The sequence below is a fragment of the Ammodytes marinus genome, assembly GCF_949987685.1.
Source record: "Ammodytes marinus genome assembly, chromosome: 4".
NCBI classification, from domain to species: Eukaryota; Metazoa; Chordata; class Actinopteri; order Uranoscopiformes; family Ammodytidae; genus Ammodytes; species Ammodytes marinus.
The window spans coordinates 22943091-23077890 of record NC_137233.1 but is presented as its reverse complement, the minus strand read 5'-3'; the positions used below and the strand labels follow the sequence as shown (position 1 = coordinate 23077890).

Sequence of the window (134800 nt, the reverse complement as noted above, 5' to 3'; positions counted from 1 at the left end):
AAATAACAATAACTGGTTGATAATGTAAGAAAATGCTGAGTCCAAACTATATAACTTCTTATTTTTTTGCCCATGCTGTAATGTAGAGCAATAAAACCTTTCAATAACCTAGTTATAATGTAATTCAATACTCAGTGTCCATAGACACACTTAAAATATAGGGGAGAACGGGGTAATGTGAGACACTGTTTACATTTGCTCTCCTCTTAGCGAGCTAAAATTATTTATCAGTCAAATGTACACATTTCCCATTAATTCAGGATGTTTCAATGTACGTTATCAGAATTTATTCAGGACCAACGGCAGTGAAAATTAGCCTGGCTCCGCCCGCCTGCCTACTTCCGCTCAATTTTCATTTCACTTCAGTAGTCAGTCTGGGGGTGGGGTGTGTTAGTGGGATCTCATCCAAATTTTTGGCGGTCCAATCAGCGATCAGAGCGAGTGGCTGAGAACGATGACGTCGAAGTCGCGCTCCAGTTTCAGTTGAATGCTGCGTTCCTTCGTACTCGGAACTCGGAAATTTCCGACTTGGTAGTTCCGAGTTCCGACCTGTTTGTGTTCCAGTGCATCTGCTCGGGAAAGTATGGACGCCTACAACCTTTTTCATCCAAATAACTAAAAGTTAGGCTCTAGCAAGTTACCGTTGCCAGGTACCGGTAGATCCATAGACTACAATATAGTGAGGTCGGAAATTTCCTATTTCCCTGTACAACTGAAACGCACCGTCAGAAGCCGGCTCATGACATACTTCTGACCAAACGTGATGTGATTGGTTGGCTAATCCAGAGTGGCACTGGGCAGATCCAATAGTTTTAAACTTCAACAGACACCCGCCTCCAAGTGAGTGAACGTTTGCCAATTACAGCACTTCCAGACCTTCTGTACAAATTAAATTAAGTACAATGGTCTGGTTGGACCAGGCTAAGTGAAAATATGATTGTTTCAAAACATTTTGTCATGTGTCTCACTTTACCCTAGCTTTGGGGTAAACTGAGACGGACCAAAAAAATCAAGGGGGTAAACTGAACCACTTGCCTTTTCCACTCTAAACTACCATAACAACACAATGTTACAATCCTGACAGCTAGCTTGAAGATCAAATATTCCAAAACTAATGTCGGACAAGTAACAGTCATGGGGTTTGGTCAATTTAGCAAAAAAAAATTCTAAACACTTGAAAGTAACTCTGATCAAATACAACATATAATTCATATTCAATAATTATCATTCAAATGAAAGATAGAACCAGTTAGTTTAAAAAACAGTCTTGGGGTCAGAACACAGGACCCTTAGAGCCAGCTAGTGTCTGGGGGTCAGAGCAAAGGACAAACAGGACTAGCTTGAACAGCCTGGGACTCAGAACACAGGACTAGACCCAGCTGTAATTTTCCATCTTTTGAGTTTTTGATTAATATTTTTCTGCATTTGTTTTAATTGGATCATTCATTTGATAAATACATATTACTTACAGTCCATTGAAGTTAAAGGTCACCTTTCTGTCCCCCAGATACATACCTGCCAAACCATGCCCTTGCTGACACCCCTATAACCATTCAACCCCCACCTCTGGCCCACATTGTCTTTTGTCCTTTTCAAACTAGTCTACTTGCTACCCCAAATATAATGGATTCATTAAAAGAGGGCACAGACACTGTCTCACCTTACCCCACAGCATTTGTCTCACTTTACCCCACTGCCACAATTTGAGAAAAAACTACCTCTCTCAGCAATTCAGGCTAATCTTCAGTTTTCATCATCACATGGTTTCATATGTTGGTAGTTCATCAACATGTATGATAAAAATGTTTCTACCTGAATCAGTTTGCTTTGGCACAACAGTTGATTAAGTTGACAGCAGGAAAATTTACTTTTACATGCAAAAAATAATTTTTTGTGAAAAAAACATGCTTACAACATCACCATGAGGTCCTCTCTTTCATGGCCACGGGGAAATGAGAGGGGCTTGAAAACATATATCTCACATGACCAAAAATGTGTTCGTTGCCTAGATACAGGGGGTGTCTCACATTACCCGATGGCTCACATTCCCCCGTTCTCCCCTATATGTGTTTGTGTGTATAGGCCTGTCTAAAATGAAATCAATTTTTTTTTAAATTACATTTCGGGTCTTTCACTTGAAATGTAAATATAAAAAAAAAATCATTCTCCACAGAGACTTTGGATATGCAGCACACACATCAAGTTGTGTTGCTGTTTTCTTGCTTGCGTGTGGGTTTGGTTTTTTTCTTCAGTTTTTTCACTATCCAACGTCATTGTGCGTGTGCCTTTTCAACAACTGGATAACAATGTTTGTGTCACGGGATTTACATCTGGGAGGGGCATGGTTGCTGTGACAGTGGAGTCGGTTGGCTGTGTGTGTGGAATAGAGGGTTTTCATCCGGTGAAGAAGGGAAACCGTTCTTCTCTCTGGGAGCAGGTCTGCTGAGATGCGCAGGGCTCCGGCACAGCGGACGAGGTTTCGAGGCTGCTGGTGAATTATAATTGGGATACGAAGACACCATGAACGAGGGTCTTTTTTTCATATATCACCAATCAGCCTACCGCACGTTTAATTAATTGAAGCGTTTTTTTTCTGAGGTGGATGTCGTCCCGTGGTCTCACCATAGATAGTAGGGTCTAAACCAGGAATGATTTTTCTCGGCTTGGTTTCGCTACAGAGGACTACGGAGACCTCCGAAGGCATCGGTCATGCTCTCTGGTAAGAGGGGGGATTCTGCTCCAAGATGTCCTGCTCATCCTATATGGGCGTATTAATGAATAGCCGTCAACCCAACCTATATTCGTCTATTAAGAAAATAAATTGCTAGGCCTCTCACTAGGATAGCCGATAAGAAAGACGTTTTCACTCATTTAGGCTATTGGACGTGCATTTACACTGTATGTATTGTGGGGGGTGGGGGGTTGTCATCGTGTGAGTCAGTGACACACCTGCGATATGTTATTGCTTGCATTAATGAGTCCAACGTGTTTTATTACCACTCGGTGCAGCGCATGCAGATGCAGGATGGCTGCTGTGGGAGCCTCGGAAGCCGGGCGTAATTTGGGAACGCATGTTTAGGCTAATGTTTTCCACGTTGAGCTTCATTATAATAATCTTTATTAAGGACTCACACACACACACATAAAACACATTATAAAGCAGCCTGTAAATTAAAGGACCGTGTGCAATGAAATCCTACATGTCTCAATTTCCATTGGTGCTTTGTAGCCTACCCCGGCACATATGTAAACAGGGGAACATATTGTTTGTGTGGCATCTTCGTTAAAAAAGGCAGGAAATGCGAGGATTGCAATAGCGTCCGCGTGAATTCAAACGGACAGCAGCTGTAAAAAGGAATACAAATCTGTGCATTTTTGAATAGGCTACACAACTTCTCCCTATACTGCATTGTTATGGAGCAAAAAAAAGCAGAAGTAGCCAACGCTGTCTGCTGGGCCTTATTGATTGACTGCTCTCATAAACTCCGCTTGTTCTCATGCAGGAGTGTTAAATCCCTGTTATTAACAGATGCCTGAACACGGATGTCTGTCTGGATGTGAAAAAGCTGATCCCTGTGTGGTGTGTGTGACAGTCAGTGCCTTGAGGGGGATTCACTGCTAGCCCTATACCCTTTGGTTTAACTGAGGGAAACACCTCTGTTTTCAGAAGAGGATTTTCCACACAGCTGCCAAAGCATTTATCCAAAGTGCTGATCTTTCCTATTTTGGGGTTCTTGTATTTGCAGGGGGCTCTGCATTCTTGGACCATTGGGCAATTTGAAAAGAGGTTTGGGCTAAGTTGTTGTATTGCAAGGCAAAGCCAGGAGAGACCCTTATACACTCAGTTCCATCTTGTTGAGGAGGGGGGTTATTTTGACACATGTTGGTGTTACTTTTTCTCCCCTCTCTGTTTGCTGTTATTTTCAAAGTGCTGGGCCTGGCACTCACACTTTCAATAAAGAACTGGTTTTCATGCTACTTTTAGTGTGACAATTTGTTCAAGAACACCATGGTAATCGTTCGCCATTTTGCTACATGAAGGTGACACTGCTGCTTTTATGATGGCCTTAGGACATGGACTGACATGATTTGAACATCTGGTTCAGTAGTTGTTGAAACAACAAACACTTAGGTTTTAGTGGGGCATGTGAAAGTCACACCCTGGTCTGTTATAAATCCAAGAGCTTTCAGCAAAACTGTTTTACTTGCATGCATTTAAAATTAAAATAGGCTTTTGGCTTCATCCAAAGTGCCTTGGTGCGAAGGGTATGTGTGAGCTAAGGGAATCAAATCCCAGACCCTATCAAGTGTTAGAAAATATACCAGAGCAGCAGTGCCACAGATAAGAAGGGAAACTCACCCACATTTCTCCACTCACTGAGAACGCCAAATCACAAAAGAATTAGATCGGGCCGTTATGCATGTATAGTTATGCATACAAGTGCATGGCTGTGGTGGCTGCACATTATAAGCAGCAGCTCCCTCCATAACCCAAACAAGGCAGATTATCCCCGGTGGAACATAAAAGGACAGGAGTGTATAGGGAGTTTTGAATACATACTGTACAGAAATCCCTTCAGGTGTTACGGTGCAAAAGGAAAATCCCCTTGGACGTTAGAGCCACATTCCTTTCTTTATTACTCCCCCCTCTACTTCAGCTTAGCAGAATCCAGGTGGATAGCAATCACCAAGATGGCTTTGTTTCACCCACAGTCGCTGGAGTCAAACGTGCAAAGGTGAGCATCAAGGCCGGGGCGGAGGGCTGGAGAGCCACACCCTTGGTCAGTCGGAGTTATAAGCTGCCCTGCTGTGGGGCCGATAAGCGTGTTATAAATCAGTATTTCATGGCTATAGAGAGCATAAAGAAGGGATGGTATTAGTGTAGGGGGGGGGGGGGTTCAGGGGTATAATGTCACCCAACCTTCCTTAAGCCCTAGAGGGTTCGTTGGTTGGGGTTGGTCAGGTGGAAGTAGCTCAGTGAATCCTCTACACTGAAACATGTGTGTGTCTGTCCCTGACACCGGAATTGCATCTCCCCCTTTTTTTCTTCATCATTACAACTCATCACTGGGCATAGAACATCCTTATGGTGATTTATATTGAATGTCAGGTAGGGCATGCTGATAAAGGACACATAACTATACTTTACAAAGGCCAAAAGCGAGGTTCTGAGGTTGAATGATTCCATGGAAAACCCTGTTTTTAGCTGTATCCAGTCAAGTCAACTTTCTGCAATATGTTCCAGACATACAGAGGAATTGAAATTACGATTATCTCCGGCCCCACGGTGCAATAAGTACAAAAAGATCAAATAAGATGGAATGAAATAATTAATATATACAATTAATAGATTCTACATAGTGCAAAAGGTAAGGCAAAACCAAACCGTATAAAAAAGTCAACACATTGAAATGTGCAATATGAGGAACATTATTTACAAAATTCAGTAAACTGAAGAAATTGAAAGTGTACAATATAAGGGCATAACATTGTGCAGACTGAGTATAAATCGATAAATGTAAAAAGCACTGTATAGTTGTAGCGCTGCTCTGGTTACCATGTGTAAGTTCACAACAGCAGCAGCTGTGTCGACACCAACCGTCAACATGAGGGCCAGCAGCCCTCACCTGTCTGCAGAGGGCTGGAGGTGATATTTCAGCTGCTCTTTTACATCTCAGCTGCTTTTTTACTCTCAGCTGCTGGTGTTGAGAGACATTTTGTGCATCCATTGCCACTTGAAACAGTAGGTTGTTGCAGAAGATTCTACTTACTTATTAAGACATGCTTAATTGTAAGTCATGCATATGTGTGTTACATAAATGTTGTTGACAACAGTAGCCGCCTCCAGGCACTCTGGGGACAGATACAAGAGATAATCTCTTTAAGAGCAGGGAGGCAACGTGTTTGTCAAGGGATGAGAAAAGCTGGATATAAAACTGTTGCATGTAGTTGTAGCTGAGCTTTGCTGGGAATGTTGCAATAGAAGATGTTTGACTTTTAAGCTCAAAAGAGAGACAGAGCAGCACATCTCCTTGTGTGTCTGTCTACACGATATAGGATAGGACCTACCTTACAGGCTCCAGTGTTTTTAGCCCGCCGGACTTGAATATTAAACCCCTCGCTGATTTGCATTCGTGTGATGCATGCTGCACAGGGGCTAGCTCACTCTCATTGCACACAGCTCATGTTTTAATCAACATGGCCTCCAAAGTTCCATCTATATACCACCATCCAGAGCGCATCCCTCTTCACAGCCTAAGTCAACATGTGCTCCACGATTATGTTTTGTTCATATCTCTCTTGCTCATATCTCCTCTGATCCCCTTCCTTTGATGTCGCTCCCCCTTTATCTGATTCTTCATTATCTCGTCATCTCTCCTGCATGCTTCTCTGGAATGTGATGCCGTCTCTTATGTTGTTGTACCTGTATTACCTTTTGCAAACATCTGCACACCAGATGTTTTAGCAGTTAGCGCTTGAGTTCAACCGGTAAGACCGAGACCACGGGCCCTTCCAGGTGTGTTATTTTGTTAGAGGGCTGACCTGTCGCAGTTGATTGATTCGCCCCCTGTCTTGAAGCAACACTTAGAGGTTACCCTGGGGTGCCTTGAGGTGTTTTTTTTAGTAGGGACCTTTTGCGCTTCAGTTTAGGTATTGTAAAGGTTGCTACTAGCCTGCTACTGAACTCATCTTCTGTTTTTTATTTTTACAAACAAATAGCAATAGCTGTTGCAAATTGTTCCACAGAAAGACTTACCAGTGTTACAAGAATATAAATGTGAAAGCTTTCTTGAATTGGATACACTGTTTGATACACCAAAGTAAAACTAAAGCCTTTCCTGAGCAACAAGCACTTATGGGATATTTGTAAATGCTGAAACAAAGTGTGAAGTGCAACACACACTGGCTGTTATGTGGAGCGTCGTCATGTTATAACACATACATCAATAGGTGTCATGCTCAAACGAACAGCGACAGAAGGAGTTGTCAAGGTACAGTAGTAAGGATGTGCTGGCTGAATACAATTTATTATTTTATTAGAGAGCTGATAAGTTAGCCTTAGGAAGTTGTACACTTAAAACTTACTTGCTAACTTAGCTGTCATGAGCTACTAGTCATAACAGACCAAGTAAAGCTGAAGTTTGTTGAGGAGGACGACGCTGGAATTTACCGACAATGAATTTAACTTTACATTTGTAAGAGGAAGAATGTGTTATTTCATTCTTTAAAAGTTACGTTGGAACTCTTTAGATGACTGTAGTGTATCAATTTAAGTAGCTTAAACTAAGCATTAGCATTATCTCAGAGTGCTGGAATCAAATGACTGTTAGTTGGAGGCCTTTTAAGAGATAAAAGGCACATTTTAGTAGGTTTCCAAGCAAATGTTTTGCTTGCTGGACAAAGCCATTTGTAGAGAGGAGTTGTGGCAGCCCTTTTGGCTTAAGTGTTCAGCTGCCCAGCGACCAAATCCAGATGAATACCAAATGTCTCTGTCTGTCTTCTTCTTGACCGCTTCTCCCTGCAGGGTTTTTTTTCTTCTGCTCGGCCTAGGTTGTTCAACAGAGAACAGAAGTAACACTGTCTTGCAAATTACCAAGGTAAAAGTCCCTCACTGACTGTGTATTAGATTAACTTTTAAAATCTAATTATCACAGGCCTCGGTTTGTGTGCAACAGGGTTCATGTGATGAGTCTTTTTGTGTGAGCGGCGGTTGTAACTAACTCTGCCACTTTGTATTTTGTGTGAAAGAGACTTGTCTGTCAATAGGAGGGGTCAAGCATGCTGTGGGGCTTTCACACGTACAGGAGCAAACAGCAGGGACTGGTTTGAAGTAAGTTCCAGGACAGGAGGAGCAAACTCGGTTACAAGTATTTCAAGTATGTGCTCTAAAAAAAAGTGAAGCCTCGTTCTTTATGATGTTTTGAGTGAGGGGAAAGTGGAACACTGTGTCTCACCGACCCCAAGAGAGCAAAAACCACGCTGGTCAGTTGTCGTGTGCTGAGCTTTGAGACAGCTGCTGTTCAGATGCTGCTGATAGATAAACGTTTACTTTAGAAGAGATATGATGCTGGCAGATTGCAGTCTTTGAGGGAGGTAGGGGGGGTAATTCAGCCCTCTAGGCCTCTCTTTCTTGGATTTGTGGGGTAGAATGGAGTTGTTTTATGATTTAACCCGCCTGGCAAGACGCTTGTTCATTGCAGCGATTTGTGAGCAGCGTTTGAGTGTGAGGACTTTTGGCTGAAAAACCCTATTGCTATTTTTGGATGTCAAGTCTCTATTGGGTATTAGGGAAGAGGCTTTGTTTGGAAATGAAGCATTATGTGGGTGCACATGAACACATTGCTCACTTACTACAGTCAAGTGAGCAGCATTTCTTCTTCTCTGTAGTTTGTTTTAAACAGGTTCTGAATACATTTTAGTTTTAGTTGTTCTTCTCAATACCACAACAGTAGATGATCTGATATGTAGAAGCTATAAACTATAGTAAAGGTGTATCCAATGCAAAGTGCATTTCATGTAAACCTTGATATTTATGACTGCAGCACGGCCAAGAGGAAACTCCGCTGAACACTGGGTTTATACCTCGCCCCGTTATTTATTCCATCACTTTGCTGCTGGCTCTATTCCCTCTCTCCCTTTCGCTCTCTCTCTCTCTCTCTCTCTCTCTCTCTCTCTCTCTCTCTCTCTCTCTCTCTCTCTCTCTCTCTCTGTCTCTCTCTTAAGCACCAGTAGCAATTGAGACATAAACCACACAGGGATTCAATTTCTCCCCCTCTGTTTCTGTCTATACATTATTAATGTTACTTTTCCTGTCTCATTCCTTCCTCTCTTTGCAAATTAATTGGTTGCTAATTGTATTTCAGAGCTAATTTTAAAGTTTTAGCCCATTTTCAGAATGCCTAAGGTGCATGTTAAGTTGTCACCAGGCTATTATTGAACTTTGGATAAAAAAAAAAAATTGTCTGGAAATGCGTAATTTTTAATATGGCTTTACACATTGTCAGTTACATTGTAAGTTAATAGTGCTATTTTTATTTACTGAAACTGTTGCTATACTGATAGATATTCTAAACACAGTATTTTCACCTTTCTCCACAGAAAAAAAAAAATTAATCCACTATTCTTCTTCTGGAGTTGTATTAATGTTGTATTCACTTTTTTTCTTCCAGGTTTCAGCTTTAGACACCTGAAGAGAGGTGCAGTGGCTCCCCCTGATGGTTCCCCGTGTAATCTGATCCGGGAGACACCCATGCTTATCTACTACTGCTGACTGGCTAGAAATGCAACCATCCACTCTACACACCTCAAGAAAACACATGGCTGATTCTGCAAGGTTAGAGGAGAGGAATACGCCAAAGTCTAAATTATACTTTTTGTTGATGCATATCAGCAGCAGCTTAACCATGAGTTTGCTCTTTTCATCAGGTGAGGGGGCAGCTGGGAGCGTGAGTTGTAAAGTCCCCCCAGAATAACAACACATGGAGGTCAAAGGACATCTGATCACATCCATGGGTTTGGGGTCTCCCGGTGAGTAATGATGACTTCTCAGGGGTGTAAACGCAGACACTCCTCTCATGTCTGCACAAGCCTGAAATGCCTAACAAATCTATCAGCTTGTGAACAGTTCAACTGAAGGAAAACAAAAGGGCTTTTTTTTCTCAGGGGAAACAGCCAGCTGAAAAAACATCTGTACGTGTGAAGGCCTTTTGTTCACGTGCTGTTACCGCAGCTGGTCAGATAATCTTATCAGAGCACTGTGAGCACCCAACATATTGACAAAAGCAATCAAAGCCTTGCCTTTGTAATTTGATTGGAATATTATATATTTCTTAGTAATAATGATTCTAATGATTTAGCATAAAATGCCCAGTGTCCTTAAGGTGAAGTCTGTTATTTTTCCAATTGTTTTTATGATCAAACAATCTGATGAAAAGTCAGAAAATGTGTGTGCTAATCTGTCCTTCAACACGTTCTTGACTTTCATAAACCCAGTCTGTGGTTCTTATCACCACCTGCTTGTGCTTCCTACTGAAGATAACAGGTCACAAAAATAACAGCTACTTTTTAGTGAACTTAACTTAAACTGGAGTAAGTTCTGTATTTGTGGGACTATCTATTATGTTTTGGGTGTGGAAGAAGAATTCAAATGTTGTGCTCCAATAAGTATTTCAAGCGGTGTGACGGTGTGTCAAAAAAAACATTTTTTTGGAAAACAGTGGAGCTATATGGGAGGGAGGAATCACATTTGTTAGGCTTTGCATGGACAGACAATAACTTGTCGGTCGTTAGAATCCTTGTTTTGTTGGTTTGTGTCTTGACATGGGATTTGTTGACAATAAAAAAATAAAGGATATTGCTAGCTTTAAACTTTAATCTAGTCTTCCTGAAGATGTGTTACATGTGCTGTGTTCTGTGCAGATGTTCAAGGCTCTCAGGACAGCAAGCTGCAGGATGAGAGGATCTCTGCTCTGCAAGAGAGGAAGCAGGCCCTGGAGGCTCTGCTCAACTCCAGAGTGGGGGAGCTCAAACAAGTCTGTCTGCATGAAGCCGTGAGTAGCTCTCACTTCATATCATACAGCAGTAGAGGCTCAGGGTACAGGGTACAACATTCTCTCTCCATACAGCAGTTTGTTCAGTCCCCTTTTTCACTTGTGTTTATTTTTACTGAAGATACTGAAGGATATTACAGATTCAAACATATTTTGAATGTTCTGTAAATTTTTACTTTTAAGATTCAATGCATCTTGTTGTCAATCGTTGATGTTAATTTTCTCATTTGAAAAGGGATATGCATATATTCATATTTGCCTGATTGCTCCAGAGAACTTGTCAACACGTCGTAATGAAGCCACAGCTGCCTCAGTGTTTCATTAACAGCTGTTTAACATGTCTATGTATAGTTACTCACTTTGTCTTTGCCTGCCCTATTCTTGAATTCACAAGTTGTCTATTCTGTTTCAATCTAGCTATTTTGAATTAAGACGTTTGAAGCACCAGTTATCTTAAACCTTATTCTTTTTCAGATTTTGAGTAAAATTATGATAGCATTTAATGGGTGGTACTTAATGTTTTTTTATCGGTAATCTGTTAAGTGCTATCGGTTTATGTGAGAAGATGGATTTTAGTTCAGGGGGTGCTAATGAATGTCCTCTGCAGGAGCTGACTGGGATGTTGCCACGTGCGTTCCCCCTGGAGACGGGAGAGAAAGCCCCACTGGTGCAGCGCAGAGCTGGCCTGGGGCCCAACACCAAGGCAGAGGTAAGTCAGCACCTTGAATAGCAATAGTGTTTACGCAGCAGTGTACTTGTGGTCTAACACGGCTGGCTGTCCCCTTGGCTGCAGGACGAGAGGAAGCAGATGAAAGCTATCTTCACCGGTGCTCTGTACAGACACTCAGAATCAGACAGACATGTCCCCAATAGCAAGAGGACGGTTCATCGGGGATGTCACACAGGTATTATTACAAAACAACTAAAAGGAGATCCATACTTTACTTTTCTATTTATTTTTGTATTGTTTTATGTATCTGGAATAGGTGAACAAAATCAAGACATTGCTCTCAACATTGTATGCTTTTGAAAGACTCACTTTGCTTTGCACTTGTTAGACAGCTCATTTCACGCTGCATCATGTGTGACCTGAACGGTTTGTTGTCTTTCAGAGGACACTGTCATGTCAGAGAGTACAAGCTCTATGTCAGATTCGACATCCCATGACAATGGTGAGTCAAATGAATACAAACGGCCTGTTTCTGGTGGATTCTGTTGATCCATATTTAAAAAGAGCTTTAACAGACGCAGTAATAGGCTATAGCAGGCAGTAGAATGAACTCATTGTATTTGTAGCAATTTTCACAATCAAATTAAAGCACTCACACTTAGCGGGGTGAGAGTTTTATTTCCAACTTCTGGTGTTAAGACACCAACTGAGAATATGAAGTCCCATTTGGTGCACAAATGGTGCACTTGGCTTGAAGTGCTTTTAATGACAGTGATCTGTTTTCTTTGGTCCTCTATGAGTTGGCTTCATTAAAAGATAATCTCTTAGTTTTTCTTCTCCCAAAAGAGTCGTCTCCCAGTGTGGTGGCCGACCAACGCTCTCTGTCTCAGCCCCGGCTGACTGTGGGCAGCCCGGACCACAGAATCAGCAGGAAGCTGTCTCCTGTTGAGATTTACTACGAGATGAGGACCCGCCGCAACTCTGTCACAAGCTCTGTTAGGTATACTTCTCTTAAAGTGACCCTATGCTACAAGCTGTGCATTCTGCTTGATGTGTCCTAGAATGTACATACTATATGCTGTTTGTCAATGTGAAAACATAAAATAATGTTTTAATGTATGGGTGATAAATGATAAATACGTCCATGTCCACTTGTGTTGCTTCTCACAGCCCAACACACTCTCTACCAAGAAGTGCATCTAATGTTGAAGGGAGAAGTGTCCCAGCTACTCCTCTCTTAGCCCGGACTGCTCCAATCAGCGTTCATGTCAGGTAAACTTTAGCTGTGTTGCATCGGACAGACACAACACTGTATCAAAACACTATATCAAACCTTCCTCCCACTGTGATAACTGTGGGGTTGGAAATAACTTAAATCACTTAGTTGAATACAGACATAGAGGAAGAGTTGTAACGATTAATGTCATATTATGCTACCAGCGGGGTGCTCCAGTTCATCGTGTGGCCTTTGAGCATAAAAATGGTGTCCCCTCTTAAGTGATTTTGTGTGAAATGCAGTTACACGGTTTTTATTAATATTGCCTTCACTCCTTTTTTTTCTCTATCCATATATGCTCTCAGAGTCTTAAGCTGTTGTGCTTATCTCTGCCTTATAGGTCAGATGCGTCGGGTGGGAATGGGATGAAGCAGTGGTCTGGCAGCCTGGACGTGCCCTATATGATTCCACTGGCCCAGGAGGGCTCTGCTTCTGACCGCAGAGGCTGCCCTTACAGCTCGCGGGCCAGGCGCAGTAACAGCTCGGAGGCACTGCTGGACAGATCTAGCCTCCCAGACGATCCTGCTCCCAGGAACGGGATGCCCCCCAGAGGAGGGCCCTACAAGAGTTCAGAGGCATTAACCGACGGCAAGTTGAGACACATTCACCTGGGCAGTCCCGAGAGACATGCTGACAGCTCTGTGGAACAGGCCAAAATGCGTCTGTCCATGGGCGACAGAGGAGGGGCCGGCGGAGGCTACAATGAACTATTGATGGACTATATCTGGGGCAAACAGCAGCAGATGCAAGTGCAGCATCACCTCTACCAGTCCACAGGCAGGATCTGGCAGGACATGCCTTCTCCTCGCTCCTCCACTGCAGCGGTGCCTCCCCACGCCAACGGGTTCTCTTACTCCCAGGTTCACCTCCCCAGCGCCGCTCCCCCCTACAGCCCCATGGTCCTCAGAGGGTCCCAGGCAGAGCTGCGCAGGGTCAAAGTCACCAGGACCAAATCCTGTGGACCTTTTATTCCTTTGCAGCAGCATCCACAGGACGCCATACTGCTTTCAGCGTATGAATCTCCGCTCCCCGCCTCAGGCACCACTACATCCTCCATCCCCAACCTGCACCCGTACCAGACCGAGCTGTCTGGCCCCTCACTCGGCCGCAGACCTCCACAGTTCTCTCTGCCAACCCCAGAAGACTCCACACGTAGCCTGCATAAAGCCCTGGCTCTGGAGGGACTAAGGGACTGGTACCTGAGGAACGCCCTGGGCTATCCTCCTGCTGCCTCAAAGAGCCACGAGGCAGGGGTCTCTCGCCTCTCACACCCCCACCCTCTGGTGCACCAGGCCCAGTCGGTTCAGGCTGAGCCAGCCACCCTCCACAGGGCTCAGATACCCACGTCAGCCAGCTTCCATGGCCACCCGCTGCATGGGAGGTCAGTATTTTTTATAGTTATTTCATTATTATTATTTTCAAATCGAATTGCTTTTTTTACCTGTATGTCTTTTGCTAGGAATAATCTCCAGTGTTGTGTCATGAGCTTGCAATCCTACACATGCACTATACAAATCTTCTCAACTGCTCATGTGCCTCTCAAGAAATTAGAATATCATGGAAAAGTTCATTCAAAAGGTGAAACTTTCATATATTCCAGATTCATTACACATGTGAAATATAAATAAGTGAAATAAGTAAGTTCTTTCTTTAGTTTTAATTAGATGATTACGGCTTAGAGCTCATGGAATAATATAAAATATATGAATATTACATAAAACTAGGGTTGCAAAATTCCGGGAATTTTCAAAGTTGGAAACTTTCCATGGGAATTAACGGGAATTTATGGGAATTAACGGGAATTTTGGGAATTAACGGGAATAAACGGGAATTTACTAAATTTAAAGCTACCCAAATGCATTACATTCTCCTAACTATGTTATTTCAGTCCAGGCAAATGTTCTAGACTATAAAAAGCAGTTTTTTCAACTAAGTTTTAATATATTTATGAACATTTAATTTCAAATCAGATTTTTTTAAAAAGCACCCAACTTGATATCATTTATTGATTTTTACTAGACCAGGCTTACAGAGGCTTAAACAGTGATTTTAAATATAGTTGGGGACAATATATTTTAGCATAATCTTGACTAAAACAACCAGATTTTATGCAAGTACACTTGGCAAATTGCACATAGCACACATCCTACTGCAGGGGTACTGAGGCCATGCCCCCTACATGCACTGTGCATTCCTCCATCACATGGGGACATTTGACTTTATTCATTGAATGGGTGGGTTCAGACAGATGAGTAATATTTAACTCAACATTCATCTTTTTGTTGTTCAGTGAAATTATTGATTGTTCATAAAATAATCAAAACTTGAAAATTCTTTTTACAAATAAATCTGTTCAAATGTAATGTTTTTTAATTGTATTATTTTGCATTGATGTCTGCCTATGACCAAACATAGTGTTTAAATGTTTAGATTTATGTTTGGATATGAAAAAAAAATCATTTAAATTACCGACATTTAGTTAATTCCTATAATTTCCAATTTTGAATATTCCCAAAATTCCCGAGCGAAAGTTCCCGTGGAAAGTTTCCGGAAACTTTCTGGTAATTTACCGGAAACTTTCCACCCCTTTGCAAACCTACATAAAACCAATCAAAAAAAGGATTTATAATACAGAAATGTTGACCATCTGAAAAGTATGTTTATTCTAGATTAAAGCGGCTACGAGTAACATTTAAATATCTTTTAAACAGCCTCATGTTTCCTCTGATAATCATAAATTACCTTTAACAGCAAACGAGACCATCAGTGCAAAGAAAGACGTTTTTAAATAGTTTTTATTACTCCTTTTGGTCTGGTCGCACACCCAGTCCGATTTTCGGTTCGCTCGTGCAAGCTCTATGGTCACATATCCGTATTGGTCGCAGATTTCAGTGTGGCGCTGCAACGTGAATTGAGAAGCCTATCCCTCCAGGTGAGGGAAGTGGAGCGGGAGCCTTGTTTGAGACAGTTATTTGTCGTCATAATGACTGATAACGGGGCTGAACCATCAAAGAAAAAAAAGAGAATGCAATGAAGAAAAGCTAAAAGGGAGAGTGATATAGTCTACGGGGGACGAGGGCGTTGCCAAGCAACGTGTATGCAATTTCACGAGAGCGAAACTAGACTGCAGTGTTTACTCCTAAATGAATGAGCGGTTGGTACTAACACAAAGTTTGCTTTGCTTCACCATCATCAGATAACCATTATCTGAAATAGTCATTATTTACAACAACATAAACACATTACCTCATCGTGATCCATACTAACTGCCGTCTATCTTTCATTCGCTTTCTGTGAGGAGTCGGACACGGTCGGACACGTAGGCCTAATCTTTCAGATCCGTGAGAGAGAGTAGTTAGGTGACACTGCTCAACTCATTGCAATCAGGTGTGTGTGGCAGTGACTGGCATTAGTTGATGCAGTGTCAAAACCACTCTCACGGAGCCGAAAAGAGTCCTCACACTTTCAACACACGGACATGCACTATATTGCTCCCTTCTCAGTTCACACTCACGCGCCTGGCACGCGCTTTGCGACAGCGGGCGTCGTAAAAATACTACCACTTTTGTCCAAAGGGGACGACAACGTGCCATGTTACTCGTAGTGGCTTTAATTTCACTTCATGTGTAATGAATGTAGAATATATGAAAGATTCACTTTTTTGAATTAAATTAGTTTTAGGGGATATTCAAAAATATTTTGAATTGAACTACAAATACAAATATGCTTGTTTGACTGAGTATTTAGCACTGTTATTCACATATCAATATTTTTGAAATAAAAATGTTCTCATCTCGTCTTCCATCAGAGGATGATGCTATTACTCTCACCCTATTCAAACCAATCCATCTAAAAATTCTGTGACTTTGACAGTCGGCGTTGTTTAATTTTTGTTTTTGTTTGTATTTTGCATGGTCAAAATGATCCATTGCTGTCCACAACATCAAGGCACTTGGCACATTGTTCTCACTTACAGCTGTCAAATTTTCACACGAAGCTCTGTCTACTTAACAGATAAAATGTAAACATGCATAAAATGGCCCTTTGATTATGACAGTCATCCCCTCCGGAATTAAGAGGGATTTTATGAGGTTGTCCCTATCCGAGCTCCATTATATTCTGACTGTGATTAATACTTTTGATTTCATTAGGATGTTGTTATGGAGTGGGGGTTGAGTCTCCACTCCCCGTCTCCTGTTTGTGGAGTGTGCTGTATTGATTTGTACTTGCCGCCCCAACAGGTCGATGGAGTTCTCTCTCTATCAGGAGACTCCTAATCCACAGATGCAAGAAGCCGCTCCAAAGGAACCTAGTGTCGACCCAGGCACCCTAGTCTGAAGCAGCAGCAGCGCACACACACACACACACACACACACACACACACACACACACACACACACACACACACACACACACACACACACACACACACACACACACACACACACACACGCTAACATTACATGAGCAACACTGTAGCCTTCCACTCAGACTCACATATAGTCACACAGAATTTGAAAAAATGTGACCTCAATTTACAGCAAAGTAACACACTGCAACCTCAGCAGAAAGAGACTTGGAACAAATGAGAAACTGTAGCTGTACATTGTGAAAAAAGGCTTTGGCAAGTTCCCTGTGTTATAACTGATCCCTCCGGTGTATGAACTTCAAACCCAGTGTTCTCATGCAGATGTGCACTGGAGTGGACCCATCTAATAACAATATGGTCATGCTGTATTTCATATATCGATCATTTCTGGTCCAACACGAACAGTAAAATTCCTCCTATAATAACCCTGAAAAGTCTCCTTAGATATACTTTTTTACAAAATATATACAACTCTAAATCACTATTTTGTATCTTCTGAGATATAAAGAAACAGTTATATTAAAGAGGTAATTTATTGCTGAATAAATGTGTGATATACAGAGATATTATACGACGTCACATCATTTGAAAAGTATTAACACATGCCAGTTAATGTTTGTCTGTAATCTGTATAATACGCAAAAAAACAAACATGCTTCTGTCTTCATCTGCAGTTTCATCTCCCAGCCGTTTGTATTTTTCACGTTTGATAAAATGAAAAGGGTCATGAACTGTAGCAGACGGAGTGCCTCAACATTTTAATAAATAAAACCTAAACCTTGGGTAGACAACTTTAAAGTGCTTTCTAATAATCTGAAACGCTAGCTTGCAGTTAAGCCTTTGTGAGCTTAGTCTTATGAAAAACCTGAAAGCAGTTCATTCATGATGTCACTCAATTAGGGTATTTGGAATGATGTCGTAAATATCGTGATTTTTTTTTTCTTATAGTTTTGTTTTTTCTAGATTCAGCTCGATGCTGGCTGATTAATGTAGCTTTCTCTGTGCTGCCCTTGACCGAATAATTTGACCAGTTTTTAAGGAAAACCCCCCAAGGGCTGTTGTGAAACCTACTGTATGGCAGCAGCATGTGACTGTATATGACAGTCATTTACTCATATCAAATCAGTTTCCTCTGTTTTAAGTTGTGGAGGATTTGAGTGTCATATGGAGCACTTTATGAACATCTTAAGCCTTAATATTCCCTATGAAATTGTCACCAAGAGAGATAACAGGCCGAATCTACTGATGGCCTATCAGAGCGTTAGTCTGTATATAGCGTGGATTGTACTGATGAGTTTCAAGCTGATATTTGATTCCCTTACTAACAATGTCATTTAAAAAAACTAACTACACAAAGTATTTAATAAAAAATAACCCTCCCTTACTCATTCCAGTCCCCAAGTGAGCACTACTAAATTGGTTGTAAAAAAGTGAGGTTGGTGGTGTGAACAGAAATAGGGCTGCTGCAGTTTTTGAATGACGGTGTGAGCAGGTCTCATACCAGTGAACATTTGTTAATGAGATATGAGAAATTCATGCTGGCGGAATTTTGTATTTGAAATGATTTACACATTAATTTCATCGGATTGGTTTTGTGTTTGTGTTATTTCAAAAAGTTATTTAAAAAAAGAAATGTTGTAGTAATGTGTCATACTACATTTCTAAGTTTGTTATCAGTATCTTAATAGCATTCTGCAATGTAAACATTGGGATAATGAATGACATCCTCAACGAAAATACTTGTCTTTGTGAATACTTTTGAAAAGTCTTTTTAATCTCCATTTAATGTACTTGATCTTCGGCCATCTTGGGACTCATTTGAATGTACTGTATGTCTCTACATTTTTCATTATTGATGTTGTTTTTTACTCTTGTTACAAACTGTAGCACACAGTGGAATGTTACCTGGTTTCTTCTGCTGTCTGATGTGTTTTCATCATCCTCTCAGTATATCCAGCTTCATGCAGCTTTTTCCAGCTGGAGAGAACCCGAAAAATCAAAGACCAAACTGCTGTGCACTGGGGGTCGTAAATGTATTTTTCATAAAATGTACTCTGTAAGTTGAAAATAAATTAAATGAATTTAGCTCTGAAGCAAATTTATTCAAACTATATTATATTTATGAACCTATAACATTTTGTAGCTATCTACTGTAGCTCTAGTTCATCAGTGTGGGGAAATTGGTCATGTGTGTTCAAACCATTTCGTTCAGCAGTGTGATGGTGTTAATATTTGATTCTTCTTTTTTTACTTTAAGTGCAGCTGTTTTCTCTATCCATTCTCTCTTTTTTAGCCAGGCTTATGAGAAAAGACTAAATAGGCCCACCCTATACTGTATGTATGAGATTCATTCTACTAAATAAAGTGTCATGTTGAAATTAACACACAATTAGTCGGACGTGTTTGTTTATTATAAGACATGCAGCGATAGTGGAGTTCAATTTTGTAAAAGTAAAAAAGATAGTAATAAAGTAAAAGAAGTTGTTCCTTTCCGTTTATTATTCTTTATGCTTTCGTTTGTTGGCCTTTTGTTCAAACTAAAACATGAGAGGCAATTGTATCCACTATGCTGTCAGTGTCATTCCTCCAAAAGACTGTGCTCACTCTCACACCCGGACTAGGCCCTAGCCTAGTCCAAGAAAACCTTGATGTTTTTTCTCTTTTTCTGGCTGTCACAGCCAGGTCACAGCAGACATTTTGCTGTGGATCTGTTCCAGATTAGATTAAGAGGAGTTTAGCACCTCTTAGAAAATTAATGACAACTTTTTCTGCTATGATAGTTTGAATTTTAGGCTTCCATATTATGTTTTTTTTTAAATTTCATTTCTAAAGCCTGAATTTGGATTATAAACTTAAGACAATATAGTAAATCATTAGGCTAGATAACAGAATTAACTCATTATCACCTCTAGAAATAAATTCAACTGGAAGCTAGCCTACGTAGGCTAAGCCTAGTTATGAATGTGAGAAACAGCAGCAGCAACAGCCGCAGCAGCTTCTATTCTTGGACGACGTGTTTTTCAGTCACACACATGAGAGAGAGAGAGAGAGAGAGAGAGAGAGAGAGAGAGAGAGAGAGAGAGAGAAGGAGAAGCGCACGCGGGTTGAGGAACTCGGCTGTCTTCTTTATTTCCCGCGTTACAAATATTAAAAGTGGATATATCAATCACACACAGGGGTAAGTAGGCTCCTCCTCTGATGCTGTTGACAATTTCGAGCAAATAAGGCTCTCCTGTTTTGTTGTACAACGTTTTATCGAAGGCCCCGCACTTGTTTAGTCCAGAACTACAATAAACTACACTTCCTGCATGAACCTTCAGAATAAAACTATGTTTGACTAGCGTATGCCTACCACCCATACGTCAATTAAAGGGGGAGTCAGCGATTCAGGAAAATGCTTGTTTTCATAATCACTTTTTGTTGAAATCAGTGACCATCACAAATGTACACGTTTACAGAGCAGAGCCTAGGCTGCATACATAACAGGAAAAGACTGAACTATTAAGTTGTACAGACAAATGGTTAGTTTAGCTGGTAGTGTAGCCTAGGCTACTTGTAATATTTCATAAATGGCAGAGAAACACAACTGTATAATATTCTTCCCCTTAAAAAAAGTTTTACATTCTTCACAAATCCAATTTCTCATATTAAAGGTGAAGTAAGTGGTTTATTTATGTTAATATAGCCTAAGTGTTAAATCGCTCTTTATTCATACAGTGATCACTTTCATAATGTGCGCGTTTCATAAAGCCGATTTCTCAGTCGCCCGCTCTGCGTGTAATCGGCTAATAAACTTTTCGGGGGATCCCGAAATTAATATCCAATCACAAGAGAGAACGCTATAACCGACACCCGTCTCACCCATGGTCTCACTGCCGGTGCACGCCAGAGCGACAGATGGGTGAATTTTTATGCGCCTACAATGGCGGAGCAGGTAAAAATCCTTCCCAATGTCTGTTTTGATGGTTTTTATCATGTTTTTAATCATACTTATGGATCTTAGATGATGCTAGATGACTCGCTGCTTGAAGACCGCAGTGCATTAATGTGGTGACATAGGGACGAGCGAGGGGACTGCTAACTGCAGTAACTGACAGGAAGTTAGCTAAAAGAACCATTCCGCTTACAGCACCTTTAATCAGCAAGAATAAAAATAAAAGTTCAAGTTGTTAGTGCACAGCAGTAAAATGCATACAGGCCCCACTGTATTAATATGTGGTTTTAACAGCCTCTCTCAGGATTTATCAAGGCTGTTGTTACAAAATCAAGTCTTTTCTTCTTTTGAAGAGCCGTAATACTTGGCATGTTTCCATTTTTTCCATAACGTCAGATGACTTGAACTATAACAGGCATAAGATCACCTCACCATGTATAAACCAAAGAGAGTCTTCAAGACTGTATTTTTCTAAAATCCAAATTAATTACCCTGACCAGATGCCCCTAGTAAAAATCATGACTTAATTTGATTAGCTGGTTTCACATGTTCATGTCTGTTGGCACCCACACTTGTTGTAGGCAAGATCAGGGAGAGTTCAGTTGCAGCAAGGCCAGTGTCAGGGGGCTATTTACGTTGACATACCATTCATCCAGCTAAAAATACACATACACATTCACTTCCCCCCTTTTAAAAGAGTCTTGCAATCAGTTGCTAAAGGCACACAGTGGCTGCCAGAGACAAACCGCTAGTGAACTCCTGTGTCAGAGATGTGAGCATGATTTTTTGCAATTTTTTTGTTGTAGCTTATTCTCTGAATGCTGATGTCATCTGGGCCCACCATCTTCAGCTGTCTTCCAACCCACCCGGCTCCAGTTAAACATGTCATCTTCATATGCTGCTGCTATATCAGCCCTTTATTCAGCCAGCTCTTTAAATCCACCCATCAAAGCCAGCCCTAAGCCCGCCTCAGACCCAGCAGGGAGTCCTAAACCTTCCTCCCCGCCCAGCAAACCGGCCCACTGCCCTCCAGATACACAAAAACATTCACATCCACCGGAGCCTCTGCAATGTTTTGATGAGCAACAGGAGGATCCCGCAGAGTATGGCATAGGTAAGGCAGCACCCCAAAGTCCAACACAACACAGTTTGAATGTTTTTCTTTTAAGATATATATATATTTTTTTGGCATTTTTATGCTTTATTGATAGTGTAGAGACAGTTGAAATGGGGCAGAGAGGGGAGTGACATGCAGAGAACGACCGCGGGCTGGAATCGAACCTGGGTCCGCTGCTGGCCGAGGCCCATGGAGGGGACGCCTTACCAACTGAGCTAAAGGTGCCCCCTAATGTTTTTATTTTAATACAGTCAGTAATACATTGTGTTGCAGGGGGTTACTACCGTGTAGAGATTGGAGAGATTTTCGTCGACCGTTACCAAGTGGTTAAAAAGTTGGGATGGGGTCACTTCTCTACTGTGTGGCTCTGCTGGGATATGGTGTAAGTACAGCTTTGGCCTTTTTGAGCTTTCATAATATAACATAGTAGCATAATGTTTTGGAAATGTTATATGATATAAACATAACAGTAGCTAACTACCATACTTGTTTGCATGCAGGAAAACACGTTTTGTGGCTCTGAAGGTGGTGAGGAGCGCTCAAACCTTCACAGAGACGGCACTGGATGAGATCAAACTTCTGAAATGTGTCAGTGTGACCACTTTGCTTTTGCTTCAGATACAAAAAGTTTTTAGTCATCTCAGAGTACACTAACAATAAGCATAGCATGTAGTAGACAAGGCTAGAGTGTTGTTAATATTTTTGAAAGTCGGATCAATACAAAGCAAATACTGCCTTCACTGTGTTGTTTGTAGAACAGGATGATTCACTAATAAGTGAGACATATTAGCATGACATGCTATTGCTCATGCCATTGAAAAATACAAGACCAGTTTAGACCTCTCTCTCTCTCTCTCTCTCTCTCTCTCTGTCTTTCTCTCTATGTGTGTGTTTGTGTGTGACAGAAATTGTGATTGAGTTCGCTGACTGCTTTGTGTCTTGGTGATATTAATTGGCTGCTCAGCCCATCTGCAAGGATTTTGTTATTATTATACCCATACTACGACGTCACCAGCATCTCACAAGCTAATATAATTGGAATTAAATCAAAATATTTGCCATGCTGTTGAATTATAAATGTTAGAACATCATTTGAAAACAGTATGATTGTTTTTATAATTAATATATGTTTAAATGTACGTTGATATTAACAAGTCCACTACATGACCATCAGGTAAGGGACAGTGACCCCAGAGATCCAAAACGTGAGCGAGTCGTGCACCTCATTGATGACTTCAGGGTGACTGGAGAGAACGGAGAGCGTATCCTTTACAGAGACTAACATACTGTATAATATAATCTCTGTAGATGAACGTTCACCTGTGGTTTTTGTAATGTGCTTGAATTCTGCTCTTACCACCAAGACGACTTCCAACTAAAGTTGTAGGACTTTGTTGTGTTAACGTGTTTCCGCCTTCTCTCAATACCCAATAGCTTTTAAACTAGTAAACAAGTCCCTTAACTGTTCACCAGATGTATGCATGGTTCTGGAGGTGCTGGGTCACCAGCTACTGAGGTGGATCATCAAATCCAACTACACTGGCCTTCCTCTGCCCTGCGTTAAGAGCATACTCAGACAGGTTCTGTGCCAGACTTTTAATCCATCCTAAATCCCCTTTTGTTCACTGCTGACTGAGCTATTAACAGATTATCTTTTATTTTTTGCTCCTCATTGACAGTGACTGTTTTTTTTCCATTCTTTATCCCAGGTTCTGCAGGGTTTAGATTACTTACACACTAAATGCAAGATTATTCACACGGACATCAAGCCAGAAAACATCCTCCTGAGAGTGGGCAATGATTACATTCAGAAACTGGCGGCTAACACCAAGCTGTGGAACCTGCCCCCACCCTCTGCTTTTACAAGCTCCTCAGGTAAGTGTGTGGCTACATTAGCAATCACATGTACACCTGAGTTCATTTAGAAAGGACTATGTGTTACATGAATGTTCAGGTACAATGCTGATGGAGTTGTTGCCTCCAAGAAGGTATAAGATTCAAAAAAATTATTCACTGCTGTTTCCATTTTCACTTATTTTCACACTGTGCATATGTTCTCTGTTGATGTTCTCACTTCCTGCCAGTGAACATAAGCTCAAGAGAAAAACAGGTGTGCTACCTTTTTGTGTTCATTATTATTTCACTTATTTAATCATTTTGAATATTTCTTATTTTGTTGGAATTTTATATTGAATGTAGCGTTTCTGCTATGACTTCCTAAGACTATGTCCAACTTGTTGGGGAAGCTGACTGGGGTTTTCCACACTCTTGGGGAGTGGGTAAGATCCATGTTGTGGTTTGCTTTTTTGCAATTGATCCCTTGAGTTGCATCTTGACAACATCCAATGCCTGGAACTCACTATAGGACATGTGAAATCATGAAAAAGCCAAGGCTTCTAACCAACTAATTTTGTCAAACTAAAGTCCCCGATGAGCATACCGTATCAGGGTTTCAGCTGATTCTGTTTTATATGTAGGCTAATTATCATGACAGTGAAACTGAAGAAGCAAGAGATTTGCAACTTAAGTAATCTAAACACACATTTATTTATTCTGTTAATATTACAGCAACTCCATCCTATGGTTATTCGAGCCACTCATTTTCACAAATAGTATCTTGTTGTCAAATCAAAAAGTACACAAAGTAGTATTTCATTTTTTAAATCTGGGTTGAATTAGGATTTGTAAATACAGGGAGATCTAGTATTTTTGAGTTTGGCATCGGTATCCACCATATACATTCTATTGTACTTTTGCTGTCAGACGAGGAGGGTAGAAAACAAAACAATACGTTGGGAAAGCTACAATATCTCAGAATAAATAAGTATTTATAACTGTCACCATTAGAAGCCAGGGATAAAAACACTAGTCCCTGATAATATTTGGCATGCTGACTGACCTGCTTTGAATTTATTTTCGAATGCGCTAGCTAACATCATGGTATATAACACTGTTTTGGATATGCTGGTAAAAGAAGTTGTTACAGGTCATAGAGTGAGCTTCTTTAATATGTGAATGATAAATTGTTTCCAATGCTACCATTAGAGGGAACCAAAGTAAGGCATTTTCAAATTTGACACATTGGCTTTACATTGCATGCTTTGCTTTACTTTCAAAATGATAATTCATTGAGCTCTTTTTTAGATTAATTGTTTTACCCCAACACCAAATTCTGATTGTTCCACATCCACACAACAGTCCAGCAGGGTGTCAAGGAGCCCGATCAAGCGTCTGACGAGGAAAGACAGGGCCAGACGGGGACAGGAGAGTGCAGCGGACCACGTTCAGAAAGACAAACTTCACGTGTCGTTCTCTGACGATGCCCCCCCTGCTCCCTCTGGCAACCTAGGCGCCACTTTTCAGTCTAAGCTCACGGGTCTCAACCTCAAGTTGCGGAGACGGACCCTGCTGCTGGATGACGGACAGGACGCTGCTCCACACGGCCACAGACACTCCATGCGCTCGCTGACAGACCTCAGCACAGACGCTCCTGTGTCTGGCTCCAGATCACTGTTATTACATCAGACTGCAGACAAAGAGCCACCTCCACCTTCACCCTCATCTCGCAATGGTCAGAATTATATATTTTTTTCTAAACTACAATGTCTGCAGTTTGTTGAGTATAGCTAACATCCTTACCTTTGTTGGCATATTTAACATAAGCTAATTTGTTACATAACATAATACCATATAGATTAACTAGCATCATCGGTGCACTCAGCGTGTATCCTAGTCTGATCTTTCTTAGCTGTCACATTCTTTTTTATGTAATTTAGGTATCAGTGATTCAGGTGGACTTTTGGATCTACTAAAGCCCCAGAATGCTGATAAAATCCTCATCAAGATTGCTGACCTGGGTAATGCCTGCTGGGTGGTGAGTGATGATCAAACGACCAAACTCAACCTGAAAATCTATTAAAAAATAACAATGAAATAGCTTCATCTTTGAATTAGAAAGCTGTCAGCAAGAGTGTACCTCTTTCATGGTTTCAAAATCCTATGACTTTGACAATTCAGCATTTTAAAATCTAGATCCTTACTTATGCATTAAAATACACAGTGAGAATAATGCTGATTGGTCAATATTTATGGGAATACCTAAACCCCACGTAAGACTCTTGAATGATTCCTGTATGTAGCTATTTATCAAGCTATTAGATTTTGCAGGATTGCTTTCAGTTGATGTGTATGTCAAAATGTCAAATACAACTGCTTATGCTCAACAAAACAGACAAAATCACAATCATTCCTAACTAGAATCAAAATTGATCTGTCTAACGCAAGGAAGGATACAAAGGTCTCCCTAGCAATAGATAAACATGAGAAAAAAAAGGAATAAACTAAATTGCAGATCTCCCCTAAATGGCTTCCTGGCATAAGGTACAAAAGGTTAAACAAAGAATTGTTAGGCAATTTTAATGATCTGTTGACTTGCTCCAAAATCTTGCTAAACTAATGACAATCCCATCATCCTAAGAATGGTAGCATGCCATTGTTGGCACAAAGTACCAATGTTTACATGTGAAGTCTCATAGAGCTGTAGGCTAGAAAATGCTATAGACTTAAGTCTTTCTAATGTCAATGTTAATCATCATATGTACTGGTCATTTAAAGGTGTAGTGTATAGAATCTATTGGTTTTTAAACCTCAGAATTAGACTTTTATATATCCGAAGAAAGAAAACGAACGCAAAGCTCACACCAGATCAGTCTGGTCTCACGCTTGTCTTCACTATATGAAAAATCAGTACTATAGAATAAATAACTAAGTACATATTCACCTGATCACTTGATATTGTGGAAATACTTGAAGCTGTTTTGAATAATGCCCTCTTTAGTTTAGCTTATTTTCCTTGAAGGCCACTGTAGCTTCTGTAAATTCTCTGAAAGGGAGGGGTCAGCATCGGATAGTTGCAATCTTTAATCCCACCACTAGATGCCACTAATTACACACTGAACCTTTAATAGGAAACATTAAATCTCATCTCAATTCTCTCGTCCTCAGCACAAACACTTCACAGAGGACATCCAGACGTGTCAGTATCGCTCGGTGGAAGTTCTGATCGGTGCTAACTACGACACACCGGCCGATATTTGGAGCACAGCATGCATGGTTAGTCCAGCCTGCATATATGTGTATTTTTTTAAGCTATGTTCTTAATTTCTCCATTTTAAACATGTGTATTCCCAGCAATGCCATATATAGATGCATAATAACCATAGTATTCGTTCCTTTATGTGTACTGTAGGCTTTTGAACTGGCCACAGGGGACTATCTGTTCGACCCCGATTCAGGAGCCACATTCACCCGGGAGGAAGGTTTGTGTTGTTCACTACATCCCTTTTGTTTTGTCCTTGATGAAAATAAAATGTGCTTAAAACACATATTATCTGCCCCCTATTGTCTCAGATCACATTGCCCACATCATTGAGCTGCTGGGACCCCTTCCAGCCCAGTTTGCCCTCTCAGGGAGAAATTCCAAACAGTACTTCAATCGTAAAGGTATAATTGGATTTAATTGTTACAAATACAGTAATACTTTAGAAACGCTTGTTTTATTTCATCATACAGCATCTGGTATTTGGACTCGGACGCAACTAATATTTGATATATAGGGGAGAGTGGGGTGAGGTGTGCCAGTGGGGAAGTTGTGCCACCCCTTGTTTCTAGAAAACCATAGAAGAAATTGGAAATGTGACCACATATTTAAGAAGAGCCATCCATTTGACTCATCCTGTAAATAAGGGAGAAACATGGAATAAGATATAAGCACATTTAAGATAAAAAACAGTTTTTTGCCCTCAAAGTAAAATTTCCATGATCAGGGTTTTTTGATTATTGTGTCTGAACAATTATAGACACGTTTGAAAACATTTGACACATGTTTTAGCGCTTTAGTATGCTACACTTTGTGTCTATATAGTTAGCACGATGTCAGCCGTAAACTGCTGCATCATGATTATTATCCAAAATTCTGGTGTTGGGGTGATTTGTACTAGAGGGCCTGGGGTGATTTATAAGTAAGTAAGTAAGTAAGTATAATGTATTTACAAAAGCACATTTATAACAGTTTATACTGTCCAAAGTGCTGAACATAGTGCATTCAGTAGGTACAAAATGAAGGTAAAATAACAATAACAAAAATAAAAGACATACAGTCATATGAAAAAGTTTGGGAACCCCTCTCAGCCGGCATTATAATTGACTCTGCTTTCACAAAAAAAATATAAAAGTGGTATGTCTTTAATTTACCAGGAACAGCTAAGTACTGGGATGTTTTCCAAACAAAGATTTTTTGAAAAGCAGTATTTGGTTGTATGAAATAAAATAAAATGTGAAAAACTGGCTGTGCAAAAATATAGGAACCCTTGTGGTTTTGTTGATTTTAATGCCTGTAACAGCATGTAAAACTGATGACTTTAAACACAAAGTTGGTTGGATTATGTTGTTAAGCCTTGAACCTCATAGAAATGTCTGTTTAATCATGAGAAAATGTATTTTAGGTGCCTAAATGCAAGTTGCACTTCTCTTTGACTCTCTGCTGAAGTGAGACAGAATGGGATCATCAAAACAGCTCCAAAAAGATCTGAAAAACAAAGACTATTCATTGTCATGGTTCAGGGGAAGGCTACAAGAAGCTTTCCCAAAGGTTTCAATTGTCAATTTCGACTGTAGGGAACATTGTCAGGAAATGGAAGGACACAGGCATAGTGGCAGTTAAACCCGGGCATGGCAGACCAAGAAAAAAACAGGAGCGGCATAGGTGGAGGATTGTGAGAATGGTTGCACACAACCCACAGATCACCTCCAAAGACCTGCAAGAACATATGGCTGCAGATTGTGTATCTGTACATTGTTCAACAATTCAGCACAATTTGCACCAAAACATCTGCTTTTTATAAAGACCAAATAACTTAATTTTTGTCTCATCAGTCCAAAGCATTTTCTTCCAATATGAAGCTGGCTTGTCTAAATGAGCTTTTGCATACTCCATGCAACTGTATCTGTGGCGTGGGCGCAGAAAGGGCTTCCTTCTCATCACCCGGCCATACAGATGTTTTGGTGCAAATTGCACTGAATTGTAGAACCATGTACAGATACACAATCTGCAGCCATATGTTCTTGCAGGTCTTTGGAGGTGATCTTTGGGTTGTGTGCAACCATTCTCACAATCCGCCGCATATGCCGCTCTTGTACTTTTCTTGGTCTGCTAGACCTGGGTTTAACTGCAACTGTGCCTGTGTCCTTCCATTCCCTGACAACGTTCCTTACAGTAGAAATTGACAATTGAAACCTTTGGGAAAGCTTCTTGTAGCCTTCCCCTAAACCATGACAATGAATAATCTTTGTTTTTAAGATCTTTTGGGAGCTGTTTTGATGATCGCATTCTGTCTCACTTCTGCAGATAGTCAAAGAGAAGTAGAACTTGCATTTAGGCACCTAAAATACCTTTTATCATGATTAAACAGACCTTTATATGAGGTTCAAGGCTTAACAACATAATCCAACCAATTTTGTGTTTAAAGTCCTCAGTTTTACATGATGTTACATGCATTAAAATCAGCAAGACCACAAGGGTTCCCATATTTTTGCACAGACAGTTTTTCACATTTAATTTTATTTCATAAAACTAAAGACTGCTTTTCAAAAAATCTTTGTTTGGAAAACATCCCAGTACTTAGCTGTTCCTGGTAAATTAAAGACATACCACTTTTATCTTTTTTGTGTGAAAGCAGAGTCAATTAAAATGCCGGCTGAGAGGGGTTCCCAAACTTTTTCATATGACTGTAAATCCCAGACATCCACATATAAACAAAGATAGTGCAGAGGTAAGATAGTTAATGGGGAGGAAAAACCAGGGTGTACAGATGGGTTTTGAGCCTTGATTTAAAGGCAGAAATGGAGGGGGAATCGCATATGCCAGGTGGCAGTTAATTCTACAAGGGCGGAGCAGCTAGTGCAAAGTAAATTTCTGAGAGTTGTGCCATTGGAATGGCTGTATACTCTGGTCACCAAAAGAAAGTGATTGTCTACAGTATCTCAGAAGAGACTGACATCTCCATTACACTTAACAACACCACTGATGAGAGTTCAGATGGCCAGAAATATGATGATGGTGACTTTTTCATTGTGAGCTATGCAGGTAAAACCATTAGATCTGCTAGGCCTTGTTTAAGAAAATTGTCCTTCAACCTTTGTAAAATATTTACTTTAAATCTTAAACAATTGATTTTTTGTCTATTGGATTTGTCTTGCATTACAGTTTATGAGATATATATCAATGGCACAATTTACCCCATGGTATTCTCTCTTGTGGCACAACTTACACCACAAGACAACTTTTTTTCCGAAAGCTATATTTCTTATACAGTTTATTTCAGATCCAAAGTTATTGTTGCCGGAGATGCACAGCACCCTGAAATATATTATGTACATACAGTATTTGAGTTGGAGACATAACTGTCAAGGCCTCATTTCAAAGTCACTTTGAGTAAAAAGTGGCACATCTCATCCCGCTCTCCCCTATATATATATATATATATATATATATATATACACTCAACAAAAATATAAACGCAACACTTTTGTTTTTGCTCCCATTTTTCATGAGATGGACTTAAAGATCTAAAATTCATTCCAGATACACAATTGTACCATTTCTCTCAAACATTGTTCACAAATCTGTCTAAATGTGTGATAGTGAGCACTTCTGCTTTGCTGAGATAATCCATCCCACCTCACAGGTGTGCCACATCAAGATGCTGATCTGACATCATGATTAGTGCACAGGTGTGCCTTAGACTGTCCACAATAAAAGGCCACTCTGAAATGTGCATTTTTTTGCTTTATTGGGGGTCTGGGGACTCAGAACTAGGGTTGCTGAAAATTCCCGGAAATGACCCTTTTCAATTCCCGGGAAAAAAGAGCCTCCTCCCGGGAGATCCCGGGAATTCCCGTTAAACCGGAAGTGCCTTTTTAATACTTTATTTTGTGCCCACGTACTCGGCCGAGTGGTTTATTGGGCACGTTATAGCCTCATAAGCCCAGGGCAGACTGGATGCTAGCTCTAGAATGAACTAAGGGCATTAAAAGTTAAGTCATCTAAAGGCGTTTTCAGACGGGAGGAGACGTTCTGTCTACAGGTGCACTCGACATGGACCGGCGGAGATAGGAGGCTCCGCGAGGAAACGCCGTGCGGTAACCATGGAAACAACTTTTGTTTACAACCCTGTGTCGCTGCTGTTAAATATCTACTCATATTGTTAACATTTGTTTAGTTAATAAGTGGATTAGTTATTCAGTTTGGTTTGGTTTGGTTTAAACGTCTACTTTGTGGATTAGGTCTAGGTTTCACTTTAGTGTTTGGTGGAAGGAACGGGGCGAACAGCGATGCTCCAGCTGTTTCATCTCATTAGATTCATGTCGCTACAAGAGAAAGCAGCAAAGGAAACAGGCTGCTTTATGTTCATCATACAATCTTGACTTGAATACAGAAGAATGGTGAATATCACCATCTCATTGAGGAGAGAAAAGTAAAACACTGTTCAGCTGTGCCAGGCTGCCAGCGCGTGTGTGTGTGTGTGTGTGTGTGAGAGGAGCACAGACGTGACAGTTTAGTTGTAGTGCGGCCGCTTGTCGCTCCGTCTGTAGAACTGCAACTCTCTCCACTCGCATGTCAATAGCTGTGTTACAGACGTAACAAAAGTTTAGTGCGGCCGCTTGTCGCCACGTCTGTAGAACGGTAGTGCGTCTCTCTCCACTCGCATGTCATTGAAAATGTATTACCAGACACGTCAAAAGCCTCCCTTCTGAAAAGGCCATGATGGCGAGAGTATATTTTATTAGTAAAGGCCACTATTAATGAATTAAAATAATAAAAAAAAAACGGGAGGACGGGTCCCGTGGCCAATTCCCGGTACTCCCGGACTGACTCATTTCGCGGGAATCTCGAAATCCCGGGACCCGTCCAGCAACCCTACTCAGAACCAGTCAGTATCTGGTGTGACCACCATTTGCCTCATGCAGTGCAACACATCTTCTTCGCATAGAGTTTATCAGATTGTCAATTGTGGCCTGTGGAATGTTGGTCCACTCCTCTTCAATGGCTGTGCGAAGTTGCTGGAGACGGCTTATGGTGGAGAAATGAACATTCAATGCACGAGCAACAGATCTGGTTGACATTCCTGCTGTCAGCATGCCAATTGCACGCTCCCTCAATGCTTGTGGCATCTGTGGCATTTTGCTGTGAGACAAAACTGCACATTTCAGGGTGGCCTTTTATTGTGGACAGTCTAAGGCACACCTGTGCACTAATCATGGTGTCAGATCAGCATCTTGATGTGGCACACCTGTGAGGTGGGATGGATTATCTCAGCAAAGCAGAAGTGCTCACTATCACACATTTAGACAGATTTGTGAACAATGTTTGAGAGAAATGGTACAATTGTGTATCTGGAATGAATTTTAGATCTTTAAGTCCATCTCATGAAAAATGGGAGCAAAAACAAAAGTGTTGCGTTTATATTTTTGTTGAGTGTATATATATAGGTCCTTCTCATATAATTAGCATATTGTGATAAAGTTGATTATTTTCTATAATGTAATGATAATAATTGAACTTTTATATATTTTAGATTCATTGCACACCAACTGAAATATTTCAGGTCTTTTGTTGTTTTAATACTGATGATTTTGGCATACAGCTCATGAAAACCCCAAATTCCTATCTCAAAAAATTAGCATATCATGAAAAGGTACTCTAAACGAGCTCTTAACCTAATCATCTGAATCAACTAATTAACTCTAAACACCTGCAAAAGATTCCTGAGGCTTTTAAAAACTCCCAGCCTGGTTCATTACTCAAAACCGCAATCATGGGTAAGACTGCCGACCTGACTGCTGTCCAGAAGGCCATCATTGACACCCTCAAGCAAGAGGGTAAGACACAGAAAGAAATTTCTGAGCGAATAGGCTGTTCCCAGAGTGCTGTATCAAGGCACCTCAGTGGGAAGGAAAAAGTGTGGCAGAAAACGCTGCACAACCAGAAGAGGTGACCGGACCCTGAGGAGGATTGTGGAGAAGGGCCGATTCCAGACCTTGGGGGACCTGCGGAAGCAGTGGACTGAGTCTGGAGTAGAAACATCCAGAGCCACCGTGCACAGGCGTGTGCAGGAAATGGGCTACAGGTGCCGCATTCCCCAGGTCAAGCCACTTTTGAACCAGAAACAGCGGCAGAAGCGCCTGACCTGGGCTACAGAGAAGCAGCACTGGACTGTTGCTCAGTGGTCCAAAGTACTTTTTTCGGATGAAAGCAAATTTTGCATGTCATTCGGAAATCAAGGTGCCAGAGTCTGGAGGAAGACTGGGGAGAAGGAAATGCCAAAATGCCTGAAGTCCAGTGTCAAGTACCCACAGTCAGTGATGGTCTGGGGTGCCATGTCAGCTGCTGGTGTTGGTCCACTGTGTTTTATCAAAGGCAGGGTCAATGCAGCTAGCTATCAGGAGATTTTGGAGCACTTCATGCTTCCATCTGCTGAAAAGCTTTATGGAGATGAAGATTTAATTTTTCAACAAGACCTGGCACCTGCTCACAGTGCCAAAACCACTGGTAAATGGTTTTACTGACCATGGTATTACTGTGCTCAATTGGCCTGCCAACTCTCCTGACCTGAACCCCATAGAGAATCTGTGGGATATTGTGAAGAGGAAGTTGAGAGACACCAGACCCAACACTGTGGATGAGCTTAAGGCCGCTATCGAAGCATCCTGGGCCTCCATAACACCTCAGCAGTGCCACAGGCTGATTGCCTCCATGCCACGCCACATTGAAGCAGTAATTTCTGCGAAAGGATTCCCGACCAAGTATTGAGTGCATAACTGAACATAATTATTTGAAGGTTGACTTTTTTGTATTAAAAACACTTTTCTTTTATTGGTCGGATGAAATATGCAAATTTTTTGAGATAGGGATTTTTGGTTTTTCTTAACTTTTTTGCCAAAATCATCAATATTAAAACAATAAAAGGCTTGAACTAATTCAGTTGTGTGTAATGAATCTAAAATATATGAAAGTCTAATGTTTATCAGTACATTACAGAAAATATTGAACTTTATCACAATATGCTAATTATATGAGAAGGACCTGTATATATTCACTCAGGTCACTCAAATGGCCATGCTTAAAACATATTTAGCTTTTCATTTCATGAATTTTTTAGATGCATTGGTTTAGAGATTTTTCTTAACCTGTGCAGGGCAACTGCGACGCATCTCAAAGCTGCAGCATTGGAGCTTGCTGGAGATCCTGTTGGATAAGTACGAGTGGGCACGGGATGAAGCCGTCCAGTTTAGCTCCTTCCTCTTGACAATGTTGGAGCTGCTGCCCGAGAAGAGAGCCACAGCTGCCCAGTGCCTGATGCACCCTTGGATCATCTCCTAGGACATAGCAGCTCTGTCTTGTTTTAGAGCCAAGGGGACTCCCTGTCCAGGAGCAGGCTTGGACACATCGCACAAGACGTTGGACTCCGACAGATGTACAGTATAGTAGTCTGGTGCTGGCATCATGAGCACAGCTTTAAAAGAATATTTACTAGCCTGAGTTAGAGCATATTTTTCAGGTTAGGTCGCTTAGTCCTTTAGTACAGTATATTAACGGCAATCATATCTAATTAATTCACAGCAATTACAAAAGAGAAGGATTGTCCTCCACACAATCATACAGATTTTGAATTTCAATAAACTGACATAAAATGTGTTTGGTTTGATTTTTTTTAAGACTACTACATGAGGAACGTGCCGTCAAGTGGTTTTTGCATATGTATTCAAAAGGTAGTGTTAAACTAGTGGGAGGTTTGAGATGGACTTATTCAAACAGCAAAGTCTCAGAAATGTCAACCGAGAGGATTTCCCTTATGACTCATTCATAAAAAGGCATTCTATAGGCTATGTTTATAATGAGTTGCATCTATTTAATAGTAAACAATTGTTTGGTGCTTTTGGAGAAAAAGGTACAACAGAAAATGTAAAAAAATTCAATTAAAAGGAAATTAGGTACTACCATAATTACTGGTTGCATCGGCACTTGTGGTTAATCTGAGGAAATCCTTTAATCCCAAGTAAGAATTCCTCCCTCATTTATAGTCAACCCTGAGTGTGTGAATGTGTGTGTGTGTTTGGAGTGTTGCAATTTGGCCTCTTGTGCACGCCCCGCATGGTCACATTCAGCAAATATCTGAGAGGGGGATGGAAGAAAGAGCAGGGAGGAGTTAGTCTCATGTAAACGCAGGCATAGGTCCTGGCTCCTGCTATTAGAAAAACTCAGATTTTCTTCCAGCGGCGAGAGAAGGTGAGAAGAGGACAGGGAGTATCGCTTTCCCACACATGTGAGTTCATTTTATTTTTTACATTGTGTAGCCTTTTAAAAATACTGTTCATTAGGTTTTGTTTTTCATGCCAAACAAGTGGTCTGTTTTGCTTACTGCTAGTATTTTGAAGTAGACAGGTATGTTGATAATGTTTACATTCTTATCCTGTTTTAATGTTTACATTTATTTGAATGCGATTTGCATAGAGGTTGAATTCTAGTCAATAATATGCACAGCATGCAACTTGTGCAGTCATCTCTTTACACATTGATAAATAATGCAAGTGCATGTTTATCGAGATATTCCTTGACATCCCTTTCTGCATTTCTGTCAAAATCTCTTGTGTATGTTGAGAGGAAGCCAAAGTAAAGGTTACATCCCCAGTGCTCTGCCTTTTGTGACACTGCTCTTAACCTCTCAGCAGTTGCCATGCAACTCAAACTCCAAATCAAAAGGAATTACCTCAACTACCACTGGTCTTTCACGGTTGTATTATGAGTGCATGGTAATGCCTCTTCTAGCTGTGTGCTCCGAGGCTTTCCCACAGAAAAGGACCCTGTTTAGGATTCTGGTTGTGCCTTCTCTCTTATTTTTTGATCTGTTCTATTCTTCCCATTTTAGCTGCCCTCAAGATAGCCTACATTAAAAAAATAATTGTGTTTGAGAGAAGAAAAACTGCACCAAAGAGCACATTTTGTTCTCAAGCGCTTATTGCATTCCATCTGTAATAATATCCGCTGGTCATACGATCAAAACAATGTGTGGGGGTGTGAAGCCTGGACCTGGCATCAGAAGCAGCAGCAGCTGATAAAAATACAGGAGCTGTAACATTATTGAACACTGCATAGTAAACACCCATCTCATTAGCAAATACACAAAGGGAGAGACGAGTGTGGAGGGATATGAGAGCGTGGTGATTTAGAAGCTATCCATTCCTCATTATTACAATGTAGCCTATGCACTGTGGTTAGAGGGATCTTGTAGTTAGGGGTGTAACCGTTTAGTAGGCTAAATCATAACCGTTTAGGAAAAATCAATAAACGAAAACCTTTTTTAATTTTTTTTTCTCTTCAAAGTTAAAATTTTCTTTTTTTCAAAGTTTTTAAATATGTTCTGTTGACACATTTATTGATTTTACATCACTAATAAACTAATTGGGAGGATAAAAGCTAGTCTGCCGAATCTGTCGGTCCCTCGGCGTGTGTGTGTGTGTGTGTGTATCGGCGCACACACACACGGGGAGTCTTTGTGCTCGGGCTCGAGTCACAGCCTCGGACGATCGATGAAAGATAACCTAAAGATTAAAGTTACCCGGTTGACGTGAACTACGTAAGTGGCCCGAACTGTATAACACCTGTTCAATATGCATAAACGTGGACATGTAGAAAGCGATAGGCTATAGGCTATTAATCAGGAAATTAATGAAGGGCGATAATGACGGCGAACACATGACATGCGAACGTGTGTGTGTGTGTGTGTGTAGGCTACATGGACCTTTTATAAGAGGTGTGTAAACGAGCGTAGTTATTCGACTGTGTATTTACAGCATGGACATATAAAGAAAGGTTTACAGGCGAACGAAAGCGTATGTGTGTGTACGCGCGCTTACAATACGGTGGGTGCACAAGGACAATGACGTCACGGTCAGACATTTTTGTAAACGTTCACACCCCCCCCTACTTGTAGTCTAGAAGAGGTTACGCAACGTACCCCTCTCCCATAGACCAAGCAGACACAACTGGTTATACGCCCACCCAGGGAAGACACACACACACACACACACACACACACACACACATTCTTGTCTTTCCCAATTGTGGGGTCCACCCATTATTCCCCCCATTGTGGGGTCCACCCTTTCCAGTGCTCCTACAGCTCTGTAAAAAATCAGGGAAGCTAAAAAAAAATTCTTTTTAATTACCAGCACTTCAAATTTAAAGATTTCCAAACTTTTGTCCAAAAAGTTTTTTGCCCAATTATGGGGTCCGGTTTCTAGCGTAAAGACCTTGTGAGGTCCAATTGTACACACACATATTACTAGCACAAAAACGTTGTGAGGTCCACTTGTACACACATATTACTAGCACAAAAACGTTGTGAGGTCCACTTGTACACACATATTACTAGCACAAAAACGTTGTGAGGTCCACTTGTACACACATATTACTAGCACAAAAACGTTGTGAGGTCCACTTGTACACACATATTACTAGCACAAAAACGTTGTGAGGTCCACTTGTACACACATATTACTAGCACAAAAACGTTGTGAGGTCCACTTGTACACACATATTACTAGCACAAAAACGTTGTGAGGTCCACTTGTACACACATATTACTAGCACAAAAACGTTGTGAGGTCCACTTGTACACACATATTACTAGCACAAAAACGTTGTGAGGTCCACTTGTACACACATATTACTAGCACAAAAACGTTGTGAGGTCCACTTGTACACACATATTACTAGCACAAAAACGTTGTGAGGTCCACTTGTACACACATATTACTAGCACAAAAACGTTGTGAGGTCCACTTGTACACACATATTTCTAGTCTTTATATCTTCACGAGGCTCAAAGAAACTAGCAGAAGACATTAGTAATTTCCATTGTTTCAATTTTATTCTCAAAGAATAACGTTTATTTTTTACTAGTCAACTCCCTTCAAACAGAACAGAAAAAAAGGTGTAGAGCCTCAGAGATGAAGCTAAGCAACTACTGACAGATACACATAACAAGCTGCAGCGACTAGCAGAGCTGGTGAAAAACTGAGGAGAACCAGAAGAACTTGCTATTAATCTGCATTCTCCTCGACATACAAAAACTGTACAATAGACAAAAAAGGCGATCAAACTATGCCTGGGGGTGTTCCTCAGCACCTCTAAACATTGTCTCCTTGATCTTCTCATGCAACTCTTAGCTGTTATTGGAGTACTGGTGTAATGATTAATGATGTAATGGTGTCATTTTTTTGGTTGAACTCCTGAACAAAACCAACTGACAAGTCGTTGAACACAAAAGTGAAAAAAAAAACTGACACTTTTCAATATTTAATAGCACAGAACTAATACATGGTCTATAAGCAGGGTCTAGGCAGTAAACCTGGTGTTGAATTCAGTAATGTGACATTTCAAGGATTATGAACAAAGGGACTCACAGGACAGCAGCGGTCTCTCCTTGGCCTTTTGGCCCCCATTTCACTCTTGGGAGAATTGCACTCTGTGCTGTCATCAGTTGAATCGTAGAGACTATTGGAAAAATCTGGTACTCTATCCTTCATCTGCAAAAAATTAGTTTTGTCAAGGTTATCCAAATTTTTTAAATTAAATTAAATAAATTAAAAGTTAAAGACGTGAGGGAGAATGTGACTTCAACTATCTTATGTTATTCAGAGATTCAGATGCCTACCAGAATACTTTTGGTCCTTTTCAGCATTGGCACGAAATATGATTGCTCACTGGAATGAGCTTTTAGAGAATCAGGATCGTCAGTTTCATCAACTAAAGTTGAATCTGAATGGTACTGGGGTCCTGAAGAATCTGATTCACTATCCAGCTGGTGATAAATGTATGTCAATGTATTGTTATCCACTTTTCTTGACATCGTTTGGAAAAGATAAAAAGTGAAACACAAATATAATGGCATTCACAGTATCTATGTAAATTCATGTTTACTTTCCTTACCTTTTCTGGAGCAACTTCCATGGAATCATCACTGTCAGAATAATCCACTAGGGAAGTTACTTGGGAAGTAAACACCTGAACATACAGAAAATAATCAATTTGTGAGCAAGCATGACTTGACCCTTGTTACATTTGACCTGCTCAGGAAGTTTGACAGGCTTTTTCTCAATTAAGTAAAATCAATTTTAGTTATTACACTACTCCTGTACTAACCCCCGGTTAGTATTTCTGACTGGAATACTTTTGAAAAATGAGATGTCAACATCCTCCTGAATTGCTAATTTACTGAACAATCCGAGTTTACGACTGCATGGGGTAGTTCGTGAACAAACATGATGACTTTGAAAATCCGGAATGTAACACAGTTTCAGGAAGCAGTGTCATCCCTTCGCTATTACCTGTGTCCCAACATTATCCGCAAAATCGGACTCGGTAGGTGAAGTGTCTTCTGCAGCAGGGAGCTTCTTGGTCTCTACTTCCACTGCAGGAAACGGACTGATCGGCACCTGGAATATGAGATCAAAACACAATGTATTCAGAGGAAACCGATATAAAGCACTTTATTTTGATCGTTTTATGGTAAACACGTTAATTTATGTGAAAGCGGTTGCTGAACAGCACAGAACCTAAAACCAAGCACATGACATGATCCCATGTAGAGGCATCAGCACATCTCAGGACAAATACAAGAGGATGCAGTGGATATTTTCAAAATACCCTTGTCAATCTTGCACCTGCTCAGGAAGCTTCAAATTGCATATCTAGAAACTTGAGTTTAGATATTGACAAGTGTTTTCTTAATGAAGTAAAATCAAATTCACCTAGATAAAAACGGGAGGGCCCCATAAGGCCAGACTAGAAAAGAGTGTGTAACACTGGCTTCCTGAAAGGGAACTATGAAAAAAGATATTTCAGCTCATAGAAGTAGATTCTTTTCAAAATACCCTTGTTAGACTTGCACCTGCTCAGGAAGCTTCAAATTGCATCTCCAGAAATGTGAGTTTAGATATTGAAAGGTGTTTTCTTAATGAAGTTAAATCAATTTCATGTAGATAAAAACGGGAGGGCCCCATAAGGCAAGACTAGAAAAGAGTGTGTAACACTGGCCTCCTGACAGGGAACTTGAAAGACTGATTTCAGTGTCAGGGGCCCCACAAGGACAAAACAAGAAATGTACAACAGTGCGATGTTACACTGCTCCTGCACTATATCCCGCTTAGTATTTCTGACTGGAATACTTTTGTAAAATGAGATGTCAACATCCTCCTGAATTGCTAATTTACTTAACAATCTGAGTTTAGGACTGCATGGGGTAGTTTGTGAACAAACATGATGACTTTGAAAATCCGGAATGTAACACAGTTTCAGGAAGCAGTGTCATCACTTCGCTATTACCTGTGTCCCAACATTATCCGCAAAATCGGACTCGGTAGGTGAAGTGTCTTCTGCAGCAGGGAGCTTCTTGGTCTCTACTTGCACTGCAGGAAACGGACTGATCGGCACCTGGAATATGAGATCAAAACACAATGTATTCAGAGGAAACCGATATAAAGCACTTTATTTTGATCGTTTTATGGTAAACACGTTAATTTATGTGAAAACGGTTGCTGAACAGCACAGAACCTAAAACCAAGCACATGACATGATCCCATGCAGAGGTATCAGCACATCTCAGGACAAATACAAGAGGATGCAGTGGATATTTTCAAAATACCCTTGTCAATCTTGCACCTGCTCAGGAAGCTTCAAATTGCATATCTAGAAACTTGAGTTTAGATATTGACAAGTGTTTTCTTAATGAAGTAAAATCAAATTCACCTAGATAAAAACGGGAGGGCCCCATAAGGCAAGACTAGAAAAGAGTGTGTAACACTGGCTTCCTGAAAGGGAACTTTGAAAAAAGATATTTCAGCTCATAGAAGTAGATTCTTTTCAAAATACCCTTGTTAGACTTGCACCTGCTCAGGAAGCTTCAAATTGCATCTCCAGAAATGTGAGTTTAGATATTGAAAGGTGTTTTCTTAATGAAGTTAAATCAATTTCATGTAGATAAAAACGGGAGGGCCCCATAAGGCAAGACTAGAAAAGAGTGTAACACTGGCCTCCTGACAGGGAACTTGAAAGACTGATTTCAGTTTCAAGGGCCCCACAAGGACAAAACAAGAAATGTACGACAGTGCGATGTTACACTGCTCCTGCACTATATCCCGCTTAGTATTTCTGACTGGAATACTTTTGTAAAATGAGAAGTCAAAATCCTGCTGAATTGCTAATTTACTTAACAATCTGAGTTTAGGACTGCATGGGGTAGTTCGTGAACAAACATGATGACTTTGAAAATCCGGAATGTAACACAGTTTCAGGAAGCAGTGTCATCACTTCGCTATTACCTGTGTCCCAACATTATCCGCAAAATCGGACTCGGTAGGTGAAGTGTCTTCTGCAGCAGGGAGCTTCTTGGTCTCTACTTCCACTGCAGGAAACGGACTGATCGGCACCTGGAATATGAGATCAAAACACAATGTATTCAGAGGAAACCGATATAAAGCACTTTATTTTGATCGTTTTATGGTAAACACGTTAATTTATGTGAAAACGGTTGCTGAACAGCACAGAACCTAAAACCAAGCACATGACATGATCCCATGCAGAGGTATCAGCACATCTCAGGACAAATACAAGAGGATGCAGTGGATATTTTCAAAATACCCTTGTCAATCTTGCACCTGCTCAGGAAGCTTCAAATTGCATATCTAGAAACTTGAGTTTAGATATTGACAAGTGTTTTCTTAATGAAGTAAAATCAAATTCACCTAGATAAAAACGGGAGGGCCCCATAAGGCAAGACTAGAAAAGAGTGTGTAACACTGGCCTCCTGACAGGGAACTTGAAAGACTGATTTCAGTTTCAGGGGCCCCACAAGGACATAACAAGAAATGTACGACAGTGCGATGTTACACTGCTCCTGCACTATATCCCGCTTAGTATTTCTGACTGGAATACTTTTGTAAAATGAGAAGTCAAAATCCTCCTGAATTGCTAATTTACTTAACAATCTGAGTTTACGACTGCATGGGGTAGTTTGTGAACAAACATGATGACTTTGAAAATCCGGAATGTAACACAGTTTCAGGAAGCAGTGTCATCACTTCGCTATTACCTGTGTCCCAACATTATCCGCAAAATCGGACTCGGTAGGTGAAGTGTCTTCTGCAGCAGGGAGCTTCTTGGTCTCTACTTCCACTGCAGGAAACGGACTGATCGGCACCTGGAATATGAGATCAAAACACAATGTATTCAGAGGAAACCGATATAAAGCACTTTATTTTGATCGTTTTATGGTTAATTTATGTGAAAACGGTTGCTGAACCGCACAGAACCTAAAACCAAGCACATGACATGATCCCATGTAGAGGTATCAGCACATCTCAGGACAAATACAAGAGGATGCAGTGGATATTTTCAAAATACCCTTGTCAATCTTGCACCTGCTCAGGAAGCTTCAAATTGCATATCTAGAAACTTGAGTTTAGATATTGACAAGTGTTTTCTTAATGAAGTAAAATTTTTATTTATTTATTTATTTAACCTTTATTTACCCAGGCAAGCAAATTAAGAACATAATTCTTATTTTCAAGTGCAGCCTGAAGGGGAAGAGGGAGGGGAGTGCTAAAAGTGAAAACAAGGTTATATATATATTACACTTTTACAAAAATATATAAAATACACTTTAAAAAAATTCAATATAATACAATACAATAAAATAAACAGTTAATCAATAGGGTATGACAAGAAGGGCTACTAGCAGGTGCAGGAGTCAACTAAGATTTTATGCAGATTTAGTTTGAAGACAGAGAGAGAGATGAAGACAGAAAGTTTAAGGGTGTTTTGAAGGGTGTACCAGTCAAAGGCTGCAGCGAACCGGAAGGCACTGCGTCCAAAGACAGTGCGGACTGTGGGGATGGAGAGGTTGATGAAAGCACTGGACCTTAGATTACGGGCAGGGTGGGAGAGGTGTAGAAGAGAAGAGAGGTAGAGAGGTGTTATGCCGAGAATGGATTTGTAGATGAGCAGAAACCAGTGATGGAGCCGTCTGGTGTGAAGGGAAGTCCAGTCTACCAGGTTGTAGAGGTCACAGTGGTGAGTGGTGAATGGAGCCCCTGTAGCAAAGCCGATGGCAGAATGGTGGAGTGGGTCCAATTTGCTGAGAGTGGAGTGAGATGCAGTTCTGTAGATGGTGTCACAGTAATCAAAAATGGGCAGGATGGTCATTTTGACGAGTGTGTGTTTGGCTGCATGAGTGAAGGAGGCCTTATTGCGGTAAAGGAAGCTCAGACGAGCTTTGACTTTTGATTGTAGGTGCTTGATGTGGGTGGTGAATGAGAGGGATGAATCCAGCCAGAGGCCAAGGTATTTGTAACAAGAAACAAATTCTAGTTCAGAGCCGTCGGCACAGAGGATTTTTGGGACAGAGGTGGGAGCGTGTTTCCGGTCAAAGATAATGCATTTGGTTTTTTTGGTGTTGAGGAGAAGATGAAGGCTATGGAAATGCTGTTCTACAGAAGTGAGACTGTGTTGTAGTGTGGCCGCCACAGAGGGGAGAGAAGGGCCCTCTGAGTATATGATGGTGTCATCAGCATATAGGTGGATCTTGGAGTTGCCTGCATTCCTGGTTATATTGTTAATGTAGATGGAGAATAGTGTTGGGCCTAAAATCGAACCCTGTGGCACCCCTTTGGTGATGGTGAGAGGGGCTGATTGGAAGTTATCCGATTTAACTTGCTGGACTCGGTGGATTAAGTAGCTGGCAAACCAATTGCAGGAGTGTGGTGAAAGACCGATGCTGGAAAGCCTCTGTAGGAGGATGGGATGGATGACGGAGTCAAAGGCCTTAGAGAGGTCAATGAAGGCAGCGATGCAGGTCTGCTTGGAGTCCAGAGAGGAAACAATATCATCGAGGACCTTCAGCGTGGCTGTGATGCACCCATGGCCTGGCCGGAACCCAGACTGCAAGTTGGACAGGATGTTGTTGGAGGTTAAGAAGTGGCTAAGCTGTTTATGTACCAGTTTCTCTAAGACCTTAGCCAGGCACGGCAGGATGGAAATAGGCCTATAACAGTTGGGATCAGAGCTGGAACCTCCTTTGAAGAGAGGGAAGACAAGTGCGGATTTCCAGTCTACAGGGAAGATGGACAGTTCCAGAGACATGTTGAAAAGCCGTGTGATGGGGACAGCAATGACAGGAGCAGCAGCTTTTAAAAACATAGGCGCGAGCCCGTCAGAGCCAGCTGACTTGTTGGAGTCCAGTTTGGTGAGATTCTCTAGGACTTCCGCGGTCGTAATGGGTCTGAAGGAGAAAGTGCCAGAGCTGGAGGTTGTAGGTGAAGGTGAAAGTGAAGGAGCAGCAGTGGAGGGCTTAGTAGGGAAAACATGAGCTGAGTTAACAAAATGCTGATTGAAAAGTGAGGCCATATGAGACTTGTCAGTAACAACAATGTCACCAAAGGTCATTGCATCGGGAAGGTGGGGTGAAGTGAGCTTGTTTTCCATGGACTTAACCGTTTTCCAAAACTTCCTGGGGTCAGAGCCGCAGGATGCAAATTTGTCCAGAAAATGAGTGACTTTAGCTTTTCTGACGGCCTGAGTGCTTTTATTTCTGCATTGCCGAAAGGCAAGCCAATCAGCAGGAGACTGGGAGGAACGGGCTTTCTGCCATAAGGTGTTCTTCTGGCGAATTAAAGCAGCCAAATCACTTGAAAACCAGGGCTGAAACAATCCTTGATCCGTAATTTTAAGAGTGGAGCGTGTTTATTGATGATCTGACTGAAAGTTGATTTGAAAAAGGACCAGGCCTCCTCCATAGTAGGGAGAGTATTAATTGTGTCCCAGCTCACTGCAGCAGTGTCGTGGAGAAAGGCTTCCAGGTCAAAGTTCTTCAGGGAACGTTTGGAGACGATCACAGGTGGGCGCTTAGCTGAGGAGGCGGAGCGCGTGCAGGCAATAGCACAATGATCACTCAGATCTTGACTGAAAACACCAGATTTATAATTAAAGGGGGCGTTCGTTAGTATAACGTCTATCAGCGTAGCAGATGAAGGAGATTTTAGATTGAGTCTGGTGGGCTCTGAAATAATTTGGTAGAGGTTTAGGGCGTCAAATTGCTGAACAACCCGATCTGGGGGGTTAGTCATGTCCCAATTCAAGTCCCCCAATAAAATGAACTCGGAGGAGATGTGTGGGGCCAGAAGTTCACTGAGAATAGTTAAAGAACAAAGTGGGGCAGAGGGTGGTCTGTAGCAGACAGCAACAGAGAGAGAGAAATTGTTGCACAGTTTGATCTTTAACACTAGCAGTTCAAGTAGCTTAGGAACAGATTTTGACAGAGCAACAGTACATTGCAGATGATCTTTAACATACAGAGCAACACCACCTCCTTTAGTTGCTCTGTCCTGCCGAAATACATTATAACCCGGGATGAAAATGTCAGGATTGGCAATGCTTTTTTTAAGCCATGATTCAGAAATAGCAAGAACATCAGGTGTAACAGTGTGAACCCAGGATTTCAACAGGTCAAGTTTAGGTAACAGGCTGCGAATGTTAATGTGCAAGAAACCCAAACATGTGCGATCACAGAAATCATTAAATGCCAAATGAGGAAGACCCAGAGCTTTACGTGAACAGAAGTCAGTGAAACTCAGGTCTTTCGAACAGGAGTTTACATTAGAGCATGGATCATTGACAGGCATAGGATTAATAGTAACTACAGGACCAGGGTGAACATGAATATTACCAGACAGAATTAAAAGCAGAATAATCAGAGCCCGACAAAAGGGTGACAGAGAGCCATAGTGGTTCTTTTTTGAGTGTACATTATTGACAGAAGGCAGCAAAGTCATTCTTTGGAGCAGTCTCATTACATGACATGCAATAAGAGGTAAGATAAAATACCTGGTTTCATTAGAAGGAAGACCAAGTAGTCTGGTTAGCAACAAATTTGAGTCTCTTTCGAGTGCAGAGTCACTTGCTGTTACTGGGGTGGGTAATGTTATATGTAAAGGATTGCAGGATTTGTGCTTGAATGAACAGTGGGATGGTGAGATTATGATGAAAAGCACAACAATAGAGTAGAACAGGTGTGCTTCAGCCATGGCAGGGACAAAGGGGAAGAGGTGTGCGTTTCAGCAAGCGACAATGTTAAATCCTAAAATGTGCAGCAATCAGACCAGGAAAATGGATTTCCTGTTAGCAACAAAAACCAGCAGAGGTGAATAGCAGCCAGGCAGTGGAGCTAGCAGGCTGACAGGCAGCAGAGTTAATTTGCAGGACAGCAAACAGCAGCAAAAGGCAGCCCAGAGGCGATGCTAGCAGGTTAGCTATAGCAGCATTAGCAAACCAGCAGCAGTGTTAGCAGGATAGCAGCAAGGCATTGGCAGCCTGGCATACAGCAGTGAAGGCAGCTCAGCAGCGGTGTTAGCAGGTTAACATGTGGTGAATCGCTCAGTTCTTTAAGACTCAAGATGGCCGCCGTGCAGTCACACAGGTTGGCAGGCTCTGTGTGTATGCCAAAAAAAACAACTAAAAACCTAAAAAGATATCGGCTTTTGCCATCTACATGTCTCTTTATTGCTTTAGTATGTTCTTATCTACTCTTGTGCTTAACATTCACACAACAAATAGATAAAAACAGTGAACAAGTCCTCTACCCAGCAGAGTCAACACCTGCTCTACACAAAACTACTGGACAATGGACGTGCAAGGCTACCCTCAGGTAAAGATGATCAGTCAGACCAACTTAAACCTTTCCTGGAAATTGCACATTTTCTGATGATAATGCTCCTGGCTGGCGATATTGAAATGAATCCTGGACCTTTAATGAACTCTTATTACCTGGATGCTAAACCACCACAGCTAACAGGGCCACTGTTAAGTGGGCCACAACTACAGCTAATTGGGATACAATCATGGCTAACAGGCCTTCATTTAACTGGGCAACAACCACACCTAGCAGGGTTACAATTACAGCTAGCCAGGCTTCATCCTCAGTTAACTGGGCTACAAGCACTACCAGCCAGGCTACAGCCGCAGCCCACCGGGCTACATCCTCAGCTAGCTGGGCTACATCCACTGTCGGCCGGGCTACATCCACTGCCAGCCAGGCTACATCCTCAGCTAGCTGGGCTACATCCACTGCCAGCCGGGCTTCAACCACAGCTAACTGGGCTTCAACCACGGCCAGCCAGGCTTCAACCACGGCCAGCCGGGCTTCAACCACAGCCAGCCGGGCTTCAACCACGGCCAGCCGGGCTTCAACCACGGCCAACTGGGCTTCAACCACGGCCAACTGGGCTTCAACCACGGCCAGCCGGGCTTCAACCACAGCCAACTGGGCTTCAACCACGGCCAGCCGGGCTTCAACCACAGCCAGCCGGGCTTCAACCACGGCCAGCCGGGCTTCAACCACAGCCAACCGGGCTTCAACCACAGCCAGCCGGGCTTCAACCATAGCCAGCCGGGCTTCAACCACAGCCAGCCGGGCAACAACCACAGCCAACCGGGCTTCAACCACAGCCAGCCGGGCAACAACCACGGCCAGCCGGGCTTCAACCACAGCCAGCCGGGCTTCAACCACAGCCAACTGGGCTTCAACCACAGCCAACTGGGCTTCAACCACAGCCAGCCGGGCTTCAACCACAGCCAGCCGGGCAACAACCACGGCAAAAGGTCTACACAACCCAGCGGCCGGGGATCAGAGACACTGCAATGACTACAGTTCGAAACAGAGCTTTTATGAAGCATCGCAAGTATAAACTCTTCCAGACACTAAATCACTCTCGTGTACTCTGGGATCCAAAAGCAAAACCGAAGGGTCTGCTTGGTGGACATATAAATATTCGAAGCATTATGCCTAAATGCGACCAAATTCAACATTTACTGAATGACTCAAACCTAGACTTTCTTTGCATAACAGAATCATGGTTGCATGCAAATAGTGCTATGGCAGGTTTAACTGTACCGGGATACAACATTTTCAGAAAAGATAGGCTTGTGGGTAGGGGAGGGGGTGTGATGTTTTACGTCAAAGAAAGTCTCACATGTAAACAAATAGAATGGTCATCCGCCAATAATCTGGAATGTATTGGTCTCGATGTAATACTATCACCACACATGGAAATTACGCTGATTGGAATCTATAGGCCCCCATCTGCCTCTAACAATTTTTATGATGAACTACATGCTGTTCTCAAAGAGTGTAATTGGAAGAAGGAGATCATTCTATTTGGGGATTTTAATGTAAATTGGTTGGACAAGTCAAATTGTAAAAAGCTGAAATCATTAACAAGTCGTCATGACCTTACTCAGCTAATCAAAGGGCCTACTAGAATAAGCAACACTACAGAGACATGCATTGACCTGATTTTTAGCAACAAATGTGAACGGATTGGGAAAACATATAATATGATCACAGGGCTGTCCGACCATAATTGTATTCTTTTTTCAAGAAAATTGACAAAAAAAAGGTTTGGCCTCCCCTCTAATAAAGCCCCGGAACAATTAAAGGTACCAAAGAGTGAGATGAGTAATTTGGAAGCAGTCTTAGCTAAAATAAATTGGTCAAATTATTTGTGTCATGAAAAAGTAACTGAAAACTCCCAAACCTTCATGACAACCATTCAAGAAACAATAGGTCAATTCCAAAAAAAGGTACATGTAAAATCACACAAAAAACACTTGCCCTGGCTGAATAGCACCATCTGGATATTAATGAAACAGCGTGATTTTGCACTTAAGACTGCATACAAAACTAAAACAACACATGATCGGCAGATCTTTACATCACTTAGAAATAGAGTAACAAAAGAAATTAGAAACGCAAAAGCAGGCTTCTTCATTAACATAATAAGTAACGCAAAGGGTAATACCAAAGAAATCTGGACTAGTATAAAGAAACTGATGGGAAACACAGATGTTCATGCAAAAAATACAGAGCAAGCCGCTCACAAACTGACAGCTGCAATGGACTGTGTTTCAGAATATCTAGAGCGCTCCCAACTGGTTCTTAACCTAACTAAAACAGTCTGCATGTTTTTCTCAAAGAAGGCCTGTGACAAAAATACAGATTCCATGGTATCAATGCAGGGCCAAAAACTTACAGTGGTCCAGGAATTCAAGTATTTAGGTGTTGTTATCGATTCACAATTAAATTTTAAGCAACAAGTAAAAAAAACAGTAAATAGAATGAAATTTAATTTATCCAACTTCAGATACATTAGAGAAAATATGCCATTTGATTCAGCAAAACTATATTTTAATTCAATGATTATACCTCATATGACATACTGCATGACAAGCTGGGCATTGGCATGCAAGACCACGTTAACATCTGTGGAAACAGTATACAAACAAGCCATTAAGATTTTAGATAAAAAACCGAAAACCTATCACCACTGCAATATCTTAAAGAAGCACGATTTACTGAGTTGGCAAAACATGATCAAGTATGCAGACTGCACCCTGGTTTTTAAAATTCTCAACAGACTCGCCCCAGCACCATTGCAAATGTTTATACAAAAAAATGAAAGTAGATCCACCAGGGCAACTTCTCGAGGTGACTGTATTGTTCCTTTTAGAAAAAGTGCCTATGGACAGGCTGTATTTTCATACCGTGCAACTCATACCTGGAACACACTACCCGCTGCTCTACGTGAGCTTCCCACTCTTGGCTCTTTTAAAAAATGTCTTAAAGTATGGCTGCTGGAATCTCAAAACTGTTCACACAATCTATCATAGATTTTAATTTAATTTAATTTAATTTTTTAACATTATTTGAATAATTGTTTTTACTCACTTGTTCTGTCGGTTGCATTTTTTTTTTTTTTTTTTTTGTCTGTTGTCTGATTGTCTGTTTTTATTTATGAGTACACGCATATGTTTGTTTCATGTGATTGGTGTCGACCAATCAAGGGACAAAGGATGCAAATTAGCACTTGCTACAATCCTGTATATTTACATGTAAATGTCTATTAATATGCAATGTCCCTTTAAATAAACTTAAACTTAACATACTAACTCACCCCTGGATCCTCCATCCCCTGGAGGTGATGAAGATTGAATAGGAGTACCCGATTCAGCGGCCAGGCAGGTGGATAGAGCTAGCAGCAGCCAGGTGGATAGAAGCTAGCAGCAGGCCCAGGCCTGATTAGCCCAGCTTAGAGCAGAAGTAGCATCCATAGACTCATAAAAATACTCATAAAAGTAAATTTTCTAAAAGCTTGTGAGGAGATATCAATAAAAGCAGAAAACTGAACCTTTTACAAGGATAAAAAGCAGTCAATTCCATTAAAAACAACTTATTCCAGAGAGAAGTGTGCAGCATGAGTTGTCATGTCGGCCATTTTAGTTTTAGTCCCCAAAATCAAATTCACCTAGATAAAAACGGGAGGGCCCCATAAGGCAAGACTAGAAAAGAGTGTGTAACACTGGCTTCCTGAAAGGGAACTTTGAAAAAAGATATTTCAGCTCATAGAAGTAGATTCTTTTCAAAATACCCTTGTTAGACTTGCACCTGCTCAGGAAGCTTCAAATTGCATCTCCAGAAATGTGAGTTTAGATATTGAAAGGTGTTTTCTTAATGAAGTTAAATCAATTTCATGTAGATAAAAACGGGAGGGCCCCATAAGGCAAGACTAGAAAAGAGTGTAACACTGGCCTCCTGACAGGGAACTTGAAAGACTGATTTCAGTTTCAGGGGCCCCACAAGGACAAAACAAGAAATGTACGACAGTGCGATGTTACACTGCTTCTGCACTATATCCCGCTTAGTATTTCTGACTGGAATACTTTTGTAAAATGAGATGTCAACATCCTCCTGAATTGCTAATTTACTGAACAATCCGAGTTTAGGACTGCATGTGGCAGTTCGTGAACAAACATGATGATTGAAAATCCCCCAAGGAATGTCACAGTTTCAAGAAGCAGTGTCATCACTTCGCTATTACCTGTGTCCCAACATTATCCGCAAAATCGGACTTGTTAGGTGAAGTGTCTTCTGCAGCAGGGATTTTCTTTGACTCTGCTTCCACTGCAGGAGACTGACTGATTGGCACCTGGAATATGAGATCAAAACACAATGTATTCAGCTCATGCCAGTAGATTATTTTCAAAATACCCTTGTTAAACTTGCAGATGCTCAGGAAGCTTTATATTGCATCTCTAGAAACTTGAGTTTAATTGATTTGAACAATCAGAGGTTAGATTGCACAAGGCAATCACTCCACGTGTAATCACTAGAAGAAAATAGTTAAAAATAAAGCTTAGTATTATCTGTATGGTAACATCTCTTTTTGAACATGCATGTGACAACTTGTTCTTGTTCCAAGTTATTCGCATTTTTTTTGCAAAATATATCAAAATCAAGATGCTTAATACAACCAACTTACCTTATTACGCCACGGCCACTTCGAATCTCCATAGCTGTAATCAATTTCCGTTCCTATTTCTATTTTCTTCACAGCAAATAGGCATAAGTGGGGCCTGTTGTTTACTGCGATTTGTTTAATGGTGCAATTTGGAGATTTGTTGTTGTCATTGACTAATCTTCCCAGCGATCCATCTTCTTTGGATGCGTCAATACTAAAGGATGTGAGAAAATTATCTGTTAAAAGAATTATCTAAATATTCATTAGAACAGACATTTAAACATCATAGTACACTAAATAACATTATTAAATATGATGTGGAACGGTCCTAACTAGGGATGGGCATGATCAATCGACGATCGACTAATTGATCGTTAAGAATTTTGTTGATTACGTACATTTTTCATCGATTAAACTAATGCAGTGCGCAATTAAACATTTTACCACACAGGGGCAATATTTAAATTTGCGGCTCCTCCCCCGCAATAAACATCCCGCTTTGAACGGTGAACTCTTTACGCCTAGCAGCTATAAAAACTCAAAAATTGACTATTAATGCAGGCTATGTGGAAAATGCGCCGACTTTGGCTCAGCCTGGCTCAGGCCTCTTCCGCTACGTAGCTAAGATGGCTGCCGTTGAGTACGAAAAGTGTACATCGCCACACACTTCGCGATTTGACCGTTTTCAGTACACTTATTTTCGCCCGATCTGAATTGGAACGCCCTACGTACACAAACTTAGACTAGTGAAAAAAAATGTACTTTGTAAATATTACTGTGATGTCACAGTAAAAGACATCACAGTAATATTTACAAAGTAAGTTATTTTTTAACCCTATATTTCTCTTTCTGTGATGTCACGAGAAAGAGAAATATAGGGTTAAAAAAAACACTCTTTCTGCCTTTTCTCAGGCTAGGATGAACCGATTTTAATTTTTTTAGCACATTTATACTACATAGGATCTCAGAATTCAATACACCTTCATATTCAAACCGGTGAAGTAGGCCTTTAAGGAATAAGAAAAGAGACGAGAGAAGTTACCATTTAGGTGATGGCATTTACCAAAACCAATTTACATTTAAACTCAAGCTAAGGTTAAGGGGGAGCAATTAATTTCACATTGTAATGACCTCCTTGGCAAAAATAGTTTCAGAGGGGGTCAGCCCGTTTGTTTCCAACTATTATTTAGGCTACTATCCATGGTTTCCACATTTCTAGAAAATTTTAAAAATGTGGTCTTGTGTTAGGGTAAGGGATCAATCTTGAGAGAGGAGCGACGTGAGCATTAATTGAGTTTGATAACAATATTTAGGATATTCATTTCTATTTAACTGCTCCAACTTCAGTTTCACTATGTTTCTCCCTTGTTTACGTAAGTAGCCGTTTGACACAAGCGGCTACATCTGTCGCCGTGACAGCGGGAGTCAGTCTAAAGTCAGATGATCACTTTGAAGTCAAAAAGTAAAATTATAAAATAAAGCCTAACATTGTCTATCAGTCTGTCTGTCTGTCAGAAGAAAAAACATCGCCCCCGTTAAACGTGTAGCCTAGGCCTACACGAAAACATTGCAGTCGTGTAACCGTTAGACATGTTTGTAAACAGTCACACCCTACATAGTTTAATTTGAATAAAGGTTACCAAACTTAAGTTACAGGGGAAATTGAATTGTTTGAATATTAAAGTAAGCAGACGTTTAACCAGCGATGCAGTGTTACTAGCGCGAACAATTACATTTCACCGTAGTTCTCCACAATGTAAGCTAGCTAATAATGACTAAAACATTTACTTAAAAAATGTATCTCACCTGTGGAGAGTGATTCCCTCTCGTCTGGAGTGTACTGGACGACGGTGTACTCACCCGATAGCAGCACAATGAACTGACTTTGTTTTCTTTTTTGAGAAATGAGAGCTGTGAACACATACATCTATGGCTGTCTGACGGTCTGAGAGTACGACTGACGCCCCACTCAAGATGGCGGCTCCGTGTGCCGCGGCTGAGAGGGTCGTGGCGTATCTAGTGTTCTATATATATCTATGCAGCCAACAGCTAAGATCAAATGCACTATTTAGGAACAAGCAAATCTGTACTAGTACTGTAGCTAATGTTAGCCAACTAGCTATTGGTGTAAAACCAGGGGCGGGCCGTCCATTGAGGCAAACCAGGCAATTGCCTGGAGCCCCGGCCCCTTTGGGGCCCCCAAAATGCCCTCTTTATATTTTGCCCCATATCTATTGTTTTTTATAAAAAATCTCTTCACAATAGTATCATCGGGATGTCTAATTACTCGCGTTTTGACGGCCTTTCTGCCAACCGTGCACCCCCCTTCAGTCTGCACTACATGGACTATTCCATTACACATTACGCTCATGACGCTGCACGTTCACGCGTACATCCAAAAAAGTAAATAGCGGGAGAAGAGAGAGACAAGATAAACCTAACCTACCTATACCAAAATGAAGCGAACATACGAGAGCGGGTCACAAAACAAACAGAAGAAGGACCAAAGTCAGGACTTAATATCAAAGCTGCCGAAGCTATTAAGCTTTTTTACAGCACCCGGCGCGGTGGCAGCGGGACCTTAGACGGAAGAACAGCTGTCTACATCATTAACCGGTAACGTTCCAGCTCCTACTGTCAATCCAGGTGGCTCTGGCTCAGCCAGCAGCTATGCTAATGACGTGAATGTGTGTCAACAAACTGATGGAGATAATTAATGGTGCAACGGATCACGGTTGATCCGTGGTCCATTCGGACCAACCCTCACGGTTTGGGACCCACGTGAACCGCGGATTGGATGCATATATGCTAAAAAAAAAGACGCCTGTGTGTTCACGTGATCGGCGATCGTGTATTACAGAACAGTTAGTGGCGATCGGGGTCAGCCTCTAGGTCTACTGTAGGCTACTGACAAAAATCACACAACACATTGCCTGTATTTTTGTAACAATATTTAGGCCTATTAGTTTAGGCTATATTTGGCTGCTCGACTTTAAGTCAGCCCAGCCAGGCGATAGTTGTTTCAATGTCGTTTTCACCTCCGTGTGTAACAGCTGTTCAGAACAACAGCTGATAGGCTTGCGACAGCAGGAGTCAGTCTAAAGCCATCAATGATCAATTTAAAGCGGCAACGAGTAACTTTTAAATATCTTTTAAACAGCCTCATGTTTCCTCTCATAATCATAAATTACCTTTAACAGCAAACAAGTCCATCAGTGCAAAGAAAGACGTTTTTATATAGTTTTTATTACTGCATTTGATCTGGTCGTACACCCAGTCCGATTTTCGGTTCACGCGTGCATGCTCTATGGTCACATATCCGCATTGGTCGCAGATTTCAGTGTGGCGCAGGAACGCGATTTGAGAAGCCTATGGCTCCAGGTGAGGGAAGGGGATAGGGAGACCAGATCCCAATTCACCAGATGTGGGACAAAGACTACGTTTGTGCGGGACAAAGTGCCGTTTTCTTTAGCAAAATAAACTCGTGTCACCACCAGTAATGCCAGAGACACGGCTTTCTATATTAAAAAACACTATCTTTAGATCAGCGCGCAGCAGTTAAGTTAGCTACTGTTAAACAAATAGAGTTAAGGCTGCGGCTTCACATTAAAAGCATTTCACTGGCTTCACATAAGCATTTCACTTGACAAACGTGAGTTGGCTTTTATTTTGAAGTAACAGAAAGGAAATGCCGAAGCAGGCAGCACCTTCACAGAGCCACTGAGCCCAGCAGCCCCCCGACAGTGCGATACACACACACAGAGACAAACGGAGAGACGCACACTCACAGACTGCTGTCTCCACACAGCTATCGGATATATAGGCTACCAGATTATAAAACACGCATTTAAAAAGGGGGGCTCACTTTCAATAACAATGCGGGACAACGTCTCAATTTGCGGGACGTGTGAAAAGTAATGGAAATGCGATCTGGTCACCCTAGAAGGGGAGCGGGAGCCTTGTTTGAGACAGTTATTTGTCGTCATAATTGATAACGGGGCTGAACCATCAAAGCAAAAAAAGAAAATGCAATGAAGAAAAGCAAAAAAGGGAGAGTGATAGGCGGGTGGGAGGGCGTTGCCAAGCAACGTATAGGCCTACACAATTTCACGGAGTGAACCTAGACTGCAGTGTTTACTCCTAAATGAATGAGCGGTAGCCTACTAAAGACTCGTTCAGCTCCGTGAGAGGTGACAATGCATCAACTCATTGCAATCAGGAGTGTTTAGCACTTACTGGCATTAGTAGATGCTGTGTCACCACCACTCTCACCGAGCCGAAATGAGTCCACACACGGACACGCACCATATTGCTTCCTGATTATTTGAATCTTGCAGCCCTGCACGAGCAAGCAAACAGCTTCACGACAGCTGGCGTCGTAATAATACTACCGCTTTTGTTCAAAGGTGTCGCCAACGTGCCGACTTACTCGTAGTGCCTTTAAGTAAAAAAGCAAAATAAAGCTATTTCTTCCTCCCTCTATCTGTGTATATTTCTCTCTCCCCTGCACACTTAGTCACTACTATCCATGCTTAAAGAAGGCAGGGTTATAACCTCTTTTTTTTAAATATATTTGAAGATTTTATTTCAAATAGGCCTAGACTCTGTGGACACAGGCTATTTTGTAATTCACTGTGTATTTAAAAAATAAAACAACACGTTTAATTGAAAGCAAAGTCATATTGGTCTCTAGAATTGTATCCAGGTTAGTGGCAATCATCAACTTCCTGTCAGAGAGAAAGCTTCCTCTGCGTGGCCCCTCTGACACACTTAATGAACTAGGACTAGGCATAGACGGATTATGAGATAATGGGCCCCTGGGCACAGACTCTTAAAGGGCCCCCCACTCGTCCCTTATCCAGTCCGGTACACTGACTTTTCCACACAGATACAAACAATTAATGGCAAAAACATATTAAGGAAGTCAGTGTTTCCCACAGGATTTTGGGATACTGTTGGAGGGACCCTGTACCTTGTTGGGTGGTCCGGGGGCATGCCCCCCCGGATTTTTTTTTTTAACCTTTTTAAAGTAAAATGCATCAATCTGGTAGCCTGGCATTCCCAGACCTGCCACTAGGCGCTGGCAAATTAAATTTGCTGCGCGTGTTGGTCTGGACACTCTCCATTGAAGCTTTATAAGAAAACCAGAAATCTGGCTAGTGGTTTCAATTGGTTCTATCTAATATGGGCGCGCCAGAGCCCTTTGTATGGTGCTCTCGGGAGGACGTAACCGGATGACGACAGTGACGTGCATGCGACGTCGAAGCCGTGATCAGAGATGGCCGCGGATATGTTGTGTGAGTTTGAGACTGCTTTGGCCTCGACCCTTAACGATTTGGAAGACGGCACTCAAATCTTTCATTAGCAAGTAAGTGGAATGTTCTATTTTGCCGACCGACAACGGCAAACGTTTAATTTAACAGTTTAACACCTGTTCGCTAAACGAAAGGGGCTTACGTCGCCTTGTGCATCGCTCTGGTTGGTTGTAGTGCTATCCAACTGCGTGCAGTGGCATTTGAAATGCACGAGTAGGAGCCGCCCCTTGAGTTGGAAATTCCTAATGATCGTGGCCAGACCCTCTATCGTTCAAGATATCAGGGTCTGGATTTCCAGGCAATCAATCTGGTGCACTTTGAGAGGAAATTTTAGAGGCTACATTATTTTACAGATTTTTCTTAAACAAGCAGCACTCTTCTTTACTCTGCAACTGTGAAAACAGTACAGTAGATGGGTCTGCAGACCCATGTTCTATGATGGAGGGGCCCATTTCAACAGATTCAGGGTGGATAGCTACTTTTTATGAAACATTTAGAATTCACACATAGAAAGCTTATTTCTGTATGTGCTTCAAGGCCCCTCATGAAGCCCCTTAGACAGAGCTACTAATGCTGTTGTTTTTAACCTGCTTTTGTATTTCTCCCCTAGTAGTTGAGGGGCCCATGATGATTTCTATCTTGTTACATTTTAATGAGTATCCTTATATTTAGGCTATTCCTTTTTGGACCCAGTTATTGACATCAGTGACTGAGCTCTTTGACTATGCAACATAAAAAGTTACTATCAGTATCTCTGGCTAAGGGCCCCCCTGAGCCCTTGGGCCCCTGGGCCTGTGCCCGGTGTGCCCGTGCAGTAATCCACCCCTGGGACTAGGCAATGGACATGTCATGGGTCAGGTTCAGTTAATGGCTCAGTTTGACCCAGTGATGTGGGATCCTCTTAGACCAATCGAGTATCTCAGTGTGCGCGATATAAGGTACATTAGATGCAAGGGCCCCCAAATTACTGTTCACCTGGAGCCCCAAAATGGCTAGGTTCGCCACTGTGTAAAACAGCATTGTATTACATTTGCTTACATTGGCCGCGTTTCCCAGATTCCCAAAGAGCCTCTTTGGGCAAAGTACTTCTTTGGAGCGCTCTTAAGAACGCTGTGAAAGAAGAATGCGTTTCCCAGATTCGTTCTTAGCGAAAGTAGTACTTTCACTAAGATGGAACTGTACGACGGCGCTGACCCACTCTTTCAACCTTCTTAGCGACCAAATCGTCAGTGATCATGCCACGTCAGGGAAATTTATTTCCTCCACTTTTCGAAATAATAAAACAATGTTCAATGCGGACCTGGCGCAATAAACATAAACTAATAGTAGAGAAAAAATGTTTTAATGAATTACACGTTTACGTTTTCCACACACATGTGAGTTTATAGTACTACACATAAAAAAACATCCACAACCCTGTGGCATTTGACAGATATCAAGGAAACAGATTTAATTGAACTCAGCTGAACCTCATCCAGAGCGGCTCCACCTGCTATAAAGGCGTTGCCAAAGTCCGCGCGTGTGAGAAACCATGGCTGCAATACAACAGCCTCGCCGTGCGCGAAGCCAGACGGTTTACATAAATGCATACGTGCGTCGGCACTTCTCCCCACTGGACGTGCTATCAGACCGGGCCTTCCAGGCAAAGTACCGACTGCCCCGGCCGTGCGGAGATCCAACAGCTGATCACTCTGGTGTCTCCACACACATGCAATTTTTCCTTCAGCCCGGAGATGCAGCTTCTGGCTGCGCTGCGTTTTTAAGAACATATCAACCTCTTCTGAGGTCCAACAACCCCCAGCCCCTACCCCTTTACCACCAGTCACCAAGCACTGAGCACTAAACCATAAACCCACAACCACCACATCATCCATATCAACGCTCAGGCCTGAAGGCTGAAATAAATAAACAGAGCCAGCAGATGTAGGCTACATGTAACGTCCTGCACACTATGAGTATTGCTGCAGTGTCCGAGTGCTTTACCTGAAAGTCTGGCACTGGAATGCTGTTGAAAGGGCGCACTATACGCACACGTCATTAACCTATGCTTAGATAAATTACAACTTGCCTGGGACTTTTTGTTGCTATAGGTTTGACACTCTCATTTCAATGCAAAATGATCCACACAATACATGGTTGAAAAGGAAACCAAAGTAGTTTATTGAAACCATATGGGGGAGGGGTTACTCCGCGCTGTCTTTACTGGGTGTCTGCATCACCTGCAACGAAGGGAGATTGATTAGTGAAACCTTCGCACTCTTCCTTTTTGTTTGGTTCTGGAACTCCTGCCACTTCTTCCTCACAGCACGCCAGTCACGCAGGCCACATGGGATGGAGGGGGACATATTTTCGGCTATGGCCTGCCTAACACGGTTCTTCACCGTGATGTTCTTTTTGCCCCTTGTTCCCCCGAATAAAACTGCCCGGTGCTGCCAGACCTCGTCCACTAAGACGCCCATCTCCTCCGCGGTAAACGACGGTGCCCGCTTGTTTCTTTTGCTGCCGCTTTCTTCCACTCTCACATGTGTGTGCCTATCCACGGGGTATATATGCGCTAATGGGCTTGATTACTACTTGGATACACTTGTTGCCCCCCCCCCCCCCGCACCCACACACCCCCACACACACACGATACATGCGTAGCCTAATTCCACCTGTGTGGGGGTGACCACGGGGCGCTGTGTGTGACTTATGCGCTGATAAAGAGGTGGGTGATCGATTCGCCTGGCATCGATTTATTCAGTTTCAGCACGACCGCGGTGGACAGCTCCCACCAAAGTACTTCTTTCGCTTCGTCTTACGCGTTCTCCAAAGAAGGCACCAAAGAAGCCATCTGGGAAACACCCGTATCTTAACGCTCATTCTTTGGCGAACCCTTCTTTCGACCCTTCTTTGGCCCCAAAGAACGATCGATTCTGGGAAACGCGGCCATTATATGTACAGTAATATCACTGAATATTTTCCGAATAATTTTGACTTAATCAAATTAATAACACCTACCTGTTATATTTCCAAGAAATATAAAAGCAACCAGACCACTAGTGATAGGCATAGGTAATGGGACGTAATCTAACTTGCCGTCGGTCAATGCCGATTCTTCTGAGAGTGGGTCGAGTAATCCCTGAAGTGCTTCGCTTATTGTGGATCCACTCCACTCAAACTTTGTGGGGTAGTATCAGTATCGGTGATTTGTTGGTTTGTGAGTGATATAAACATACCCTCATCTGTAGCCTACTATGTGTAAGAGTGTTATCCAAAGCAGGAGAAGTGGTTTATAAAAGGAGAAATAGTCTGAACCCCAGCATAGTGGAAAATGTTTTGTTTCTAAATACAAATTTTTAAGTTGCACAAGCACATTCACTGGTCCTTACTTTGCTATAACACTGCGACAGTTTGAAAATAATTGTTCCCATTGTGTTATTCAAATTTGACATAAAATATTTATTAGATCCCTATGCATTGTCATGTTTCATAACCATAATAATACACTAAACCAAATATACATTTCATTTATATGAATGAATACATGAACAATACATGAAATGTATTTATTAAGATATATTGATTAATTTACTTGTCAGTCTTGCCATGCCTGGACTATTGCAGGGCAGTATAGCCTATTGAGTGTATTACAAATTGATAGAATGACCTTTAATATATCTGACTATTTAACACTGGCTTCAAAAAGTTTCACCATGCCATCACTATCAGACCACCTTCTTCTTCTGTAGGGTTTATTGGCGGTTGGCAAACCAACTTGGACTGGAGTGTGAACAAGAGATAAATGCTGAATAAAAGGAACAAATAAAAGTAAATACATTTAAAAAAAAATAAAACTGGATTATTTTTGCTACATCAATTTCTCTTCGGAACTTAATACTATTATGATATGCTTTGCCTGCTGTTTCCCCAAAAGCCCTGACAGTGAAAGGTTGTTGTGTTTTGCCAATAAACCCTACAGAAGAACTGAAGAAGAACTTTTACACACATAGGCATACCTAGTTTTTGACACTTTGTGGGTCCCTCCTTCCGGTGTGTGTGTGTGGAGTGTGTAAGTGTGTATCGGGTGCAGTACTGGGGTCCGGTAAAGGGGGCGATAGTGAGCACACACACTTTTACACACGTTTCTAGTTTGTGTCACTTTGCGGGCCAAATTTCAAAAAACGAAAAAAAAGCAAGAGACACATCAGGGGAGGCTCCTGAGCACAGAGGGATGAAGATCGGTGTGGGGCCCACCATTTTGGGCCCCACAAGGTTTCAGGGCCCCACACCGTTGGTGTGCTCCAATAGCCTGGGCCCCACGTAGTGATACATGCAAGTACACACACACACACACACACACACACACACACACACACACACACACACACACACACACACACACACACACACACACACACACACACACACACACACAGTTGATGTTTATACTCTCTGTCTTTGGGTTGCAGGATGTGGCTGACTCTTCTTTACAGTGTCAGCGGTGGAGCAGCTCTCCTGTATGCTCTGTATAAATGGTTGATCCCTGCCGTGGTGCAGTATCATGGAGGGTTGGCAATCATTTGGCATGATGTCATTGTGGAACGGATGCTGGACACACTGACCCAATCTACACGCCCTCAGGTGTGATTTTAAATATTACCTTTCACAAGTGGTTTATGGCCAATGTCATGCAGCCATCCTGCAACTGTAGCACACTTATGGTTGGATTAATCAGACGTTGGGATGATTTTACGTGGCATTTATTGTCGTCGGTCTGCAACACATTAAACATACGGTCGGAAAACCACACTTCTTCATAGCAGCTCTCTAGGTAACTTTATCAACAGTCACGCTTTCCTCAGGACCACTACAATACATGCAAAATAATGAATGGAAAGTATTACATGTCCTGGCCTTAATATTGTCATATTAAGGCCAGGACACACCGGCCCGATAATCGCCGTCGTAGAGTCGGGAGGGGGCGGGGACACGAATCTGTTTGGTGTGTGCCGTGAAATCGGTCGTCGTAGATGTCGTCGGGCTTCTTTTGAGCCGATTGAACATGTTCAATCGGCGGCGGGCAGTCTTTCAGTTGGAGCAATTTCAAACTGAACAAGAGCCCTACGCTGCGCGTCGGGCTCCTGCTTCAGCTTGTCGGTCTTTATTTCTAGCAAGTGACCCGTTCGCTATACTTTATCCCTTACTTAGCCTAGCCTAGCTTTCCCATTGTACAACTTCTCCTGGGCAGAAATAGACTCATACACTCTGCAAAATGAAGCGCGGGGGTTTGGATTGAGCAACGGACCTTATGATCAACTAGATTATACGCCGTTCCTTTTATTTGGTGATTTTTACGGGACATCAGGCCGCCGTGATTAATGTTAAACACACGTCCTTCAACTGCTAACATGGTCGCATGTTTAGAACGTAGGCTATGGAACGTCAAACGCCCCCCTGTTCCGCAACAACAAGCTGGAGCATTTAAACAGAGAGGCGGAACTGATTGTGTCGGGAATCTTACTACCCCCCGAGGTAGTAAAATTCCCGGAACGATCTCTCGCACTTTTCTTCCCTCGTTCCGCAACGGTCGCATTTAAACAGCAGGGCGGAGGACCGAAATTCCGGCATATTCCCGGCTTTCACTGGCTGTGTAAAAGGGGCTAGAAAATCTACTTTCTATTAAAAAGCAAAAATGCCAAAAAATAATATTAAGTAAATAAACAAAAAAGGTAACTTGACGACCCGTCAAACTCTCATAGGAGGTGCTATTTGTACAGTACATTAAGGGGGTTTAATGAGCAAAAAAAGAAGCAGCTGTGCAGGCAGGTAACGTCTCACAGTGGCAAGCAGCTGATGGGAGCCAGGTGAGCAAAACTGGAAATCTTGCTGAGACTGGAGCAAAATCAGTATACAGTACATATGCCTTATAGGACCTGCCTTGGTCAACATGTGTTCTTTTAATTTTAGACTTATACTTTATATATTACAATTTACAATTACAATTATTCTCAATTTAACTAATTTGAAATGTACAGTTCTGGTTTAGTTTTTTTCCCTAAACCCTTTTTTTTAAAGATTATTTTTGTTGGCAGTTTTGCTTTATTAGATAGATTTGGAGAGACAGAGTTGAAATGGGGCAAAGAGGGGAAGACATGCAGAGAACTGACCCGGGTGAGATTTGAACCCGGGTCTGCTGCAGGGCGCCCCCTACCCCCCACCCTTTTATTTGTTTATTTGTTTTACTGCTGTAATTCTTAGAATTCTAAATAAATTTATTTCATCTAGATTGACACCCATTCGAGGGATTCCCATTATAATAAACACTTAAAGGTGCTGTAAGCAGAATGGTTCTTTTAGCTAACTTCCTGTCAGTTACTGCAGTTCGCAGTCCCCTCGCTCGTCCCTACTGCGGTCTTCAAGCAGCGAGTTATCTAGCATCATCTCAGATCCATAAGTGTGATAAAACATGATAAAAACCATCAAAACAGACATTGGGAAGGATTTGTACCTGCTCTGCCATTGTAGGCGCATAAACATTCACCCATCTGTTGCTCTGGCGTGCACCGGCAGTGAGACCATGAGTGAGACGGGTGTCGGTTTGTAGCGTTCTCTCTTGTGATTGGATAAAAATTTCGGGATCCTCCAATAAGTTTATTTGCTGATTACATGCAGAGCAGCTGACTGAGAGATCGGCTTTATGAAACGCGCACATTATGAAAGTAATCACTGTATGAATAAAGCGTTTTAACACTTATATTAACATAAATAAACTGCTTACTTCACCTTTAAATACAGAGATTTTGTTAAATACTTCTTCTATGAATTGAAAAACGTCCAACCTAAAAGTATTTGATAATCTGCATGAAAAAAAAAAAAAATAACGCAATGATTTGCATTTCTTTCACCCCAGTTCCTTCCACATTGAGAGCCAGATTTTCTGTTGTATTAAGCATTCTGTCTGGAGTCAAGCATATTCCCCCCAGAATAATAAATTGGTAGTTTTGTGAATTTCTTTTGAACATATGTTTCCATTCTTGTCGTCTCTTCTTTCCCTTGTAGGACTTAATGCATTTGGCCATTTTTTTTTCTTTTTTTAAAGTTGCCATTGTTATTATTCATGATATATTTAAAGAGTAAACATGTGTTGTGCAGGATTTTTCCTCTCCATGAATCTGTCTAACCTTTTCTCATTAGGCCATATATATTTGGTTTATGCTTAGTTTTGCTAAAAACGTGAATTAAAAAAATGTATGCTCTTAACTTTATTCCAAATTGAAAGAAACAGTTCCCAGCCTTGTTTTTACAGCATGAGGGCCACACATTAAGTCAGTAATGTCTCTGTACCTTTATGGACGAAAAAGAAAAAAACCCTATAAATGTAATGTTGTCAAGTCATTTAAAAAATGTAAAGGAAATCTTAAAAGAAAATCAGGTCATCCATAATCTCTTGCCTAATGCAATGTTGATGTTTGATGTGCACATAGAGGTAGTCACACATTTGAATCATAGCTGGTGACATGCTGACAGACTGATCTTCTTTAGGCAAAAAGACTAATGACGGAGACGAGACAGAGCGTCTTTGTTAAAGTTAAAGTTTTTGAGGAAAACTTTGGTTTTGTCCAGTGGGAAAACGTAACTTTACATACAGTTTTATTCCTCCTCTCCAGAATTCCAATCAAAATATTTTGAAGGATAGACCCCAGCAAATGTGATGTGTCAGTTAAATGTGGGGTCACAACATGGCTACCCAGAAGTTCTTTTTTGTATGCTTTGTAATCAAGTATAGAACCATTAATGAATGAATGATGGACGACAGGTTCCTCTAGTTAAGTGCTACTGTTATTTTCCTCCCTCCAGCGGCTCCTAAATGCAGTACAGAAGAACGCCACTAGAGGAGACCCTCGCAGCGTGGTTCAAGCCATTGATCACTTCTGTAGACACAAGGAGTGGGCCATGAATGTGGGGGATGAGAAAGGTACTCATGATTTAAACTGATGTGAACATGTTCTATCATGTGTAAAATAATTATCTCTTGACCCAGCTATCTGTTTTTTTATGCTTTTATTGTTTTTGGCCACAGGCATCATACTTGATTCAGTGGTGTGCGAGGTAAACCCAGCCACAGTTTTGGAGCTGGGAACCTACTGTGGATACTCCACGGTGCGGATCGCCAGCCTGCTTCCTCCCGACGCCAAGTTCATCACTTTAGAATTCAACCCAGACTTTGCTGCCATCGCCCGACAAGTCATTGCCTGGGCAGGATTAGAGGACAAGGTAAAGCCAGCTGTGAAAAACAATGATTCACGTTGTGTGTACAGGTCAGACATACAGCGTGTTTTTATTCTTCGTAGGTCCAGTTGGTTGAAGGGGAATCTGGTGACTTGATCCCCAGAATGAAGGAGCAGTTTGGGGTGAAAACATTTGACCTGGTGTTCCTGGATCACTGGAAGGATCGCTACCTTCCTGACACAAAACTGATTGAGGCAAGTTTGATATGTCTGTCTTCTAGCCAACTGATCAAACTCTTGATTTTTTTTGTGCAATGACCCCCTCTTTGCTTTTTCATCAGGAGTGTGGCCTGCTTAGGAAAGGAAGTGTACTGCTGGCAGACAATGTCATCTGCCCTGGTACACCTGATTATCTGGAATATGTCCGAGGCAACCCGCAATACGAAAGCCAGTACTTCAAATCTCACCTGGAGTACACCAAAGTGGAGGATGGCTTGGAAAAGTCTGTCTTCTTAGGATAGTTTTTAAACCATGTCATGTTTAACAGAGTTATACTAACCTAAACTAAACCTGTGTTGTCTTCAAGTTAATCATTTAATCAGCTTTTCTAATATGTCATTAAGTGTCTCAATTTGAAATTAAAAGTATCATGTGAAGGGATGTTGAAAAACTTGTGGTGTGTGCTTTTTTCAAAACGTGCAATGGATGGCTCAATTCTTGACTCTCTCTTTGAGGTGCCTATATTGGTAAAGTAGGCAGTCGTAGTGAAAGCAGATTCCAGTATCTTAATGGACGGATGATGAGCTGCAAACTGATCCGGGGGCTGCTCTCTCTCTAGAGCACCGGGTCAAATCAATAATAAATCTAATCCTGAAGCATTCTGTGGTGCAGAAACCTTTTTTGTGCTTCAATGTTCTCCCCCCATTGTGCCAGTGTTGACAGGTGTGTGAAGGGAGTGAGTTTGTGTGTGTGTGCGTTTGTGTGTCCATGTGTGCGTTTGTGTGTCCATGTGTGCGTAGTTATGTGTGAGTGCGTTTGTCTGAGTATGAATCAAATCGCTGCTCATCTAATCTCTCAAAGTGTGTTCCATCATACTGCTGTGGGGGGTGGTGGTGGAGGGATTTCTCTGCATTTGGTTCAGCTGCTGTATGAAAAAAAAGAGTAGTGGGCTAGTCCACCTAGTGCTTTCTTCACAGACGCCTGCATGATAATCCCAATCTGTGGCCATTAGTGCTCTGACATAGCCAGCAAAGGAGAGGGTTCAACAGAGAGAGAGAGAGAGAGAGAGAGAGAGAGAGAGAGAGGGACTGGGGGGAGTGCCTGGACAGAGATGCACGCAGAGGAAAAGAATGACAGAGCGAGGGACAGAGAGAGAGAGAGAGCTTTTAAGGGATTTGGCAGTGATTTGTAGAATCTCACTGCTGTAAATTTATGCTTTTTTCTCCACTTTTTCATGATTGTGCCATGATACCCTGAAGCTCAGAAATCATTTTTTAAGTCACAATAGTTTTTTTCCTTTTTAGATTATTGTAGACCATTGTGTGTGTGTTGTGGTTATCTCCGAGAGTGCACAGCGGGCTGTCTGAGATGATGAGGATTTACTTTTGGTGAGGAGAGGGAAAGCCTTGCCTCTAGCTTAATAATCACGTTTTCTGAGCATGGACGGAGGAGGCCTGTTTGGAAGAGCTCGTGTGATGGACAAAATCAAGACCGGCCAATGAAGAATGGGAAGGTAAGAAGTGCGTTTACAAAGCAGGAACGTCTCCACTTGCAAGCGCTGCTTGTGGTGGTATTTTTTAAAAGGGAAAATACTCTACTACTATAATACTGCAACAGTTGTGAGATTTATTATGAAGCTTAAGCTTTTTTGAAAATTCACATTATGCTCTAATTGATTTTGATTCATATTCCTACGAATCCCACTTCTCTTCAAGTGCAGAAAACAGATATTTCTTTTAGCACAATATGTGTTAGGTATGAAAATAAGTCTGTAAAAAACAAATCTGTAAGCATACTCAAATGTTGTCATTGGGGTTTAATTCAAATTAAACTCTGCTTTTGAACAAAAATATTTAAAATAAATTAAGTTATACCATATTCAAAAGAAATCAATTGCCCAAATACTTCCCAGAAACATTATATATATTCACACCTAATTAAATGTTTGAGTTATGTCTGTGTTTTATTTAAGTTCAATTTTCAAAACTGTGAATTTTGTCGGTGATCCTCGTGCAGATACAAATTACTTGGTCAACTTCTGGAGCATGAAATGCTGTGAAGCGCCAGTTGATGTTTTTCTGTTTTGCAACATTTATAATGTTTTCCATCATGGGCTCCCAGCTCTCTGTGATAAAAGCATCCAATAGTTCACTCTGTGTCATCCTGCATGCCGTCTTAAATATTCTCCTCAGCTACAGCTATACATAAATACTTTATATATGGTCTTTTCTTTTCTCCACCGCTGCATGTCATAACATTTCAGAAGATTTGTCAAGCTATTTCTGCATTAGTACATTAACGCTCTTTAAAGTCACATATCCAATGGCAGGTCTGTGTCCTGCACACATGCAATGTTCACAAAACCCACAGAACTGAGAAGATACAAAAACAGTCTCCGAGAACTAATTACAGCAAATTTAAATGAACTCATAGAGAAAACATCTATTTAAAAAAAAATGTATGTAACCATTACACATAACGTGTTGTACTAATTATTATTATTATTATTATTATTATTATTATTATTATTATTATTATTATTATTATTATTATTATTATTATTATTATTATTATTATTATTATTATTATACTTAATATTTTACAATAACACAGCTTTACCAATGTGGAAGGCCAAAAGAATATGCAGAATGTAAAGTGTTAAACATTACAGAAAAAGATAATTTCTCCAGCTTTTGAATAGGATATTTAACCTAAGAAGAATAGTGGAGACATACATAGCTAAGTTGGCAAAAAGCAATGCAGTGTGTAGCCTTATTCTTCTTGAAGACAGAAGACTGATACTATGGAAATGATACAAACTGTCATTTATGATAAGATGATGATCAGACTGTTTGTGTGCCCTCAGGTGCCAAAGGTAGAGAGAGTGGCCTGGTGCTGTCAGTACCTCTGCTGGTCCTCATCATGACATCAGAGGCCCGCTCATCCCATCAGTTCAGCTGGCACAGTTCACCCTGCAGACAGCAGACATGGCTCCAGCTGATGTGGGTGCTGCTGCTGGTGGGTTTCGGCCCAGGCTCGTGGGCCCAGCAGGGCACCACGCCACAGTCCATCAAAATCGAGGGCGACATCACTTTGGGCGGGCTGTTCCCCATGCACTCTCGGGGCCCTGCGGGGGTGCCCTGTGGGGACATCAAGAGGGAGAAGGGGATCCATCGACTGGAGGCCATGCTGTACGCCATGGACCAGATCAACAGCGACCCGGACCTGCTGCCTAACATCACACTGGGGGCCAGGATCCTGGACACCTGCTCCAGAGACACGTACGCCCTGGAGCAGTCCCTCCTCTTCGTCCAGGCCCTCATCCAGAAGGACACGTCGGACGTGCGCTGCTCCAACGGAGAGCCTCCCATCATCCCCAAACCAGAGAGGGTGGTCGGTGTGATCGGGGCCTCTGGCAGCTCCGTCTCCATCATGGTGGCCAATGTGCTCCGATTGTTTGCGGTGAGTTGAACTCATTGAGCACTAAAATAAACAAATATTTGGGACAGTCCCTGTCTTCAGTAAGCAAATGGATGGGCTGAATGCAGGTGAAAGCGATTATTCCATACAGATTTCTAACATATATTCCAAAAAGCAGGGAATTGAGGCACATCAGTTAAAGACACTGTCAACAATAGCATTCTCCTGCCTAAGATGTCTTCATTTAGATTTTCCTAAAAACAGTGGATTGGTTTAGCTCATCATCTCCAGAAAAGAGAACAGAGTGTTAAGGAAATGTATTTTTTTTTGTACAAGAAAAAGGGCATACAACAAGGTTCATTACTTGGACCAATGCTTTTTAGTCTATTTATAAAAGATCTACCTTTAAGCTGCCCAGTGGCCAGTTGCCAGCTTTACGCTGATGATGCGGTAATATATACATCTGCCAAATCACCTAGCAAGGCTGCGGAGATCTTAACTGAATGCCTGGATGATGTCCGTCAATGGCTGCAATGTAATCATCTCACACTGAATTTGAAATACAACTGTCTCTGTGTGTATCAGAAAACCGAGCTGTTCTTTGGCATCACTGACAGAAAATAAAAAAACATAATTTACTGAATTTTGAGAGCTTTAGTCAACTATGTTTTCTCAGATTCATTTTCAAATATTTACATAGTTAAGCCCCAGCACCTCTTTCCAGATATATATATAAGAAAAGACGGTAACAGAGTCACCAGGAGTGTGGCAAATGGTAACTGTAAACACCACATTGTAGAACCTCATTTGGACAGTCAGCTTTCTCCATAACAGGCTGTCAAGTCTGGAACACGTTACCTGTTGAAATCAAATTAATACCAAATATAAAGTTGTTCAAAACAAAAGGTTAAAAACTGGCTAAAAGCAAAACAAGCCTGAACCAATTTTTAGCTTACGTTATAGTGTTTTGTAATGTGATGATATACAGTATGTGTGTTGCTGTATGTATATTCTATTGTTTTCTGCATTGTACTATGGTTTTAATATGTTGATCAATGAAGGCTTTGTATGTTGTAAGTTGCCCAAATAGGGACAAGGGTTGTAAATTAGCGAAAGCTATAAACTCATCAGTTACATTCTTTGTAATGAAACTATGTAAAACTGCATCGTCCCTATACAAAAATAAAATGGAATGAAAAATAAAGAAATAAATGCATATTATAGTTTAGTTTAGAACACCTTTTACTGATATCAGTGGTCTGCTGTGCTTAGGTAGGGGACAAACACAAGTTTCCTGAACTTTTATCTTCTATTTCACTAAACTTTGTGTGTGTACTTTTAAACTGGCTCAATGTTGAACAATCCGATGTACAGGTGCACATGAAAAGCATACTGTAAATATATATTCACTATCATTGTCCTTATTCTGCAGCAGGGACATGGTGAAATTAAGCTGCAGTTCAGTTATGGATTTTACCTAATTAAGAATACTCCTCACATTTAATGTCATCATCTTATTGGATACTTACTGATAATATTGCACCTCACCTTGTTTTCTGCTCTAGATACACATATACTGCTTATATTCCACCTGCTTTGATTAGGAAACAAGTAGTACGACTGAATCATTTGAATGAGTTTCTCTACACGTCACTGTATTTTGAATACATTATCCTTGGTGACCTCCGCAGGCTAATCCATGTTATGTGCTCAGTGCACAGGTTTTGTTTATCTTTCTTTTATTTTTTATTAAACAGATTGACCTCTGATGATTGATAACACTGCTCAAAACAATGATAGGACACTGAGTCTGTGTCAATCCCATGATGTCCTCGTGGACCTACACTGGTACTGGCACACTGTAGCAGAAATCTAGAATTGCATATCAAAAAAATATTTTCTGGGTTTAATTGGCCATATAAGTTTTATACATTATTTTTTTTAATTACATTATTCTTCTTCTGGATGCTACTCGCTGCATCATTCTTCACAGTGAGGATGATAAGTTGAGAGCCAAGAAGGAATGGAATCTAGCATCCAGGGCAGATGTTAACTACAGAATTATACAGTAGATCCCAACCTCCACTTAAGCCCCTCTCAGCAGCTCAGGACCCTGGGCTGAAAACAGAGAATCAGGGCAGCGAGATGACATTGGTTCTAGGATAACAGCAACTTGAAGCGTGGCCGGTGTGGAGTAGATTTAAAATGGCTAAATGGTGTATTTTCTATCTTACTGTCCATATGTGCTGCTCTCTCCGGGCTCCGGACACATAGACAAGTGTTCACTATACACTGAACATCTGCTCTCAGGCAGAGCTGAAGGTGTTTCAGCATCTACCACACATACTGTTAATCTATTGACAATTGGAGGTGTGTTCTATTGTATATAAATGACTATACAGCTGTCTTCCTTCATTGCAATTTATAAAATGTGTATCCTATCTTGAATGGGTCAGCTTGTTAAATAACAGGACATACAGTATATCGGACAGTAGAATAGCACTTTCTATACAGAACCATTTAGGGCTGAAATGTATAGCTGGCGAACCTATTGATTATCGATATTTTTTACCCCTGCTTCTTGTTTGACTTTTTTCTACTTTGAATATTTTCCTCTCTTTTGCATTGATTTAAACCTAGTGGGGTTTGAACCATCCGTCTAACGAAAAGAGCCTTTTGAAAACATCCCTTTCGGTATACTAGCAATGGACATTTTCCACTAGTTGTGACTTTTTTTTGGCATTTTACCCAAAATAATAATACATATAATATAATACATAACATACCATATTAACATCATATCACACATTTTCCTTGTAGATCTATTTATTATTATACAATTTACTCTGTACCATATTGTATTTCAATGAACTGCCCATAATCTGTAACTGCAGACTGTGCAGTTAAAGTCCTACTTCACCGGTGGGAATACGAAGGTGTATTGAACTCTGAGATCCTATGTAGTATAAATGTGCAAACATTTTAGAAATCGGTTCATCCTAGCCTGAGAAAAGGCAGAAATGGTCTCACTGTCTAACCCTACATTTTGCCCAGTAGTGACATCACAACTGGTAAAATGTAAGGTTAGGATTAACAGGACAGCTGGGCCAAGGGAAGACTGAGGAAAGACTGAGGGAAGAAAAACCTAATTCATTATATTATAATAGTGATTTTATAATGATAGAACGCAGGTTCCGTATGGGTGAAGTATTCCTTTAAAACACATTTTTTTTAAAACAATACCTCAAATCTGTTGCAAAGTGATGTGATTTGTAATGACTGAATCATTACAAAATAAACATTTAACCATGCTGTTCGATTTCAAGGAACCTTTATGGAAGCATTTTGTACTAATATGCCATTCTTGTCAATAAGAAAATTCATAATTGTCAACATCTCTAAGATGCACAGACACCTGTTTCTGTTTAGCATTAAAAAAAAAAACGTTTAATCAGAAAATAAAGTCAGGGCTAAACACATTTATTTGGCTTCTATCCTGGAATATCCTGAAATAGACTACCATGTACCATACCAGAAGATCTCTGCAGTGCGAGGTCGTAAAACAACACTGATACGGCTCATTGATTTTACTAAGTGAATTGGTGCAGACGCTTCTACGTGATTAATATTGAGAGGATTAGGTGTTGTCTTGTTCATTACAAATGTGTAAAAATTGAATCACCCCTGATGACACCCAGCTGATTTGTGAAACACGGCGACGGAAGAGTTTTTTTTCTGGGACAAAGTTCTGCCACGGTTGAAGATGCAGTCTAGTGCTGGAGGCTGCCCAGGGAATCTGAGCTTGACGGGGTTGACACCGCAGCAAATGCAAGCTGCATGTGGCCATCAGAATTAAATATATTGTATGGCTTACAGCTGAGAAATGCTAGCCTTTTTCTGGTCTCTTGATCTCTGTCTCTCCCTCTGTGCTTAACGTAATTTGACTAAAACCCCTATAATCCTTCCAGATAATCTGTGAAATGGTTCTCTCGCTCCTCTCTCCTTCTCTACCCCTTGTGTCTACCTTTCTCTCCTCGTTCCACTCCAGAGGGCCCAACGTTAAGCCTACGCAGTGGCACCGGCATTAGCAGGGTCAGGGTTGAGACTAGCGACATAAACTGTGTCATTAAAATAGTAGCACACCAGTAAATTAATCTTCTCATCTATTTTTTCCTCTAAACAAATGCTTTTACAGCGGTGGTTTTACCATCTGTATTTCACGGTGACGTTATATCTACTCAGCAAAGACCAGCTCAGGGCCGACTGTGCTGTGAAGTTGCCTCAGTCCTGACTCCTGAGAACACAGGCTGTTCAAAAGATGAACTCTCTCTATGAAATATCAATATGGGGATTTTAATGCACTACAACTTGTTTTCTATTAATGTAGAAGGTCTCAATTTAGATACTGTTAAGGTTTCGGCCGTGAGCATGTGGTGAATCATCCTCTGACATGGTTCAGTGCCTTATCCAGTCATTCTTTTTACTTTTCATATTGACCTAATTGTTTGATGAGTTGCTGATGTTTTCCACTTGACCTGACTCTTTGGTCAGCACTGACCCATCCTTGTCTCTCAGATCCCCCAGATCAGCTATGCCTCCACGGCCCCGGAGCTGAGTGATAAGAGCCGCTACGAGTTCTTCTCCCGCGTGGTGCCTCCTGACTCCTACCAGGCCCAGGCCATGGTGGACATTGTGAAAGCCATGGGCTGGAACTACGTCTCCACGCTGGCCTCAGAGGGCAACTATGGAGAGAGCGGTGTGGACGCCTTCCTCCAGATATCCAGAGAAGCAGGTTGTGTGTCTGACTTTATGAATGTGAACTCACTGCTGTAGGTAACAATAAGGGATGACTCATTTATCAAGCCAAGTTTTTAATAAAATAAAAAAACAAGAACTAACATAGTAGTCACATTACTATGGTTTTAAAAGCTCAAATGATGTGACTAGGATGTTGATTTCATGTTATCAAAAACCATATGCAGACTGAAAAATTCAAACAAAAAAGGGATGGATTTCCATGAAATATTGAAGGTTACATAGATGCATGGTCCCAAGGGGATAGATCCTCATGACTTTGGTATTCTCCTGACATTTTTTTTTTATATATTTTTTTGGGCATTTTTATGCTTTATTGATAGTGTGAAGAGACAGAGGTGAAAGGGCAAAGAGGGGAGTGACATGCAGAGAACAACCACGGGCGGGAATCGAACCCGGGTCTGCTGCTGGGCCCGGCCCGGGGGGGACGCCCTACCAACTGAGCTAAGGGCGCCCCCCGTCCTGAAATTTTTAGTGCCACCATGGGATTTACATTTTTGACTTCAAATAAATTGCACTGATGACTAGATGAACAACCAAAACATGTTATACATCTGATAATTACTTTTTCTCTAGTACCAAATTCATCCAGAATTGCAATTCTTCTTAGCTGCAGCTGTTTTTTGTGTTGAGTGCTAATCATCACTAAATGATACTTAGCATGCTGACAAGCTAAACTAAAATGATGACAGCCTTGTCATGTAAGCATGACGCTAGCACTCAAATCTCAAGGCTGCTAGCGTGGCAGTAGACTTTAGAATTAATAGTTAATAATTAATTAGCCCTGGTTCACATCATGATTTTGTGATTAAGACATATTTCAATACTGACTTAGACAGGCTAACGTACCCACAAATAAAATGGTGATGCTGAACGGGTAATATGTGTACCTTGAATGTCTTAGTTTAACTTGATATCATGCTAACATTTGCTAATTAAGTTGATGGGAAAGTTCATTAGATGTATTCACCATTCTTGCTGAAGGGGAACATGAATCTGAAGGAAGTTGACATGATATCACTATAAAAATATTTTTTGTAATTTATGAACGACTACTGTTTAGGGTTTCTGTCATATTAGATTACATTTCTTCAGAATTGTTTCACTGTGCTGTGCTGAGAGAAAACAGGGCTATACAGCAATGCCAAAATATTTCCAATGACTTTGACATAGGTGGGCTGTGTATTGCACAGTCAATAAAGATTCCCAGAGAGCCCAGACCGGGGGAGTTTGAGAAGATCATCAAGAGACTGATGGAGACCTCCAATGCTCGTGGGGTAATCATCTTTGCCAACGAGGATGACATCCTGTGAGTCAATCTCTGCTCCACACCATGTTAGAAGGAAAACAAAATCTGCCACAGTAATGCTGACAGTCTCTTATCGTCAAGTTGAATTTTTTGTAAAAGTATAATCTGTTCTCTTTCAGACGGGTGTTGCAGAGTGCCAAAAAGGCCAACCTGACAGGCCACTTTCTGTTTGTTGGTTCAGACAGTTGGGGTGCCAAAAGTTCCCCCATTCAAGACCAGGAGGAAGTGGCTGAGGGTGCTGTCACCATCCTGCCCAAAAGAGCCTCTATTGATGGTATTGCAAATGTATTAAATCAAAATATTACATTTAGCTCTAACCGACTGCAATAGGAATATATTACGTTGATATAGAAATCCAATATCAATGCAAAAAGAAAATAAGGAAATTGAATGATATTTTCATCCTGTCACTGAACATGGAGTGAATTCAGTCATAGCCAAATGTTATTGTGCAGATATTATTTATTTATTAGATTTAGCACAATTCATAATTCATATACTGCCATCAACCCTGAGCACTGTAGTTTCATGCAACATGAACTGAATGTGTGGTTTGTGAAATTATTCAGGATTTGACCAGTACTTCACTTCAAGATCTTTAGAAAACAACAGAAGGAACATCTGGTTTGCAGAATTCTGGGAAGACGACTTCAAATGCAAACTAACCCGCCCTGGCATAAAGTATGAACTCGGTAGAAGAAAATGTACAGGTAAGCCGGCTGCAGTTTAGCGTACAGGAAAGACCTCAAAGGAATAGTTCAACATTTTTAATTGTTTGTTTTTTGCCTCACTCTCCGGCAGAAGAAAAGGCGACAGAAACCGTTCCTGTAACTGTGCATGCATTTAAATTAGCTTGGCTCAAACAGTCAAGGGGAGAAGGTCAAATTGATTTACTGTAAAACATCACTAAACGCTCCCTTGTGTTTGTCGGGAATTGTTTTTTTTATCATGTAATGTTGCGCTTTATATTATAACATGTTATGTCATTTTAGAATCAAATACATGCGTGACCGTCACGTGCACTTCCTGGTTTCCTTACAGTATGTAAATAGTTTTAAAATGACAAAACGTGTAAAAGTATAGAGCGCAACATAATGTGGTAAATAAACAAGTCCCAACAAGCACACAGGAGCATTTAGTGAAGTTATAAAGTTTATATTTTCACCTGCTCCCCATGACTACCAGTGTTTGAGCTAAGCTAACCTGGATGAGCGACCTTTGCCCAGTTCTATATCAAGTGGGCACGCATAGTTACAGGAATGGTTTCTTTCACCTTTTCTTAAGCTGGAGATTGAAGCAAAAGGCTAACAATTAAAAATGTTGAACTATTCCTTTAAAAATTATTTTTAAGGCAGCATTGTCTTTTTATCTTCGCCACTTTAACACTCCTGTCATCTGTCAGGTGAAGAAAGAATCAGTCGAGACTCTCAGTACGAACAGGAGGGCAAGGTGCAGTTTGTGATTGATGCTGTGTACGCCATGGCCTATGCCTTACACAGCATGCACCTGGACCTTTGTCCTGGCTCCATGGGCGTCTGCGAGAAGATGGACCCTGTGGAAGGACCGGCGCTCCTCCAGTACATTCGCTCTGTCAACTTTAACGGTGAGCTTTTGACTTTCAGTCTGTTTTCGCCCGTTTCTCATGCAATGTTTGATGATGCAGATTCAAAATATTTTAAATAAAAACTGGATGAGAAACCTTATATGCTGGAAAAGCTTTTTCCACTGATGCTCTTCATCACTGCAGAAGCTCTGAAAAGAAGCCAATTTAAAAAAAAAATAAGAAAAACAGCAGAAGAGAGGTCAGCTCGAAATCGCAAGCCTTGAGATGTTTCTAATGTACCTAGCTAGAGAACACAGTACATTTTTTTCAAAGCACATCCCCTCCCTAGGGCTGCCTCCTTGCGCTTCTCTATATACAACGCTCCCGCTTTTCATTCGTGTCTTTCATAAAGAAGTCACAATTTGGAATAAGAAAAAAAAAGTTCTATGAAAGCATCCTATTTACCGCTCTCCTCTTGCTCGATGACCTTGTCTTTTATAAAAGACTTTCTGATTGAATGCCTGCAGGGACCTGAGAGGAACATTCAATCACGTTAGGGCAACAGAGCAGAGTGCACTGAAAGACTGTAAGCGTTGAGGAGAGCCTTCACCAAAGAGCATCTTGCACTCAGCCTTCACATGATTGCACACGACTCAAGAAAGCAAACACAAGCTGAAGCTTTTCAACAGTGTGTGGGTGTTTTCTCAGCCATTAAAGATGGGGTTGCATATCTTCTTCTTAGAGAGCCTGTATTCCTCTGACTAGCTTCTTTGCTTTCTTTGATAGCACAAAGTTCATTAACACTCTGTGTCCATCCAACAGGCAGCGCAGGAACTGGAGTGATGTTCAATGAGAATGGAGATGCTCCTGGTCGTTATGACATCTTCCAGTATCAACTGTCCAACGTCACCAACCCTGGCTACAAAGTTATCGGCCAATGGACAAACCACCTTAGACTCAATGTAAATATTGATATGATATCGAAGTATCTTTTTTTGTCCATTTGCGGTACAGCCAATTCAAATCATTAGAAATTGGGACACATTGGGAGGACCCCTTATTGAGAACCAGGCCAGAGGTTTTCTTGGTTTCTGGCAAAATGCTAAACTATACTAACCAGCTGATATTGATATTATCAGCTTTCTTTAAGCAATTTCAGTAATTTTGAATGAATCCAAAATAATTAATCAACCTGTCATGTTGCTGCTTGTCTCAGGTAGTGGTTACTCTATAGCTGGGCCAGGCACTGTGATTTTATGCAACTTAACATTATATAAACTCATGATACACATTTCTGCATGCAATGTTCACACTGTATGATCAATTGACACTAAATGTAAACATGCAAAGCCCAGATTTTTTTTAATCTATTGACAATCCCAATAATTTAAACAAGAAAATCAAGTCTTAAGGCTATAATTGTGACCAGAAGATATAAATTACTACTCCAGTAATATTAAAACAACCTTATTACTGGTAATAACGGATCTTTGGGCAGCAGCGTAGTGAGAAATCAAACAGGGAACTATTCCATCCAGTGGCGCTTCCAGGACATTTTGACTGGTGTGGCCAAGGTGGGACACAGACGTAGAGTTGGGTGGCCATCGCAACCTTGAATGAATGGCATGTGATATGCATTTTAACCAATGCAAAAATTATTTATAATCCCATATCATGTTAGTATCCATTGTATGTTTGTTTTCAAGACCAGCTTCAAACAACCCAGAAGAGTGCTAACATGCAGTTACCATACTATCAGGGGTGTCATGCAAACCAAAATTCTGGGAAGGCACAACAAGAAAAAGGGACCATAGGGTCAGGAAACGAACCTCTTTAGGGGGGTCTGATGGCACCCCCCCCCCTAAAATCTCCAATCACTCCATCTGCAAGAAAGCAGACCAAAATTCTGACCTGCCAGAAATCCAACTGTTTGCTGATTTATTTAAGTCATTGCAAGCCCCTTCAAAATGCATGTAAAATGACAAAGAATCTTGAATGAAAGACAACAAAATTTGACCAGATTCTAAAATGAGGCATATTCAAAACAGTGTCTGCTTCCTGCATAATGGCAGCAGTTTCTAACCATGTAGTCCTTAAAATACTTCAATTAGCCTTCAAAAGTAATGATTGCCTGTGTTTGTAAATCAACCCTAGCCTGAGGAGATGCAGTGGTCTGGCGGCGACCGTAAGATCCCAGAGTCGGTGTGCAGTTTCCCTTGCGAGAGCGGAGAGAGGAAGAAGATGGTGAAGGGTGTCCCTTGCTGTTGGCATTGCGAGCTCTGTGATGGCTACCAGTACCTGCTGGACGAGTTCTCCTGTGACATGTGTCCCTTCGACATGAGGCCCCTGGTGAACCGCACGGGCTGCCGTGACACGCCCATCGTCAAGCTGGAGTGGAGCTCTCCCTGGGCCATCATCCCCGTCTTCCTGGCCATCCTGGGTATCCTGGCCACCACCGGTTGCATTGTCACCTTCATCCGCTTCAACGACACACCCATAGTGCGGGCCTCCGGCAGAGAGCTGAGCTACGTGTTGCTGACCGGCATCTTCTTCATCTACTTCATCACCTTCCTCATGATCGCAGAACCCAGCGCGCCCGTCTGCGCCTTCCGCAGGCTGCTGCTGGGCATGGGCATGTGCATCAGCTACTCCGCCATGCTCACCAAGACCAACCGCATCTACCGTATCTTCGAACAGGGCAAGATAGCTGTCACACCTCCCAAATTTATCAGCCCCGGCTCTCAGCTGATCATCACCTTCATACTCATCGCAGTGCAGGTATGCATGTGGAAGAGGTTTAGCCTGGCTCTGCCCGCATACCTACTTCCGCTCAATTTTCATTTCCCTTCAGTAGTCAGTCTGGGTCTGTGGTATATTCGCGGGTTTTCTCCGGCAGATTTTTACTGGCCCAATTAGCGAACAGAAAGAGTGGCTGAGAAGAATGACGTTGAGGTCGGGCCCCAGTTTCACTTGTAGTCAGAAGCCGGCGCATGACATACGTCACGACCAAACGTTATGCGTTTGGCAGATCCAGAGTGGCACTGGGCAGATCCAATAGTTTTAAAATGTAACAGACACCCGCTTTCAAGTGAATTCAAGTTTGTCAATTGAGAGATTCAAGACCTTCTGTACTAAATAAAATGAAGTACGATGGTCTGGTAGGACCAGGCTAGAAGAGGGTAACCTTGGGTTCAACATTTTGGAGTGTTGCAACCCCCCCCCACCCCCCAACAAATTACACCCTTTACATACGAATGGCCAAGATCTTTTAACCTATGGTCCTTTCTCTGCAGTTCCTGGCAGTGTTCATCTGGTTTGGTGTGATGCCCCCCATGGCCGTCATCGACTACGAGGAGCAAAAGCCCCCCAACCCAGAGTTTGCCCGCGGGGTCCTAAAGTGTGACATGTCCGACCTGTCCCTGATCGGCTGTCTGGGCTACAGTTTCGTACTGATGATCACCTGCACTGTGTACGCCGTCAAGAGCAGAGGAGTCCCCGAGACATTCAACGAGGCCAAACCCATCGGCTTTACTATGTACACCACCTGCATCATCTGGCTGGCCTTCGTACCCATCTTCTTTGGCACAGCCCAGTCTACGGAGAAGGTTGGACATTTTAATATTTTCTTGAGCATCCCTGGTCATTTCTCCTGAGATCGGAGGTACTTGGACTTTACAAGAGCATATTTTAATTTTATGTTGCTCTATACTTTTACTCCATTTCGTTTAAGAGGGAAATTACAAATTACTTTTGAGATCAGGATTTTGCATACAAAACATGATAACCTTCAAAAATATCATGTATGTACAGACTAAACTACCAAACCATATGTTAAAAAGTGTTAAAATGAGCTCTTCCATGACTAGCTAAACCATTAAATTGCTAACACATTAAAGGTGGACTCGATTCAGGAGAATGCTTGTTGTCAAAATCACTTTAAGTCAAGATCAGTGAACATCTCCTCACAATCTGCTACCTGTCCTGTGAAAAAGAAATCTGGTTTTAAGGCATATTAGGCGATTGTAAATTACACACAGCCCAGCGCCAAAGGTGATCTAAAATAGCTGGCTCAGAGCTGTAGCAGCAATCTAGAATGTTTTGGATATATGTTTACGTACCCCTTGTTTACATACCCCCCCCCTTTTTTTTAGCAGATTATTTTCTGAGGACAAGGAAAAGTGATTTTAACAATAAGCGTTTTTTCCGGAATTGCTTACACCACCTTTATTGCATCAGTTATACAAATCCAATAACATATACACAGTAGCTCTTTTAGAGGCAACTGTGCCACCTAAAAAATAATTGTATTTTCAACAATTTATGAAGGTTAGTACATATATGTTTCAGTAAAATCATGCAGGACTTACCTTTGACAAAGTTTTCTTTTCATAGGATGATAGCTAAAAAAAACAAATTAACAGATTTCTACTCAAATGAATGAATTATCGATTCAGTTGCAGATTATTTTTCGATGTATTGCTTTGTCTTTAAAATGTCAGAGACAGAACAGTGGAAAAATACTGACATTTGAGAGGCTGAAACCTATGAAAGTGTTTTGCAGCACTGTTTTTTTAATTGCAAAACATAATGTTCTCACTTTGCATTTTGATGCACTAGTTTTATCATTATCTATCATATATATATATATATAGCTGAATTTGTTGGCAGTGTGACAATATACTCTATCTACCCCCGAAACAACTAGTCTGTCAGAAATGAGTTCTGTCTATCTCATTCATTCTGCCTCCCATTATACTGCATACATTTACAGTTCTTTCTTCAGTTTTTGCATTTTTGCCATTACTTATGAATTGCCTTCATAATTTCAAAATCTATCAATTGATAGGTTAACAGATGTAACATTTAGTTTTGTGCATTCATTCATTTGTCATTTGATTTAAGCAATTCCCAATGTTCATCATTGAACATTCTATATATTAATGAGAGTATTTTAAGTCGTCTGGTAAATAAACATTTTGCAATACACAAAAGCAAACACTTATCGTAAGAGAGTAAATGAAACCCTTAGATGTTCAACGTGAAATCTGAGTCTGTTGCCTGTCATATCACATTTGCTTCCTGCTGTATACTCACAGGACATCCTGCCTCCACCGTAGTGAGGATTACATTTAGCCTGAGGGCTATTTTCTGCCGTCACAGAGTAGGCCGACGAGACTGTTGGGAGAATATTTGAAAACAGAAATATGCTTTGACTAATAGAGAGCTTTATTATGAATCAGTCAGGCCGAAACAATTAAAAGCCTGAGGTGCTTTCAAAGTCTTTTCACCTCCTCCGACTGGGAATGAAGTGAATTAAAAAAGGCAGGGATGAATAGAAAGGAGGTCAGATGAGCTGAGCACCCCATCATACAAAAATCCAGCCATCCCATTCAGTTAATTAGAACCAAGAAAAAAAGAGCTAAATATAGACGCTTGGCTTGTTGAAATGATGGCTGTTATCCTTCCATCATGTGTGTGTGGGACCATGTGAATTACCTGCTTGATGTCAGTTTGTACATATGGAGGAACCATTCACTGAGCCACTGAGTCTCTCTGCTTGCCTCAGGCCAAGCGCACATACAATCCACTTTGTGCTCATAAATCAGCGCATCTCCTTTTACAAAATTGATAGGACGCTAAAGAGGAGCCGATAAAAAGCACGACAGAGATGATAAAATAAACTGTACAGTATGGACATGTCCATGTGTGGTACCCAGAAAGATGCTCTGCTGCTGAGGGCACTGTAGGCCTACAATAGATGACTTATTTATGGCACACAAATATATCTTATTTATGGCACATATGGCTTGATTTATTTACGAGCTGCACACTTTTTCTGTAATAAATGAGTTCATAATTTATTGGATTGGTGGTTCTTATAGGAGAAGTTATTTCTCATTATTACTGTTGCTTTTTGAAAGAAGAGGAAGAACAGCCTGCGAGCAGACATGGTCAAAGAAAGCCCCATAAATAGAGCCTTCTTCCCAGGCTACATACAAGCGCAGCATAAATCTTTCATAATATGGGATGGGGGGGCACTGCCTCCTGTGCTCCTGAATATTTTTAAAGACGACTGCATTCGTGACAACTTGTGCAATGACATAAATTGGATTTTCTAGAACCTATGCATCCTGTTATAATCAATTATTTACTGCATCCTGAGTGAGAAATGAATCTATAATTTCTTCAATAGCCTAACCATACTGTGTGTGTGAGTGTGTCTAAAGGGATCTATCTTCTCTGACCCCCACGCTGTGTATTTTCTGTTGCAGATGTTCATCCAGACAACCACCCTGACAGTGTCCATGAGCCTGAGCGCCACCGTATCCCTGGGCATGCTCTACATCCCCAAGGTCTACGTCATCATCTTCCACCCGGAGCAGAACGTGCAGAAGAGAAAGCGCAGCTTAAAGGCCGTGGCGCAGGCGGTCACCGTGTCCGTAAAGTCCAACGACAAACCCAATGGAGAGTCCACAGTGAACAAGATAGTGCCGGATAGATCACAGTGAGAAAAAATTAAGCCAAAAGGTCCAGTGTTTTTTTTATATCCCAGCTGATGACCAGGCAGTGAGACAATCATCAGCATACACTTTTAGTTTTGGCTGGATTGCTTTGTTTTTTTTCTCTCCCTCCCCTTTAACTGTGGATTGAAACACCAGCAAAGACAATTTTCACGCTTATTTAAATAACTAAAGATCTCCTAAACCCGGAATGAAGCACAAAAAGGAAATCGAAATGCTCACCCTTGAAATGGATTACATTTTAGAAACACTTGAACAAGAACTTGAAAGGATGTTGAACTGTCCTGAATGGACTGCAACATTTGAGATGTTTACTTCTTTTTTAGTAACAACATTCACATATACACTTCAACTTGACAAGGAGGAGGTAGGCTATTGTTAGTTTAAAAACTTTCCCTGGGAAATACTGTTAAGGAAAGCATCATTGTTTACTGGCTCTGAAAGCACTGCATGGATTGTGTTTTAATGTGTACTTGAATGTTTTGAAATATTGTTTGTACGGGGGTGTCGTGACTTTTTCTTCCGATTGCCCTGGAAGGAAATTAGCTTTTAAAATACACCACCTTGTCCTGTTACTATTTCTGCTGAAGTCCCCTGGGGAGGTTTAATTCATCACTTCATTATAACCGCTCACAGCAGCAGAATCATTCGATGTCCAATAACTAATCTAACAAAAACTTTTATTGAAGTCAGAGTTATTTATGATAGTATTGTGATACAAGCTGCTTTTCCACATGTGAACTATAAATTCATGGGTGCAAACAGGATACTACTGATTGTGAACAGGATACCTATGTTCTGCCTGGCACTTTTAATTCTCCACAGTGCAAAACAATGTTTGGCATTTCCCTATATTGTTAAGTCAAAAATATCAAGCAATCTCCATGAAGGCCAGCCTGTTAAGCAACATGCAAAAAAATCGGAGACAGGGTCCTGTTAAGTTTGTGCATGAAAAAGCTTGCCAGAAAGCGTCATATAATCCATATTTCATTGATTTTGTGCCATGAAAGATCCTATATCAAGTTTCCAATTCTGCAAACTTATCATTCATTTAATCAGGTCACTTCAACAAAGGTCCCTTACTGGCCAGTAGTATATGATTTGCAGTGTACTCTTTGTTACTTGATGACAATGTACAACTCAGGTTTTACTGAAGGTGTTTGTAATAACGTTCTTCTCTTCTGTACTGGCACAGCCTGTTCACTAAGGATTCAGCAGTGACCACATGCAGTCCCGTCTCATCATCACAGTGCAGGAGGGCTGTGTGAGAAACCACTGTTTATACTGCCCTCTGCAGGAGGGCACACCTCAGTTAAATGCTTGTGAGTAAAAGCACAGCCAAGAGGGAATTGTTTGTAGACCCCACACAAAACTTAATAAAAAAAAATGGTTTATTATTTGAGTTGGTTTACATCAGGCAAGACCATTGAAAGTAAAAACAATGCCTACAGTGTCATCCACATAAAGGTGTTTAAAGAGATGGTTTTTAAATAAGTGATGGGAAAAATAATTATTCTTCTGAGCACAATAGATGCAGCAGTTTGTCACACACACACACACACGCACACAGACCCACATAACAACAGCAAGAACAGAAGGCTCGTCAGCATAGTCTCCTAATACGAGTCCATTGTGTGTTCAAGTCAACACACACACACATAATAACAAAAATTTACAGCTGGTTGTGCTGATGTCACCAAAAGCTCAGCATCTGTTGTCCGACAGAGTCCTGTTTAGTGCCAAGTGCCAGAAACCACTGCCAGGCTGGTTCTCTGTACTCCAGCAGCAAAAACCTGCTATGTCCCACTCGCCGTCCTGACCTTTGACCCCACACATCCAGGCAAGGAGAGGGTCAGCATTTACTCCAGGAAGCTGTCCAGTGTCAGGCAAGCCGAGATCTTGGGTGGAGGCCTGGTTACATTTTTCCTTTTAGCTTTCATCAGCGGGCGAATCTCTGATAGAGGAGACTGCAGTGGATTGCTTGGTCAAGGAATTAATGTATGTAGGTCGAATTTATGTTTTGTATTATTTTTTTTAGATATCAATATTTGTTTGGGAATTTGGACTTCTTCAATAACAAAATTAAAATGTCCAAAATAAGGATTATCCAAATGCAATATGGGTCAAGATGAATAGTCACCAGTTGAAAAAAGCTCTACAATCAAATCAGATTAACAAACCTCACATGTTCCACATGACAGGAAAAAAGGATACAGGCTGGAAGAATTTAGTTCGACCTCCCATACCGTCATAACCAGATCGTATCTGAAAAGAGAAACAGTCTCTTTCATCAAAAGCACTTAATAAGAACGACAAACATTAAAACATGGTTGGTTGTGGTGTACGTACAGCTCCAGGTTTCCTCTGAGGGTCCAACATGCTGCCGAACGCCTTCTTTCTGAAAAGAATGGAGTTCCTCAAAAAAGGATCCATGGGCCCATCCTCATCCCGAGCCTGGGGTAAGAAAATATACTTAGGGAAATGTACACACCGTTAGAGAGTAGACCTTGTTGAGTGACATTTAAAAAATGTACCTTGCTTAGATATGAACTTTTCTCGCCGTGTTTGGAGACAGACGACCTGTAGATGAAGATAAAGCATTTTTTTTTTACAAGTATTTTACAAAGTTCTTTGGTATAGACACACTTTAACAAAATTTAAAAACATTTAAGAACATAAAAAAAAAAAATAATTCCATCAATAAACCATGTTAAACTTACGCTGGAGGGTCAAGTCGCATCTTCTTGGACGGGACCTTTGTGGGTTTCTTGGCAACATCGTCTGGCGTAGTGATGTCATAGGTCATGTTGAGGTCAATGTCCTCGCTGCCTGCAGGCTGGTGGAAGCGCGGCTGCTTCAGGTCCATTGGAGCTGGGCTGATAAGATGGAGAGAGAGAGAACTAATCAGTAAATCCCACATAAGTTTTATGATTCCATAAAAGACCAGTCAAAGCGTCTGACACAAACCTTTCAAAGACGAGCCGACTGAGGGCTTCGTTCGTCCTTGTCGGCGTGCTCAGAGTCCTCTGAAGGAACTCTACTTTCTTCTTCAGACTCTAGAAAATAAATTCAAAAAACATGCAGGAATCGGAATCATAACCATGAAATCCTCCTGATATTGAAAGTAAACGCACATTGGGTGGGTTTGCCTTACAGAGATCTCTTTGTCAGCATTGGCCAGATCTTTCTGCAAAGACTTCATCTCCTCTTTGGTCTGCATCACCTCAATGGAAGCTTTGTGCAACTGAAATGACAAAAATAAATTTAGAAACCACATGTTCAAGAATAGATACCTCTGCACCTGAATGTGGTGACAAGGTAAAATTACCTTGTTGTTTGCAGTGAGCACTTCCCTCTTTAGCCTCTCAGACATGTCATTGTTAGACTTCAGGCTTCCTTTTAGATTATCGTACTCTCTAAAATGAAGAATGGAGGAGATTAATTCAGCAGGGAAATGCAATCATAAGGATTGACACTCTAAATTATGTACTACAGTGTGAAGACGATCTAAGTGATCGATTAAAAGCTCTTGGGCTCCTTACTTCTTCAGAGAGATGCAGTAGATGGAGAGCTGCTCCACTGCCGCCTGGCTGATCCCCATGTCTGTGATCATGGACTCAACCTCTGCCCTCTGGCCCTGCAACAACACGTCCAGACTGGGCCCAAAACAGAAGCAGCATTAGTGCATGCATCTCACCAGTATGGCTATATTTCACAATGAAATAAGGCAAAGTACTAAAACATACATTTTATAATAATAATACAGAACTTTATTTGTATAGCACCTTTCAAAACAAAGTTACAATGTGCCTAAAACTGGACTAAATACTATTATTACTGACATTCATGGTATCTTTACTGAATGTATTCGACTATTCCAGCTCAAGGAAACAAATAATGTATGCACCTTCATGCCTTGCTCTTTATCCAAATTATTTTAACTCATTGTTCCTACCCCCCTTAAAATAAAGTCCACATTTAATTTATGGCTTTGTATGCTCATACACATACCTCAAACACCACCACACTGTAAATATTGAGGTATTGAAGAGTATTGAAAACACTTTTCACATTTGCAGAACAGTGGTTAAAGATGGAGTCAGCGATTCTGGAGAATATTTGTTGTCAAAATCAGTGAATTTCTCCTCATGATCCTCTTCCTGTCTGTACTGTGGGTGCGTTAAAAATAAATATCCACTGCACAGCCTGGGCTCTGTGAACAGGGATGTTGCTACCACAATACCTCTCAAAGGTTTTCATTTTGGTCCTGAGTCTCCGAGCCTCGTCCTTGGCAGCCTGAGTTTCATTATGTTGCATCTCCAGGTATGTCATCTGTTTCTGCGGGAAACAAAAAATACAAATATATAAATAAATAAAAAAGGCATTACAGAGACACAATACCAGTTGTGAGTCAGCAGCAGAAGATGGTTTTAAATAATAGAGGAGAGAGAGAGACAGCAGCTTACTCTGAGGGCAGAGCAGAGCATCTCCTTTTCCATAAGCTCTTTCTTCGTGCTGTCCAGGTCTCTCCTCTGCTTGTCCACCGTCTCCTTCAAATTGTCCACCATCTTGTGCTTGTCCCGCCAGTCTCGCTCTACAAATTCATCAGACATGATAAACCAGCACCTGCTTTTAACAAATGAAGAATCACAACATAGTCACATTTACTCACCTTTAGTGCTTACAAGTACCCTCATTCGATCCAGCTCGTTCTAAGGAACAGAGAGACAGACACACACTGAGAACTGAACATGTGGCAAATCTAGATGATGCCATGGCAACAAGGACAACCTGTACAGTCTGACCATAATACTATCTCTGACACAAATAGATTCACATCTTAGGACTCATCTCTTCCCCAAAAAACAACACTCATATATTATTCTGATCTTCTACGTTTGGTACCTGCAAGCTTTCTGGGTCCACCGGGGCCTCCTCCTCTCCACCAATGTCAAAGTACAGCTTGCTGATAATGTGTCTGGTGCTGACCTACACATAGAGCACAGCAGTATTGAAATTGACATCTTCAAAGTCTGGGCTAGTAGCAGTTTGTTTTTTTGGATAGATGTCATATTGCTGTACCTGTTTCCTACATTGTGGACAGGTTTTCGTGGGGGCCGTCTGAAACCACTGCAGCAGGCTATGAAGAAAGTGAGACAGTTAGCGGTGTGTCAGGGATGTGAGCGTTGTTGGAGTTCTGACTTTTCTACATCACGTTACCATTCATAGTGGAAAGTGTGTCCGCAGTGGATGGCTGCAACATCTCTGGAATGATCGAAGAAATCCGAGCAAATTGTGCAATATGCTCGGATAGGCATCTTACTGTCGCAACAAGGATCACCCTGCAATGAAGAGTGAGTAAACCCGTATTACTAACGTACAAACAGTGCTTGAGTCTACGCTACTTTTGCATAGCCGTGTAGGAAGGGTGTGATGTAAGTGTTAGACAAACACGTTACTAGTGCAGGGCCAGTTGACATTAAGCCGAGTTATGCTAACGCTAGTTAGCTGTGGTTGACCTTAGCTGTCGTATAAACAGTTGCCATACTTACAAAAACAATACGTTACGTGAGGACGCAGTCCTTCCTAATTAAATTAAGCATCCAATTTCTTGGGTGGAATATGATATTTTAGTTGTACTCTTCTATTAGACAGAACTATTCTTCAACTAACACAACACAAGGGGTCCCTATCGCAGCAACTCCGTTTCCGTTTCCCCGCTGTACGTTCAAAACAAGTCCCGCCCCTATGATGCATTCAAGTGATATTTGTAAACAGGGGACACATTTTTTATCAATTCTACACCATATTTGTGCCTGAAACTTTACAGTTTATTTAATTACTATTGGGCTTTTAAAATGTGAAAACAGCTTTAAATAAAACTAATACAATTATATATATATATATTTATTTTTATTTTTTACACCGAGAGCAGTTTCAGGCCTATAAAGAAATGTGAAAGAGAATTAATGTTCATGGTTTTCGGTCTTTCCTCAGTTATTGGTGCAATCTTGAAAGATACTTATTTATTTTCCTATAGCCAAGAGGTTCCCGTATTGTACCAGTCATAACGACTATTTGACACGTATTAATAATTCAGTTAATAACTTTTTCTTATGTCTAGCAAGCCTATCTGTGTGATGTCTGAAGTACTATAAAAGCACTATCAGGATGACATAAGGAACTAAACTGCATTACTGCACAAATAACATAGAATTTGGGGGTGCAGTAGATGCTACCTGGGCCTATCAGACAAGTATTTAAAAATTAACATATTTTTCCCCCCAATCAAAGCATGTTTACTACTCCGGAATCATGCTCTGGGGGAGGACTTCATATCCCACAATTCCTACTTCCGCAACCTAGCAGGGCTAGCAAGGAGAAGTACTCCTGCCTGTTAGCTGGTTGCACTTAATGTGATCAGCGAGTTTTTGAGCACATCATTCAAATGCAGACAGCTCCGGAAATGAAAGGTAATAATATGGAAATAATTGAAAGTGTCGTGAGAGCTCTTCGTCCGAATGAAGGCTGTGAAAGAAAACACAGCTAGCCTAACTGTAGATGCTCCTGATTTACTGCTAAAGTTAGCTGTCAAAGTAGCTTTTGTAGTTTTCAGGCTGTGAAACAAGAACAGAGATAGTAGCCTACAAATATAAAGAAAGGAGGGTGTAAATACGAAGAAGAAAATGTTATAACGTCACTAACTATTGGGATAATTTCCCCACTGTCAATCCTACCTTCCATTGAACAAGAAGGAAATTCAGCATTGTAATGGAAGTTTGTCTGAAAAGGGCTACTCAAGTCAGACCATAACATTTTAATGACTTACGCACTGGTGATTACGTCACAATAGTAGTACACCATAACCAGCATTGATCTTTAATCTCAGCCAAGAAGCTGTTGATCTTTGGCCCCATCTGTCTGTGTGTGTGTGTGTGCTTCCAGGTGTGTGTCCCTGCCACAAGTAGCAGTGATGGATGGAGAGGCCCAAAGGGCGACTGCGTCCTGGGAGAATGGTACTCTGGCTCCTGCAGAAAACCTTCGCTCGCAGAGGACGGACAGCCCCACACCAGGCCTGGTGGAGGGGACTGAACCAGGTGAGGATGCACCTTTCTTTCTAGGTCCATGGGCTGCACACTGTCAGCATGCAACTCAAGCTTCATGTACTCGTTTCAAAGACAATTTTTATTAGTATATGTAAAACTGTCTGGACATCTTTAGGCTTGGATAAGTAAATTAATGAGTAAAAGTAAGTATAGGTCTCATGACGTCTTGTGGCCCGTCCCTCATGGGGTTGTATTACAAAACAGTCAAACTGCTTACAGTGTACAAGTACGTTACAGTATACGGTTACGTTTACAGTGCATTACACCAGTGTCTTCCATACAAAGAAACAGCTTCTGGTTAAGGTGGTCATGCATCAGTATATTGATAAGTAGAGATCCACTGTCCCAAATCATGAGTAATAACTCCTCTGCAAAGTATCATAGTGATGTTATTAAACTGTTTGTTATTTTCTCATTTGGACACACAAGATAAGATAAGAAAAACTTTATTGTCTGTCATTAGTGACAGCATTTCGTCTTTGACAGGCTCAGATCACACTGCAAAATTAAAAACAGTGCCAAAGGAGGACTGAATGGAGTGGGATATGTTGCAATATGTGTGACTTTTCAGTGTAGTGATGGCAGTGGGGAAGGGATGATATACTTTTTTTTGCATGCCATCAGGACTTTGTAAGGTCGACTTAATTGCAGCAGGCGACACTGCATAATATTGATTTTATACTGAAACATAATCTCACCATGTACCAAAAACAGCTCAGCACAGTGATACTTTTCTGTAACTTCCCTCATTGGTGAAAAAACCATCAGAAAACTTCCTTGTGACCAGCTGTTCCTAGGCAACACAAAAACTACAAAGACTTATTGTGAAATTTCTGTTAGATATTCTGCGTTTGAGAGAGAGCATGAGCTTGCACATCCTCTTTGTGCAAATAAACGTTTTTAACATATGATCACAATTTTGTGTCTTCGGCACAGCACCATGCCAACAGCGTAAGAGGCACGCCACTATATTATGTCCAAAGTACTGTATAATACAGAACTCTCCTGACTAAAGTCTGTGTTTTTGTCAAGTGTCATGGTGAAATCATGTTGGCAGCAGCGCAGGTCTGTCACATCCTGCTTGAATGAATCCATCTGTGACGGATAAACACTGGACATAAACACAACATTTTTGCAATGTTGTGGCGATGACTCATTATCAGACTTGTCCTATTTCTCTGCTACTTTCTCTTTTCCTACATTATATCAACTGGGACTCTTAATGTGGCTGCTCTGAAAAGCCATAGACCAATACTTGTTTCATTGTCACTAATAAGATGTTTATTACCATGATACATTTTCTGTTATTGATGGCTTATTCTGGGCTTAGGAAGGTAACACCATTCAGTGTCCTTAACTGGGCTAGCCCAACAGATGTATAACAACAACAACAAACAGCTCCCAAGAGGGCTATATTGTTTTACAGGCTTACATGCATCAAACTGACAAGCATGTATCCCTTAACATTATTGCAGGTGCCGGTCAGCAGAGCGCTATGTTCGTCCACTCGCAGTCTTTCGAGGATCTGACGGCTGAGGCTGAGGGAGAGGATGAACTGGACACATCATCAGGAGAGTGTGCAGAGGAGCTCAAGGCGCTGGTGGTGGGAGAGAAAAGCCCAGAGGAACAACAACAACACAACAACGACATTTCATCTGACAGTGGGACCAAGGAGGAGGACGTGAACAGCGAGACCTGGAGGAGCCACAGGAAACACGTCTTTGTGCTGAGCGAGGCCGGGAAGCCCATCTACACCCGCTACGGCACGGAGGAGGCTCTGTCCAGCACCATGGGCGTCATGATGGCCCTGGTCTCCTTCATAGAGGCCGACAAGAACATCATTCGCTCCATCCATGCCGGTCAGAATCCATTTTATCTCTGTCTCTCTTTGAAAATAATTGGGTTCTAAATATAAGTGCTGCTTTTTATGAAATACGTTAAAGGTGGAGGCGGCGATTGTTGAGAAGGAAAATCATTTTGTTTCAGTCAAAATCAGTGAAGTGATCTAAAAAAAAAAATCCAGGGTTAATACACAGCCTAGGCTCTGTAAAAGAACATGTTGCTAGCTACGGTGGACCCCCTTTTGTTTGCATATCCTTTGTTTACATACCAGTTTACAGGGCCTGGTAAAAAAAAATCTGGTTTTCATATATCCTATTAACACTAGATTACAACAAGCGTTTCCAAAATCCAACTTGCTCCACCTTTTAACTCTGCGAACCACATTTTTCTTTTATCAGATGGCTGTAAAGTGGTGTTCCTGGCCCGGAGCCCCCTAGTCTTGGTGGGCGTGTCTCGGAGCTGTCAGTCGGACAAGGAGCTGCTGCGAGAGCTCCAGTACATCTACTACCAGATCGTCAGCCTGCTCACGCTCACCCAGCTCAACCACATCTTCCAGCTCAAGCAGGGCTACGACCTGCGCCGCCTGCTGGCCGGCTCTGAGTACCTCACCGACAGCCTGCTGACCCGGCTGGACCGAGACCCAGGCCTTCTGCTCAGCGCCGTCACCTGCCTGCCTCTGGCCAGCTCCGCCAGGGACGTGGTCTCCTCCAGCCTCCAAGCCGCCAAAGCCAAAAACCTGGTCTTCTCCATCCTATTGGCTGGGGACCGTCTTATTACTCTGGTGAGGAAAAAGGACCAGTTCCTGCACCACATAGACTTACACCTGGTATTCAACCTGGTGGGCTCCTCCTCGTCCTTCAGAGAGGGCGAAGGCTGGACGCCCATCTGTCTGCCAAAGTTCAACACAGCGGGGTTTTTCCACGCTCACATCTCCTACCTGGAGCCCAAGTCGGAGCTCTGCCTCATCCTGGTCTCAACAGACAGAGAGGACTTTTTTAACATGTCCGACTGCAAGCGGCGCTTCCTGGAAAGGCTGAGCAAGCGCAGCGCCTACCCAGCCCTGAAGGAGGCGCTCAAGTGTCCCAGCTATTCCCTAGAGCAGGTGGGCATCCCGGAGCTCAGGCACTTCCTGTACAAATCAAAGAGCTCAGGACTCTATACCAGGTGGGAGAGATGATTCTGAGTTATCATTTTTTGTTTTTCATTAGGAAATAAACATAAACAAGCAAAATCATTTTTTCTTTAATTCTGTTTTTTTTTTTCAGCCCAGAGTTTCCTGTCGTGTACCAGTCTGATGAGGAGCAGGAGAGGCTGATGGGACTGTACCAGGACCTCCACAGCAGCTTGCATCATCCAACCAGACCTCTGCGCTCCTTTTACCGCTGTAGTGAAACTGAGAACCTGCTGGCATGGGTAAGGCTGCCATTGTGACATGACATGCTTTTGGTGTTTACAGTATCTCGGAGACTGAGTTATGCACTTTGTATGTAAGCATTTTGTGTTTGAAGGTAAGAACTTAGCAAGTCAGCTTGTCTGTTAGTTTTACATAACAAAACTGTATTGTGAATAGTGACCCAAAGCAATAATGAAATACTGAGCAGCCTTGTCACACTTCTCATTTAGTATTTAGAATAAATATATTTAAAAAATAAATAAAAATGTTTTCCTTCTTTTCTGCAGGTGACGAGTGGCTTTGAGCTGTACCTGTGCTTCAGTCCTCTTGGGACCAAGGCCATGGCTGTCTCTGCTGTCAACAAACTGCTGAAGTGGATCAGGAAGGAGGAAGATCGCCTCTTCATCCTCAGTCCTCTGACATACTGAGCCCCTCAGTGTGTTCCCATGAACGCCACTAATAGCCTGGTGCTAATAGCAGCTGTGGATAATGCGCAGTAACCAGTCCAGTGTTGGCAATCATTGTCAGGGCTATGCTTTAACGCACAATCGAGGCTGATTAAAAGCGGTATTTTATCTGGCTAGATTTTTTAATAACTTAACATGTTTGTGTAACATCAACAGATGGAAGCAGCGTCAGTATCATAGATGACACAAAACGTTGGTGTTTTTCTGCTGCTGACGTTAGAAATAAATGATTTTTTTTAGGCTACTATAAAATACCTATAATGCCTCTCAGGATATGAACAATGCTCTCTTATGTTTTTTTAAATGCTATGAGCACAGTTCTTAAACTCAAGAACAAAATTACAATTTAAAAACTGGAATTTTCTGAAGACCTGCAATCGAATGTAATCTTTTGTCAAAATATGGTTTAATAATACCATTCCCGATATATCTTCTCTTTACTTGATGACCAACAACTGTAATTTATTTTCATTTTACCTCTATAGACTTTTGCAAAAGGCAACTCAAGACGAACATGTGCATTAACCCTGTTTACAGCTGTCATTTGATTGTGTTATGTATTGTTAAATGTTAGAATACTTATGTTCATTAATCTTCCCAGTGTCCATTAGAATTTTATTTTGGACAGTTGTCTATCCCTTTACCACTGTATGCATATTAATTTAGAAAAGTATTGTGTGCCATTTTACCTGCTTGGGTTTCATGGGCTCCTGCTTTGCCTAAACAATCCAACATTGCCACCTATGCCTTCACTAATCATGCCTTAACTAACAGCCATTTTGCAAAGCCAATATAACACTGTAACACTGCAGGTTTATGTTTCTATTTGTTTCTATTCCACAATTATTATATAAAAAAAATGGCTAATAATAAAAAAGACTCCCCATCAGATTCTGTGTCTTGCGTCAACCTCCGTAATAATAATTACTGTTTTAACATCCCTACTGAAGTCCCACTTTAATAATACCATTTTCATTTACTATATAATTAGTACCTACTGTTCTCCAATATTTAATGAATTAAAAGGCTGTGTTTTTTCAGTGTATCATCATGAGTGCTGTCATATTTGAGGAGACCAACATTATTTGAGGAGACCAACATTATTGGACAAGTGGACATGCAACAACTTTGTTGCCCAAACCCTAAGGAAACTACACTTCGAGCATATTAAAAATAAGGAATAATAGGCTACAGTCTACAACAAGGGTTAAATCTACAAATATAAAATTACATGCACGATCAGCTTGCATCAATGTACGGAATCATGCATAACAGAAAGGTGGGTGAAGCGCTCTGGTGCGGTTTAGATGAGCATGTCGCTGTTGTCTATCAAGAGGCGGGGGGAGGAGCTAGCTGGAGCGCCGCTCCGGCAAAAAGGAGCGACTCATGCAGGGAGTCGAAGTTAAATCGAAACGTTTTTACGCGTCCCCGCGCGTTGTGAGGACGCACGCTCTTACCAGATCTCAATCTATTGTTGTATTCTTAAAACTATCCCACCTGAGGTCAGACCAATCATCCCTGCGCTTTCCTGAAGTCAGACAAGGAGCAAATCCGACAGTGGTTGCTTCTCTGAAGAGGACTAACCTGAACAGGTAAGCTTTTCATAATACTGTATGTACCATTGATATTTATAAGTAAACTACAGAAGAACTAGCCCAGGCTACTCCACATACAGTATGTCTAACTTTTCTCAGATAAATCACACAGTGACAGTGTAAAATGAGTTTAAACCAATCAAAGTGTTTTTTTGATTTGGTTTGTTTTAATAGTAGGCTAATATAGGCTGCAATGTTGCTATTCTTGTGGAATGTTGTTGACCAGTGCCCTGCACACTGCTAATATGGGAGAATGACCTGTTTCACTATTTCATTTTATAATGTGAGAGAAGTGTAGCAAAATATAAGATTTTACATTTATGAATTGAGGTATTCTCAGGATAGTACGTGTAAGATACCATAGTGCCTGGCTATACACTTTCATAAAGCTCACAGAGCAAGGTGTTGCCCTGTCTAATCTTTTCTGTTTAGCGCAGCTGATGGAAACAAACATCATTGGAGCGTGTGGATAATAGCCAGAATGCATTGGCATGGTTTCACTGAACAAGTCAGGCTGTTAAACAACTGTAGATTTAAGATGGAGATAAGATAGGAAAAAACACTACTGAAAGTAGCCAATGTTTACCATCTTATCTCCAATGACAAGAAAAGCAAAATAATGCTTCTTCAGTACACTGTTCATAGTGGAGTTGGCTTGACTACTTGGAATTAAATAAGGTCGTTTTTGAGGTAAAGTAAAAAATAAAATAAAAGTCAAAGAAATATCCCTGTAAAATGTAACTATAAGAATCAAAAAAGGTAAATGCAGAGCTGCCTGTGGTTTCGTGCTGTTTTGTGATTCATTTCTTGTCTCTGAATCAATATAGGCTACGGTCCTTGGGGTGCAATAGGTTTTGACACAGGCACAGCAGCCTGCCTCTTCAAACCCCTGTGGATATCTCTGTGCAGTGAATTAATGAAATACTGAGGAATACTCTTCCCTCACTCCAATTAACCACCAACAACATGCCTGTGTGCGATGCACTGGTCAAATATGCACTGAAAACTTGCCCTGTATGTTTTGCAAATAAGGTAAATAAATTCTAATTGACAAAAATCATAAAAAAGAAGACAGGGTAGGCTGTACATCTGCATCCTCTTTGATTTTGCATTTCCCAATAACCAAAGAGGCAGGTGTTCTCAATAGTATGACTGCATCTTAAATCCACCTGTTAAGGAACACTGATGTATAGGCTCCATCAGAAGCCCTCAAGCTGACTGCCCGGCCTGTAAATAGCACTGTCGTACAATGAACGGAAACTCAATTTCAACCATTTGCCTTATTAACCATGAACATGAGGAAAGTAAATCAGTGCCATTACTATGTATACCTATGCCCTCTAACCTTAACCTCGGTTTCACATGGAGCTGCAAATGTTAAAATGTTACAACGACGTTAGTGGAATTCCATGAATTATTCATGTAAAGACACCATGATGATCGACTTCAAATGTTCCCATATAACTAGTTAGAGCAAGAATAATCTGTGTTTTTCTCAAAATAAGTTTGTTAACTATGTTTCTTTGCTGCTAAATAAAATAATCAAGAGTTGATTAAATTCTCTGGCACGAGCAAACAGGCCGTTCCTTCTTTCACCTGGGACCTAAAAAGCCTCATGTGGTCTTATGGCCATCAGTCCGTACACATCTTTTCCCTTGAAAGGCACGTAGTGGTTGTGACAGGAATGCAAAGTAGAGAGGCCACTGTTCTTGAATTCAGCTTTACCTGGAAATGTCTAGTTAATGATCTACCCTACAACGTCTGTTCAGGATGAAGACATGGCTCTACGTTTTGAAACACTGTTCTATTTGGTTGGCTGTTGTTTATACACTGATGAAGAGGAGCCACAGAATATTTAATTTGATAAATGTGGTGAATCAAAGTTGAATTGAGGCCATTCACTTGGTTTGTTAATACCAGTTCCCCAGACAACATGAGAAAAAAAGTTGGGGGATGTCAGATTAACCACAATAAACATGAAAGACTGCAGGAAGACCCAATAAAAATAGTTGATTCCGCTGTCTTCTGCAGAGCACTAAACCAACACAGCGTAATGTTTGGTTGTGTAAACATTTCCTCTCATTGTCTGTAGTGAGTCAGTGGCAGCTTTTATCTTTATGGCCGCATGTATTTTTTTATCATCATAAGGCTCAACAAAGATATTTGTCATATCTGTCATATTTTACGATTCAGTGCAGAGCAGAATTTAACAAACTGATTCTAACTTTCCTCAGTTTCAAATGACACACATTTCTAGTAATAATAATATAATTAATTGTATTATTTTACAGAGACAGCCTACTTGTTCTTCCCTGTTTACAGTCTCTATGCTTAACTGAGTTTACATATACAGATACAAAAGCGGTATCAATATTTTCTTGTAACCATAAGAAAATAATGCAAATTAGTGTATTGTTTACAGGGTCAAGAGTGATTTAGTTTTTTTTTTGTATTTGTAATTTACCGGAGAGTCTTTTAATTATTTATTCACTTCTCTCGTTTGTCATATCTCTTCATTCAGGTATAAGCGACTGTTGTGAAGGATGCTTTTGTCCCGACATCAGACCTGGAGGTAACCCAACATTGTCTGTGTTGTGTTCCTCGTGCATCTCGGAGTGGAGATGGTCCAGTGGACCACACAGTGGGGGACATATGTCTGGCTCCAGACTCTGCTGGCCTTTGCCTTGGCCGACTGTTCCTCATTTGCCCCCAGCCCTGTCAACTTCTCTGTGGTTTACACCTTGCCATTCTTCCAGGCCCGGCACCCCATCCAGAACATTGTCAACAACTCATTTTATCAGGAGGTTTATGTTGCCTCTCAGAATGTGATTGAAGCTGTCAACAGAAGTTTGGAGAAGGTGTGGGAGCTCCGCACTGGGCCGGTGGGAAGCCCAGAGTGTCAGATATGCGATTTGTGCGAGGTTGACAAGGACCCCAACTTCTTGGAGGACACAGACAATCAGGTCCTGTTGTTGGATACTTTATTTATGTATTTGTACTCTTGTGGAAGTTCTCAATATGGTATTTGCTATTTCCACCAACTCAACTCAAATGGAGAGTTGCCTTCTTTTTCTAAGTGTTTGTTCAGAAAGGAATCAAACTCTGCCGCCTACTGTCCGGACTGTGTGGCAAGCCCTCTTGGTACCAAAGTCACCATGGTTGAAGAGGGCCAGACTGTCTACTTCTTTGTTGCCACCACTGTCAATGACAGTGTGACCCAGCGCTACGGAAGGAAGTCTATATCAGTGCGTCGACCACTGGCCACAGAAGATGGGTTCTACAGCGATGTGCGTGGCCTGACGGTCCTTCCAGGCCTGCGGAGGATGTACCATATTAAATATGTCTACAGCTTCTTCACTCAGGAGTTTGTCTACTTCCTCTCAGTTCAGAGGGAGAGCCCTAATCAGGACTCATCTCCTTTTCAGACCCGCTTGGGCCGTCTCCCAAGGAATGAATGGGAGATGAAGAGATATCGTGAGGTGATCCTGGAGTGTCGATTTGAACCAAAACGGCGCAGGAGGAATGTAGCCAGTGAACCCTATAGGGACGTGGTGTACAACGTGGTCCAGGCAGCCCACTTTGGCAAGGCAGGCAAGGAGCTGGCAGAGGAGCTAGGGGCAGAGGAAGAGGATGACATCCTTTATGGGGTTTTTGCTGTTACCGATGACAACGGGGTCACAGAGCATGACTCTGCCCTGTGCGCCTTCCCCATGGACACTGTGAACAAAGCGATCGTAGATGGGGTGGATGACTGCTGCCAGTCTGGACCGGAGCGGCTCTCCAGGGGGATCTGCCATTTCCAGCAATGTGAGAACTGTCCACATGAGGTGAGCCCATCAGTCTACTAACACGTAGCAATTCCAGGTGAAAGTATATGATTGATGTGATCTACTTTTCTTTAACTAAAGTATGTCGAGTCCACACCGTGTTTCCAACAATACATCACTCACTTTCAGATAGAAAACTTAAAATAGAAAAGCATATCAGGTGTTTCCATGAACAGGACCCATTCACGTGAAGGTATTTGCTGACTCTCTATGCATGGTCTCACACCATACGAAGCCAGTTTTCTGAGACATTGTGGCTGCATCAAATCATTGGAAACCACAATTTGCTTGTTTGTACACGAGCAGGTGAAGGTAATATCCAAATGAGTAAAGTAGGAGTTCCGTGAATGTAATCATTTTTGGACAGAAATAAATGTATCATTCACATAAGTTAATGTGTTTTGGTATGATTATTATGGAGACATGTTAGTTCACGCAATCATGAACACCACTCAATGAAATAGTTTACTCACAGTAGGTACAGGCAGGAGCAGCATTACTATGCAAATTAAGACAGAGCCAAACATGACTAATGAAATGAAACACAGAGACAAAAAAGACAAACCGTAAAAAGGATTTATGGCAGCACAGAAGTAGCTCCAGCTGCATGTGTTTACTGGCTGACTCACATTGGTTTTCCAAGTTAAATATGTCTGCCACATATTGTTGTGGCATATTAAAGCATTGCCATCAGAAAGGTGATTTAAAGTTGCCTTTGGGAGATTATTAATACCTCACAATTGTACACTTCCTGGTTGAGACCACAACTTTTCCTCTAAAAGGTGGAGTTTGACATTCTGGGAAATATTACCTCTTGTGCTGAGAGTTTGATAAGAGGATCTGATACTCTCTCGCCCTGCACTAAATATGGATTAAGCTTTGCATAGCTGCAAATTAGGGAAGTAGCTAGCTAGGCTTTGCTCAAAACCCTCATGCCCACTCTCATGCAGAAAGAGGGTGGGCACGAGCCTCTTCGCAAAAAAAGCTAAGCTAATAACCCCTAAAGTGACTTGCAATGTCCATGATGATATGCCCATGAAAGGAAACGTTCAAGGGTTTCTGTAAAGTACCATAGGCCGCCTGCATCCCAGCTAGCAGAAGAATGTTACCAGAAATACATGCATCATCGTTCAGTGAGAACCTACGTATATATCAGATTGCTGTTTGGGTCGAAGACATTTTTCGCGGCGAAAAAAAGTCGTCCTAAACACTCAAAACTTTTCATAAGAAGCTGGTGGAATGAGAATTGGACAGAGGCCAGATGGCAGTGAGGGTAGTTGGAGTTATGACTTTTTTTCTGGTTCAGTTGAGTGAATTTCTCAGGTCAGACAGGAAGAGGTTATTTAAAAACTCTTTTGTTTTCGTCATTCCTTCCTATTATATCAGTCCCTGCACAATGTGACGGTGTATTCCGTATCCTTTTGAGGCCACAGTGGGATATATATATTTTTAAACGTCAACGATTTTTATAGCATTGGTTTCTTGTGTTCATTAATTACGGGAACTTGACATTTATTTCCAGATCCTGTAAATATTTTCCATAAAGTTAGTCAGTGGTTGTAGTAAGACTTACTTGTCCAAACTTAGTAAAAGTTATATAAGCAGTTGGAGAAGTAAAATGTCTCAACATTTGTTGCAACTATGATTTCATAGCTTGGCTGCAGGGTGGTTGAACTTGGGACAATCAGATGTTGTGACTCAGCGATATGATGGGGTGATGTCAGTTGTTGAAGCGTAGGAGAAGCTGAAAAATAACACTGGTATTGATTTCAGCTGTTAGATTCACAGCTGATGATGAATTAACAAGAGGTTATGGAGTTTTAATGTTTTCCTTTAGATGTGCTTTCTCCTGTTCTGCTGCGTTTGGCTGCTGGTCTGTGGTAACATGCCAGTGGGATTGTCCAACAATCTGAAATCCTGGTTCTTCCATTTCTTAGCAGCTCAAAACAACTGTAGTGCCAGCAGGGTCATCTGTGCCTTACAAATACTATGCTTTTCTGTTTTTTTAAGTTTTCTGTATTTCATTTATTTAATTTAATTTCTTAACATAGTAGATGACTAGAATCAACAATGCATACAATGTTTTCTATGAGTATGCAATTCTGTTGAAGACAGGCCACTTTTGGCTTTTGGACACTGAAATAGGAAACTGCTTTAGTCTTGCATGTATTAACATAACTCCATTGATTTGGTGGTGTCTCGACCTTTTTACATATTGTTTTGTCTAGAGGTTAATAATGTGGTCTATGTGTCCTTAAGCTTCTCAAATCATGAATTGTTTAAATCTGTTTAAATTATTAAGTGGAATTTGAGTTTTTTCATTTCAGAAACCCTAATTATAATCAAGGTTTTATGTTGCTCTTCGGTTTGGAGGAGTGAATGACTTCAGTCAATAGCGATGCTTTAGTGCAAGTCTAATTTTTATTTTTCAATGTCTTGGCCACAGACAGATAATAGGCAGTGTAAACAATCCATCCTGTTCCGTGTCTGTAGCAACAAGGCAATTCTTCTGTCAATAACGCGACACATGATCGTTTATCAAGGCCTCTTAATTATTGAAATTATCCCATTATCAAGACATATTGACCGTGTGCCTCTGGATGTGCCAGAGACAGTTTCTTTACAGCCAAACAGCTGGACCTGTCTGTACACCAGTACATCCTGTGTTAGATGAATTGTTGTCTAAAAATAGGGAACTCTACTCTTCAGAGTGCATGAACACACACTCTAAGTTGACAAGCTAATAACTTCATAAATCAAATGAGATGCTGGAAACGACAGGAAACTGATAATATAAGCACCAATTTCAGAGCAGCATAAAGGAAACGTCGTACTATGATATCTGCTTGTACGTACTTACTATTGGTAGGCTATGCTGTTGTCAACTTCAGTGTAGCCTTCACATGGGGATGATGGTGTTGTAGGCCTACTGTAGTTTACGGTTTGCAGTTTTACATAGCCTGCTCTACCCATAACTGTAAATACAATTAATTTGACACAGCAATCTTAAATTAGATACAGATATTTATGTATTATTTATTAATTTGTTGATTTTTAGATAATTTATTTTACCTGTGACTGTCCCATTTTTGTTTGTGTGTATGCGATGCCTGAAACTGTGAAACGGAAGCCCACTATTAAACTGCAAAACAACCAAGTTTACCTAAAGGTACAAATAAAATAACCTGAACCTGAACCTGAGGGAGTTTTCTCAGTTGTCATTAAGGTGGATCTGCTAACAAGGAAGCTCAGTAGTTGTTATGATTTCATCTGTTGCACTATTAAGTCTTCTCATTGGTGACAGATAAGTTGAGAATGAATGTTCAGTCAAATTAATGTTAAAAGGGCAAACACAACACATCCAGATCATCCAAACACAACACAGTCAAAGACAAACAACTGCACACAACCAAACATTTCCAGCACAGTTCCAAGACAGCAGCATACGGCATTGTCAACTCCCATCTACTTGCAATGAGTGCCAACATCAATAAAAAAGTTAAAAGGACAGTGCACATATCCAAACATACCAATCAGCAGCACACTGTCATCACATTTCACCAAGTCTTCAAATATTCATTTGACAAAACATTGATTCAACCCCAGTTACTTTCTTACTCTAACTGATACATCTCCATGGCAACTAATGCTGGGCTTACACTACACGACTTTTCACGCGATTTGACAGTCGCAGACAATCTTTCAATGTCGGACTGAAATCACTGGAGTCGTGCTGGAGTTGTGGCGCGTGCACGTAATCTCAGTCGTTTGGTGTATGGTGGTCTTCTGACACGATTTCAGTCTTCTTCCCGTCTTGACGTTCCGAAATGATCAAACAGGTTTGATATTATCGCTAGTCTTAGTGGGTTGGCTCCTTAGATAGTAAATAATATGGATGTAGCATCCGGGCTGACCTCAGTTATTCACACGGCATCCAATAATCCTGGTTTGTGCGCGTCGCCATCTTGTGAGATTTTTACTCCGCCTCACTCCTCTTGCCGAAAAGGGGAATCGACGTCACGTCGGAGGGAGGGAGATAGCTGACGTATACCTCCGAGGCAAAGTGAGGGACAACGGGCGGAGCTGTCACTCAAGAGATCGCGCCAATACATTTTAACCTCCAAAAGAATAAAAACTAGCGTGGGCCAAAAAAAATCACCCCCCTCAGTGTTGTCATGGAGATATGACCTAAACATACAGACTAAAATTGTTTTGTGGCCCAGGCTGTAATAAATAGGTTAAATAAGACTTTGAAAACGGCCTATCTAACAAGTGAGTCAAAGAAAAACTGCTCGTCTTGGCGCCACCCCCAGTGGCACTTTCTGGTTACTACAGTTGTAGGTCACTTCCTTATTGGATGCCGGTAAAAATCGCTGAGGTTGGGGCTTGGTTGGCTCAAGCAAAATTACATAAACACTGTCACACTCTCGCATGCACCAAGCACGACACAGGAGGAGCGGCATTAGTCGCGACTTGTGTCCGCCTGGTCAGAATCAGAATCAGAATCAGGTTTATTTGGTCATATGCACCGTTACAGAACAATGAAATTTGCCTTCCAGTTCACACCTCGCCAAGAAACATATAATGACAGTGACAATAACATGGGTGGACAGGAGAGAGTGTAACTGCAGGGTCGTCAAGCGAGCGCCGCGCCCCTCTTTATCATAGAAGGAAAAGGAGAACAACAGGGAAAGACAGGTTAAAAAAAATGCCAATCACGAACTACGTTCCTTATGGGAGCGCAGTGTGTGATTAGTGAAAAACCACCTTAGCACAATAAGCAACATGATAAACACCACAGACAATAAGACTCGTAGACATTGCACATTAAAGGAACGGGTTAAGGGATTATGGGACGGTAAGTGTCACAGCCCAGGCACCAGGGGGCGTACGCAGCCGGTAGGCGCCCCGCCCGCAGCATCAAGTCTGCAACGAGGGAGGGAGAGGGGGCACGGAGTCAAGAAGGCTTGAGTGGTCAGGGTCATGTGTGCTATGTGTCTACGTGTGTATGTGTGTTCCGTTTATCTAAATCTGTCCAGACATAACGGGAGTCTTCATGCGCCAGGTGGTATGAGCGATTCCATGGAGACGACCTCAAGGCCCAGGCAGAGATAGAGTTCACGGGAGATTAGGTCATGGGAGGGAGGGGGGTAGAGCGTCTTTCTGCATAAACATCCCGGAGAGAGAAGAGATAGCACCTAACCAAGGTCGGTGCAGGGAGCCGAATCGAGAGATTGCAAATTTGTTTTGCGAGTGAGACTAGGCGCTGGATGTGCAGCCTGTTTTAGAGTCACTGGATTGTAATCCAAAAAGCCGAAATCCAGTGGCCTTCTTCAAGCGCCTACGGTCTGCCCATGCCACCCCAGATTTTATCCACCTTGCGAGAAAGTCTGGGAATCACTTCCAGCTTGCGATTCACCTCGCTTAATGCTTGAGTCTGTGCATTGACAACCCGGCACAAGCCCTCGAAGACAGGCAGCTTATCAATGGCCTGATGTGCTGCCAACGCCTTATTAACGTTGCGGTAGAACAGGAACCCGCCAACTCCAAACAGCAGGAACCCTGTTACCATAAGCCCAATTACGTAGATATCTTCGACGTCCTCAATGGAAAGTATTGCAAGGCAAGTTTATTTATATAGCACAATTCAGACACAAGGCCACTCAAAGTGCTTTACAGGGGCAAGATTAGAATACATACAACACATTATAAAACATTTAAAAGCGAATAAAAGAAGCAAATAAAATTAAAATTGCAGGTTAAAATGGAAACAAAAAAGTCTTCAGACTCGATTTAAAAGAACTGAGAGTTGCAGCAGACCTCAAGTTCTCTGGGAGTTTGTTCCAGATTTTTGGTGCATAATAACTAAAAGCTGCTTCTCCTTGTTTAGTCCTAACTCTAGGGACTGTAAGTAGACCTGTCCCAGACGACCTAAGGGCTCTGGACGGTTCAAGACACATCGGGTTCCAACTCCCCCACGCGTCCCAGGTGTATCCAGCCACAAAGGTTCCATCAGGACAGGAGGCTTCTCCTCTGCCCCCTTTTCTCGTTGAGAAAATTTGATCCATTGCAGAAAGACCCCAGCTGATCAGATCCATAATTTAGGTTTCGGAGGAATATGCACAGAGAGGCTCAGAGATGTAGACAAGACAGCACAAGACAGAGAGCAGAGCAGGGGAGATAAGGGCACGGGAGGGAACAGAGTATGCGACCACCTTCGTTGAAGAGCAGAAGAGAGAAGGTGAGGCACTTATTTCGGATACTTTTTCATAGAAGCCTCGGTGGAGAACCAGGCTGACAGCCGCGCAACCTGAACACTCTACCGTCAAATACAGGGTTAGGAGTTAAAGTTATTGGGGGATGAGATCAGCAAATAGAGCTGGTCAAATAACTAAAGGTCCCCCGCTCGGAATATTGAATTAAGTTGTTTTTAATTAAATAATCACAATCGCGTTTGCGGAAATAATATTAATCTCAAAAGGAATCTAGTTGTAGTCTTGCAATATGAGACCCCTGTCTTTTCAAAATCTCACTCTGTGACTGAAAACTAATGACTAGTTGTCTTCAGGTGTGAGTTGATTGTCTTTAGATGTAAGAGGGTTTCAGTCTTCAGTCTTTTCAAAGTATTTTAAAAGTCCTCTAGTATAAACCCAGCATAAGCAAACTTCATCTGCTGATGAGGATTCTGTGCTGCAGATGAAAGCTTTGGAAAAGTAGAAATAGGCCTACTATTTCCGAGAAGTACTTTTTCCAAGATCAAGGATACACGTCCATGCTTTAAAAAAAATTTGAAAGTTATTTTCGCGGCCTAATGACCCTACTGTCAACACAGTTCCGGCATTTCTAATAATGTTGTGTGTATTCTAAGCCTTAACTTTCTCCTTCATTGTCTCATTTTCTTGCCCTCTGGTGCCTTTGTCCTTGGGTTATAGAGCATGGAGAACAATGCCACATGCAGAGACCATCCTACCATGGTGTCAAAGCCCTACTACAGAGTCGACCTCTTCAACAGGCAGATGACAGATGTCCTGCTCACATCTTTGCTGGTCACTATCATAGAGAACAAGACTGTAGCGCACATTGGCACTTCTACTGGACGCCTGCTGCAGGTGATTTAAACTAATACTGATTTTCCGATCAACAATGTTTTGGTATTTTTCTTCACTTGACACCTCCACAGTATGTGATCCACTTCTATTAATCATATGTTGTGATTTTGTCGGCAGCTTGTTTTGACAAGATCCAGTCCTATTATCTTTGCCAATTACTCTTTGGTAGAGAACCAGAGGGTCTCCTCCATTGCGGCTGTTTACTCATCAGAGTATCTTCTCTTTGTGGTCGGAGACAAGGTAAGAGATAAATACCATGTCCTTTTCCCCCCTCCATATCCTGCTGAGATAAAAGTCCTTTAGTTCTTGATATGTTTTTAAGTTGGTAGTAGGCTGACTTAGTAATAGACTTAATTAAGTTTTTAAAATTCAGGTCTGAGTCTATGACTACACCATGACTTCTGATTTGGTTTGTGGTTTTATACATTACTGATTTAAGCTGGGGGCCGACTTTGAAGTGTTCATCTTTGGCTGTTGACCCCCCCCCCCTCCCTCCCCCACCCCACAGTGCATAGCTCAGATTATTACAAATTAGTTATGCTCTAGGAACCGATAAATTTGATATGACTGTGGGGACAGGGAGGATATTAGAGGGTGTTGCTAGATCAATAATCATATGGGTCTTGTGGTTCTTGGGATACTAGGGCTATTACTTTGTGTTGCTGAGATTGGGACACGTCAGGAAAATGAAGCTCCAGGGCTCAGCCATTTATCACATGTGCAGGTCTCTGGTTAAGCTAGGATACAGACAAATCTGTTTACTTATATTAGCCTAAGCTTTTTGTTAAACCATGCAAACAAAAATGGTTAGTAAAGAAGTTTGGAAGATGCTTCCCTGTTGCTGTGGAGTGTGAATTTTAAGATTTAAGATTTTTAAAAATTTCAATATTTAAGAATACAGTGTGGATTTAATAATGTAGTTAATAGTGTTTAGTATACTGTTTTTGTGACCTACTGAACAGCATTGTGCTGGATGAGGTATCAATTCACATGCCAATCTTTGCAGGAATACATGAATAAAGATTAGATTAAGGTCACCTCATCCGGCTGAGTGAATAGCCACATCGGTAATCAATGTTTATTCATTCTCTGTTTCAGATGATCCAGGTGCCTCAGAGAGGGCCCGGCTGTCAACACTTCCTGACCTGTGCCATGTGCCTAACAGCCCCTAGGTTCATGGGCTGTGGCTGGTGCTCCGGCGTCTGCTCCTGGGAGAGCGAGTGTCTGGGTCGCTGGAGGAACGAGTCGTGCCCACCAGGAATCACTGGGGTGAGGTTTGTTCTGTGAGCCAGGATACAAACAATCTCTTTGTGCAACAAACATAAAAACATTGCGATTTTCAAGGTGGTAGTGTATATATATTCTGCTCTCTTGACGCAGTTCTTTCCACGGACTGCGCCCCCTGATGGTCAAACAGAGCTGACGGTGTGTGGATGGGAGTTTCAATCCCCATTAAAACCTGCCATCACCTCCAGAACCCACCAGGTACGACTGGGGCAGACTGCCTGCACTGTGCTTCCAGTCAAAAGCAACAACACACAGTAAGTATCCATGCAGGTCACTGTGATTTGGTCTATTTGGGTTACTGTTTGTGAAGAAATGTGTATACAATGCTTCTACAACGTCTGTTGTTATCTCTGCCCTATTATGCCTTGTTACTTCTTTGATGTTATGTGGTGAAGGCCACACAGCAAATATATATAGTTAAACAAGACTTTAATCAGCCATGCCAGTGGCTATACTTAGATGCTGAAGTCATTAAGTAATGCAAACATGCTGAAGTTTAGCAGGTAGCTTTAACCATGTTCAACATCTTAGTTTACCGTGAAAGCATCCTAACATTTGCTAATTAGCAGACAAAGTAACATGGATGACATGTACGGAAATTGCACGACTAGTGGTGAGGCTAAAAAGTGTCACTAAAGTTAAAAGCTATTTTTTTTTCTTTTTAAAGATTTACCAACTAATTCTAAACAGACTCTCATTCACAAGGAGAGGAATAATTTAACCTGAAAATGTTTTTTCAGCAAAACTAATCCACTGAAACATCTGGGACCAACAATCGACCTAAAGTGACACTATTCACATTTAACAGTTTGCCTCTGACATATTGTTTCCTCCTGTGTGTTTGGTTGTGTTGCTCTTCAGCCTGGTGTGTAAGATCCGCTCTTGGGCCACCGAACTGTTCAAACCGGTCAACATTACAGTGGAGGTGCATGAGGGCAAAGTGGAGGGACGCTATTATACTATTGATGGGAAGGCAGAAATGCCAGGATTTACATTTGTGGTAATCTTTGCTATTATCAACTACTATAACTGCTATTTAATCTATAGAACCACTTTTCCAGCATGTTTTGTTTACAAATATACAATAAAACTATGGAAAACTGTTCCTCCAGATTCCCAACATCACAGAAATCCAGCCCAACTATGGGCCTCGAGTTGGGGGAACGCTCATCACAGTGACTGGCCCTCACTTGGATGCTGGGAAGACCAGGAAAGTCATTCTCAATGACGTGCCCTGTCCTATAAAAAGGTCTAGGAACACATCATCACATCTGTTTAAATCAAATTCGGATGTTTTAAATAAACTGTTTGCCTTACAGCTTTGTGTAGGGGGCCCTACTCAGCTGCCACGTTTAAAGAAGAGGAGTTGCTGCTTACATTTGTCATGACCTATTAAGCAAACATGTTGCAGCTTGCCTGGGGTTTTAGGAAAAAACTAGAGACTAACTCCTGGAAAGGTCCTGGCATCCAAAGACTGACTCAGAACACAACTATTTTCTACTGTGTTATTTTATTGTATATTGAAAAGTATGAAGGTTTTTGATATACTTTAGTTGATCTCTTATGACATGTTATTCACATACCTTGGTCTCTCTACAGAGTCACACTGCCTAAAGGCAATGTGTCCTCCATCATCTGTCTGTCCCAACCCATCTCAGAGGTGAGGGATGTCCCTCTGAGTGTTTTCATCGACAAGTCTCCCGTACTCACCACCAAGGTGTTTTACTACAAAGAAAACCCAGAGATCACAGCCGTCCTGCCTGGCTGTAGCTTTGACAGGTAGGTCACTGAGGACCTCCACAACAAACAGCAGCTTAATTTTGATCTGGAAATCAACCTATTTTATGAAGACAAAAAGGAAAAGAAGTTGAAAATGATTATAATTACAATATATTTTCATGTCCCCTTTCTCATTATTTTCCTGACATTTTTGAACATGTTTACATTATGAAAATGTAAACATGTCTCACATTTGCAGGGGGTCCAAAATTGTGATTGAGGGGGAGAACCTGGATTCTGTTTACCGTACCATCATCCGATTCAAACCCAATGAAAGCCACTTGAAACCTGTGACAAGGGTACAGTGTTCATCCTAATGTACAGTAGATATATTCAAAAACATAGACAGTTTTAGAATAACAAGATTTTCCTCCTTGGTGATGTGCTTACATTTTACTGTATGGGCTTACGATTAAAGTATGATTACACTGTTTTGTTTCAGGAGTGCATAGGCAAGTCCCTGCCCACACGGATGGAGTGTATCTCTCCTGTTTTCCACAGGGATGAGACAGAGGAGGGTCAGCTTTCTTTTGACATGGACGGAGCGTTGGGACTTTGGAACGAAGAGTTCTCCTACCACCCCTACGGCGAGCCTATCCCTTTTGAAACAGAGGGACATGTGCTAACTTTGTACCCTGGCTTTGACGAAGTGTCACTACATGTAAGAGTTAGCTCAGAGGTCACTTTTGAATTATTAACAAAATAATTAGTTTGATCTGTATCAATATAATATATATTATATTTAAAACAGATTTTGTCCCATGACTTGATTTGACCTCTCTGTACACAGCATCAAAAGCTGAATCTGGTGAGCTCCTGTATGACCATCATTATGACGGTGGCCGGCGTTAATTGTGATGCTAAAGTCCTGGATAATGAAATCACCTGCAGGATCCCCAAAAACATGACCATCCCCAGTGAGGGACTGCCTGTGAAGGTAAGTCAAACTATAGTAGGGCTGCAACTAACGATTATTTTGATAATCGATTAATCTGTTGATTATTTTCTCGATTAATCGATTAGTGTTTTAGTCGGTAAAATGTTAGAAAATGGTGAAAAATTTTGATCAATTTTCCAAAGCCCATGTTGACGTCCTCAAATGTATTGTTATGTCCAAAACACACAGATATTTCAGTTTGCTGTCATAATAGGATTAAAGAAACCAGAAAATATTCACATTTGAGAAGCTGAAATCAGAGAATTTGGACATTTTTTATTTAAAAATTACTCTAAATGATTAATCGATTATCAAAATAGTTGGCGATTATTTGAATAATCGATTAATAATCGATTAGTCGATTAATCGTTGCAGCTCTAAACTATAGGTTGTAGTGATCTTACATAATTCACCTATGGAACTGAAGTTCCGGGGTTCCGGGGGAACTGTTATGACTGGGGGAATTTCCTGTTTTGCTTTGTTGGCGTTTTGAGACTATCAAGAGTTTACTGTCTGCTCCGTTGTTGTTACTCGACAAGTGTATTAATGTCATTAAAGCAGTTAGCTCCGTCTTTTGACACTCCGCCTCCGACTCCCGTCTCTACACGCCACATTGGTGACCCTGACGTCAGTCCCGCTGAAGATTCCGAGACTGATTTGAATATCGATCGCAACAGCATGGCGCTTTCCATCGTTCTCAAACTGCCGAAGTTCTGGGAGACATCCGCGGCAACGTGGTTCGCACAGGCAGAGGCTCAGTTCACCCTCCGTGGGATTACGGATGATGCCACACGCTATTACCACGTCGTCTCAGCACTGGAGAGCTCCACTGCAGCCAGGGCAGTAAGCTTTATTACATCTCCTCCTGCCCAAAATAAATATGCAGGGCTCAAGGCTTACCTCCTCAAAATCTTTGAACTGTCAAGATCGGAAAGAGCCCGGCGTCTTCTTGCCATTCAAGGCCTGGGGGACAGCAAACCCTCCGAACATATGGAAATGATGTTAAACCTGCTGGGCACGGAGGTACCAAATTTCCTTTTCATCGAACTCTTCCTGCGACACATGCCACCACACGTCCAGACAGCGCTCGCGAATACATCCATCACGGAGCCACGGGCTCTGGCAGAGGAGGCAGACAGGTTCTTTCTGGCCACCCAGCGTTTCGCCCCGGATGTGCTGGCCCCGACACGCAGTTACACTCGTGCGGGCAGCAGCGCTCCCCTTGGCGGAGGACACGCGTCCACCGACAGCCTTACCGCTGCGGGCTTGTGCTATTTCCATGCACGTTTCGGGGCCAAGGCAAAAAAGTGCCGCTCTCCGTGCACTTTCAACGCGGCGGGAAACGCCAAGGCCTGCGCTCAGTAGTGGCCGTGAGCGCAGGCACAAAGGGCCGGCTGCTGTTCATCGTGGACACCCTCTCCAGGCGTAAATTCCTTTGCGACACCGGTGCACAGAGGAGCGTGGTGCCGGCTACGGTGGACGACGCCGCCGGCGGGTTGCACGGCCCTCCCTTGACATCTGCCAACGACACCCCGATCCGAACGTATGGCACGAAGTCTGTGGATTTATGTTTTGGAGGTCAACGGTTCACATGGGATTTTGTTACAGCCGACGTCTCCTTCCCCCTCCTCGGCGCAGATTTTCTGTGCGCACACGGGCTGCTGGTTGATGTCAAGAACGAGCGCCTGGTGGACGCATTGACCTTCTCCTCGTTCGCATGTGTCTGCGATGAGGGGACATACGACGGCCTTTCTAGCTCGCTCTCTGAGGGTGACAAGTACCAGCGGCTGCTCAGAGAGTTCTCTAGCCTGCTGCAACCAACCTTCTCGTCCACGTCGACGAAACACGGTGTGGAGCACCATATTGAGACGAAAGGGCCCCCTGTCCATGCCAGGGCCCGACGGCTCGCTCCGGAGAGACTGGCGGTTGCTAAGGCTGAATTCGCCAACATGGAGCGCCTGGGCATCATTCGCCGTTCCGACAGTCCGTGGTCCTCGCCACTCCACATGGTTCCGAAGCAGGATGGCGGCTGGCGCCCATGTGGAGACTACCGCCGCCTGAATGATGCCACCACGCCCGACCGCTATCCAGTGCCCCATATTCAGGACTTCTCCGTGCATCTGGCGGGGAAGCTCCTGTTTTCCAAAGTCGACCTTGTGCGGGGCTACCACCAGGTTCCGGTGCACCCTGCGGATGTCCCGAAGACAGCTGTGGTCACCCCGTTTGGGTTGTTTGAGTTCCTCAGGATGCCATTCGGCCTGAAAAACGCGGCCCAGTCCTTCCAGCGGCTGATGGACTCGGCGCTGAGGGACTTGCCTTTCATCTTCGTCTACTTGGACGATGTCCTGGTCGCCAGTTCCTCGGAGGAGGAGCACCTCACACACCTCCGGGCCCTCTTCACAAGGCTCGACCGCCACGGCTTGATCATTAACCCGGCGAAGTGTGTTTTTGGGGTGCCGTCCATCCAGTTCCTCGGGCACCTCATCAACAGGGATGGTGCCGTCCCCCTTCCGTCGAAGGTGGAGGCTGTTTCCAACTTTCCCCGCCCACGTTCGGCCCGGGGGCTCCGGGAGTTCCTGGGGATGGTCACCTTCTATCACCGATTCATACACCGGGCGGCCCACACTATGCGCCCGCTGTATGAGGCCCTCAAGGACAAGGCGCCCGGCCAAGACGTCGACTGGACTGCAGAGAGGGACAGAGCGTTCGAGGACACTAAGACTGCATTGAGCCGGGCCGCGTTGTTGGTCCACCCGTTGCCCGGAGCTCAGGTGGCCCTCACAACCGACGCGTCCGACTACGCGGTTGGCGCGGTGTTAGAGCAGTGGGACGGTGGCGCCTGGCAACCGCTCGCCTTTTTCAGCCGCCAGCTGGTACCCCGGGAGCGCAAATACAGTACTTTCGACAGGGAGCTGCTCGGCGTCTGGCTGGCAATCCGTCATTTCCGCTTCGCCCTGGAGGGCCGTCAGTTTACGGTTTTTGTGGACCACAAACCCCTCACGTTCTCCATGTCCAAGGTAGCCGAGCCGTGGTCCGCCCGCCAACAGCGCCAGCTGTCATTCATCTCTGAGTATACCACGGACATCAGGCACATCGCTGGCAAATCCAACGTGGTCGCGGATTGCCTCTCCAGAGTGATCGTCGGCGCGGTGCAGCTGGATCTCGACTACTCGCGTATGAGTGCGGAACAGGCCACGGACCACGGTTTTCAGTCCCTCAAAGACTCGGACACCGGGCTGCGCCTGGAAAAAGTGGCGATCGGCGACTCAGGGGTCAGGTTATGGTGTGACCTCTCCACCGGCCAGCCCAGGCCACTGGTCCCTGCCGGCTGGCAGCGGGCTGTTTTCGAGGCAATACACGGCCTGTCCCATCCCGGTAGGAGGGCGTCCGTGAGGCTGGTCTCTCAGAAGTTTGTCTGGAAAGGACTGAAGAAGGACGTACGGGCCTGGGTCGACTCGTGTGTGTCCTGTCAGCGTGCAAAAGTGCACCGCCACACCAAGGCCCCGTTGGAGCCATTCGTCGTCCCTGGTAGGAGGTTCGACCATGTCAACATCGACCTGGTGGGGCCACTCCCCCCTTCGCATGGTTTCACCCACCTCCTCACGATGGTGGACAGGACGACGCGTTGGCCTGAAGCTGTGCCACTCACCTCGACATCGTCTTCCGATGTGGCCCGTGCGTTTATCGGCACGTGGGTCGCGCGCTTTGGGACACCTTCGGACCTCTCCTCCGACCGGGGTGCACAGTTTACCTCGGAGATCTGGAATGTGGTTGCCAAGGATCTGGGGGTTAAACTGCATCGCACTACCGCATACCATCCTCAGGCTAATGGTTTGTGCGAGCGGTTCCATCGCTCCATGAAGGCGGCCTTGCGTGCCAGTTTGACGGACGGCAACTGGTTGGACAAACTTCCCTGGGTGATGCTGGGGCTCCGGACGGCGCCTAAGGAGGACCTGCAGTCCTCGTCTGCCGAGTTAGTCTACGGTCAGGTGCTGCGAGTTCCAGGGGATTTCATTCCGAACGCCACAACACCCTGGTCGGCGGCCAGGCAGCGGTCCTCTCTGCTGGAGGTCGCCAAGCAGTTCGCACCCGTCCCCACTTCGCATCACTGCACCCCCGTTTCCCTGGTGCCACCCAATCTGCACACGGCGGAGTTTGTGTTCATCCGCCACGACGCCCACCGTGGACCGTTGCGCCCCCCCTATGACGGGCCGTTTAGGGTCTTGCAACACGGGGATAAGAGCCTGGTCGTGGACGTCGGTGGTAGGCCCGAGACTGTCTCTGTCGACAGGATCAAGCCTGCCCACGTGGACATTTCCAGACCGTTGGAGTTGGCCCAGGCTCCGCGCCGTGGACGCCCCCCGTTGCCACGCCCCGCTGGGCTCCCTGCCGCCTTGTCGGTGCCGTTGCCGCCCAGTCCTGGGCTTGGTCCTGCCGCACCCACCACGCCCCTCCCCTCTTCGGCCCCTGCCACTCGTTCTAGTCGCGGCCGGGCCATCGTGCCTTTCCGGCACGGGGACTTTGACTATGGGTGAATTCTGGGGGGGCTTGTGTAGTGATCTTACATAATTCACCTATGGAACTGAAGTTCCGGGGTTCCGGGGTAACTGTTATGACTGGGGGAATTTCCTGTTTTGCTTTGTTGGCGTTTTGAGACTATCAAGAGTTTACTGTCTGCTCCGTTGTTGTTACTCGACAAGTGTATTAATGTCATTAAAGCAGTTAGCTCCGTCTTTTGACACTCCGCCTCCGACTCCCGTCTCTACACGCCACAAGGTTATGATAATCCTTAACTGACTGACTTACCTGGATTCAGCATGCAACCAGGGGGCCCACGCATGCATTTTATAGTAAAGATTATCAAGATACTTTGCTCAATTAATTAAAATGTTCAATACACAATCCCAGGAAAGTTTGACACTTTAGCATGTCTGCATGCTAAGCTAAAATTCTGCTAGTTAGGCATACCCCAAGATTTAAAGTCAGTCAAATCTAAAGGAATAATAAAATAGTTTGGGAACATACCTATTCACTTTACTGCCAACAGTTGAATAAGAGAATTGAGGTCAATGTCATGTATGATCATTTCAAAACTAATGCCAGCAGTCGGTTAGCTTAGCTTATTAACAAGACTGGAAAACAGGGGAAACAGCTAGTCGGGCTGTGTCTAAAGGTAAAAAAATCCACCTCCATTTAAGCACTAATCTTGATTATTTCTTTGTCGGACACAATAACTCCATGCAGTGTCGGCTTTGTGGTTGACTCACTGGGACAATACTTTGGGTAGTCACTGCACATGGCCAAGATGTATTCCAGAACATAAGCCCCCGTAAAATTTGTCATTGGAAGTGAATGGGCTTATTTACAAAAAGAAAAATCTCCAATTAGGTACCTTTTATAATATATATAATCATTGGAAAAGTATTTACCATGATGGACTGAGAAAAGCAACCCAACTGGAAATAACCCTCACTTGACAAAGTGACACTGTTAGAAGAAGACATCTAACATAAAATAATAATTTAACCTACTACACAAAAAGTGCAAATAAGCTAATGCAGAAAATTTGGGGTACACATAGGTTTATCTTTAAACTTTTGGTGAGTTTTACAGATGAGTCAGAACTTTTAAGTCATTCATGTGTGAGATAAGACCCAATCAGTGTCAGTGTAATTGCTTGAAACTAATGTTTCTATGTTTCCCAATTGAATCAGTTACAAGAAACTAATAGTAATGAATTAATAATGGTATGCACTCACATGTGTGATGAACTCTGTACTTTAGATCTCCATCAACCGGCAGGTCCACAACGTTGGGACAGTGGTGAGGGTCAGCAACCACTACATGGTGGGCATTGTTCTGGGAATCCTTGCTGCTCTGGTGGCTGGGGCGGTGCTGGCCTTCATTGTTATGAAGCACTTAAGGAAGAAGAAGAAAGGTGAGCTCCCCTCTGTTATGTGGACCTTGGTCAGACCTGTTTATACAAACGCTACCGGCAGTAGGTTGGAATTTGGGATGAATTACACGAGTCTTTCAACTAGAACATCCATGCGGTTGAATAGCATGTACCGGTGTTTTTCTTCTCCCGGGGTTGATGATTAAAAAGTGTTATGACATTTTCTTTTAGCTTCCATGGTAGAGTCCCGTTTGGCCCACAGTGCTAACCACTCTGGCACAAATAACGTGGAACTGTCGCCTGTTGGGGACTACAGAAGAGGTGAATGTCAATGCTTAACACTTATCATAGTACACTGTAATACTACACGGCTGATTTGCTTCTGACACGAATACTCTTATTAATAATCCCCTTTCTCTGGACTTTTACCAGTGGTATCCCATAATCCTTCTACCCCACTGGCGGGGCGTGGGTTGTTCCCCAGCATGGCCTTTGCTGTAGGCAGCATAGATCCTACCCTCACTCCCCTCATGCCTGCAGAGAAGATCTCCATCTCCAGTTTCAGACCAGAGCTGCTGGAGGAGGTGAAAGATGTTCTCATTCCCTCTGAGATGCTTCTAGTGCAACACCATCGGATCATAGGAAAGGGTAAACAACCACACTGCCTCTAGCTGAAACCTTGTTATAAAGCCTTGTGCAAGCTATATCATATTTTGAAGGATCAGTAGTCTTGGGTCATTGGGTCTTTTTTATATAATTTTTTTCTTCCTGCAGGTCATTTTGGAACTGTCTATCATGGCTACTTCACTGACCAAAACAACAGAGAAATCCACTGTGCTGTCAAGTCTTTGAACAGTGAGTAAACTCATCGCCCTCAGTGTTAATATTAACACATTGGTAATAACTGGAAAGTCTCTTCAGTTCCTCAGTTTTTTTCAGTGTCTCTGTTGCTTTAGAATTGAGCCCATACTGTTTATTGACGTGTGTTTTCATCAGGAATAACAGATGTGGAGGAGGTGGAGCAGTTTCTGAAGGAAGGTATTATAATGAAGGGTTTTCACCACAGCAATGTGCTGTCTCTGCTGGGCATCCTCCTGCCTCAGGAAGGGCTCCCTCTAGTGGTACTACCGTACATGAAACACGGGGACCTGCGGCACTTCATACGCTGCGAAAAGAGGGTGAGACATAACAATACTGGAAATTACTCTGATTTATATAAAAGCATCTGTTTACTTTTCAAACAGCAAACTATGTTACTTTTCCACCCTTTTCAAGTCGATGTTTTTTTCATGTGTTTGTGGGGTTGGTATAGAACCCCACCGTGAAGGACCTGATTGGCTTCGGGCTGCAGGTCACCCAGGGGATGGAGTACTTAGCACAGAAGAAGTTTGTGCACAGAGATCTCGCAGCACGCAACTGCATGTGAGTCACGGAGTTGTGCAGATACTTTAGATACTTATTCACTGCCTCCATGTCTCTTTGAATTTGGTTGAGCTGTTCTTACATCACAGTACTCCGGTAAAATGTTTTGCAACTGTAATGTTTTACCTTTTCTGTCTTTAGGCTGGACGAGTCGTATACAGTTAAAGTGGCAGACTTTGGCATGGCCAGAGATGTGTTTGATAAGGAGTATTACAGTGTTCAGGACCACAGGAAGGCTAAGCTGCCTGTCAAATGGATGGCCATAGAGAGTCTGCAGACACAGAAATTCACCTCCAAGTCAGATGTGGTGAGCAAATGAAGATCGACCTTAGTAAACTCCAGATCTATGCAGTAGTTACGAGCAGTTTGGTGCTGAGGGACACTAGTCAATGTTAGAAGGGGTGAAGTATCACAAAGTTTGTGGAAAATAGTATTTACTGGCAAAAAAAGAGTGATTGGTACCAGAGCCGGCCCAAGCCTTCAGGGGGCCCTAAGCGAAATATGATTAGGGGGCCCCTCTCCAATGTTAGCGCTGCTGAAATTATAGATCTTTGTGAAATATTATTCACACACCCAGTGTTTTCCGCTAGTGCCTCCACTGTGCAGCTGTGCGAAAATATTAGACAGCCGAGATTCAGACCCTCCTAGGGGTGTCCGGGGGTATGCCCCCCCGGGAGATTTTTTTAACCTTTTTAAAGTGAAATGCATGAATCTGGTGCACTTTCAGAGGAAAATTAAGAGGCTAAATCTGAGAAATTTAGTGTGAATAAATAATTTGGAGACACAGATGAATTAGAAGCTATTGAAGAAGGACACATGGATTTTATAAAATATAAAATAAAATATTATGGAGGGTCCTCTGGGTTGGGCTTGGAGTTCTTTTTCTTTTACGGGACATATTTCTCTGTAATATAGTGAATGCATTTAAATGCAGTGAGAGGAACGAAGCAGAAGAACTCTTGTCCAGCTATCATTTTTTCCACAGACGAGGCTGAAATAGGCTATAGACCATACACAGTGCATGGGAAACTGAGGGCAGCCCCATTTCCAATTGTTTTTAAATAAACTCAATACACACTGTGCATGAATGTGAACGTGACATGATCAGATAATTTCGGATTACCTCACAGATTTTTAGGCTATTAATTATCTAGACCAAAACATTTGATTCCTTTTTTTGTATGATAACTCACATTTGCATAATATGATGTTAATATCAAACACACAAACTAAAAAAAAAGGGGGCCCCCCTGGCGGTCGGGGGCCCTAAGCGGCCGCTTAGTTCGCTTATGCCTCGGGCCGGCCCTGCTTGGTACATATAATTTCAACAATGTTTGACGTGTTACAGTACAGCACATGTTACCCTTTAACATCAAACAGTAGAAGGAAGACACATGATATAATGATGGTAGAAATGGCTTTGGTTTAACACAAAGCATTAACATTGTTTGACACATGGCTGGATTAAGCAGTAAATCTTCTGGATTGTTTTGACAGCACAATAGAGGAAAGTTTGTTGTTCATAAATGTACTCCAATCCCACCTAAATGCTTAGCTTTCATTCAATACAATTTATGTTTTTTTTACATGATGCACAGATGCATAAGATAAGATATACTTTATTGTCCTGTATAGGGAAATTTGTCTTGGGCTCCAAGCCACTGCATCACAAAAACACACTTGCCACAATGCAACAACTCACATGACACAAATTAATTATATGCACGTATAAACAGTGCTTGAATCCACGTTGTGAGTGACTGTTCATGAAATTCTAAGGGGTTGTATAAACAACAATTTCAAAGTAATAAAAACACAGAAATTAGTAATCAAATTGCATTATCTAAATGCATAATTTTCTTGCGCATCACTCAGAGTGATACTAAGGCGGGAGGTGATCCATTTAGCAACTTAAAAGTTGTATGTAGGATTTTCAAACTTTTGAGGAAAGGATTATTCAGATTGGGAGTTCAGGTCTGTTCAACTGTACAGATACTTGATGTAACCTTTCCTCTCCTGATGCAGTGGTCCTTTGGTGTGCTGATGTGGGAGATGCTGACCAGAGGAGCGAGCCCCTACCCAGAGGTGGACCCTTATGACATAACACACTACTTACTGAAGGGCAGGAGGCTCCCCCAGCCTCAGTACTGCCCTGACCCTTTGTAAGTAGTGAGAGCTCACTGTTGAATTAATCTACATAATAATTATACATTTGTGGTTTAGATTTCATACATCAATTGTAAAACTCCATAGAATGAAGGGCTGCTTTAGTTAAAATACTGATACTATGTTAATAGACAGGAGAGGAAAAGTCATGGTACAAAGTCCAAGCAGGCATAACAAGGTGTTTGAATGGTCATTCAGTCGTGTGAAACCCATAAATTGTCCACTACTTGGTATTCCAACACGGTTAAGCAGTGCAGTTAGGAAGTTAATGCCTACAAAACACCTTGGAGAACATGGCCTCTTCACATACACCAACACAATACCACACACACATAAAAAGTGGACTTCACAAGGAAAAGCCGACATGTTTTTGCCTTTTTAATGATAAATCCCTTGCACTGTAAGTTGAGGAGAATGAATCAACCATTCATATCCCTTGATAGGGTTTAACTACGGCCTGGGCCGTCTACTGCATGTCTTATCCCTCTCTCTCTTCCCCCAATTTCAACTCTGTGCTTAATCGTATCCAATAAAGGTGAAAACATCCTAAAAATATCTTATATCACCTGCCATTTAGAGCACCAACATAAGAACAATGATGCTTGTTAGACTCTCTTATAATAGCTAAACACTGCTTAATAGCTTATTTCTGGGTCAACATAACCAAAAGGTGAGTCAGACAGACGTCAATCCTCAGATGAGGTCTAATCAGGCGCCATAGGAATACACACCTATGTGTGGGTGGACGTTGGATGTGTATGGTCTGTAGCTTATTTTGTTTAATCCTTCTGGGTGTACCAGAATTTATACAATTATAATTTAATGTAAAACTATAGATTATGGTAGTGATCACCAATTACACAATGGACTGAGTTGGCTGTTCCCTCCTGGCTAAGACTCTGACTGAGTTCATGTCTTTATCCAGGTATAACATTATGCTTCAATGCTGGGACCCTGATCCTGAGTTAAGGCCTTGCTTTGCTACGCTGGTGTCGGCTGTTTCCACCATCCTGTCTGGCCTGGAAGGAGAACACTACATCAGTCTGAATGTCACCTACGTCAATCTGGACCAGCCTCGGCCCTACCCGGCCCTCACTGAGTCCGCGGACGAATGCAACTCCACAGATGTTGAAGACTCAGACTCAGACTCCGTCTCTTCCTGATCCACGCATTTTTCTCTCTTGACTTTACACTGGCAACAGACAGAGCAGAAAAAAACCTCTGCCAGCTCACAATAGTGTCCCTTGCCACAAAGCACCTGAAACAGAGACACTGCTGACAGTTTGTGTGCATGAAAGTGGTAGTAGGAAGCTTTCAGCTGACACAGCACACTCTCGAACGGCAATATCGGAAGTCCGTCACTTTTAAACAATAGCTGAGTAATAAAGTGTTAGCTTCCAAACTAGTTGTTGAATAGACATTTGGTTTCTGTGTATTTTTCCACTGCCAACAGATGAGAAAAAAGGTACATCTAATAACTTTTGTAGTGCTAGCTTTTAGCTTTATCTAGCCAACCAAACCAAGTTTGTTGATAACACTGCCTATCCATTATAATCTAGTCAGCATTGCACTGGTTCCCTAAATCAGCCTGCAAGTTAGCTAGCTAGCTAACAGTGGGTAAATACAGTGTGTTCAGTGTAATTGAAGAAAGGGATTCTTATTGAGATCATTTGAGTTCTCGCCCCTTGTGTTGATATCGACAGTGTAAATGCAAAGTAAATTCTTCCATGTCTATGTTCAACAGTGTTGGCTACGTTTTTGGGAAAATTAGTCACAAAAAGAAGAGCCACCATGCAACCAATTAAAATCCCCCCCTTGTTTTTCTTGTGATACCTTCAGCAAAGTGTAGGCTATTGCTACAGCAGCAACGGCCAAGTGTACTGTTTATGTTTGTATGACTTTCCCACATTTGCTTTCAATTGTTTTTGCAGGTGATTATTCTGTATATTTTGGAAAATATTTCTGTGAGGCTCAAAGGCAATCCGTCATCTGCTTGTATTTCTGACAAAATGTCTATAAGATAGTTTAATAAATTTAAATATTTATTTGTATAGAGATGTGTTCTTGTGTTGCATTTAAGTAAACTGGAGAATTTATGCACACTCTGCAATTAGCTTTTTATGTCACATCCCATGTCACATTTTCCTGTCTGCTATGTTAATTGACTGACCTCAGTGTATTTTGTAGCAGTTTTCCACTAGAGGGCAGCCTTCTATTAGAAGTTATCTGCATTGCCACTGATCTGCTCCTGCACATGTTCCAAACAACATGGATGCAGCATTCTTTATGTGTGTATCATTTTTGCAGTAGCATAGCAACATGAATGATCCAGGTTATTCCCCATCACTGAAAAAACAACCAATAAGCCCTGTAGATGCCACATAAGATATTTAAAGCAGAACAGAACAGCACAACAGACCAAGCAAGCATGCTTTCCCCTCCGTTAGACATGCCGGCATGGGCAATTTATTGCATTGTCAATTAAATGAGTTGAAGGAACAGCCAACATAGACATGATAGATCTGTCCATCTCACGTAGAAACCAATCGAACAATTCACCAACATTCAGGAGCAGGACTGTGCTGCAAACAGACGTAACACACAACGAGCATACTTCCCCTAAAACACAACCAGAGTCACAACCAGGGAAAAAAACATCATACATTTTTCTCTTTTTTCATGCTGCCAAGAACAAAAGTCAATACCCGGTGGTGGGGCCTTTGATATAGACAGGCAATGTGAGCCCAGCTTACGTTGTTCAAATGTATGTGTATGTGTGTGTGTGTGTGTGTGAGTGTGTGTGAGTGTGTGAGAGAGAGCCCACAGCATCCATGGAAGAGAATAATCAAGACAGCCATGATCCCCTCTTCCTCTCACTCCCTTTCCCTCTGAGTCTCGTGTTCCCTGTTGTATTATCTGGGATATAAAAGTGCATAACCTGTGAAGAGCGCTTCTGTCAGCTGTGTGACCATCTCAAGTCTCATAGCTTTTCCCCTGAGGGTTCACCATGGGGTCCCTCACTATGGGACTTTTTAATGTGAATCTTATACATTAACATCCATTTACTCCTTCCCTACTTCTGTCATCATGGTATGGAATCCAGACCAAATGCAGAGACAATGCAATAAGACAGTTGATGCTGGTTGATCTTTTTTGCAGAGAGTGTATGCAAATTATTTCTTAGACTGTATGTACGGTATGTGTGTAAGGCAGCCTCATCAGAGGGATAATAAATAACCAGCGCTGAAGTGCTGTGTCAAGTTTAGAGAGAGGGAAAACAGTTGGAGGGATTGGGCATCCGAAAAATACTTTTTCTCAGTGATTGGCTAATTATTTCCGTTGCTATGTGATGATGGTCGGTCCTTACAAATAAGGGCTGGAGCTTGAAAGGGAGCTCTTGGATTCTGTTCCAGTAGGAGTTGGCATTAAAGAAGTTATGTGGAAAACCCCATGGAGCCAGTGAAGCAAGACTCTCATCGTATGTAATGTTACACTGTGCAGCAGGAAACAGCTAAAATTACAAGAACATTTAGATATTTTGGACACATTCGGCAACTGCGATTGTAGCAATGTAGAAGCATTTCTAATCAGTATTGAACCTAGTGCTCTTGAACACAGCCTGCAAATGGCCCAGTCCCCTAATCAAGCCCTGTATATAAAGCAGGTGTGTTGTGCCAGTATGGTGTTGTCTCTGCTGTGGCTGGTGACCATCTTTAGGATAGCCCCCCTGTGACCGAGTGAATTTCATGCTTACCCCCAAACCCGTGGTGGTTCACTTGCTGCTGTTTTGCCTTAGTTTAGTATTTAGTTGTTTGTCTTTCTTTTTGAGTGTTTATTGAACCAACTGGGGGTTAATTGTTGTTTTTGATTGATGTTTTAATAGTTATTTTGCTTTAGGCTGGAGCTGGGTGACAAACTGTAAGGAGGCTAGGCACCCCTGGTGAGGTCCCGTCACTTGCATGCGAGTTAAAGCACAGGGATATAACACGTTTTTCACCAGTTTTAGTGTGTAGTGACTATTGACGTGAGGCACTTGTGGTGAGTGGTAGCACCCCTAGGCACTCCTCGGCGTAGTTTGCCTCTCAGCAGTTGGCCTCAGCTTTAGTCTGTTTTGTTTTGTTTAAGTTTGGGACTGCTACTTTAGATATTGTGACTTTTAGACGTTCTATATAAATGAGTTTTAGTAATTTCGTAATAAAGAATATTTTCTCTTTAGTTATCTTGTTTGTTAATTTTTACACACTAATCCCTTTTTTATCCTTAGTAGTTCCAGTTCCTGCACATTTTATCTGTTTTCCATCAAAATAAAGATTTGGTTTATTTTGAATTCCCGTCTCTGTCTGTCAGTTTAACGAATCTGTTTGCTTTATCAGCATTGTTCATATTATTCAACACAAAAGTTACATCCCTTATCTTTACTTTATTTCCAGGGGTGTAATTCCCCTGGTGGCGTTGTCGGTACTCTCCCATTCCCCCCCCAATTCTTCCCCCTTTATTGCCCCACTCGCTACACATTCATAAAGTCTTATTTGTACTTATGCTATTCCCCTAATAAACACTTTTATTGTTTACAAATCATAGTGAATCCATCTATCCTCCAGAAAAGTGCCACTGTGACCTGACAGCTATGTTGGTGACATAAAGCTGCTCGACACAGCTTGGTGAATTTCTGCCTCACATAAATCATTCAGCATTGTTGTACTGCACAGTTTTTTGGACCTTGTTGTTTTGGAGTGGCTGTAAGAGAGGCAGAAAATAAACGGAAAATATTTTTTGTACCATGTTCAACCATAATTGGTGCATCCAACTCTCCCTGCTCTCAGCGCTTACAGCTATTTTTCCAATGTATTACTTTAGGTGAGCAGAGAAGATTTCCTGCAAGCACACACTACCCACCATAAATAACACTAAATTAGGTTAATGTTATTTCTGTCTGTTGGAGCAAGTGTACAGTTTGTAGCACTAATTGCACACTTATTGTTGCATATTGCCTTTTCATGATACTTATCTTTATTTCTTTAGCACGTTTCATACATACAATGCAAACCCAAGTACTTCATATCAAATCATTTAAAAAAACTTGTTGATTTTTAATCAACAGCATGTTTGATGACCTAATGCAGGGACCAACAAAAAAATTGAGGGTGAGGCTGTCTATTCCTAAAATAGTCCACTATGTAGATAATAAAATCAGCCTGATGTGCTCTTGTTTGTGTAAGTTTTTGGTTAAAACTCTGGCAACTTGCAATAGTTGTGTTTCCTATAACCTGTCAGTGTAGATACAAGGCATGCATCAGCAGCCTGTAGGCCTCTGAGCAGTCTGAATGTTGCCGACGTAGGCTGCAGCAGATGAGAAGAATGCAAACTGTTCTTAGGCCGATGTCAGGAGGAAAAACTTAATTCCCTTGAGAGTTCTTGCCTGCATCTCTAATACAAGCCATTCATAATTTACTCATCTTCTTTTCTTTTTCTACAAAGAGAAAAATAAATCTAACTTTTTGATCCCCAGCCTCTATTGACTGCAGAAAGGAGATGCACTCTGTCAGGCTGATATCATTCCAGTACCTGAGCTTGAAATATAGTGATGTTAAAAGCTATTGATTTTACAGCACCGTGCCTGACTTATTTCACCCAGGAGGTAGAGTATAAGGTCAAGACATACTGTTAATGTTTTTTTTATCTGTCCGACTTTGAATAGATTTGAAGAAAGTGAAGGTAGTAAATAGTGGGAAAAGAGTCATGTCTATGTCCAAATAATTCCAAACAAACGCCGTCCACCTCTGCCAAAAGGCGATCTATAAGTCAAATGTTAACACAAACCAATTCAGTCTCCTCCAAATTTCAAGTAAATCATCTCTTCCTTGAGATGATCAGTTGATTTTGCTTGTAAATATACATTTTATATTTACCATGCTTATCAGCAGTTATTTCAGCACATCTGTTCTTCTTCACTACATATCAAAATAACTAAAAATAGAATTGAATCTCCCCTACTTGAAAATGGAGAAAGGGATTAGTGATTTTTTCTCACCCCCATTAATCCTTTACCAAGCTGTGGCATGGTGCACACTGCTCCCTAGATAGTAGTCATTTGTAAACAGGAGAGCAAAGAAGAGAGTCCTTCAGGTCCATTCACACCTCTGTGCTATGCATGGCTGAAATGTGAGCTGTGCATTAAACACACACACACACACACGCACACACACACACACACACACACACACACACACACACACACACACACACACACACACACACACACACACACACACACACACACACACACACACACACATATACACACACACACACACACACACACACACACACACACACAAAAGCATAGCTACTGGTTGACTTTTTGTCTTGCATCAACAATAGAAAATAATTCATGATAACGTGCATATCCTGCAGCAGTTTCAGCGGTCTGAATGGTTCTTATTTGAATGGGTAAACTATTCCACATGTTAGGAGGAACTACTGAAAAGGCTTAAAAACCTTAAAAACAAGCAATACAATGTTAAAATCAAACCTTAAAAATCACGCCGAAATTCTTGGTAACTTGACAAATGAAGGATCCTCAAGGACAAAGATCGCCAACACAGACATCAAGATGCTCAGGACGAACAAACACAACAGTTTCATTGTTATTTTCATTAGGACAGAGACAATTCAGATCCAACCATGTCTTGAGAATTCTTAAGCAGTTTAGCAAGGGCTGGAAAGAGTCTTTATCATTAGTTTTTATGGGCAAATTAAATTGCCTATCGTCCACAAAAAAAAAATTGGCAAGTGATTTGACTTGCAATGGGTGACTTGACAGATTTTTCAGTGCATAACCGCTCACGTCATCGGTAGAAATGGTTTAAAAGGGATTTGTCTGAGCCAGTCTGATCACTTATTTTTCAAAGATGGATGATGAAGGTGGCACAGCCTGACTCAACCTGTAGAGCTGTCTGCTCATGATGTATGTTATTTTGTGTTTTAGTTTAAAATACTGCAGATCCAAACCAAACTATGATATTGTATCTATCTAGTACAAGAAGGTATAAACTTTTGCCGATATAAAAATGTACTGCGAGTTGTAAAAGAAAAGCATGACAAGGTCCTCATGAGGTTTCATTGCCCCAAACAAAGCATTTATTGAATGTGATCTTGATGAGAATCTACTCCTCTCCATTATTGGCTTATGGGAATAATCAAAAAGGCATAAAAGCTGTCCTTCAAAGAAAATATTTCCTTCAGGAACATTGAATATGGAAGAGATGTTATTGGTACGTTTTAATAGATAAAGGGAAGTCGTCCTCCTGTGATCTTGACCCATGACAAATATTAGCATATGTCTCTGTCCTTTGGATTAACTAGTATTATGGAAAGCTAAGAAGGAACAGGAGCAGTGCCATCTTGTGTCAACAGTATGTGACAACTGGAGGAGTGGAAGGAGAGGGAATGCAGAAAAAAAAACATTTTCAGTAGAGCTTGAATATTGAATATTTTTATATATTAATATTGAGATTTTTGTTTTCGAATAATACATCACAGCCTTTTCAACATATTGAATTAAGGATACCTTGCCCAAAGCAGAGGGAGTCTAGAGAGTTCTGTTTTAAACAATATTTGGACCACCTCAACTATGGTTTAAGGCACGCTCATCTTCTCAGCTCATTATGCAGTCATAGGCAGCACAGTCAAACGACGGATCCTGTTTATAATGCTTATAATGGATTATAAAGAAACAGAATGTGGAATAAAGCTCAGGTAATCAATGATAGACAACCTTTCATTCTAGGCAAAGTGCTCACTAAGATGAAACAAGCCCACATGGTAATAATGTTCACAGAAACATTACAGAAAATCTAATTCAGCCCTGTATTGGCCTTTCAGTGTTTCCTTCATTACATCCGTCTCCAGGGAAAAAATCTCAGGCAAGTTCAGTCAACCTTTCCCCATATAAACAGATGTCTTCTTTTCATTAGAGGTAAGGCCATTGAATCATTATGTCCACTTGTTCCAATTGCACATACAGTATAATGGGATACAATGCCTTCTTCAAAATACATTGCCACCCGTATTGGTCCCACAAAATCTCTCTGCTTTATCGAGCTGAACAGCATCTAGAAATATTCTCTGTTCAACATTTAGTCATTCACCATCTCACCATGTTTTTTTTACACTAACCTAAACCGCTAAAAGGTGCTTTTGTTTGGGCATCAACATAGGAATTAGTCACCAAGAATAGCCTCCAGTGGGACAATGATGTGGTATAGGCAGCTAAAGGCAGAGCTCAATTATAGCAGGCTTTGTGCATGTCCCTTTTTCTCAAGTCTATTGTATTTTTTGTCAGTACATAGCAAACTTAATGATAAGCCCATCTATTTGGACATCCGTGTCACCAATTTGTACCCAGGGTTGTACAGGGTGATAACACTGGAAACACAATGGCAGGCGAGAGAACACATATTTGGCTCAATTGTGTAATTGTCACACTTGGTAATGGAAGTTCTCAGCTATTGTGCCTCTTTACTTACAGTACTTCGATGGTTTTTCTTTTACCTCTGCATCCTTTATCCTATGGCAAACGGATGATTTGATAGATATCCCAATTTCCTCCTGTAAAAAAACTGTTAATCAGTAGCAGGGTGCGTATGTAAATCTATCAGGTGCGTTTAGATTTATTGGAAATGGTATAAACAGATTTATGGGGCTCAGATGCTATTTTGCAGTCATACATGCATATCAAAATACACTGTATAAAGTTGTCTGAAAAGAATAAAGTACAGTATAAACAATGTTGTTATGGGAATGAATTGCATAGACATGTGTTAACAGTTATATGATTTATTCATTAGTGAAAACTATATTTACTCAGATACTGTATTATCACCTGATCGGCAGCTCCTTTATATTAAGCTTTATGGAGCTTTATAATGAGTTTCAGCTCATTGTTTTACAGTCTGATGTTGTCCTATTGCTACTTTATTCATCTGAATTAACTGAATAATTCTTCACCGCTTTAAGTGTATGTGCTTTGTTTTTGTATTTGTCGCCAGTGCTGTAAATGTTACATATCTGGAAACAATCACATAATGTTTGTTTGAGTCAGCATTGCACCATACAGTATTTTCACATTATTCCCTTTAATCTCACAAACCTTGTATGAGAGGAGTGGGAGATCTGCACACACAAGCAGCCAACACGTCTGTTTCTCTCATGCATGGGAAACCGAAGCCGTCCTCTCCTCAAGCCTCATACATGGAAAAATGTTTTAATGAGGAACTATTTCCTGTTCACACTGCCATACACTCTATGTGGGTTTTGCTGAGATCACATCTCAAACAAGTTCCCATTTATCATCAGGTACGGTATGTGCCTTTCTTCCTCCTCACTGAGCTGACGAGTTGACAAGCACATGATACGAGCCTCGTAAAGAAAGCATCAATCATGCAAATCCTCTCCGGGGACCAGCCTGTCTCTAAGCACACTCTGCTCACTCACCATAATCGATAAGACACCAATGAGCACCACATCCAGTGACTGCTCCCCCTCCCCATATGAGTATGTTATGGCAGCATCATGCTGACATTCACTCTCGCAACACTATCCATATTTAATCATGGTTTCTGGCCTTGCATGCTGCTCGTCAAGTGCCTCAGCCTCCTGTCAGAGTTTGGGCTTGCAGAAAAGGATAAGAGCTTTCACTGTAGAAATGTATGTGCTGGTACAACTGCCTACCTCTCCTGGACCATCTGTGGAGAGTGACTATTACATAAGAAATTCACAACAGGCCCTCTCTCTTTCCCACGTTATGCTAACAAGTCCTTCAAACAATTGAAATGTCTGTCCTTGAAATGTGTTTAACTGCACTTTGTAATTCGTTGTAGAGGTCTTCCGGCAGATATTGTAATTTTGATTAATGTCCTGGTTATGTCAGTTTTTGCATACAGTTTTACATGTAATTGCTTTCTTTGTCATAGGGCAGCCATTTTATAATAAGGTTTGTGCATTACTTATGACGTTTCTACAATTCTTTTACTGTAAATATGAAATGTCACAGTCACTCAAAATAAACAATTATTAAGATATAATGTACTATTACGATTTTATTTCTGGTCACAATGAGTAAAGAAAAGAGTGCTGTGTAGCATGTGCACGATCATTTGAAACTCAACTGAGAGTTCCAAAGAGGTCAATTTAATGGGATAGTGACATTTGGTTTAATTAAGCCTGCAATGACTGGTTTGTAAGTTGATATTCCCAATGTCATCTTACAAACCAATTATTGCAAGTTAGCAATCAGTTGCCTAAATTTGCGAAAGTAAGAAGTAAATTATAAAATAGTTTCTAAAGCTGTAAAATGAACTAATAGGTTAATCAGCTTGTTGTTGTCTGTGTCTGCAGGCAGCTTGACAGTCAATTTTTGTAAACTAAAAAACACTACCTGCTGCTGATGAAACGTTTTGAGAGTGGTGTGAGTGAACTAAAAAAGTAAAGTTGCCACCAAACCAAAGCAAAGACTTGAAAGATACAATACAGCTGTAGGGTTGGGTAATTCTTTTTGTGTTACTTTGGCCGCCAGGCCATCATCCTCTATGCCTCTTCTCACCTCTCATTCATTGTCAATTTAATTGCTGCAACTCCCTGTCTCAATCTGTGTGTTCAAGCCAGTCTCACAGCAAATGTACTTGTTGTGTCTGATTACCCTCGTCTGTCATGCTGTCTATCCTCTTCTCACAGTCCTGTATGCTCTGACACGGCTCATGCCTCTCTCTTTTTCAGCTCGTCAGCCCTGGACCCAAGACGAGCTACAGCTTTCCCCCGTGCTCAGCAATACAATATTCTATTGTTCTGCAAAGCTACTCTATAAAGTGATGTAGACTGTCTCATTTCACTCTGGAGTAAAACAGCACATACAATTTCCCCAAAACTTGGAGTATAAATTTAGGCATCAGCAGTGTTGTGACGTTTAGCAGTTTCACACCTTAGCTCCAATAGAAGTTGAACCTGATGGGTCTCATATTGTCATCATCAGCTATCACTGAGGCTATCTCTAATTATTTTGGTATGTATAGAACAAAGTGTGTCGTTGCAGGGCAGTCATTAAGTTGCATAGCAATTAGTTGTGTGTGTATGTGTTTGTTCCTGTAACCACACAGGTTTACACTCGGAGAGATCTCTCCAATCCGTAGTGTCTGTTGCCAACTGTTAAACATGGCGGTGCATCTGTAATAATATGGGGAGGCATCAAGTGAGTCATTTTGGCTGATAATTACGCTGCAGAGTTGTATATCAGCGAAGAAATATGAGGCCAATTTAGAGAACCAGTACCTCTCTGGAGTGCAAACACTGTTCCCTAATGATGGTTCCATCTTTCAGATGATAATGCTTCCATACAAAAAGTGGTTTCCTGGAACACCATGCACAGTGATTTCTCTGGAGGGCTATCTTCTTGATTAAAGGTCCTGTATCCACTATGCACAGCTCAATATGTTCTGTGACGGCTGTGCCAGGCAGGCTGAAGCACTTCTGAAGGTAAATTGCGTCCCCACTGCTTATTTTGATATCAGATATTTATGATGTTATTTCGTCCAAGTCAAAAAGTTCTCAATTTAAAAAAAAAAAAAATTCTTATTCATTCCTTTAAGACCCTATAGAGTAGTTAGACATTTTTCATCAACTAAGCATCCTCCAAATAATTTTCAGAGTGTATTTATTTAGCTGAGAATAAGGTGTCTAGATATTATTTCTAAATATTTATGTCATATCCAAAGTTGCCTGTAAAGGATAAATCATAATCATACATAATATTAATATGTATATTGCTCCGTTTTGGTCATCTATTATTACTTGTAAGTATAACCTAATGGAAAGCTAAGAGAGTGAAAAATGACCTTACTCAATAGCTGAATATGATGCAAGAGATACTTAGACACATAGTTTTAAGCCTGGAGCTGGTTCACTCACAGTCTTCCAACCAGTCCACTGGGAGAGAAGATAGTCACAAAACCGAAAGTTTAATTAAAAACATGTATTTCAAGCATAGATGCCAGCCAATGGTGAAGGAGCCAGAGACAGGAGTGGGAGTCATGGAAACAGCTGATGGACGGAGACAGCATTAATGGGCGGATAGGTGATGACCTGTCAAACGGTCATATGGATATGTCAACAACACAGACAGGTATTACATATATTTTTTTCCACAACCAAATTAGTTATTTCTTAATTAAGCTGCTTTGACCTTTGAACTCAGCCAGCCACATCACCAAAACTTGAGGTAAGGACCGTAAACATGTTGTACCTGCTCTTTCTGCTCCTTGGAAGCAACAGTGCCTGCCCAGGTCTGGGCAATAATGGCATTTGTAATTCATGTCTGCACACGATGAGATATACAAGGCTTCCACCCTTTAAAAAATTAGCACTCATCTCCTTAACTAATAAAAACCTGAAGCTCCTCAATCCCTGCACTGGTAATTTGCATAATAATTACAACATAGGAAAGACAGTGGGGGAGGACAGCAAAACAAACCCTTGCCAGCTGAATAAGTACTGTATAGTTCAGTGTACTATAGAATTAGCTGTGGCTTCTTCTTAGTAGAGTCAGACTTCAGTGTTTGGTCTCGCTTCTTGATAAGTATTGCTGTATATAATGTCTGGAGAGGTGTTAATGAAACTATTGAGTTTACCCCAAACATGTTTTTTCTTTATATTAAAGTTGGGGGACTCAATGGACAGATTTAAAAAATAAAAGCCGCAATATCTTGATTTTTAATCCTTAGTGTGGTGCAGGGCTGCTTCTAAAAGCCCTGTCTATCCATCTAGAGTTTTCTTTGAGTATTCCCTTTAATATGAAGATGTTTAATGTTATTTTATGATACATTTAATAAATATTGAGTTTTATTAATTGTATTCCTTTATTTTTTGCGCTGTTGGGTGGTTTTATTTTGAAAGGCACCCCAGAAATGGTGAAGCTATGACGAATGGTGCTGGTGTGACGTCAATATGACTGTCAACAGAGTATTTCTCTATCTGTTTAAGCAGAGAGACACGCATCTCGCAAGAGTTTTAATCATACACGAGCAAAAGAGAATAACTTTTTTTTGCCTACTAATACAAATGTACATACATATACATTGAGCTAGTTGCAAGCGTCAATAGAAACATGATAAATATAGATGAACTCAACAAAGCAACAAGTACAATAAATAAGAAATTGGAAATCGACAACTTCCCTCATCGAAATGCTTTGACAAAAGTAAAATGTTACAGCTTATAGTTGGAGCTACTCATCTGAAAACAATGCTGACAAGAGGGATACGTCCTTTGTAACTATTTAGAGTAGCTAGTATGCTGGCCAAAAGTAGGTGACACCTTGTCAGGTCCACATATTCCTAATTGAGAGCTAAAATAAAGTCTGACAACTGAAAACAAATCTACCTCAAAACATCAGCAGTAAATGTCAGATGTTGTTAGCCCTGAAGAATCAGAGAGCGATCGCTTCTTGCGTCACCAGACTAAGAATACAATAATATATTTTAAACAACCAGAAAACCTCGATACACTGTCAAATATATTCGTTCCGGCTTTAAATATAACAAAATGATTTTGAACAACAAACTCATGTCCCTTCTCTGTTGGTTAATGAAAGGCATTCTGGGTAAAACAAAATAAAAACTTGAGGAGTCAGGATGAGGGTGTATTGTCCTCAAACATATTTTACAATACAGAGTTTAACATAAAGGTAATTGCACAAATACTGTATAATGTTCTCCTAGTTCTTTAACCAAAATTCAGTTCAAAAGGATCCTTCCTTATGTTGGTCCCCCATTATTACCGGCCACATGAACCAAACCCTTTGCACAATATGCAGTAAACTGGCATTAACTTTAAGCTACAGATGACACCAGATGGTTTCACGTCGTTGATTGATGCAAGAACGTCGCCTATTTAACTGAACAGCAGGATAGACAGTCACTCCAGCTGCCTTTTCCCTTAAGGTGCTGTGTTGGCAGTGTTGCCTCTGTCGTCTTTATTGGACCTGGTGTTCCAGCTCCCCTGACACCTTGCTTCACACGGTCTCACCTCTTATCTCCCACCGAAAACCCTCCTGTCAATCATTACCATGATGATGAGTATCTGGGCGCTCGCCAGCCACAGCCACCTTTAAATCCCTCCATCATGCCTCTTAATCTACGCTTTCAACCGCTTTCTCTTTTGTACCAGTTTTGAACCAAGAAGACGACTGTCGTTAGCTATTTAGTATTTTTACCCATGGTTATTCTTCATAGAGGATTTTGTCTTAATGCGTGTTTGATCTATCACTTATCTGGTTTGATCCTTAGGGGAACGTTTATATAGTGTTGGATTTAAAAAAGAAGATATTTACTTTCCCAGTGAGCACAAAGTATTGAAGGACTTTTACCCAATAGTGGAAGGGTAGGTACATTTCCCTCCTGTCATCAGTGTAATTATACTTCACTTATAAATGATAGGAAAGTCAAAGTTAATCTGCAGTGCTAGGAGGAGCATTACATCTATCCGTAATTTCATTAAAGACGCACTAATCGTTTTTATTATTTGTTATTATTATAATGACTCTTTGCATACTTGTATATGAAAGGTAGTAACAAATCTACATATAATCTCCACCTTTCTCTTTAGTAGCTCCATAACAAAGCTGAACACAGTGAACCATAACAGAGCTGAACACAGTGAACCATAACATTCTGGAGTCTTAGAGATGAGACTTTATCTATACAACTGACCTAAGTGTCTCCTAACAGGCTCCAAGGCTGACCTAGAGTCTGAGAGACAGACACACAAGATAGGCATATATGGCCTATTAATCTTTCCCATTAATATTACAACTAAAGACCCAAAATTCCCTCACAACAACTATGTCTTTAATGGAGGTGTGATAAAGTAAACAAAATGGTTTTGCTGAGTCTAGACAAGGCAACAGGCTTCTGCAGTTGGCAGTCCAGTCTGTTCCTCTTGTTAATTCAAAGATGCCTCGGGCGATTTGTAAATCTGGCAGCTGATATGTTACTTACCGAGCACTGGGAGTTTGTGTTCATCTGCCTGCCTGCTTTTCTCTTGCATAAGCCAAAACAATGCACGAATAAACAATAAAACAAAAAAGTGTAACAATAATGCAATGCGGTTTTGTCTACCTCCAGCTTTTAGCAGCCTTGCAAAATGAAAATTAAACTTTTAATGAAAACCAGACTCTACAAGGTTGTCTGT

General features: G+C 41.7%; 7 protein-coding genes across 7 annotated transcripts; 6 read left to right on the top strand and 1 right to left on the bottom strand.

Annotated features, from left to right (window-relative positions):
• Positions 1-9479: 9479 nt before the first annotated feature.
• On the top strand, positions 9480-16834 carry ccdc120b (coiled-coil domain containing 120b; the record flags this gene model as incomplete). The annotated part of the gene is made up of 9 exons (XM_080025551.1): positions 9480-9528; positions 10420-10550; positions 11158-11259; positions 11344-11455; positions 11663-11722; positions 12049-12220; positions 12391-12492; positions 12837-13877; positions 16738-16834. 9 exons carry the CDS (start codon positions 9480-9482, stop codon positions 16832-16834), a joined length of 1866 nt encoding a protein of 621 aa, XP_079881677.1.
• Positions 16835-19989: 3155 nt separating this feature from the next.
• LOC307250008 (SRSF protein kinase 3-like) lies at positions 19990-34355 on the top strand (the record flags this gene model as incomplete). Its single annotated transcript, XM_080026931.1, has 15 exons — positions 19990-20043; positions 21606-21913; positions 22190-22298; positions 22417-22504; positions 23091-23178; positions 23390-23496; positions 23626-23791; positions 24001-24026; positions 24139-24195; positions 25115-25487; positions 25693-25790; positions 26921-27028; positions 27165-27234; positions 27326-27418; positions 34171-34355. The coding sequence occupies exons 2-15, from the start codon at positions 21682-21684 to the stop codon at positions 34353-34355; spliced, it is 1800 nt and encodes a 599-aa protein (XP_079883057.1). The 5' UTR covers positions 19990-20043; positions 21606-21681.
• An 843-nt stretch (positions 34356-35198) lies between these two features.
• Positions 35199-65446, top strand: comtb (catechol-O-methyltransferase b). The gene is made up of 6 exons (XM_080025382.1): positions 35199-35298; positions 61149-61320; positions 64537-64654; positions 64760-64953; positions 65031-65162; positions 65249-65446. Coding segments are annotated over exons 1-6 (798 nt in total). The 5' UTR covers positions 35199-35296; the 3' UTR covers positions 65429-65446.
• Positions 65447-67962: 2516 nt separating this feature from the next.
• grm6b (glutamate receptor, metabotropic 6b) lies at positions 67963-82722 on the top strand (the record flags this gene model as incomplete). Its single annotated transcript, XM_080026594.1, is given in 11 exon segments — positions 67963-68023; positions 68026-68588; positions 73122-73338; positions 74535-74670; positions 74790-74944; positions 75240-75380; positions 76073-76273; positions 77036-77175; positions 78368-78991; positions 79507-79818; positions 82486-82722. Coding segments are annotated over 11 exon segments (2787 nt in total).
• Positions 82723-84222: 1500 nt separating this feature from the next.
• traip (TRAF-interacting protein) lies at positions 84223-88425 on the bottom strand. The gene is made up of 16 exons (XM_080025985.1): positions 88287-88425; positions 87955-88076; positions 87817-87874; positions 87640-87723; positions 87407-87446; positions 87201-87328; positions 86978-87072; positions 86277-86390; positions 86063-86150; positions 85889-85978; positions 85702-85790; positions 85455-85610; positions 85269-85314; positions 85084-85188; positions 84949-84999; positions 84223-84701 (listed from the first exon to the last, which is right to left on the bottom strand). Exons 2-16 carry the CDS (start codon positions 88050-88052, stop codon positions 84594-84596), a joined length of 1350 nt encoding a protein of 449 aa, XP_079882111.1. The 5' UTR covers positions 88053-88076; positions 88287-88425; the 3' UTR covers positions 84223-84593.
• Positions 88426-89095: 670 nt separating this feature from the next.
• mon1a (MON1 secretory trafficking family member A) lies at positions 89096-94424 on the top strand. The gene is made up of 6 exons (XM_080025727.1): positions 89096-89207; positions 89680-89831; positions 91316-91699; positions 92081-92846; positions 92948-93095; positions 93363-94424. Exons 2-6 carry the CDS (start codon positions 89708-89710, stop codon positions 93501-93503), a joined length of 1563 nt encoding a protein of 520 aa, XP_079881853.1. The 5' UTR covers positions 89096-89207; positions 89680-89707; the 3' UTR covers positions 93504-94424.
• Positions 94425-95053: 629 nt separating this feature from the next.
• On the top strand, positions 95054-121461 carry mst1rb (macrophage stimulating 1 receptor b). The gene is made up of 21 exons (XM_080026885.1): positions 95054-95134; positions 97659-98964; positions 105897-106073; positions 106191-106313; positions 107172-107342; positions 107454-107614; positions 108222-108360; positions 108473-108609; positions 108960-109139; positions 109339-109438; positions 109582-109800; positions 109930-110076; positions 115861-116014; positions 116204-116293; positions 116405-116620; positions 116747-116827; positions 116969-117150; positions 117285-117394; positions 117536-117701; positions 119420-119556; positions 120486-121461. The coding sequence occupies exons 2-21, from the start codon at positions 97759-97761 to the stop codon at positions 120721-120723; spliced, it is 4134 nt and encodes a 1377-aa protein (XP_079883011.1). The 5' UTR covers positions 95054-95134; positions 97659-97758; the 3' UTR covers positions 120724-121461.
• The last annotated feature ends 13339 nt before the right edge of the window (positions 121462-134800 follow it).

What these genes read in the sequence shown, in the direction of transcription:
- traip (XM_080025985.1), bottom strand. Translation starts at nt 88,052, where the DNA reads ATGCCTATCCGAGCATATTGCACAATTTGCTCGGATTTCTTCGATCAT. An exon ending in AAAGTTCATATCTAAGCAAG is followed by an intron (nt 85,189 to 85,268) that starts GTACATTTTTTA and finishes TTCTTACCCCAG; the next exon opens with GCTCGGGATGAGGATGGGCC. An exon ending in GAACTAAATTCTTCCAGCCT is followed by an intron (nt 84,702 to 84,948) that starts GTATCCTTTTTT and finishes AATCCACTGCAG; the next exon opens with TCTCCTCTATCAGAGATTCG.
- mon1a (XM_080025727.1), top strand. Translation starts at nt 89,708, where the DNA reads ATGGATGGAGAGGCCCAAAGGGCGACTGCGTCCTGGGAGAATGGTACT. An exon ending in GGTGGAGGGGACTGAACCAG is followed by an intron (nt 89,832 to 91,315) that starts GTGAGGATGCAC and finishes ACATTATTGCAG; the next exon opens with GTGCCGGTCAGCAGAGCGCT. An exon ending in AGCTCAGGACTCTATACCAG is followed by an intron (nt 92,847 to 92,947) that starts GTGGGAGAGATG and finishes TTTTTTTTTCAG; the next exon opens with CCCAGAGTTTCCTGTCGTGT.
- comtb (XM_080025382.1), top strand. An exon ending in GAATGTGGGGGATGAGAAAG is followed by an intron (nt 64,655 to 64,759) that starts GTACTCATGATT and finishes TTTTGGCCACAG; the next exon opens with GCATCATACTTGATTCAGTG. An exon ending in GGGCAGGATTAGAGGACAAG is followed by an intron (nt 64,954 to 65,030) that starts GTAAAGCCAGCT and finishes TATTCTTCGTAG; the next exon opens with GTCCAGTTGGTTGAAGGGGA.
- mst1rb (XM_080026885.1), top strand. Translation starts at nt 97,759, where the DNA reads ATGGTCCAGTGGACCACACAGTGGGGGACATATGTCTGGCTCCAGACT. An exon ending in TGCCAGGATTTACATTTGTG is followed by an intron (nt 108,361 to 108,472) that starts GTAATCTTTGCT and finishes CTGTTCCTCCAG; the next exon opens with ATTCCCAACATCACAGAAAT. An exon ending in CAGTACTGCCCTGACCCTTT is followed by an intron (nt 119,557 to 120,485) that starts GTAAGTAGTGAG and finishes GTCTTTATCCAG; the next exon opens with GTATAACATTATGCTTCAAT.